The sequence below is a fragment of the Bos javanicus genome, chromosome 6 (genome assembly GCF_032452875.1).
Source record: "Bos javanicus breed banteng chromosome 6, ARS-OSU_banteng_1.0, whole genome shotgun sequence".
NCBI lineage: Eukaryota > Metazoa > Chordata > Mammalia > Artiodactyla > Bovidae > Bos > Bos javanicus.
Window position 1 is genome coordinate 114,641,057 of NC_083873.1, and position 139,043 is coordinate 114,780,099.

Consider the following 139,043-nt stretch of genomic DNA (forward strand, 5'->3'; position numbering starts at 1 on the left):
CATCCAAAGGCCCAGCCTCCTACCCCTCTGAGGCACGGACACCCAAGAGGTGGCACCTGTCACCTGGTGTCCCCACGGCCCCTGGGTCCGGTCAGGAAGCCAGGTTCCTGCTGTTTGCGCCTGCAGGCAGCTCCTCCCCGCCCGGCTGGGGAATGCTAACCTGGGAATTGCTGACTTCCCCCACCACCGATAAGGAGGAGGAAGGTCATGGAGGAGACCCGGCCCCTTCCTGGCGGGGCGGGCCGGCTACGGGCGCAGCCAATGACCCGGGCTGACAGCCCTGGCCACCTGATCGGAGCCTGGAGGGCCAGCTTGCTGCAAATGTGTGCCTTCCTGCCAGGACAGGCATCACGTGGCCGGGACCATCGCGAGGGGCCAGAACAGGAGCAGAGGCAGGTGTGGGGCCCCAGGAGCCTCCCTCCTTCCCTTCCCCAGTGGGGTAAGTTCCAGACCACCTACAAAGCTGTCCTCAGCCCCGTGCGTGAGTGCGGAGGGTCACCTGTCAGGACAGGGGAAGCCAGGGGAGGGTGTGCATTGGCGTGCACCCCAAAACCGTCCTGGCTGGGGAGAGGCGGGGCAGTGTTCAAGCAGCCCCGCATCCGAGGAGGGGGCCACAAGCCGTGAAGCTGGACCGCATCGAGACAGCAGTAGTGAAGCAGCAGCTGCAGACTCTCCCCGGTGGGGGTGGGGTGGGCCTCTTTATGGGCCTGGAGGCTGCAGGCCCAGAGATTCCCATCTTGGCTGAGCCCCTGGCCTGCAAGTAAGGGACCCACCTCTGAGCCTCAGTTTGCCATCTGCGACATGACAGCATGCGTGTTGGGGCCAGCAGAGTGTCCCTAGGCGGTCAGTGGCTGAGTCCAGCAGCAGTGGCCCTGGAGAGGAGTGGAAGCCTGGGGCTGAAGGGCTCGGGTAGGGGCCAGGTCCCTCACCCTTAAGGCTGTCTGCCCTCCTTGGGGATCAGCCCCAGGGGGTCTCTGCTCCCTCTCCATCCCCTAGCCCCCACCCCAGTCCCCCAGGGGCCAACGTCCCTGCAGCCCTGGGGACAGCCCCTCTGTCAAGAGGGGCTTTTGGACAAGGAAGGGTCAGAGGGGGTGAGGGGGGAGCAGCTCTGTCCCCGGGTCCTGGGGTGTACTGCCAACTCTTCATACTGATGGACTGGTGGTGAGGGGGCAGCTTTGTAGCCCAGGCGAGGCCGTGCACCTCCGACCCTTATGCCCTGTCAGCCTGGCGACCCTTCCTCCTTCCCCCAGGGGGCTGTGGGCGCAGCCCCAGGCAGAGTCTCAGGTGACCCGCGGAGGGGCCTGGCCCAGCGCTGGGTGTCCAGGGTGGGGGATGGGAGGTCGGAGGGTGGAATAACTTGCTAGAGACCACCAGCTCATAGTGGCTGGAACTGGGGTCTCCTCCGAAGGCCTACGTTGGTCTTCCTGGTACCCCGGGGATGGCAAGGAGAGCCGGGCTCGGCCACTCTTGCCGTCCTTGTGCAGCTGGGGGAGGCATGGCACAGAGGCGCTCCAAGGCTGGCCCAGGGCCACACAGCAAGTTGGCCTGGGACATGCCCTCCAGGGTCTTTGGCCTTTAATTGTTCTCTCTGTACACTTCCAGGTGGTTCCACCTTACTGGGCCTTTAAAAAAAAATAGATATGATTTTTTTTTAAGAACAGTTTTAGACTTCCAAACCAATTGCAAGTAGAGCACGTGGCGTTCCTGCAGCCCCACGCAGTCTCCGGTGCATTTGTAATGGCTCGTGGACCAGCGTTTGTTCGTTATTACTAAGGAAAGCCCATGCTTCATTCAGCTTCCCTTCGTTTCTACCTAATGTCCCTTTTCTGTTCTAGGACCCCATCCAGGACACCATGGGACAGTCAGTCATCATGTCTCCCAGGGCTCCTGGGCTGGGACGGGTGCCCAGACTTGCCTTGTTTGTTTGTTTAAATTTTATTTTATTGAAGTACAGTTAATGTACAGTGTTGTGTTAATGTCAGCTGTACAGCAAGCAAATCAGTCTTATGCATATGTATATACACACACATTCTTTTTCATGTTCCTTTCCGTATGGTTTGTCATAGAATGCTGAAGAGAGTTCCCTGGGCTACACAGTAGGACCTTTTGTTCGTCCAGTCTATATATAATAGTTCGCATCTGCTAGCCCCCAGACTCCCACTATATCCTTCCCCATCCCCTTCTCCCCCTTGGCAACCTCAAGATTACTCTCTGTGTCTATGAATCTTTTTCCATTTCATGGGTAAGTTTCTGTCGATATTTAGATCTCACATGTAAGCGTCTTTCTGACTTACTTCACTGAGTGTGACACTCTCTAGGGTCATCTGCGTCGCTGCGAATGGCATCATCTCATTCTCTTTTATGGTTGAGTCATACCCCATTGGATATATGTGTCATATCTGTCGATAGGCATTTAGGTTGGTTCCACACCTTGGCTCTTGTGAATAGTTGAACTGCTATGAACATAGGAGCGTATGTATCTTTTCTTAAAAGTTTATTTTTGGCTGAGCTGGGTTTCACTGCCGCGCAGGCTTTCTCTGGTTGCAATAAGTGGGAGCCGCTTTCTAACTGTGCTGCACGAGCTTCTCACTGAGGTGGGTTCTCTTGCTGCGGAGCAGGGGGTCTGAGGTGTTCAGGCTCGGTAGTTGTGGCACATGGGCTCGATGGCTCTGCAACACGTGGAATCTTCCCAGATCAGGGATGCAACCCATGCCCCATGCGTTGGCAGGCAGATTCTTAACCACTGGACCAACAAGGAAGTGCATGTCTCTTTGAATTAGAATTTTTTCTGGATACACGCCCCAGTGTGGGATTGCTGGGTCATTTGGTAGTTCTAGGGCTTCCCAGGTAGCGCTGGTGGTTAAAGAGCCTCCCTGACGTGAGTTTGATCCCTGGGTCAGGAATATCCCCTGCAGTAGGAAATGGCAACCCACTCTAGTATTCTTCCCTAGAGAATCCCAAGGACAGAGGGGCCTGGTGAGTGTGCATCCATACGGTGGCAAAGACTTAAACACAGCTAAAGTGACCTAGCACAGCATACTGCATGGTACTTCTGTTTTCACTTTTTAAAGAAAATTCCATACTGTTTTCCATCATGGCTGTACCAACATACATTCCCGCCAACAGTTTAGGAGGGTTCCCTTTTCTCCACATCCAATCTAACAAGTTTTTAGTAGACTTTTTGATGATGGCCATTCTGACTCCAATACTTTGGCCACCTGATGCAAAGAACTGACTCACTGGAAAAGACCCTGATGCTGGGAAAGATTGAAGGCAGGAGGAGAAGAGGATGACAGAGGATGAGATGGTTGGATGGCATCACCGACTCAATGGACATGAGTTTGAGTAAGCTCCAGGAGTTGGCGATGGACAGGGAGGCCTGGCATATTGCATTCCATGGGGTCACAAAGAGTCAGACACAGCTGAGTGACTGAACTGAACTGATTCTGACTGGTGTGAGGTGATACCTCATTGCAGTTTTGAGGTGCGTTTCTCTAATAATTTATGATGCTGAGCATCTTTTCATGTGCCTGTTGGTCACCTGTATCGGTTCAGGCGCCTGTATAGACTTTCCTTATTTTAATTTTTTGGAGGACTTTTGGTTTGGTGCTTTGTAAAATGCCCCTCAATTAAGATTTGTCTGATTCAGTTCAGTCACTCAGTTGTGTCCAGCTCTTTGCGACCCCATGGACTACAGCATGTTAGGCCTCCATGTCCATTACCAACTCCCAGAGCTTGCTCAAATTCATGACCGCTGAGTTGGTGATGCCATTCAACCCTCTTATCCTCTGTCGTCCCCTTCTCATTCTGCTTTCAGTCTTTCCCAACATTAGGGTCTTTTCCAATGAGTCAGTTCTTTACATCAGGTGACCAAAGTATTGGAGTTTCAGCTTCAACATCAGTCCTTCCAGTGAATATTCAGGACTGATTTCCTTTACGATGGACTGGTTGGATCTCCTTGCAGTCCAAGGGACTCTCAAGAGTCTTCTACAGCACCACAGTTCAAAAGCATCAATTCTTCAGCGTTCAGCTTTCTTTATGGTCCAACTCCCACATCCACATATGACCACTGGAAAACCCATAACTTTGACTAGATGGACCTTTGTTGGCAAAGTAATATCTCTGCTTTTTAATATGCTGTCTAGGTTGGTCATAGCTTTTATTCCAAGGAGCAAGTGTCTTTTAATTTCATGGTGCTTTGTAGAATGCCTCCACTTAAGATTTGTCTGATTGGACAGAAATCATGGCTTGCATAACTCGGTGAGGCTCTGAGCCACACTGTGTAGGGCCTCCCAAGACAGATGAGTCGTGGTGGAGAGTTCTGACAACACGCTGTCCAGTGGAGAAGGGAACGGCAACCCACTCCAGTATTCTTGCCACAAGACCCCCATGGACAGTACGAAAAAGCAGACGGATATGACAGTGGAAGGTCAGCCCCCTAGGTCAGAAGGTGTTCAATATGTTACTGGGGAAGAACGGAGGGCAATTACTCATAGCTCCAGAAAGAATGAAGCTGCTGGGCCAAAGCAGAAACAACACTCAGTTACGATGTGTCTGGTGGTGAAGGTAAAATCTGATGCTGTAAGAACAATATTGCATAGAAACCTGGAATGAATTAGATCCATGAATCAAGGTAAATTGAACGTGGTCAAGTGGAAGATGGCAAGAGTGAATATCAACATTTTAGGAATCAGTGAACTAAAATGGACTGAAATGGGCAAATTTAACTCAGATGACCACTATATCTACTACAGTGGGCAAGAATCCCTTAGAAGAAATGGAGTAGCCCTCATAGTCAACAAAACAGTCCGAAATGCAGAACTTGGATGCAACCTCAAAAACGACAGAGTGATCTCCGTTCGTTTCCAAGGCAACCGTTCAGTATCAAGTCTATGCTCCAACCACTGATGCCTGAGAAGCTGACATGGACTAGTTCTATGAAGACCTACAAGGCGTTCTAGAATGAACACCAAAAAACAACTTCCTTTTCATTATAGAGGACCGGAACGCAAAAGTAGAAAGTCAAGAGATACCTGGAATGACAGGCAAGTTTGGCTTTAGAGTACAAAATGAAGCAGGGCAAAGGCTAAGGAAGAGAACACACTGGTCGTAGCAAACACTCTTTGCCAACAACAGAGACGACCCTGCACGTGGACATCGCCAGACGGCCGAGTCAGGTTGACTATATTCTTTGCAGCCGACCATGGAGAAGCGCTATAAGACCAGGAGCAGCCTGGTCCAGGTCATCAGCTCCTTATTGCAGAACTCAGGCTTAAACTGAAGAAAGTGGGCAAAACCTCTAGGCCATGCAGATATGACCGAAATCAAATCCCTTAGGATTTACAGTGGACAGATTCAAGGGGTTAGATCTGGTAGACAGAGTGCCTGAAGAACTGTGCACAGAGGCTCCTAACATTGTGTAGGAGGCAGCAACCAAGACCATCCCGAAGAAAAGGAATGCAAGGAAGCAAAGTGGCGGTCTGAGGAGGCTTTACAAACAGCTGAGGAAAGAAGGGAAGCAAAAACAAGGGAGAAAGGGAAAGATACACCCAACTTCATGCAGAGAACCAGAGACAGCAAGGAGAGACAAGAAGGCCTTCTGAAACGAACAATGCAAAAACATAGAGGATAGCAGCAGAATGAAAAAGACTAGAGATCTCTTCAAGAAAACTGGAGATATCAGAACATTTCATGCAAAGATGGGCATGATAAAGGACAGAAACGGTAAGGACTTAACAGAGGCAGAAGAGTAAGAAGAGATGGAAAGAATACACTGAAGAACTATACGAGAAAGGCCTTAATGAGCAGGATAATCACAGTGGTGTGGTCACTCACCTAGAGCCAGACATCCTGGAGTCTGAAGTCAAGTGGCCTTAGGAAGCATCACTATGAACAAAGCTAGTGGAGGTGATAGAATTCCAGCTGAGCTATTCCAAATCCTAAAAGATAATGTTGTTAAAGTGCTGTACTCAATATGCCAGCAAATTTGGAGAACCCAGCAGCGGTCACAGGACTGGGAAAGGTCAGTTTTCATTCCAATCCCAAAGAAGGGCAATGCCAAAGAATGTTCCAACTACCAGACAATCATGCCCATTTCAAATGCTAGTAAGGTTATGCTCAAAATCCTTCAAGCTAGGCTTCAGCAGTACATGAATCAAGAAATTCCAGATGTTCAAGCTGGATTTAGAAAAGGCAGAGGAACCAGAGATCAAATTGCCAACATTTGTTGGGTCATGGAGAAAGCAAGAGAATTCCAAAAAAAAAAAAAAAACAACACCATCTACCTATGCTTCATTGACTATGCAAAAGCCTTTGTGTGGATCACAACAAACTGGAAAATTCTTCAACAGATGGAAATACCAGACCACCTTACATATCTCCTGAGAAACCTCTTTGTGGATCAAGAAGCAACAGTTAGAACCTTACATGGAACAACCCACTGGTTCAAAATCAAGAAAGGAGTATGACAAGACTGTATAGTTACCCTATTTATTTAACTTATATCCAGGGTATATCATGTAAAATGCTGGGCTGAATGAATATCAAGCTGAAATCAAGATTGCTGGGAGAAACATCAATGACCTCAGATATGTTTCTGTCACAACGAGCCAGGCTTACCATGCGTCTGTCCTGACCCAGTCCTGGCATCAGCCATTTCTCCAAAGATTCTGTGTGCTGGAGAATGGCTTTAGGAGCCAAGGCCTCTTATCTGCACTCTGAGTGTGCTTGTTGGTACTTGTGTCTTTTCTTTTAGATCCTCTCAGCTGACATATATGTGTATGTAAACCCATGGATAGATACACGAGTGTGTGCACACACATCCATGTAAACACCCACATCTATAGGTTAGCCGTGCGTGTTGCTGTTCGGTCGCTCAGTCGTGTCCGACTCTTTGCGACCCCATGAACTGTCCTTGTCCTTCAGTATCTCCCGGAGTTTGCTCTGTTTCACGTCCATTGAATTGGTGACGCCATCCAACCATCTCGTCCTCTGTCGTCCCCTTCTCCTCCTGCCCTCAATCTTTCCCCGCATCAGGGTCTTTTCCAGTGAGTCAGCTCTTCACATTAAATGACCAAAATATTGGAGTTTCAGCTTCAGCATCAGTCCTTCCAAAGAATATCCAGGACTGGTTTCTTTTAGGATGGACTGGTTTGCTCCCCTTGTAGTCCGAAGGACTCTTAAGAGTCTTCTCCAACACCACAGTTCAAAAGCATCAATTCTTTGGCTCAGCTTCTTTATGGTCCAACCCTCATATCCATACATGACTACTGGAAACACCATAGCTTTGACTAGACGGACCTTGTCAGCAAACTGATGTCTCCACTTTTTAATACGCTGTCTAGGTTTGTCATAGCTTTTCTTCCAAGGAGCAAGTGTTTTTTAATATCATGGCTGCAGTCACCATCTGCAGTGATTTTGAAGCCCAAGAAAATAAAATCTGTCACCATTTCCACTTTTTCTCCTTCTATTTGCCATGAAGTGATGGGACCGGATGCCATGATCTTAGTTTCTTGAATGTTGAGCTTTAAGCCAACTTTTTCACTCTCCTCTTTCACTTTCATCAAGAGGCTCTTTAGTTCCTCTTCATTTTCTGCCATCAGAGTGGTATCACCTGCATATCTGAGGTTATTGATATTTCTACCAGCGATCTTGATTCCAGCTTGTGATTCATCAGCTGCTATAAACTGCTGTGTGAATGTGTATACTAACCTGTCTATGTACATATATCTGTAAGTTTGCCTGTACATACGTGTATTCCAACCTGTGTATACACACACATCTAATGAGTGTTTCTACGTGTAACACATGTATCTCTGTCCAGTGAAATTCAAATTCGCACTGGTGTCTCCATCTCTAAGCCAGCACCCCATGGGTCATTCCAGTTTCCTCTCCTGGGTTTTCTGTAACTCCTGCTCCAACAGTGAGAAACCCGTGTATCACCACCAACCACCATTTACTTAACTGTTGACATTCAGACGGCTGGACACACGTACAGAAGCGTTAAGATTTTGAAACCCAGGCCCCATGCGAAACATGGTGACCAGCTGGAGCCCAGGACACAGAGCTGGGGTCTCTATTTTCAGTCTTCAGCCTGCGCCCATCGCCGGGCTGGTGGGCAGGCACCTCTCCCCTCTGGTCAGTGAGGCTCTTCTTTCATTCACAGTGCAGTTCACAGCTTTGTTGGACTCGGCCTCCATCCTGGGATTCCCGAGTCCCCCTGAATCTGTTTTATTTTCATACATTAAGGTTCACTTTGTGCTATGAAGTTTAAAGTCTTTGAAAAAACGCGCGGCATCAGGTAGCGACCATCACAGGACCACCCTAAAAAGTCCCCAGGGCTTCCCTGCTCAGCCCTCCACGCCGCTGATGTACTGATCCTGCCAGTTTATTCTCACAAAGGCGGGGAATATGAAAATATTCTCACCCCCTTCAGAACACAGAAGGCGGCGCCCGGAGCACTCTGCTTCTCGCATTCCTCACTTACTGTGGCTCAAAGGTCTTCCCTTGCTGACGCCCTGAGACAGGCTTCACACTGCTCGGTGCCAGGCTGGAGCATGAATTTTGTGATACCTGGGTCATTTCCAAGGTGTCACTGTTACAGAGCCCCCACTCCCTTGGAGCCCTGCCCTGTCAGAAGCGGACAGTCGTCTGCAGAGTGTTCCCACAGGTGGGGCTTCTGGGCAAAGGGCACTGTGATTTTATAGGAGCTGGCTGGTTGACTGGTAACCCGCCCTCAGCATGGCAAGGCCCTGCCCTCCCCACAGCCCACCGAGGGTGTGCCAGCAGATTTCAGGGAGGAGCTGGGAGGTGACAGGGCATGTCTTGGGACCCCTTTGTCTTTCTGGTTGGGGGTATTGAGCCTCATTTTGTATATTTTAAGGACACAGACAAATAGGAACTGTCTGCGTCCATCTGCCCTGTTTCCTGTGGAGTCATTGGTCTCTTCCTCCAGCATGTCAGGTGAGAAGGAAAGAAAAGAAAGTGAAGTCGCTCAGTCATGTCCGACTCTGCGACGCTATGGACTATAGCCCGCCAGGCTCCTCCATCCATGGAATTTTCCAGGCAAGAGTACTGGAGTGGGTTGGCATTTCCTTCTCCAGGGGATCTTCCCGACCCAGGGTTTGAACCTGGGTCTCCCGCATTGCATGCAGATGCTTTACCATCTGAGCCATGGGGTCTCAGGTGAGGTTCAGTTAAAACTACCTGCTGGGGGAGGGCAGGGTCCAGCCTGACTCAGAACCAACTCCCACAGCGGATTTTGTTTGTTGAAAATTAAGAGTACAGGGACTGAGATAATCAGCAGACAACCCCAGCTGAAGTTCAGCCTGCAAAAGTACCTGGCCCATCTTCAGAACTATCAAAGTCATGAAAAACATGGGAAATATGACAGCTGGTCCCAGCCCAGAGGAGCCTAAAGAGACGAGATGCTGAAGTGCGAGGTCGTGTCCCCTTTGCCCTCCGGGGATAAAATAGGGCACTAAGGAAAGGCCAAGGGATGCTAATGGAGCCTGGGCCCCCGCCACGTGTCAGGAGCCATGGCTGGCTCTGAGGCAGGGACCAGGTGGAAGGGGAGACTCGCAGCCGACCCTCAGTGAGGGGTGTGCAGGGAGAAGGTCGGTGCCCGCGGGAGGCAGGGGCAGTGGAAGAAGCAGCGTGTTCCGCTCCTCCTTGTTCTCTCCTGGAACCGGCAGCAATCTGGGAGGGCTCCCAGAGGAGGTGATGGTCAAGCAGGGCTTGGTAGAATACGTAGGAGTGCATCAGGCTGCCACAGGGAAAGGCAGGTATTCTGGGCACGGGAGCAGCTCGAGCCAAGCTCTCCCCATGAGAAATGGCCGAGTGCAGTGACGCACGGACTGCTCCCTTCTTCCTGCTCCCTGACCGGGCGTGGGTGCAGTGGGTGATGATGGGAGACCCCAGGCAGAGGGCGCCCGGCCTCTTCTGGGCCTGCTGTGTCCCTGCATCTCCAGCAGGAATGTGTGTTTCATGTGGCGGGAACCCCCTGGCCTCGCCTGCCTGACCCTTGTGTTTGTGATGAGAATCTAAAACCCAGACTCTGGGGTAGGGGGTCTACTTTGGCAGGAGCCCAAAGGCCTCCTGTCGCAGTCCTTGGGTCGTGAAGAGCTGGACATGACCGAGTGCACACACACAATCAGCCTCCCATGAGCCGAACCCACTGTCCCAGTCCCTGAGCTGCACCGGGCCTCCAGCCCTGAGGGCCTTTGGCCTCTTTGCGGGCCCCGCTGCCCAAACGTGGACACTGTGACGAGGTCTGTCACCCCCTCCTGTCATTTGGCCCCGCTTGTGGGCACCTTCCTTCCCCTTCCTGGTAAGGGACGACAAGCCCTGCTCCTTGCGGCCACCACCCGCCCTCCCTCCTCTCGCCCTACCCTGCCCTGCCCTCTGGCCGTGCTGGGACGTCCACCCGAGCCTCCCTTGCCTGCTCTGACCTATCCTCCAAGGCTGTTCAGGCTGTGGCTGCTCAGTGGTGTCCGACCCTGTGTGACCCTATGGACTGGAACCTGCCAGGCTCCTCTGTCCATGAGGATTCTCCAGGCAAGAACACTGGAGTGAGTCACCATTTCCTCCTCCAGGGGATCTTCCCACCCCAGGGATGGGAACTGCGTCTCGTGCGGCTCCTGTTTCGGCAGGTAGGTTTTTTTTTTACCACTGCGCCACCTGGGGAGCCCCGAGTGTTGGTGACTAGCTGTGTCTGACTCTGTGTGACCCATGGACTGGGCCCGGCAGGCTCCTCTGCCCCTTTAATTCTCCAGGCAAGAATACTGGAGTAGGTTGCCATTCTCTTCTCCAGGGGATCTTCCTGACCCAGGGATCGACCCAGGTCTCTTGCATTGCCCATGGATTCTTTATAGTCTGAGCCACTAGGAAAGCCAAGTCAGGTCAGTCGCTCAGTCGTGTCTGACTCTTTGCGACCCCATGGACTGCAGCACACCAGGCTTCCCTGTCCATCAGCAATTTCCAGAGCTTGCTCAAACTCATGTCCATCGAGTCAGTGATGCCATCCAACCATCTCATCCTCTGTCGTCCCCTTCTCCTCCTACCTTCAATCTTTTCAAGCATCAGGGTCTTTTCCAATGAGTCAACTCTTTGCATCAGGAGGCCAAAGTATTGGAGTTTCAGCTTTAGCATCAGTCTTTCCAATGAATATTCAGGGTTAATTTCCTTTAGGATGGACTGGTTGGATCTTCTTGCAGTCCAAGGGGCTCTCAAGAGCCTTCTCCAATGCCACAGTTCAAAAGCATTAATTCTTTGGCACTCAGCCTTCTTTTTGGTCCAACTCTCACATCCATACATGACTAATGGAAAAACCATAGATTTGACTAGACAGACCTTTGTCAGAAAAGTATGGTCTCTGCTTTTTAATATGCTGTCTAGGTTGGTCATAGCTTTGCTTCCAATGAGTGAGCATCTTTTAATTTCATGGCTCCAGTCACCATTTGCAGTGGTTTTGGAGCTCCAAAAAATAAAGTCTGTCACTGTTTCCATTGTTTCCCCATCCGTTTGCCACGAAGTGATGGGATTGGATGCCATGCTCTTCGTTTTTTGAATGTTGAGTTTTAAGCCAGCTTTTTCACTCTCCTCTTTCACCTTCATCAAGAGGCTCTTTAGTTCTTCTTTGCTTTCTGCCATAAGCGTGGTGTCATCTGCGTACCAAGGGAAGCCAAGCCCCTAAGCCAATGTCACCGTCTCCAGGAAACCTTTCCTGACTACCAAGCGGAGTTAATCTCTTCACCTTTGCCACCCTTCCCCACCCATGTACATCCTCAATTTGGGTTTGTCTGAAGTTTTTCTCATGGTAATACTGGGGTCATGGGTTTGTGGGAGGAAGGCCACAGAGGTAGAATGCCCATTTCAGTCCGTCCTGGCAAGGGAGCCTGATGTTGACATGACCTGTCACTGCTGAAGTCGGCCTCGATCCCCCAGCCCAGGTCGTGCTTGTCAGGCTTTGTCCCGTGAAATTACCCTTCTCTTCCATTTCCATGAAGTGCTCCCCAGAAGGAAGTCACCTGCCCAGTCACCCCTGAGGACTGGGAAGGGAGATGCCCCTCCTGGTGGGGTGGAGCAGCCACATAAATCACTTGGAACTCTGCGACGTGGGAGATTCAGCTCTTTCTCCTCCATTTACTTAGGCAATCTTTGATTTATATTGGTATGGACTTAGAGACATTCCTTGTATTGCTGTTGTTGTTCAGTCGTCCAGTCGTGTCCAACTCTTTGCAACCCCATGGACTGAAGCCCACCAGGCTTTTATAACTGGGGTTATCAGCCAACACCAACTTAATTTTGTTCCTTAGATTGTCCCAGCTTTGGCAGTTGTGAGCTCTTGTCCGGACCCTGCCCGCACTGGCCTTGGTGATAACCATCACTCTCTTTTATGGGCCCCTCCGGACCCTGCCCCACTGGCCTTGGTGATAACCATCAGTCTCTTTCATGGGCCCCTTCTGTGCCTCCTTTGTGAGCCCCTCCCTGCGTCTCTTTGACTTGGTCCCGTCATTGTGGGGACCCGTAGATCTAGCAACTATCCACCCATCTGTCGTCTATCTATCTATCTATCTCACTTCCTGCTTTCTGGGCCTATAAGATGTCCCAGGCTTGCTTACATTTCCCGCCAGGGAAGGTGCTTCACATGCTAAGGCCTGGCTTGGAGCCCCTCCTCCAGGCAGCCTCCCTGGCTGTCTCTGGGCAGCTTGAGGGCTGTTTGGTGGCCCTGGCCTCCCTGCTCGTCCTCTGTCACGGTCCCTGTTTCCTTGGCTGTCTTTACCACTAGGCTGAGAGCTCCTGCAGACAGGGCCATCTGATTCATCCATCCACCAGGTCCCCAGTGCCCAGCACTGGGCTGGGCACAGGGTGGGGCCGGGCAGTGCTGCCAGCGGCCAGACCCTGCCCTCACTGGCTCTGATGATGATCATCACTCTCCTTTGTGGGTCCCCCTTCCCCACACCAGGCGGGTGCTGGGCCCCAGGCCAGGGCGGACAACGGAGGCCAGAGAAGTGGACTCACCCAGCTCCTACCTGGATGGGACCTGTGCTGCTCACCACCCTAGCTCGTAGCACGCAGGGTCAGTGCAGCACTAACAGGCTGGTGTGTGAGGGGCTGGGACCACAGAGCTGCCCTCTGTGAAGGCAGAAGAGCTCTGTGTGGGGAGGTAGGTGGAGGCTGTGCCCACCTGCACGGTGAGGGGACACCCTGGGCTCCCACCTGGATTGGCACCAAATCAGTGGGTGCTCCGATCACTCCTCCCCACCATGCGGCCTGTGAAACCTGCAGCTGGGTGGCTCGATGTATGAAGGCTGCAGATGTGGGCATCCACCTGCCACAGGCTGCTGCTCAGAGCCTGCAGTGGCCCCGTGGATAAGACCTGGGTGAGTCCATCCCACCCAGCTGCCCCTGGAGAGCCAGGAAGAAAGTGGGCACCTGGAAACGGGCGGAAGATAGGGGTCAGTGTCCTGCAGGGCTTTGCCTGATCAGAAGTGGTAGCTTGGGGGGCTGCCCCTTCTGTGTGTCTGGGACGGGCGGGCCCTCCGCACACAGCTCCTGTTCAGGCACCAGTTTGTTAGTCATTCAACAAACGGTTGCAGGTTGCCTAGACAGAAACCTTGAGGATCCTGAGTGTTAATCTAGTGGCACCTGGTTTCAGCCCAAAGGTGCTTGGGGCCATCGGGGCTGGGGAAGGGCTGGCTTGTCCATGTCAGGCAATGCAGGAGGGAGACTCGGAGACAGACGGGCGTCAGTGTCAGCACCAGGATGAGCAGGTGCAAACGCAAAGGACATGGGGTCACAGCGGGCTCAGGGAGCCCAAGGACCCCAACTGTTTGGAGAACAGGGCGGCTTGTACGTGACAGGTCCGGGGAAACTGAAGGACCAGATGTCAAGTGGCTGGTTGTTCCGCTACTGAGATATGGGGGGAAGGAGGGGTGGGTGGTGGGCCATGAGGCACTTGTCCAGTCCCACAGAGAGGAAGGCCTGGCTCCGCCCTCAGGGCTGAGTGGCACCTGGACCATCTGAGTTGGGTAGATGGCTCTGAAGTCCTCTATGTTCGTGCTCACACCTAAGGGCCAGTGCAGACAGAGCAGAGTGGAGGGTGAGCGGGAGGAGGGTGTGGTCAGCTGGGCAGAGAGTGGTCGCTGAGGGGCCGGTGAGTTGCAGGTGGGGACAAAGCCGTTGGAACTTAGTATCCTGGAAAGTGCTGGCAGCCTGGATGAGGGCTACTTTGGGGAATGGGGAGTTGGCCAGGCCAGGCTCAGGAGGGAAAGCAGAGCTGGCTGGGGTGGGGGGCTCTGGAGGTTTTGCTGGGAAGGGAGAGGAGATGGGAAGCGGCCAAACAAATGAAATGGGGGCTGAACCCCCGCCCCCCACCGAGGTGGCATCACCCACCTGCATTTCAGGCACAGCTGAGAGTGACTCTCAGGGGAGTCCTGCAAAAATTCCCCCCCGAGCCCTCCTGCCCTGCTCGGCCTGCCGTGAATGATCTGTGCCCCGTTTCCACTAGGGGTCTTGGCTGGGAGGACCCTTGCCCTCCGGGGAGGCCTCTCTAAATTGTGTGCTGCGGCTGGGTTAATGTTTGCTTAGCCAAGTTCAAGATCCATCCCCTGGTGCCTGGGCTGGCAGGAGGTCCAGGTTTCCAGGGGGTTGCTGCACCCTGCTTCAGGAATACCAGTGCTCTGGACCTTGTGAGGGCCTGTGGGATCTGGGTATCCCTGGGGTCTCATTTATCACTGAGCGAGCTCCCCAGGCTCCTGGGGAAATGGCAGCAGAGAAGCCCTCGCCATGCATCCCAGTCTGGGGCCTCTGACTCCTGTCGCCTCCAGGGACCCACCTCCCAACCCCCACCACCACTCAGGGGCCACACGGTCCAGGGGAGTGGGGCGAGCCTGTCCTCCGACGGGAGGGACCTCAGAGACCCGGCCACTGCCAGCCTTGTGGCCTCTCAGAACCTCGTCCCTCATTTTTTTTAAAAGTCATTTTATTTATTTATTTATGGCTGTGCTGGGTCTTCATTGCTATGGGCTTTTCTCTACATTGTGGTGCAAGGGCCCTTATTGTAGTGGTTTCTTCTGCCGTGGAGCATGGGTGCCCAGTCACTGCGTCACGTGGGCTCAGTCGCTGCGTCACGTGGGCTCAGCTGTCTTATGTGAGCTCAGTAGTTGTGTCTCATGGGGTCAGTAGTTTTGTCACATGGGCTCTGTAGTTGCTGCTCTAGCACACAGGCTCAGCACTCGTGGCTCCCGGGCTCTAGAGCACAGGCTCAGCAGTCGTGGTTCCCGGGCTCTGGAGCACAGACTCAATAGTCGTGGCTCCCGGGCTCTAGAGCACAGGCTCAGCAGTCGTGGTTCCTGGGCTCTGGAGCACAGGCTCAGCAGTCATGGCTCCCGGGCTCTGGAGCACAGACTCAATAGTCGTGGCTCCGGGACTCTAGAGCACAGGCTCAGCAGTCGTGGCTCCCGGGCTCTGGAGCACAGACTCAATAGTCGTGGCTCCGGGACTCTAGAGCACAGGCTCAGCAGTCGTGGCTCCCGGGCTCTAGAGCACAGGCTCAGCAGTCGTGGCTCCCGGGCTCTAGAGCACAGGCTCAGCAGTCGTGGTTCCCGGGCTCTAGAGCACAGGCTCAGCAGTCGTGGCTCCCGACTCTGGAGCGCAGGCTCAGCAGTCGTGGCTCCCGACTCTGGAGCGCAGGCTCAGCAGTCGTGGCTCCCGACTCTGGAGCGCAGGCTCAGCAGTCGTGGCGCACGGGCTTAGTTGCTTTGCAGTAAGTGGGATCTTCGCAGACCAGGGATGGAGCCCACATCTCCTGCACTGGCAGGCAGATTCTTTACCACTGAGCCACCAGGAAGGCCCCTTATCCCTCCTTTTTAAAGGAAGGGGCTGCCTTGACCTCTGTGGATGTGACAAGATGGTGTGCCAGTCTGGGTCGTGCTCCCATGTAGGCTGGTCCTTTCTGACCAACTCCCTCTGAATGCCCACGTCAGGTTACTTAGGGCATTGACGAGAGAGCACCCCTCTTCCAAACGCAAAGGAGTCCCAGGCCCTGGCCAGCTCACAGGCTGAGGAGGGGAGATAGGGCAGAAGAATCAGTGATTCCTGAGCATAGGGCGACGCCTGCTCGGACAGAGCCTGAGCCAGGGCCAGCGGGGGTGGCGTCTTCAGTCCAGGGGAACTGCTGACCGCTTCCTGCAGGCGCTTCCCCCCCGGCCTGGGGGGGCCACCAGCCTGTTTGGTCCCGATATCCTTGTTTTGCAAAGAGTGGTTCCTGAAATCACGGGGCCTGGAGGTCTGCTCGGCTTTGATGGGGGCTGGTCTCAGCCGCTCAGGCCAGAAACTACAAACACAGACAAGGCCCGCTGGGCACACACACGGGCCCTTTCAGCCCTTTCGGTGGGCCCAGCGGCAGCCAGGTGCCAGGTTCCAGGACAACTCCAGGCTTCTCGCCCCATCCCGGGCTCTGACCTCAGGCTTGGGCGTGCAGGGGAACCTGCCAGAAAGGGCATCTCAGGAAAACTGCCGGGGGAGACCCGGGTGGGGCTCAGGAATGCGCGGGCCTCAGAAGGCGTGTCACAGGTGCACCTTACCGGTGGGGAAGCAGAGGCTTGGAAAGACGACGGGAATGCTGGGTCCACTCCCTCCCGCGACCCTGGGTGACGGGCTTTCTCTTCCCAAGCCTTAGTTTCCCCATTTGTAAGTTGTAAGCCCAGGGGACTTACTGGACCTGTCTTTATTGGAAGCATTCTTTGCTTTTTTTTTTTCAGCTGCACCATGTGGTGTGTGGGACCCTAGTTCCCTGACCAGGGATCAAACCCAGGCCCCCTGCATTGGGAGCATAGAGTCAACCACTGGACACCCGGGGAAGTCCCAGGAGCTTTCTTAAGGGGTGGTTCTTGGTGATCTTTGATAGTTCAACAGTTCCATCCTAACCAGAGTGGGGAGAGAGGCAGGACGCCGCGCCGGGGACTGTCCTGAGCCAGCGTCCAGCATAGAGGGTCTTCAGCCGTCTGGTCATGGCTTCACTCGCTCCCCAGTGAGGCCCTTGCTCTCCTAACAGTGAACATTGCGCATCCTGGTTCCGGGCAGGCATCCGGGTAGAGGGGGTGGGGGAGGGGGGGTGCCTTTGTGCTGACTCCTTCCTGCATCAGCGGGGTGGTCCTGCGATGCTTTTCCAGGAATCCCCACCCCACCCCTTCTCTAGAGCAGGGCCCACAGCCAGGGCCAAGTCCCGCCCCAGATTTGCAAATAAGGTTTTCTTGGTGCACAGCTAGGCCCTCTCATTTCCTATCACCCAAGTCTGCTCTGGGGCTATAACAGCTTGACGGCCCAAGAAACCAAAACTAGTTACTCTCCGGCTCTTTACAGAAGGCGGCTGCCGCCCCTTGCTCTGGGGTCACTTGTGTGCTTGCTTCTCCTGCCCAGGCTGCTGGAGTGAACCAGCAGGGAGTAGTAATGTCCTCCCACCCCACACCCACCCCCTCCCCTGGGGGCCTCTGCATTCCCGGGATTCTCTGTTTACTTATGGCCTGTTGTAGATTAACCCTCAGCCCCTGCCCCCGACCCGGACATCTGCAGTCCTTGGAAGTGGCCGTGGGAGACTTGACAAGCTGCATACCTGGATCAGGCCAGGCACATGTACTCTTCTGACTGGCCCCATTCCACAGGAGGACCTTTATACCCTCTCTTTGCCTAGTCCCTTTTCCTCCAAATTCAGCCGAGAAGCCTCCGCCTCCAGGAAGCCTTCCTGGATTTCTCCCCCCTCTTCTTCCTCTTCTAGCCTCCTCTCTGTGGCTGCACAGACGGCACGACACCACCCCAGTCTCCTTCCAAGTCTGTAACCCCGACTTGTCTGAGCCCCCTCGTGTGTGGGGACCTGAAGGCGCAACTGGGGTGATGGAGCCAAGATGGCTGGTGGCAGGGGTGGCTCTGAATTCTGAAGAGCAGAGCAGTCAACCAGGGGGAGTGGGGGATCCATGGAGAGGCTGGACCGCATGCTCCCTGGGCTGTCCAGGGGGCCCCAGCTGTGCCTGGGGGGTTGGGCTGGGTCACCCCTCCAGGCTTGAGACTGTGCTGACAGTTCCACACAGTCCCAGGGGACTGAAAATGTTCTAAGATGGCATGACGGAATTAGAAATTGCTTTTTGTCCTTGTAGGACCGCAACTGTTGCTACTTGCCCCACAAGTAAAAAAGATAAGCGGAGGGTAGAGGGTGGCTGGGGCTTCCCAGGTGGCCCAAGTGGTAGAGAACCCATCTGCGAATGCAGGAGACTGTCAGAGACTCTGGTTGGATCCCTGGGTTGGGAAGATCCCCTGGAGAAGGGAATGGCAACCCACTCCAGTATTCTTGCCTGGAGAATCCCATGGATGGAGGAGCCTGGCAGGCTACAGTCCATGGGGTCGCAAGGAGTCGGACACCACTGAGCTACCTGGCACGCAGCACACGCAGAGGGCAGGGCACCCCTCAGCCCCTGGCCCCTGGCTCAGGATTAGAGCCCAGGCCGATGTCTGTGGTCCAGGGGTCAGGAGGGAGCCGTCCTGGGGGCTCGTCAGGAACTTCTGCCCACGATGGCAGAGGAGAGTCCAGGCAGGCTGAAGTGGGCAGGGGTCACTCAGACCCTCAGAGATGGTTAAAGAGATGCTGCAGCTGGGTCACCAGGGAGCAGGTGTAAGCATTCCAACAGGAAGTTCTTGGGAGCTCTTCCTCTGACTGTGTGTGAGTCTCATGCCTTAGGGAGTCGGGGGTCCGCCTCGGCTCCCCTGGAGGCCTTGGCATTGTCCTGGGCCCTGTGTGGTCCAGGGCAGGTCCCGCGTCTCTTAAGTCCATTTGCCGCTCAGTCCAGTGGGATCGTGGCAGTACACTGGGGTGGCCACAATCCATAAAGCTAGTATTTTTTAAGCGAAGGATAACTGCACAGTGATGGTAAATCCCTGCGAGGGTCAGAGTTGCTGACCTCGGAGGGCACTCGGAGATCCCCAAGCCCAACTCGCCCATCAGAAGGGGGGGAGCTGAGGCCCAGGGGGTGACAGGCTCCCTCAGAGGGACCCGAAGGCGGGGCTGGGCTGGGGTTGAGACCAGCCTCTCACATGCAAGGCTGTGTGGGGCTGCCCTATGGGGCCGCCTCCAGGAGGGACCCCTTACTTGAAAGACCCCCACCTGAAAGGCTCACATTCTTCCTCTGGAAGTCTATTCGGGTGCAGTTGCAGAGTTGGGGTGCACTCTGTGAAGTTGGGGTGCCATATGCAGAGTTGGTGTATTCTTGCAGAGTTGAGTTACATTCTGAGAAATTGGAGTACAACATGTAGAATTAGGGTGTGCTGTGCAGGGTTGGGGTGCCCTGTGCGGAGTGGAAGAACGCTGGGCACAGTGGGGGAGGCTCATGGAAAGCCCCCGGCCTTGAGCCAAGAGCACAGCTGCAGAGGCGAACAGGATGCGGGTCTCGGGCCGCCGCGGGGCACAATGGCCAGGAGAGGAAGCCAGTCCAGACCCTTTTATGGATGTGGAGCTGTCGGGGGCCTCTTTCAACACAGTTTCCAGAAAAACAGAGCGGGAAGGAGCAAGCAGCTTGCGTTTCGCATAGCATGGGGTTCTGGAGGGCTGGGTGGGGAACCGGGGAGCCCAGCTTCACAGACAGAGGCTGAGAGGAGCGGGATGGGGGTGCGCCCAGGACACACCGTGGCTTAGAGAACGGAGGGTGCAGGGCCCAAGCCTAGCTCCTCTCCTCAGCCCCTGAGGGCCCACGGAGCCCAGGGCCAGCCCAGGCCAGGGGCCAGTGGAGACGGGGACTTCCTGACACCCTGATCCTTCCCCGCTGCCTGGGGAGCCTGGTCCCCTGCTCTCTGCCTTGCAGCAGCCCCTGGAGAGACTTGGGTACTGGGATTTGTTAGATGCAGAGACACCTGTGTACAGCTGACACCTGTGGAAGGATTCTTGCCTCTAGACTAACCCTCGTGACAGCTCAGAGCTAGACCAGACAGTCAGATCCCACCCGGGCCTCCCTGCCGGCCCGTGAGCACCACAGCCACTCCGGCCTTCCAGGTGGCATCGGTGAACGTGGTGGCCTGCCACGGCGGTGCCTGCAGAGCTCGGACCCTGAGGGGCAGCCTGGCTGGAGACAATGGGCCTGGAGCTCTGCCCTCTGGGGGAGGAGGGGCAGTCAAGGCCAGGGACAGATGATGGGGACAAAGGCGTATCCAGAGGTCCCCGTGCAGGGCAGAGTGGGCATGGATGGAGGAGGCAGGCCCGCCCAGGAGAGCCGTCCCAGCAGAGGCGAGTGCAAGGAAAGCCCAACTTCTCCAGGGCTGAGACCACTGCAGCAGGTACCTTGCAAGGAGGTGGGCTGGGGGGGCATCACCGTGCCAGGCCCATGAATGGGAGGCAGGTGGGCTGGGGAGGTCGACAGGCCGGTGTCATGAGGAAGAGGGCAGGTGAGGAGGGCCTTCAGGGCGTGATGGGGCCCGAGGGGTGGGCAGGAGAGCGGGGTCTTGGAAGACTGCAGGTTGCTGAGGTCAGGCAGCCCGCAGGGAGAGCACTGTGGTCAGGCAGGCGGGTGCCCCAAACACTAACTCATGTCCCCGGCCTGTTCCCCACTCCCGTGCGCGTCTAGCACTCTGGGCAGGAGGGCAGCCTCCATAGGTACATCCATCAGAACCTCTGAACACGCCCTTGTTTGGAAAAAGGGTCTTGATGTGATCGATCCGTGTAAGGATCTCAAAGTGAGATCCACCCGGATGACTTGCAGGGCCCCGGAGACAGTGCGGAGCGTCCTTCCAAGTGGGAGCAAGGGAGACACACAGGGAGAGGCCGCGTGATGGCAGAGGCAGAGGGTGGGGTGACGTGACCACAGGCCCAGGACAGTCTGGAGACACAGGAGCTGGGGGAGGCGGGAAGGAGGCTCCCCGGAGCCAGAGGGAGCCTGGCCCTGCCGGCACCTTGACTGACTGCGGCCCCAGAGCTGCGAGAGAATAAACCTCTGCCGTTTTAAGAAGCCCGGTCTGGGGTACTTTGTCACAGCATTCCCTGGACGCTCACATCGCAACCGTCACGACTAGAAAGATTGCTGTTCCTGCTCCACGGAGAGGGCAGGAGAGGGGAGGAGAGAGGTTGGCAGGGCTCCGACAGGCCATGCTCCCTGGGGGAAGGCGAGCTGCTGGGGGAACAGCTGCCCCCTCTGCTCTGGAGCCTCCTGGTCCCCAGGGCCCACGGTTGATGTGAAACCCTCCCCTGCTATTCCACCTGGCGTCAGGGGGGACCGTGAAAATGGCCCCCTGGAGCCTCTGCCTCCAGGCTTGGGGTCACCGAGCATGTCGGCGGTGTGTGGCCTGGGCCCGGGCTGGGCTGGGGGTGTGAGGGGCCGGAGCACAGGGCCCGGGCCTGCTGGGGTCCCCCCAGTGGCCAGCACTGCCCGTTGAGGGGTGAGGCTTCACAGTGGCCCTCGGCAGGGACCTTTCCAGCGTGAGGCGGCCACACACCCATGGTGTCTCCGGCTGTGCCCCTCACGCTTGAGCTCTGGCCCACTGGGGAGGGGAGGTTGTGACTTTGGGGTGACCATGCATAACGCCAGGAGTTGATTGGATAAAGGTGGACGGCGTGGGAGGGGGGCAACCAGAAACAGCCCGCTTTGGGCTCAGAGCGGATCTCAGCCTGAATGAGACTGCCCCCAAGGAGCAAGTGTCTGGAGACAGGTGTGGTTGTCACCTTGGGGCCACTTCTAGTGACAGAGGCCAGGGATGTTGCCCAGACCCCAGGACAAAGAGCGAGCGCCCCGAACACCAGCAGTGCCGGGGTTAGGCACCGTGCTCAGGGGATCGCAGTGTCCGTCAGGCCTGGTTCCCCACTCAGCCTCTAGTTGTCACCAGCCTTGGACATGGCATCTCCTGAGCCTCAGTTTCCCTGTCTGTGAAATGGGCACATTAGCACTTAACTTAGATATTGTTCCTGGTCAGAAAGCCAAACCATGCCTCTCCCAAGCTTGGGGTGGAGAAGGTGGCCTCCTGGGTTTGAGCTGGGGCCAGCAACTGGAGCCTACCCGCTGTCTCTGTGAGCCCATGGGAGGGTAGGGCCGGGGCTGACCCCAGTTCAGTTCTTGCTGCTTGTCGGACAGCCTGGCAACCCAGCCCTGCCCCCCGAGCTCAAACCCCTGCTCTCAAACCCAGTTGGGCCTGGAGCTGGTGAGAAGACCAGGAAGGAAGGAGAGCTTGTAAGCAGACCCCCAGCCCTCCCCAGGATGTGTTCCTATTGATTGTGTCACCGGGTGGGGCAGCAGTGGGGAGAAACCACGTGTCTGTCTGTGTACACATGTGTGGACACATGGGTGCACGTGTATCTGTGCATGCATGTGCACACATATGTATTGCACACGTGTGCATGTATGTGTGCCCATCTGTTTGTGCGCACACATGTGCACGAATGTCTGTGTGCAAGTGTGTGCACCTGTGTGTGCACATGTGTGTGAACATGTGCATGTACGAGTATGCATTTGTGTGTGCGTGCACGTGTATACCAATGTTTATGTATAAGTGTGTGCACGTGTGTGCATGTAAATGTGTGCATGTAAATGTGTGCACGTGTGTGTGTGCACAGTAAGTGGAAAAGGAAGAGAGAGCAAGGCTGAGGTTGGCAGGGCAGCTGTCTGACTTCCCCAATCCTGCCAGCCGAGGCGGGAGCCTCGGTGGCCCCTGACCTCCACCTCCGAGCCTGGGCACCAGGCAACGGGCAAGCCGGTCAGGGCCTGGAGCTGGCCCAGGCCAGAGCTAATGATCAACCAGCCCTGGGAGGCGGCGCAGCAGCTCAGGCCTGCCTCTCGCCGGGCCCAGACGCAGAGAGGAAGTGGGGCAGGAAGCAGGGGGCGGTGGCGGCCGCTGTGCAGTCCAACGGGCTGTGGGCGGCGGACACGGCCTGCGGGGCCCGCCAGCGAGGAGCCAGGAGCGGCCATCTGGTGCCCGCTGTCCTACAGAGCGGGGCGCAGGTACGGGGCTCTGGATGGGCAGGTGAGGGCAGACGAGCAGGCATTGTCCACAGACCTGGGTCTTGCCACAGGTGGATCTGAGCCACCTCTTGCTTTTCACTTTCTTGGAGAGTTTTCTGAGCTTTCAGGATTGGGAGGGAACAGAACTGGTGTCTGGAGAGCCCAGAAGGCCGTGGGCGCTGGCTGGTGGAGCTCCGGGAGGGCCCCATGCCCGCCGACAGCTATTTTTCCAGTAATGATGTCGGTTTTGCAAAAGCACCGCCGCTCTGAGATCTCACCTGACCCCACCTCCCCTTGGCCACCCAAACACCCATCCCGAGGGTCTGGCCAGGACACAGGAGTTGTGTTGCCAGCAAGCAGGGTTCCAGGCCCAGGGGGCCTCAAGTGGGCCCCCACCCTGGGTTGGCACCACCTCTGGCAGACACCATAAGTACCAGACCAGGGTGGCACTGCAGCTGTGACCTGGCCACTCTGAGGTCACCGCCCTGGGCCTCCTCTCCATCAACCAATGGGATGGGTGACTTAACTGGAAACCCTGGCCGGACAGCTCTAGGTAGACCCTGACCCAGGCCCTTTAGTGCCAGGGGCTTCCCTGGTGGCTCAGACAGTAAAGAATCTGCCTGCAATGCGGGAGACCTGGGTTCGATCCCTGGGTGGGGAAGAGACCCTGGAGCCCAGCATGGCAACCCACTCCAGTATTCTTGCCTGGAGAATCCCTGTGGACAGAGGAGCCTGGTGGGCTACAGTCCATGGGGTCACAAAGAGTCAGACACGACTGAGCGACTAAGCACCTGGCCTGGGCATGTGGTCCTGGCACATCACGGAGACCCTCTCCCCACCTGCAGTGACCCTTCTGGGGGCCCCAAGCCCCGTCTGGTTTCACACAGATGACAGATTGGGGAGTGACACCGGGAGGAGTTAGTGCTGCTGATCACTTGGGTGTGACTCCCCCAGCGGGGGTGGGGGGCTGTGGCTGAACTCATGGGTGGAGGCAGTGTGGGGGCCAGAGGCAGGGTGTGCCCAGGTTCAGGGTGGGTGTGAAGGGCTGGACTTGGACCCACCTGGGTTCAAACCCCACCAGCACCCCCCGCCCCCCATCCCAGGCCGGTCTGAGTCAGCATAGCTGCTCATGGAGCCTCGATGGCCCCTCTGTGAAATGGGCCCATCACGCTCCCCCGGGCGTCACGAGGACAGAGTGAGGATACTCAGTTGTGCAGGGTGGTGGCTCCCGACAGCGACGCCGCTTCCTGTGTCAGGTCCCCAGCCAGTATTTACGCCTGAGGTCACTTACTCCTCCTCCCGAAACGCCCACTTCCCAGCAGAGAAGGGAAGCACAGGGGCCCGGGGCGACGGCTGGCCTGGAGCTGCTGTATGAAGGGCCACAAGCGGGGGCTTCTAACGCTAGGAGTTCATTCTCCCCTGGTTCTGGAGGCCGGAAATCTGAAGCCCCGGGGTGGGCAGAGGGCCCTGGGGGAGGGTCCTTTGGCTCCTGGAGGCTGCAGGCATCTCTGGGCTCGTGGGCACGTCACCCTGCTCTCTGCCACCATCCTCACCCGGGGCCCGCTGTGTCTGTGTTCCTCCTCTTCTTACCAAGACCCTACACGGAGGGCCCTCCAGCCCAGTGTGATCGCATCTTATTATTACTATTATTTTTAGTATTTATTATTTGGCTGCCTCAGGTCCCAGCTGTGGCTCTCTAGCATCTTCAGTTGCGGTCTTCAGACTCAGTTGCGGCATGTGGGATCCGGTCCCTGAGCAGGGAGAGATCCAGCCCGAGCCCCCTGCACTGGGAGTGCGAGGTCTTAGCCACCGGGCCAGCAGGGACATCCCCAGTGACCGCATCTTAACTTCACCCCGTGTCCGAATAAGGCCACCAAATCTGAGGTCACTGGTGGGCGTGAATGTGGGGGGGCGCTGGTCACCTTCTGTACTGAGGTCCCCAGACAACCCTGAACAGATGCTTCCTGGGGAGGTGGCGAGGTCTGCGTGGTCCTCGAGGCTTTTGTTCAGGACGGGTTCAGATGCAGTCGGGAACATGGGCAGCCTTGCCGGCTGAGCAGTGCTATTTTAGGACCCTCCCTGGGGAGACAGAGCACACTTCCTCCTGCGGGCCATGACTAGGAACCCCCGGCTTACAACTGTCAGCGGCAGGCCCCTTGCTGAGCAGGTGGGAAGTCCCCTGAGCCCCAGAGCCTTCCCTGTTCTTGGAAAACTGTCCCTGAGCTGCTGCGGGCAGGCCCGTGCGCCTGGGATGCAAGCGCCGGTGGGCTGCTCCTGACTTCTCGGTGGACAGGAGGGCAGGGGCTGGGGAAGAGAGATGCCCTGGATGTGGGCTGTGTGAGCCAGATGCCTGGCAGCAGAGTGGAGGGCAAGGCCCCCCAGGTGGAGGCTAGACAGACTCCACAAACAGGACCCGAGCAGGACGATGGATCCACATGCCCTCCCGAGATGCTGCAGGACAGCAGAGGAGGGCGGATGGTGGCCTGGTCCCCACCACCCTGTGGCCAGGGGACCTCAAGGAGAGGTGTGGGCTTGCTGTGTGCAGAGTCAGGAGGGGAGGGTGACAGGGGCCGGCTAGGCTAGGGGTAGGGGCGGGCATCAGATGGACGGCACTGCCTCCTGAAAGAGGCTGGAGGTCTTCGTGTGTGACGGGGTGGGGGGGGACGGCCCCCGGGAGCAGGAAATGGGGACACAAGTCAGAGGAGCTTGAAACGACGCTGGTCACTGACCCAAGGTGGCTGGAGAGCTCTGCAACAAGGCTGCGTCCCAGAGCCCGAGAGGCCACGCAGCTGCGCCCGCTGGACAAGGGGCCGCCTCCAGCCTGCCCCCTCCTCCCTGGGGCTGCCTACAAGGGTGCCAGCATCCCCGGGTGCCCCTTGGCCTGGCCCCTGGCCTTTAGAGGTGGTTGGGGGCTGGGGACCAGGTCACAGCCAGACAGCCCCCTACGCCCTGCTTTTCTCTACAGCTCAGAGGCAGACAAAGGGGGACCAGGGTAATGCCTGCCTGAAACATGGCCTTTCCTACTCTTGTGTTAAATCCATGAGAGGAGTGAAGCTGGTTCTGGAGAAAAGGAATCAGAGCAAGCTTGGGATGAGCTGAAGCAGGCCTCCCCAGCCCGGGAGCTCTCTCGTCTTGTGTAGGGGAATAGAGGGTCTAGGGGGCAGCTGGCCTGGCGAAACCCCTGTGGGCCAAGGCACCCCCTTGATGCTCCAAGACCCCCCAGGATGTGAGCCAGGTTCCCTGAGTTGCTGTCAGAAGGGTGCCCACAAGGGTCATACCCAGAGGCTTTGGGGACCACTGGTGAAAGGGTGTTGGGGATGATCTGGGAGCGCTGGGTGTAGGGCAGTGGTCCTGCAGGAGCCCCCTCCTCAGATCCCTGAGGGCCAGCGAGCAGGGTGGTCAGGACAGCTCTGAGCTCATGCCCCCGTGCGTCGGGTCCATGAGGATGGACCGACGTAGGGTCGTCTTCCTCTGGGATCGAGGGTTCAGAGCCCCAGTTGCTGCTCAGCAGCTGCACGGCTGCGTGGCCTTCAAGAGGTGCCCACGACTCCCCTGCTCCACACTGGCCTGTTGGGGTGGCCCGCAGCTCTGCTGGCCTGCCTCCATGGACAGCCGACACTCCATGCCCTCCCATTCTCTGCACGGCTCCCCGTCACTCACGGGTCCTGCTTCCCCCAGGCCTTCTCAATGGTCAGATTCCCTTCCCTCCACTTGTGGGGTCAGCAGACTCTCTCCCCCACTCCCAGAATGTGCCCCATGGAACCAACACTGCCACATTTGTGTCCAGACCCCCCCCATTCGAGCAGGCCTGGGTCACCTTCCTTTGTGCCCCTCGCCCCTGCCTGGCACAGAGCTGGCCACAGGGCAGGGGTCAGCAGGGTCTTTTGAAAAACAACCAAAGGCTTTCAAGTGTGGGGTTCGACCTCCCCCGCCCACCCTGCAGGCGGAGCTGACGCTGAAGACGCCTGGGCCCAGCCTACTGCAGGGGGTGAGTTCAGGGTCAAGGCCGGTTCTTGGGGGACAGCAGCAGTGCCCAGGGAGGAGTGGGCCTGCAGGCACCGCCTGCCCCCTGCCCACTCCCCCAGAAGGGTGGGACGGTCCTCAGCCCACGCCGAATGTCTCCAAGGCTCCGGGGGTAGCATCCCGTGAGAACCCTCACCTGGTGGGGGGAGCTTGTGGGTTTGGTGTGAGCGCCTCTGTTTGCCTTTTAAAGACAAGGATGTGGGCACTGACGGGATACGTGTGGGGGTAAGTGAGAGAGTGTTAATGTGAGAGTGTTTATGTGTATGTGTGTGTGCGCATCTGTGTGCACACGTATGTGCATGTGTGCACACGTGTGTGCATGTGTGCCGGTATGTACGTGTCTCTGTGTACACGTGTGCGCACACGTGTGTGTGCATGCATGTGGGTGTGGGTCCGTGTGCATGTGTGTGCACGCGCATGTGTGTGTAGGGGGTGAGTTGCCCACCCCTCCAAGCCCACCCCAGTCCCCCATCTGTAGAGGAGGGCAATGTACTCTCCCCACTGGGAACCTGGCCAAGAAGCCTGGTGCATACAGGTGGTGACAAATTCTTGCATGCCCTCTTGGAGCCTGCAGACAATCTCCGCTGTCCCGGAACAGTCTGAGGCCCGCAATTCTGAGAATAGTCTGCGCTGGATCTAACGGAGGTCAGCCCCCCGATCTTGTTGACAATCCGAGGCGGTAAATGAACCCAAGGCCCCTCACAGGTCCCACCTCCAGCGTCTCCTCCTCTGTCCTTTCTGCCCAAACTCAGGAATGGACCTTTCAAGGAATGAAACGCAGTCCTCTCGCTTAAAGCGCTCTGCTGGCTCCTCTTTGCATTTATGGAGAGTTCAGTGCCCTGGGCGCCGCCCCCCACCCTGCCCTGGAATCTGGAACAGCCCAGGCCCCATGTCCTGTGCCCCAGGCTCCCCCAGCCGCTGTGGCGACCTGGTAACGCTGCTGTCAGCCTCCTCGTCTCCCTCCCGTCCTCTGCTGCAGGGCCCCAGGTGAAGCTGGGAGGCCGGCCGGGGGCTCCTGGGGCCCCGCCCTGGTGGGCCTGTCTGGGCTCTGAGTCCCACGCTGCTGGCCTGGCGTTCTCTGGGTCTCCAGGGGCGGGGCCCGCCCTAGCACCTACCCCGAGGTGGAGGGTCTGGGGGAGTCCAGGCTGCTCTTCAGTTGGCAGTGTCGCCCCAGGAAGGGTCTCAGAAGTGTGCTCTCCCGTCTCTGCGCGTCCTGCTCTGTGCACAGACTTCCTGCTGCCCTGCTCAGGGTTTGGGATGGAGCTCCCCCCTGCCCGTCGTCAGAGAGCAGCAGACTCCACAAGAAGACGGGCTCCTTGCCTGGGGCTCCTGGCCTTGCTCTCGTCCACCCTGCACAGGGCTGAGCAGGGCCGCTCCTCCTTCCCTCGTTCCCGAGGCAGAAGCTGAGGGGGCGTGGCTGCCCCGCATCCCTGCGGCTGCATCAGGGTGGGGGGCGTCTGCCTCTCCTTCCCAGGCCTGGAAGCGGCTCCGTGTCCTTCTCTGTCCTCAGATTTGTGACAAAAGCCCTGACCTGTGCAGACCCTCACTTATCTTTTTTTCCCCTCAAATTTTATTTTTATGTATGTTTAAATATTTACTTCACTGCTCCGAGTCTTGGCTGCAGCGTATCTTTCAGTTATAGCATGTAAACTCTAAGTTGCGGCCTGCGGCATCTCGTTTCCTGACCAGGGATTGAACCTGAGCCCCCTGCACTGGGAGAGTGGAGTCTTAGCCACGGAACCACTAGGGAAGTCACCCTCTCCCGATGACCCACTGCCTGGGGAAGGCCCCAGGGCGCCCGGCGCGGGAGCAGTCTCTAGTTCCTCCCTGGCCATTTCCTCCTTCCCTGCCTTCTGCTGCCCGCTGCCTCCCATCTTGGGGACAGCCTTGGACCCGGCCCATTTCCTGAGTTCCTTCCGGGGGCTCTGCTGGGTGCAGGCCTCTTTTACTGGTAGACCCCCCAAGCCTTGGGATTAGTGATAAGGAGCAGCAGGAACCCCTGGAAACCAAGGCTGGAGTCACAGCGCCGCTGAGCCCCATGGGAAGCGTGCCATCTCCCGGGGTGGCGGTCTGTCCATCCCAGCCCTCGCCGGGTAGGAGGCATGGTGGGCTTACCCCTACACCCCTGGGTCCTGGAGTGTCCCAAGAGCACAGCTGTTCTGTCCCCTGTTTCCACATGTTCATTGTCATATCCCTGTCCAGGCACTCGTGGGAAGGTTCTAAGCAGCCTCTACCCACCAGGTTCTGAGCTGTTTCCTCGGGTCTGTGATGGGCAAGAACGGGCACCCCACTGCCCACAGGGCCCTCTAGCTGGAAGCAGACGTAGGCTCGCACCCCCGACGGAGTCTGCTCTGGGTGACACTGTGCTGTTCGGGGAGGAGGCCCTGCCCGGGGAGGTGCTTGGGAGCCCGCCAGGCAAGGCAGAGGGCCGCTCGCCTCTTGTGCCCTAACTCGTGGGCAGCATCCACGCTGATCCCGGCCGCCCAGAGAGGCCAGGACTGCTGCTGATCCCTGCCCTCTGCTCTCCCCACAGAGGCCAGCCTGGCATGCTGAGCCCTTGGCAGTGAGGCCGCCACCAGCCATGGAGGGCCCAGAGGAGCCAGCCCCCAGGGGCAACGGGCCCGCGGGGCCCTGGGGGGGCAGTGGCAACCACGGAGTCCAGGAAGTGGCCAAGAGCACGTCCGTCAGCTGGGAGCGACCACGGCCCGAGGAGGCCAAGGCCACCGTCCGAGGGGGTGAGTGCACCGTGCGGGTCCACCCCCCACCCACCCTGGGACGGAGCCGGGCGTCCGCGCCGTCAGCGCCCGCGTTGATGGAGAGTGTCTGTGAGGGATGCGGGCCCACCTCGCGCTTCTCCAGGGTCACGTCAGCGATAAACTGGTGCGACAGGGGGACAGGGGTTGGAGATTCCAGGGACACAGCCCCGCATGAGGTCACAGCTCTCGTACGACTTTGCTTTCCCACCGTTCTGCTCTGTCCTTGGCTGTGAACCCCCGGGGTTACTCAGGGTGGGGTGTCCCTCCTTCCCTCCCAGGGGGCAGACCCAGCCCAGGGTGGGGGCTGGCAAGGAGCAGTGTCTGGGCCAGGCCTTGGGCAGGATTACTTCCTGGAAGGAGAGGAAGCGGGCTGAGACGAGGAGAGAGGCGCCTCTGACTCCCACCCGACCGGCCCAGGTGCGCAAGAGGGGCTTGGACTCAGGCTGGGCTGCCGCTGGGCTGCCCTGGTTCCCGTCCTGATTGCCCCTGGACCGCTGCTGGACGCGGGCCTCAGTGTCCCCACTTGGAAACCTGAGGGGTGGCCTAGGGGGTCTGCAGGGCCCCTGTCTCTAGAACTGGAGGAGGGAAGGGAAGGACAGGGAGGAAGGCCCCGAGCCAGGGGCAGCCTGTCCCCCGTCCTTCCCCCATCTTCCCGTCGTCAGATCCTCACCTCCACCCCGGTCACCTGCTTAAGTCGCCCACAGAGGCTCTACGGCTTGGCACTCAGCAGGTGCCCAGTGAGTATCTGACGAATGATCGATGCTTTGGGAGAATGGCAACAAAACCGCATGCTTGGCAGCAGGCCTAGAGCCTGACGCTGTGTGTGCTTGGTGACTGGAGGTGTTTTCACTCCTGTTCTCTTGGTTCTTCGGGGTGTAAATGGAGATAGCAAGGGGGGTGGCCATCGAGGGTGCTGACTCCTGTGGTCAGACACCTGCCTGGCCCAGAAGAGGGGCTCCAAGAAGTGGTGGGGGCCTGGCCCTGGGATCTCATGGGATCTTGGCCCCGCCCAGAGCTCGATGGCATGAGACAGAGGGGCTGGGTCCTGGCGGAAACACGTGGGCCATTCCAGCCTTCTGCAAGGCAGCCCAGCACCCGAGGGGCTGTGAGTCCTAGAGCACGGAATTTCTGCTGTCCGGCGCTGTGACCGAGCCAGGGGCATTCTGACCACAAGCCCGGTGTTTCCTGCCCCTGCAGCCCCACAGCACAGCTGGCATCCGCCAGCACCAGGATGGTCTAGGAGCCCCCGCAGCAGGACCAGGGAGCCCCCCACAGTCTTCCCAGGCTCCCCAGCCCCAAGCAGCCAAGGGGCCAGTGGGCTCTCACCACGTCTACCCAGACCCCTTACCTTTTTCAGCTTCTTTTGCAAACGGGCAACAAATTTACAAGAAACAATACAAAGAATTCTCACTTAGCCCACCCAGGGGGTTTTCCCTGGTGGCCCGGTGGTTAAGAATCCACCTGCCAATATAGGAGATGCGGGTTCGATGCCTGGGTCTGGAAGATCTTCTAGAGGAGGAATTTACAACTCACTCCGGTATTCTCGCCCGAGAAATCCATGGACAGAGAAGCCCAGGGGGTTACAGGCCGTGGGGTCACAAAGAGTGAGACATGACTGAGTATCTGAGCACGTGCACACACCCCGCCTAGACCCCTCGGATGTTAACACTGCGTTCTCTCTCTCTGCACTCAGGCAGGTGTTATGTTTTTCCAGGACGGTCTTGGGGTCCACTGCAGACATGACTCCCCTCCTCCCCCATTGCTTGGTGTCTTTCCTAAAACCAGCACCTGCTCGTGCAGCCTCACAGTGAGATGATTCCAAACTCACTTTTCTGGCTTAGACAACCTGAAAACAGACCTTGCTGCAATCCAGCCATCTGTCCCGTAACCTCCTTCCCACCATACAAAACCCTGGTCAGGCTTTGCGTTCTGTGGCCGTGTGTGCCTGGAGCTTCTTAACCTGGCGGCTGGTACTTTGAAGATTCCAGGCGGTCCTGTAGAAGCTGCCGCAGTGTGGAGATGGGTGATCCTTCAGGTCGGCAGGCTGGGGCTTCGGGCAGAAATGCCCAGTACCTTCGGTCCGTCTCAATGTCCGTGGGTCTGGGCCCTGGTGATGCTCACATCTCACGTCGCTCACTTGATTAAGGGGATGTTTGACCATGTAAACACCTCTGTCAGAGTCATCCGTCTTCCCTCTTGTCATTAGGAGCCTGTGGGAACTTTGTGACTATTCTGTCCCCCCTCCGAACTCGCCTATGTTAGTCGCTCAGTCGTTTCCGACTCTGTGCGACCCCATGGACTGTAGCCTGCCAGGTCCACGGTCCATGCGATTCTCCAGGCAAGAATCCTGGAGTGGGTTGCCATTCCCTTCTCCAGGGGATCTTCCTGATCCAAAAATCAAATCCAGGTCTCCTGCACTGCAAGCCTTGTCTGAGCCACCAGGGAAGCCATGAAAACGGTTGCTCAATGCTGACTTTCTAATGCTGCATTTTTCTACATTCTTTCTAATTGACCTTCACTGAAGCGAAAAACTGTCCCCTCTCCCCGGTTGCTCAACTTACTTATTTTAGCATGGACAGGCTTTATTTTATTCTCTGGACTCTATCGGTTGCTGTCCTTAGTTATTTTGTTGTTCAAATGGTCCCTGATTTGGTCTTGTGACACGTCTCCAACATCCTGTGGGCACCACCTGCTTTCTGGGGCCCCAGGACGCTCACGTCTCATCTCTGCTCTCCCTGCCCCAGCCCTGGAATCGGCCACGCCTCAGGGAGCCCCGGGCTCAGTGGGAGGATGGAGTCTGAAGCCGAGAACAGACTGCCATGTGCTTATTTGGACTCGACAGGCATTTCTGAGCCCCTGTTCTGGAGACCCAGAGAAAGCAAGGACCGGAAATGGGCTCGCACCACACAGGCCTGGGGCTGGTGGACGCAGGTGGGGAGAGAGCAGGAACGAGCCGGTCATGTTGCCTGGTCCAAGGTCAATGGGCAGCACCCCAGCACGGAGCAGGGACACCCCTGGGGTGATGAGGAGGCCGCACCAAGGTTCCACGACCCCTCTCAGACCCACAGGTGTCTCTGGATCAGATCACCCTCCATCTGAAGGTTCCGGTCGCTCATCCCATTTTACAGATGAGGAATATGTGCAGGGCAGGGATGGGGGCTCTAGCCAAGATGCAAGCTGGGAGCTGGCCTCGAGTCTGGGGGCTGGAGTCCAGGGACCGCCAGCAGAGGACTGACCTCACAAGACCGAGAGGACCCTTGGCCCCCCAGCTAGTGGCTGGTGGAGCTGGATGAGGGTGCAACCCCGTCTGCCCAGACCCTGCGCTCCCCCAGGATGTCACCTCCCCTCTGTGGTCAGGAGGATAGAGGCCCCCAAAGAAGTCTTATTGGAGAAGGAAATGGCAACCCACTCCAGTATTCTTGCTTGGAAAATTCCATGGACAGAGGAGCCTGGCAGGCTACAATCCACTGGGTCGCAAAGAGTCAGACAAGACTGAGCAACTAAACACAGCAAAGAAGACCTACGACCAACCCAGACAGCGTATTAAAAAGCAGAGACGTCGCTTTGCTGACTAAAGTCCACACAGTTGAAGCTGTTTTTCTAGTAGTCATGTATGGATGTGAGAGTTGGACCCTAAAGAAGGCTGAAGTGAAGTGAAAGTTGCTCAGTCATGTCTGACTCTTTGCAACCCTGTGGACTATACAGTCCATGGAATTCTCCAGGCCAGAATTACTAGAGTGGGTAGTCTTTCCTTTCTCCAGGGATCTTCCCAACCCAGGGATCGAACCCAGGTCTCCCACATTGCAGGAGGATTCTTTACCAGCTGAGCCACAAGGGAAAGAAGGCTGAGCACTGAAGAATTAATGCTTTTAAACTGTGGCACTGGAGAAGACTCTTGAGAGTGCCTTGGACTGAAAGGAGATCAAACCAGTCCATCCTAAAGGAAATCAACCCTGAGTATTCATTGGAAGGACTGATGCTGAATCTCTAATACTTTAGCCACCTGATGCAAAGAGCCCACTTATTGGAAAAGACCCTGATGCTGAGAAAGATTGAAGGCAGGAGAAGAGTGCAACAGAGGACGAGAGGGTTGGACGGCGTCATCAACACAATGGGCATGAGTTTGAGCAAGCTCTGGGAGATGGTGATGGACAGGGAGGCCTGGCGTGCTGCCATCCATGGGGCCACAGAGAGTCAGACACGACTGAGCGACTGAGCAACAAACAGCGCTGATGTCCACATCCTCCCCCCACAACCTGCACCCACATGCTGCCTCCTGTGGCAAAGAGGGTTCGCAGAGGGGCTGAGAGCTCCGGAGACGGGAGGTTACCCTGGGGTGGGACTCAAAGAGAGACTGACGGTGCTGGCGCTGCTGGCTCTGGAGGCGGAGGAGGGGCCAAAAGCCAAGGGAAGCGGTGCCTCTAGAGGCGGGAGCAGCAGGGAGACAGACGCTCCACCCGGGGCCTCCGAAAGGAACTGCGGCTGCCCACACCGTGTTTGGCTCCAGGGAGACCCTTCTCAGAGCCCAGATAACACTGTGCAGTTTCCAGATGCCGCTCGGGTGGGGTGCTTTGTTACTGCACAAAAGGAAGCCCACAGCCTCCTCCCGACCCTGCTGGCCTCTGTGACCGTGGGGGAAGGGTGTGAACGCTGCCTTCCGGAAACACCCGGGGCTGGGGCTGTCTGTTCTCACCTCAATCACAGGCCTCTGCTCTGCCACTGACGCTGCTCTAGCCTCTGGTGTCTCTCAGCAGGCTGCTGGGCCCTCCCCTGGCCAGATGGGGTCCTGCCCTACAGGTAGGCATCCCCATGCAGCAGGTTAAGTCCGTGCCAGGTTCACGAATGTGGGATCACTGGGCGTCCCCAGCCTGGACCGTTCTGTGGACTCCTGGCTCAAGAATGTCTAACGGAGGCTTCTCTAATGTGGCTGCCGGACGCCTGCCTTAAGATCACTGTGGGGGTGGGTCAGGGCTGTTGTTCAGTCACTCAGTGGTGTTCCACTCTTTGTGATCCCATGGACTGCAGCACACCAGGCTTCCCTGTCCATCAGTCTCCCGGGTGGGGGCAGGGCATGTTAAAGGCAGACGCTCAGGTCCTGGGACAGTTCTGACGCTGGAAGGTTGGGGTAGGGCCCGGGACTCTGCATTTTCCCTGGGGGACAGAAGGCTGGGGTGCGCCCGCACTTGGAAAGGCCTTCTCTGGACTGTTTGCATCTGCCCGAAGAGGAGGACTCGCCGGTAGCTCAGACAGTAACGAAATCTGCCCGCAATGTGGGAGACCTGGGTTCAATCCTGGGTTGGGAAGATCCCTTGGAGAAGGAAATGGCAACCCACTCCAGTATTCTTGCCTGGAGAATCCCATGGACAGAGGAGCCTTGGTGGGCTACCATCCATGGGGTCTCAAAGAGTCAGACACGACTGAGTGGCTAACACACACACACACACACACACACACATAAAAGAGGAGGCGGGGTCACCCTGGAGGCGGGAAGGGAGTCCCAGGGAGGGGCACCCTGGGGGCATGGTGAAGGGGAGGGCCCCCGGAGAGGCATCCCGGCTTCCAGGACAGAATGGCGGGACTTCCGCAGGAGCTGATGCTGGGAGGTGGTCCTGCCTGGAGGGGGGGCGGTAACGAGTCCTTTATCCTGAGACCCTGCCCCAGAGTGCTAGCTGTGGGGGCAGGGGGCACAGAGACCCCAGGGTAACTGGGGGCTCACCTCTGCCTCGATGGTCACCTGTCATCCAGCCTTTCAGGTGGTCAGTGCTACCTGTGGCCACTCGGGATGACCAGGGCTATTGAGCCACGGGGCAGGCTATCATGGGAAAGTGCAGCCCTACCCTCTTCTGGGAGTAGGTGGGTCACCGCTGAGACTTGGTTGAGAAAAGCTGGCTGGCTTCCTGCTGGGGGAGGGGCCCGATTCCAGATCCCAGAGTCTCCTGCTGGGGGTGTGGGGGGGTCTGGAAATTTCCAAGGCAGGTGCAAGGCTTAGTCCAAGGGCTCTCCCCTCCACCACCTCTCTCCCCTCTCCTCCCTCCCCTTATCTCCCCAGCTTTGGAGCCTTGGGGGGACTGGGTAGGGGTGGGCAGGGGCCATTTGAGCCGAGATGGGGTCCTACAGCAGCCAGCCGGGCGGGCGTTGGTCTGGGAGACTGCCTCAGGGGAAGGTATGGAGAATGCAAAGGCCCTGGGGTGGGGTGGGTGGCGTGGGGTTAGAGGGGATGCCTGGACGTCTCTTGCCTGGAGAATCCCAAGGACGGGGGGGCCTGGTGGGCTGCCGTCTATGGGGTCGCACAGAGTCGGACACGACTGAAGCGACTTAGCAGTAGCAGCTGGATGTCTCACAGCAGCAGAGAGAAGACCCCAGGCTGACAGTGGGTGGGAGAAGGGTGGGTGGCTCCAGGCTGTGCCTGAGAAGATGGAAAGGATTTGCATTTTATTCTTCCTGAAATGGAAAACCTCTACTGCTGTGCTGTCTAATACAGTAGCCGGGTGCGGGCACGCTTAAACTGAACATCAGTTCAGTTCAGTTCAGTCGCTCAGTCGTGTCCGACTCTTTGCGCCATAGCACGCCAGGCCTCCCTGTCCATCACCAACACCTGCAGTTTATTCAGACTCATGTCCATCGAGTCGGTGATGCCATCCAACCATCTCATCCTCTGTCATCCCCTTCTCCTGCCTTCAATCTTTCCCAGCATCAGGGTCTTTTCCAATGAGTCGGTTCTTTACATCAGGTGGCCAAGGTGTTGGAGCTTCAGCTTCAGCATCAGTCCTTCCAATGAATATTCAGGACTGATTTCCTTTAGGATAGACTGGTTGGATCTCCTTGCAGTCCAAGGGACTCTGGAGTCTCCTCCTACACCACAGTTTAAAAGCATCAGTTCTTCGGTGCTCAGCTTCCTTTATAGTCCAACTCTCACATCCATACATGACTACTGGAAAAACCATAGTCTTCACTAGATGGACTTTTGTTGGCAAAGTAATGTCTCTGCTTTTTAATAATAAATAAAAGGAAGACTCCGGTTCCTTGATGACACTGTCCACATTTCAAGAGCTCAGGGGCCCGTGTGGCTGGTGGCCGCTGTGGGACACTATAGAGAGTAGGCATGACCATTGCTGTAGAAATTTCTAGGGGCTGGCACTGCCCAGGGGGCTGACAGCCAGGGTGTGCCATAAGCCAGACGTGGTCATGAGGGGACCCTCTGGCTTCTGCGGACCAGAGGACCGTCTGGAGCAAGGGCCAGGGCCCAGACACTGCCCCGGCAGACCGAAGGGGCAGGGCCATGATGGGTGCATGTGCCCGGTTCAGCCTGGCTTTGCAGGTGGATCCGTGAGGCTGGCTGCTGGGCTGACGTGGGGGGTGATGGAGACAGGTGTTGCTGGTCTGAGCAGGGCTGGGACTACGGCCCTTCTGGAGCTGGTGAAGAAAGGATGAGGTGGGGGCCAGAGGGTGCTGGCGGGGTGTTTCCCAGAGGTCAGGTGCCCCCTTGGAGCTCGGGCTGGGGAGAGATCGGGGCTGGAGGTCACGGTGACTTGGGGGCCATTTGCTGAAGGCCAGACAGATGCTGTCCTGCCCTGGGGCAATGACACAGTCCACTTCCTCCCTTCTGTGTACATTGTGGGCAGCACGTGACTCATTTACAAGGAAAGGAACTGGCCTCAGGGGAAACAGGCCGCCTGCGAAGTTTCCCCAGGCGGTACACGTGGGGTGTGAAGCCGGCTCCCCCGGTTTGCGGCCGGGGGCTGGCGGGGGCAGGGGAGCACCCCACGGCACTCCGCCCACCTTGATCTGCCCCGCGCTTCCAGATCTGACCTTGCAGCTGCTGGCGGTGAGGCGGAAGAGTGGGCTGCCCGACCCCAACCTGCAACAGGCCCTGCGGGGCCGGCTCCGCCTGCTGGAGAACGAGAGCTGCGAGGTGGCCCGCGCCCTCGGGGTGAGTCTGGCTCCTGGGGTCCTGGGTGGGGGAAGGGGCGCGGGATCCACACTTGCGAACGGGGTGGAGGAGGACAGCTTGGAGAAGAAGGCGGTGGGCCTAGGAGGTCCGGAGACTTCGGGCTGAGAGGCCCGTTCCTCACTCTCACGTGGTGGTCGGGACACAGGACGAAGAAAGGCCCTTCAAAGCGGGAGAGGGTGGTCATGCAGGCAGCTGGACACAGGGGCAGCACCTGCTGGGGTCCCCCCAGCCCCAGTTTCTGCACCCACACAGAGACCCGGGCTGGAAGGCTGGACCCGGGCTGGAGTCCTGCATCTGCCTGGACTTGCTCAGAAGGAGCCTGGCTCAGCCTCAGCTTCTCTGGGACTCAGTTTTCCGAGTCTGACCGTGCACTCAGCCCGGCCCGGCCTTGGCTGACGCCCCCTGGCCTCTGTGAATGCAGCCTCCTCAGCCACTTACTAGGATGCTTAGAAGTGTGACCCCACGGAGCTGCCGTGAGGGTCAGCGGACGGCAAGCAGGGTGCCCCCAGCACGGTGCTCGACAGCGGGGGTGGGGGTGATACCCCTGGGATGCCAGGGCTCGGTGGCTGGCTAAGGGTGGGGCCTCATTTCTGAATCCCAGTGGAGACGAGAATAGCGCCGCCTCTCCCCTGGGCAGCGTCAGCGGGTGCTGTTTGCCTTTCTGCGTCTGTTCGGGGTCTTCACTGGGGTCGCAGGCTTCTCTAGCTGTGTTTTGTACCCACGGCTGGCAGGCTTCGTTACCCTGCGGCAGGTGGGATCTTGGTTCCCCAACCAGAAATCGAACCCATGCTCCCTGATTCTCGGCTGGTGCTACTTTGAAGGTCCCGGCACCACCAGGAGGGTTCATGGGACAGTTGTCAGGAGAGGGGACACTGGGTTTAGGATTGGAGTCGGAGTTGCTGCTGTGGGAGGGGACGGGAGGCGAAGCTGGGGCTGTGCAGAGCTGAGCGGAGGAGACCCTGGTGTCATTGGTGTGCAGGGCGTGAGGCAGGCCCTTGAGTCAAGGAGGGGGCATGGAGGCTGCCAGCTCTGGGAAGGCTCGGCATGGCACTGGGGAGCCACAGCTGGTCTGAGAGCAGGAGAGGAGCAGCTTGGCTTTGAAGGAGCCAGCTGTGCTTCCCCGCCCCGCCGCCCCCCACCCCGGTCCCTGCCAAGGTCACTCCCGTGAAACATGTCTGCTGATGGGCAGACCCCCCCATCCCTGCCAAGGTCACTCCCGTGAAACGTTCCTGCTGATGGGCAGACCCCCTAAAGCCTCCGGGACTGGTCTCACGTCTGTGTCTTCCCTGAAAGGAGCTGTCGGCCAGGCTGCTGTCCATCCACAGTGACCAGGATCGGCTGGTGGTGACATTTAAGACGTTTGAAGAAATCTGGAAGTTTTCCACCTACCACGCTCTCGGTAAAGCAGTGACCCTCCCAGAAAGGGTTCTGGGGACGCCGGCACGCAATAAGCCCTTTATGTTCCCAGTTGGGCCTTAAGACTAGGTGCATTCATGACAGCTCTCCACGGTCACCTGTCCTTGGTGAGGATCGACGCGATGGGCAGGGCTGAGCGTGGCTTCCAGGGCAGCCGAGCTCTCCCTAGTTGAGCACAGAGAGGAAAGCCGCGCCAGCCTCAGCCCGTGTGCCTTCTTTCCAAAACTTCTCCTGTTCAAAGCAAGGCTTTGACTGGCTAGGCGCCTCTCCTTGGGAAGCTTGCTGCTCCATCCCCCCTGAGGGCTGAGAAGTGAGACTCAGAGTGATGGTGCCTTGTGCCCCCAGAGCAGGGCTGTGCCCACCCGCCATGTCCTGGTCTCCTTGAACACTCTGTTCCAAGTCACAGAGGAGGAGACTGACGGTCCTAGAGGACATAACAAGTCCAGAGAAGTCCTCCACGGTCACGGCTGGTCCTCTCACAGCCTGGAGGGTCAGCCCCGTGGCCCAACTCGGGTAGTGGGCAGTACCGTGAGTCCCCAAGGGCAGAGTGGGCTGGTCCCCAGGCCCTGGTTGGTGCAGGGCTCGGCCAGCGCTGGACCGTGAGGGCGTCTCTGCATACACCCAGAGCCCGCCGGTGACCAGGGCTGTCTGCTCCCCTAGGCTTCACTCATCACTGCCTGGAGAACCTGCTCATGGACCAGGCCTTCTGGCTGCTCGAGCCCGACGAGGACCAGGAGACAGCCGTCCGGGTCCAGGTGGATGCGGACGCCTTGAGGCTGGCATACGAGAGCCTCCTCGTCCAGGAAGGTGAGCTACGTGACATCGGCGGCTCCCCACTGGTCTGGCAGGGCCCGGGGCCCTGGCAGCAGGAGGGCCCTGGAGGAGTGGACACTGAGGGGACGTTGGGCAGGGAAAGCCCCCAAAGAAATAACAGGAAAGGGGCTTTTGCCAGCGACCCCAAGTTCCTGGGCTGGCTGTTGCTCTGAGTACTCCGGGGGTCTCACAGTCGAGATCCAAGGCTGCCGCGAGCAGGGTGTTAGCAGACAGTGCTTCCCGGCCACAGAGAGGACAGGAGGAGGCCGGCTGCAGCCTGACTTGCTGGGGAGTGATGGGGGGATCCAAGCTGGAGGGGTCCTTGGGATCATGCATCTGGCCCCCTCACAGCCCAGTCAACTCCCAGAGAAGCTGAGGCTGAGCCGGGCTCCTCCTGGCCAAGTCCAGGCAGATGCAGGATGCCAGCCTGGGTCCAGCCTCCCGGCCCTGGTCCTGGGCCTCTAGAGTCATTGTGTGGTGCAGAAACTGGGGCTGGGGGGGGCCCAGCAGGTGCTGCCCCTGGTGTCCAGCTGCCTGCATGACCGCCCTCTGCCGCTTTGAAGGGCCTTTCTTCGTCCTGTGTCCTGACCACCACGTGAGAGTGAGGAACGGCCCCCAGCCCTTCAGGAGGCCTCCGAGGGGTCCTCAGGCAGACGCGGCCACAGCAGTGGACTCTCCAGCCCCGAGTCCCGGCACACCCTCGGAGGCGGAGGGGGCAGCAGCGGCCGCTCCGGAGCCCTTGATTCCGTTCCATCAGTAGGTATCGACCTTTGTTTCTCTGCCTCCTGCGGGTCCCGCTGCCGGCAGGCTTCGTGGAAACTGCCCCAGGCCGGGGCCGATCGTGGGCCAAGGCGGGTGGGTGGGGACCAGTGTGAGCCCCAGGCAGGCACGGCCTCCACGCCTTCCGCTGTTTTCAGCATGTGGCCTCGGGCGGTCACCGGCACAACAGGACAGGGACACCTCCCCAGCAGGACTGCTCTGGAATGAGACGGCCGGGGGTGTGCAGCCTGGGGTTCTGGCTTCATGTTCTGGCTCATTCCAGAAAGCTTTTGAGGGAGCCACACAGCCTGTGCCCATGAGGCGATGGCACCCCACTCCAGTACTCTTCCCTGGAAAATCCCATGGACGGAGGAGCCTAGTAGGCTGCAGTCCATGGGGTCGCTAAGAGTCGGACACAACTGAGCGACTTCACTTTCACTTTCCACTTTCACGCATTGGAGAAGGAAATGGCAACCCACTCCAGTGTTCTTGCCTGGAGAATCCCAGGGACGGGGGAGCCTGGTGGGCTGCCATCTCTGGGGTCGCACAGAGTCGGACACGACTGAAACGACTTAGCAGCAGCATCAGGGATCTATGCAGATAAGAACCAAAGCAGCGAAAGCCTGGGGAAGGCAGGGACAGGTAGTGTGCAGGCTCCTGTTCATGTGCTGAAGTGGGCGTAGACTTGCCTTGAGCTTCCTGGCAGCCAAAGTGAAGAGAGAAACTAGATCTCCTTGTTTTCAGTGAGACAGTCCATAGATGATGGAGGGAGGTCTGTGAGGATGCCAGCCTGTGGGAGGGCAGGAGGCACCTGGGCCTGTAGGCCACACACTGTGTGTGTGTGTGTGTGTGTGTGTGTGTGTGTGTCTGTGTGTGGGTGGGTGCATGTGTGTGTGTGTGTGTGTGTGGTGTCTGTGTATGTGTGTGTGGGTATGAATGTGCGTGTGTGTGTGTTTGGTGAGTGTATGTGTGTGGTGGCTATGTGTGTGTGTATGTGTGTCTGTGTGTGTGTGTCTGTGTGTGGGTGGGTGTATGTGTGTTTGGTGAGTGTGTAAGTGTGTGGTGTGTCAGTGTGCAGGTATGTGTGTGTGTGTGGGTGTGTGAGGTGTTTGTGGGGGGGGTAGGTGTGTGTGTGTGTGGTGTGTGTGTGTGTTTGGTGTGTGTGTATGCGCTTGTGGTGTGTGTGGGTGTGTGTGTGGGTGTGTGTTTGGTGAGTGTGTGCATGTGTGTGTGAGGTGGTGTGTGTGTGTCTGTGTGTGTGTGTGGTGTGTGTGTGGGTGTGTAAGGTGGTGTGTGTGTGTATGGGTGGGTGGTGCGTGTGTGTGTGTGTGAGGTGGTGTGGGTGTGGGTGTGTGTAGGTGTGTGTGTTTGGTGAGTGTGTGTGTGTGGGGGGGTGGTGTGTGTGTGTGTGTGTTGTGAGTGTGTGTGTGTGTGAGGTGGTGTGTGTGTGTGTGTGTGCCGGGGGCGGTGTCCGTGCAGTAGGAGTAAGCGGTGGACTTTTCTCAGGCCCCTGTGGCTGTGACCTGTGCAGTCTGCACACGGTTCTAACCTGCCCCGGATCTGAAACCCCCTCTCATCCCACTCCAGGTGGGCTCTCAGGGTGCCCAAGGACTCTGTCAACGACCCCCTGGGTGGACCCGTGGCGCCAGATGTCCAGCTGATGGGTAAGTGCTTCTGCTGGTCCTCCTCCCCTGGGGAAGAGGGGGCTGAGGCGGGCGGGCGCTTGCATTCCAGAAGCTTCTGGCTCCCCTGAGTCCTCCCCAAGCCAGGAAAGGTAGCTTGGATCCTCTCCAGTTCCTGAGACAATAAGGAGGCTCAGAGAGGTCCACTGGCTGGCCCAGACTCACACAGCGCCCAGGGAGGCCAGGCCAGGGTCCCCGGTTGCTCTGCCTCTACCGAGTAACGCCCCGTTCCACCAGCACCTCCGAGGCCTCTGCTTTCTTGCCAGTGCCGCGTCAGACCCCTCGGAGGACCCTCAGACCATGGGGGTGGGGCGGGCGGGGGTCTTCTTCCGAAAAAACAGCCTGGCCCCTTTGTGTGTTAGTCATTCAATTGTGTCTGACTCTTTGTGATCCCATGAACTGTAGTCCACCAGTCTCCTCTGTCCATGGGATTCTCCAGGCAAGAATACTAGAGTGGGTAGCCGTGCCCACCTCCAGGGGGGTCTTCTCAACACAGGGATCGAACCCGGGTCTCCTGTATTGCAGGCGGATTCTTTACCATCTGAGCCACCATCAGGCCCAGTGCGTTTGATCTGACCCAGACTGACTGGTGTCTGCATGGCCTGTGGGCCTGTTAAGTGAACATTTTCCGCTGGGTTTGCCCCGAGTGGGCCCTGGGCCAAGTTGATCAACGTCTCCAGGCCTGGGTTTCTCATGCTCAGGGTAGGGATAAGGCACCACCTCCCAGGACCGCGTGGACACCCAGCCCTGCAGTCTCACGACCCTGGCCGGGCGCTCGGTCAGTCCTCAGCAGAGCCGCAAGCTCCCTGGCCAGGGACACCAACGGTGTGCTTGAGGGCCACCTGTTGGCCCACCCAGGCCCCTCCTGGTCCTGCCTCCCCGCACTGACCATGTGTGGCCTCCTTCCTGCAGCCATGGGCCCGGCCTTGGCCGTAGCGGACTGCCAGGGCTCAGGGCCCGAAGAGATGACCTTCCGAAGCGGTGACCGCATCGAGATCCTGGGCGCTCAGGTGCCCGGCCTGCCCTGGTGCCTGGGCCGGCACACGGCCTCCGGCCAGGTCGGGTTTGTGCGGACGAGCCTCATCAATGTGCAGGGCCAGGCGTCTGAGTGAGTGGCTGAGGGCCTGCCCCTTCCTCCTCCTCATCACCCTCACCTCTGTCCCCGGGGCTAGGTCCGGCCCGGGGCCACCCCGCTGTCCCCGGGGCCTGACTTCTGCTTCCTGTCTGGACCCTCTCCTGCCCTTCCCCCAAGGGTGGCTGGGCTGCCCCGACACACAGGTGTCCCGGGGCACGGGTGTCCCGGGGCTGCGGGGCCAGTGGCACAAAGTCGAGGGCTTGAAACAAGGACTGGAGGCCAGACGTGAAAATCACGGTGCTGGCAGCATTCCTGCCCCTCGGGGCCCGGGGGGACCCTCCCCACCTCCCCCAGCTCCTGCGGCTCCGGGCGGCCCTGGGCCTGTGGCCGCATCACCCCCCTCACCCCGCCTCTGTCTTTTCATGCTTGAGTCCTGTCTCCTGTTTCTCACAAGGATAACCCAGGATCATCTCTTCACACCAGCATCCTTGACTAAATCCTGTCTAAAAAGGTCTTATTTCCAAATAAGGTTACCTTCTGAGGGTCCAGGTAGACATGGATTTGGGAGTGGGGGGGACACTATTCAACCGAGTACACCCTCCACTCCCCTTCATAAAGCCCTTTGAAGCTCTGGATCTGACCTTCAAGGCCCCCTGAGCCCCAGGCCTTGCTGACCCGCATTTCAGAGGCCACTGCTCTGACTGCCCGCTGGCCCCTAGTCCTGTCTGCCATCCCTGGGGGGTGGGCGGGGGCGGCACCCTTCCTGGCTGTGCTTCCTTCCTCATGCAAGCCTCCCCACCCCATCTGGGGAATTCTGAGCCAGGCCTGTCCAGTCACCTCCAGGTCCCCACCACCTGGCCCTGGGCAGCACAGGGGCGGAGGGAGGCGACCTTTAGAGAGTGGTCAGCGGCATAGGTATGTTCTTGGCCTTTTGTTAAGACGTCAGTACCCAGGAGTCAGTGTGTGGAAAAGACTTGTTATTGGGCCAGCAGCTGCCCTGGGTCCATCATGAGATGTTTGTCCCTAGCGCCCCATCAGCCCTGATATCCTGTTTCATTCTTGTCTGGCACCTCAGACAAACCTGTGCCTCCAAGACCAAGTCTCGGTTGCCACTCTGCCGTCACATATCCTACCAGTTGCTGTGTTCCCTAACTCAAGGGTCTGTCTGCTCCAGAGCCTCTTCCGCCCGCTCATCAGAAGCAGGTTGAAGCTGGGCTGGGCTCCGATGCTGACGGTAGAAACCAGACCTTCGTTCCCCAAAGCGTGCTGCCCCCAAGGCTTCATCTCAAACTTCACCAGCACCGACGGGCTTTCCACACGCCCTGGTTGGTGGAACTCCCAGCACGAGCAAGGCACCCAGAGCGTGAAACTCTTCCTTCTCCTGTTGACGTGTGTTTTTCACACTTCTCTGACCTCCAGACCAACCGCATCAGCCGGTGTTCTGTGAAACACTGCTTGGGTGCCCTCGGTCCAGATGGTTGCCACCGTCTCTGGGGAGACCGCAACGTCTCAACAGACGGCTGGGCCCCGTGTGACTTGAACGTGTCCTGAGCTTCCAAAGGTCTGCGCTGCACCTGCTGTGGGTCTGAGCCGGCCTGTTGCCCTCCCTTAACCCAGAAGGTTGACGGGGCCCCGTGCCAGTGGTCCCATTTACAGCCAGAGAAGCCCTGACAACCTCTCGTTTTCTCAGCGAGTACTTTCTAAACGCCTTTCCTGTGCCAGGTCTGGGCCTTCCACCTTTTGTTTAATGAACATTCTGGTGGCTATTCTTTATTTCTTTTATTTCGTCGTAATTTCAGGCTTAAGGAAAAGTTGCGAAAAGAGTGTAAATTCCTCTGCATCCTTCACCCGGTTTGCCCAAATGATAACATGTTATGGCGCCTACTTTCTCCTGTTTGTTTTTTACTTCATTTTTTTTCTCCTAAATTCTTTGGGAATCAGTTGCAAACACGATGTTCCTTTACCCCTAAATAATGCAGTGTGTTTCCTGAAACCAGGACATCGCTCGCATGACCGCAGCACAATTGTCCACATCAGGACGCTGATAGAACTGTTTCTGCAGATCTTAGAGCCTGCTGATTTTCCGGTGATCCCCTCTTTAGCCAAAGAGAATTCCAGACCCCGTATTATCACTTGTCTGTCTCTCGAGTCTCATCTCCTTGATCTGAGACAGTTCCTCGGTCTCTTTGTCCTTTAGGACACTGACTTTTTTTGAGGAATACAGGCTTATTATGTCCAACGTGTCGTAATCTACCCAAAGGGTTTCTTTAACTTCTCGTAATAGCTCCCTCTTAAGTTTCGAAGTACATGTGGAAGCTTCATATTTTGCTGTTAATTTAGTTCTATAAGCAGAAGTTGCCTCCCCCGCTCCCTCCCTCCCTTGTTCCTTCCTTTTTTCCTCTGCCTGACTTCTCTGAGTACACGTGTGCTTTGTACCGGGCTGTGTAAGGAGTTGTGAGAGATTGCAGAGTGGAGGGGTTGAGTCTGCCCGCAGCTGCCATGGCCTGCCTCACAGGGGAAGGGGCATTTATGGTGAGGTTTTGAAGCCTGCTCAGGAGCACCCCTTCCAGAAACTGTGATCAGCTGCATCTGTCACAGCCCTGCCTGCTCCTGGGTGTCTGCTTCTGGCCCGATGAGGCATCCTCGAGGGCGGGATCTATCTTGTTTGTATCTTCATGTCTTCATCACTGGACAGGGATTGTCTGCCAAGTGAGGGAGGGAAAGGGGTCTCCATGTGAAATGTGTACTTGGAAATGTGCGATCTAACGCGCACTTGATTTTTTCCAGCTTGGAAAACGTGATTTTTCTCAGTGAAGAAGAAAGGTCTTTCTTTAGCCGTGAAGGACGCTTTTCTGAGGAAGAGGCCAGGCAGCTGCTGAGAAGGACGTCCAGCACGAATGTCTGCACCATGTATAGACTGGGTATGTGGGGGGACACGGGGCGCCCCTCCCGCCCTCAGGATGGCCGCGGGGACCTCTCAGGACCTGCAGGGGGCTGCTCCTTGTGTGTTCCGTCACTCAGTCGTGTCTGACTCTGTGACCCCACGGACTGCAGCCCGCCAGCCCCTCTGTCCATGGGATTCTCCAGGCGAGAACACTGGAGTGGGTGGCCATTCCCCCTCCAGGGGATCTTCCTGACCCGGGGATGGAACTTGGGTCTCTCGCACTGCAGGCAGATTCTTTACCGTCTGAGCCACAGGGAAGCGCCCTACAGCCTGTGAGAACAGTTTTCTTAGGTCAGATTCCCCGAAAGGCCATGAAGGGTGCAGAGCTTGCCCCCGGCTGACACCCCTCAGCCCTGTTCCGCCTGCACTGCTCTGTGGCGAGGCTGGACTGTCCACTCTGCAGAGGGCGGCACGACTCCGGCTTCATCCACTGTTTGCGGCGACAACCCCACCCTGCTGCCTTTAAGGAACCTTCCGCCTCCTCCATCATTCACAGTATTGAATGCCAGCCCCTGGACACTTACAGGTGGCCAGACAGATGCTGGCACTGCCTTCAGGGCAGGTGGCGGGGTAACAGGAGAGACAGAGAGAAGGAGCAGGATAAGGGGCTGGGAGATTCAGGAAAGTGGGGCCTGAGCCTCCCAGCTGCCCCGGGGACGGGTCTCAGTTGAGCTGCTTCTCCACTGACTCTAGGCACCAGCCTAAGACCGTCTGCTCCGCTGGGGCTGCGGGAGCAGGAGGGCCTGGGACTGTGGTACGAACAGTAGAGAGAGGGGGTGTGTCGGCAGCCACAGCTGGAGGTCACGGGCAGAGGGGACGGTGCGGGACAGGCCTACCCGCCACTCCCCGGGCCCTGGGGATGCAGCGTTTCAGCTCATCTGTTCCTCCTGCAGGAGGGAAATAAAGGCACACATCCCCACAGATATGCGTACACATACGCATGCATACTCACATAAGTACACACAGACACACCCAAACACACACACACCTACACACAGGTATGTGTCCACGTGAATGTGAATACACGTGCACTCACACATGCACCTACACACCCACACTTGTGCACATATTCACATGTATGTACACACACAAGCATGTGTTCGTGCGTGTCTTTCCTGCTTGCCTGCTGATACATGTTATAAGCATTTTCTCACCAACGTTAGGTTTAAACTAATGGGTTTCTCTTCCTTTGCTGCTGTTGTCCAGTCGCCAAGTCGTGTCTGACTCTGTGACCCCACGGACTGCAGCACACCAGGCTTCCCTGTCCTTCACTATCACCCTGAGTTTGCACAAACCCACGTCCATTGAGTCGGTGATGCCATCCAACCATCTCATCTTCTGTCGTCCCCTTCTCCTCCTGCCCTCAAGCTTTCCAGCATCAGTGTCTTTTCCAATGAGTCGGCTCTTCACATCAAGTGGCCAAAGTATTGGAGTTCCAGCTTCATCATCAGTCCTTCCAATGAATAGTCAGGGTTGATTTCCTTTAGGATTGACTAGTTTGATCTCCTTGCTGTCCAAAGGACTCTCAAGAGTTTTCTCCAGCACCACAATTCAAAAGCATTAATTCTTTGGCGCTCAGCCTTCTTTACGGTCCAGCTCTCACATCCGTACATGACCACTGGGAAAACCATCGCTTTGCCTAGATCGATCTTTGTCGGCAAACTAATGTCTCTGCTTTTTAATATGCTGTCTAGGTTGCCATTGCTTTTCTTTCAAGGAGCGAGCGTCTTTTAATTTCATGGCTGCAGTCACCATCTGCAGTGATTTTGGAGCCCAAGAAAATAAAGTCTGTCACTGTTTCCACTTTTTCCTATTCTATTTGCCACGAAGTATTTGGACTGGAGGCTATGATCTTCGTTTTTTGAATGTTGAGTTCTAAGCCAGTTTTTTCACTCTCCTCTTTCACCCTCATCAAGAGGCTCTTTAGTTCCTCTTCACTTTCTGCCATTAGAGTGGTACTATCTGCATACTGAGGTTGCTGATATTTCCGGCCATCTTGATTCCAGCTTGTGAGTCCCCCAGCCCAGCGTTTCGCGTGACGCACTCCGCATACAAGTCAAATGAGAACTGAGGCCTCGGCGGATCAGCCCTCAGCCAGCCTGGCCCACGGTTTCTTCCCTGCTTAGGGAGCTGCGTGGGGAGCCTCGTTTGCTGCGGTGGGGTCCTCTCCGCCGGACGCTGCACAGTTGGCAGCACTTCACACTCCCCTGTCTTTACGCAGCGCTTTCTCTCACTTGGTCTCCGTGGCAGCCGGGCGGGCAGTCAGACTCAGCCCGTTTCCAGGAGGTGGGAACTGGGGCGCAGGGGAGCACCGGTGGCAGGGTGAGGGGGTGCAAGCCCAGCTCTGCCGCCCAGCCCCGGGGCGAGCCTGCGGCAGCGGGGGGCGCACCCCCTACTCCCAGAGAGTGGGCAGCAGGGGGAGGCCGCCTCTTAGCAGGGGTGGAGCCTGCAGGGGCAGGGGGTGCATCCTGGAAGACATGGCTTCTTGGCTGACACCCCCCGCCCCGGGCCGGACTGTGTCCCCGCTCAGCGCTGGTGTCAGGGGTGTTACCGTCCTACAGCTGCCCCCCGACTTGGCCCCAACCCAGAGGCGCTGGTCCCAGGGTCATGCCGGCCTTCTCTCTGACTTTTCAGACACGTCAGAAGAAGCTGAGACGCAGCAGCAGCAGGAGGAACAAGGTACGTCCTTCCCACATGGCCTGGGAGCCCTTGGGGCGTGGGGCTGGGCCTCCGGGTGGCGCGGGCCACGGACCTCACTCCTCTATGGGGAAGGGCTGGTGACATGCAGTCTGGCCTTGGGGGGAGGTTGGGTGAAGCGGAGGTGAGGCTCCCCCCCGCACTGTGCCCACAGCCCTGCACTGCCCCCAGTGTAGGTGGGGTGACCTCTCCACTGCCCGGCCCATAGCCTGGCCTCCTGCACTGTCCCCAGCAAAGAAGCACATCCCCGCCATTGCCCGAAAGTGAAAAAGTCATTCAGTCACATCCGGCTCTTTGCGATCCCATGGACTATACAGTCCATGGGATTCTCCAGGCCAGATTACTGGAGTGGGGAACCTTTCCCTTCTCCAGGGGATCTTCTGAACCCAGGGATCGAACCCAGGCCTCCCGCACTGCAGGCGGATTCTGAGCCATAAGGGGTGAGCTTAGGCCTGACTCTGGGTTTCTTTCTTTCTCTCTTTTTCTGGCTGCACCAGGTTTTAGGTGCAGCTTGCAAACTCTTAGTTGGGGCTTGTGGGAGCTCGTTCCCTGACCAGGGAGCAAACCCAGGCCCCCTGTGTTTGGAATGCCGAGACTTAGCCACTGGACCACCAGGAAGTCCCTGGGTTTCTTTCATTTAACCCAGAGCAGCTGACTTTCCCCGTGAGCTGCTTGGAGGAGTGCAGGGGGTGGAGAGGGCGCTACCGTGGAGCCTTACGTTGGAAAAGTCCCTGGAGGACGTGCTCTTTCCCACGCCTGCAGCTCCGCCGCAGCAGACGGTCTGCTTCAGGGACAGCCTGGGGACGCACAAGCCGAGGACCCTTTGAGATTTCCTGGGAATGGGATCCATCCACGCACAAACACGGAAGGGGCCCTTGGAGGGGGGCTGGAAGCAGCCCCTGGGTCCCAGGGCTATCCCGGGGCCCTCCCCGCTCCGCAGATTTCTGCAGGCTGCCTTGGGGAGGACCTCAGCTGTCAGGGGCAGGGTAACAGGGATAATGCAGGAAGACCCCCCCGCCCCGGGCAGACCACACCCCTCCAACAGACGCGGGCGTTTCTTAGCCAATCAAGTACATGGTCGAGTTGTACATTTGCTGCTCAACCGTATTTGTTTGTTTTTTTTTTCTAATTCCTAGCCTTTACCAACTAATAGCTTTGAACACATTTTACAACCGAACTTGAAACAGAAGAGTCTTTACCTCCTGCTTCTTTCCTTCTAAATTCCCCTTCAAAGCCCGTGTTTTCCCAACAGGAAACGTAGCTTGTTTGCTCCTCAAGGCTGGACATGCCTCCAGGTGCTGAGTCCATCCAAGGCCAACAGGCCCTCGGCGGGCAGGGCAGGCGTGGGCAGCTCCTGTCCCCAGACTCTTCAGCCCTTGTTTTAACCCTTTAGTAACCTGATTCCCAAACCAGCCCAGATGAGCAGGACCCCGGGGTTCCCATCAGAGGGGCCGCCGTGCTAGGGCCGCGCAGGTGGACGCTGACTCCACTGTCAGTTCTGAGGGCACTTCGGAGCTCACGCTGGTCAGTAGCTCTGGTTGGCTACAGCTTGATGTCTTGGGTTCCGGCACGTGGCCGAGAGGAGAGGACTACAGTGAGGCATGTTAGTTGGTAGAAGCTTGGCTAACCTCCTCCGTGTCCTCCCGGAAAGTCACCCCTAGAGCCCTGCAGTGTGCCCAGCAGCCCACGGCAACCTCAGATGCCCAGGGAAGCCTTATGGGGGAGGCAACAGGGACGCTGCAGCCAGGAGAGAGACGCCCCCGCCTGCCTGGACTCAGATCCCACTCTCACCCATCCGGGCATTTTGGTCATTTGCAGAAATGTCCCCACCTTGCCTGAACCCAGAGCCACAGGAGATCCTGCAGACTGTGAAGAATGTTCTAGAACAATGCAAGTCCTGCCGGGGCTGCCCCGAGGAACCAGGGTCCCCCGGTATCCACAGGGTGTCCAGTGGTGCAAGCCTGCCAGACACCGAGGAGCCCTTCTTCTGCCTGGACACAGGAGATGACGGGGCCGACCCAGAGGCCCTGGGCTCGCAGCTGCTGTTCCTGGACTCACCGGGATTCCAGGCTGGTTTCCAGGGCCTGTACGACCTCTCCCCGCCCACGCTGAGCGGCGTGTTCGGCGGCTTCACCGACGAGGAGGAGCTGGTCAGGCGGCTGGCTGAGGCCCGTGGGGTGGCCAAAAAAGCTGGGCTGCCCATGGCCCTGGCCAGGCTCTGCTTCCTGCTGGGACGGCTGTGCGTGCGGCAGCTGAAGCTGTCCCAGGCCCGCGTGTACTTCGAGGAAGCCCTGGGGGTGCTCGGGGGCCGCTTCGGGGACCTGGTCCTGGTGGCGGCTGTGTACACCAGCCTGGCCTCAGTCCACCTGCGGCAGAAGAACAAGGAGAAGTGCGCCCAGGTGGTGCCCAAGGCCTTGGCCCTGCTCCTGGGGACGCCCGGCCACGTCGGCAGCTCCGAGGCTGATTCCAGCCTCCTGACCCTGGCCCTGCGGAGGGCCATCAGCAGCCGCAGCCCACAGGCCGAGGCCCGGGCCTGCTTCTTGCTGGCCAAGCACCACGCCCGCCTCAAGCAGCCGGAGGAGGCCATGCCCTTCCTGGAGAGGCTGCTGCTGCTGCTCCCCGAGGCAGCGGGGACCCCGGGCACCTCCTGGCCCATGGACTGCTACCTGCTGCTGGCAAGCATCTACAGCCAAAGGTGCCTGCCGCACCTGGCGCTGAGCTGCATCAGGGTGGCCTCGCTGCGGGCACAGGGCTCGCTGGGCAGCGCGCTCCGGAGCGCGGCCCTGGTCCTGCAGAACAGCCCGCGGCTCCCCCTCCTGCCCGCCCAGCTTGCTCACTACCTCCGGCGGGCACTGGCCACCCTGGCCTCTGGGTCTGGGCAGGCCCTACATGGCCCTGTCTACGCCAGCCTGGCCCAGCTGTACAGCCAGCACGGGTGGCAGGGCAGGGCCATCGCCTTCATGGCTCAGGCCGTGGAGACAGACGCCCGGCTGGGCGGCTGCACTGTCGTGGACCGCCTGGTGGCCCTGGCCTGGCTGCATGTCCTTCACAGGCAGAGCCCGGCAGCCCTGGGCATCCTGGAGTCCCTCCTGGAGGCCGCGGTGGCCACCCCAGACCAAGAGGGTCTGATCACCAACATGATGGCCATTGCACTGAAAAGAACTGGCAGGACCCGGCGAGCGGCCGAGAGCTACTACCGTGCCCTGAGGGTGGCCCGGCGCCTGAGCCGCCCGCAGAACGAGGCGGTGGTCCTGGCCAACTTCGGGGCCCTGTGTCTGCAGGCCGGCGCCGGCGGGCTGGCCCAGCACTACCTCCTGGAGGCCGTGAAGCTCTTCTCGCGGCTGCCCAGCAGGGAGGGCAGCCCGGACTTCACCCGGGTGCTGCTGCGGCTGGGGGACCTGTGCACCCACAGGGCGCTCGCCCGGCAGGCCAAGTGCTACTACGAGTGGGCCTTCCTGGTTGCTGTGGAGATGGACCATTGGGAGAGTGAGTGTTGGGCAGGGGGCTGCCTGGGGAGCAAGGGCTCTTTGCACTTCTGTTCAGAGCGTCCTGGGGGGTGCAAATCGGAGGCAAGCGGTCGCTTCTCCACCGAGAATGCCGAGTGTTGGGAACCAGCGGGTGCTTTGAGGTGCCCGGTGCTGGGCCAGATGTCACCATGGCAACCAGCTCATCCCGGGTTGCCTGGGACCATCCTGCTTTCTGCACTGAAAGTCCCGAGGCTGGGAATCCTGGCAGTCTCGGGCAGACAGGCAGTGGGTGACCCCGGACACAGCCCAGGCCAGGCAGGGGGGCAGCCAAGCCAAAGCGGCCACGTGGGCTTCGCATACCGGGTGCTCTGCTGGCGCTGTATCCTTAGCATCTCCCAACAGCCGGGCACACCAGGCACCTCCCCAGGCCCAGAGCGTGCGGGGAAGCTGCTGCGAGTGGCAGGCGGTGGGCGGGGCTCCACCAGCAAACAGGCCCAGGTGGTCCTCACTGGGGGCTGGCGGCCAAGCCACAGGACACAGATGCTCAGGTCACGAGAGCCCCAGAAGCAGGCACTCAGCTTGATGGTGGGGCGGCTCCAGGCCCTAGCTGGTAGGGGGCCGGCTGTTTAGTCTGGGACCCAAGGGAAGAGAAGAATTTAGCCAAGTACGGGAGGGGGCCTGGCAGGAGGCGCAGCAGACTGTGCAAAGGCCCTGGGGTGAGCGACTGGGCCCTGCGGGGTGGTGCCAAGTTCAGAGTGGCTCAGGTGATGAAGGTGAGAGCCTCAGGTGGGAAGCTAGGCAGGGGCCCCAGACCTCAGGCTGTGGTTTGGCATTTTCCTGAGAGCACTGGGGTGCTACTGAGGGATGTAGTTTCTGCTCAGTGAGGCTGGAAGGGGGATCCCCTGGACCTCCAGGAGGGGCCAGGAGCTGGGTCCCCCGACCTGCCCTGCAGCCTTGGGCAGGTGCGGGCCATGGTCACCAAGGGCACTTGGCCCCCCGCTGGCCTCTCAGAAAACTTCTGTGACCCCCACGCCCCCAGCCCAGGCACTAGGGGATTCAGACTTGGGAGTGCAAAGCTGGGGGACCCAGGAGGTCCTCCGGGGGTCAGGGGGTCTGCCCCTCCGCCATATGGAACAGGGAGGGGACTGAGGGCAGTGCTGACCCCGGGTCACCCAGTCCTTGCGCTGGTTCCGTTTTCAGTGCGTTTCACTGGTTTGTGTCTTTCTCGGGTTTGTCCCTTTCATCGAGGTCGGCTCATTTGTTGGTGTACGGTCGCTCACGGCTTCCCCTTTTTTTCCGTGAGATCCGTGGTGATGTCCCATGTATCCCTCCTGATTTTAGTCCTCTCCGGCTACCTCCTTTCTTTGCTTGGTCAGTCTGGCTAAAAGTTTGTCACTTTTGTTAACCTTTTCAAAGAACTGTCACTGGTTTCACTGTCGTCTGTGTTTCCATTCTCTACTTTACTGTTTTATCGTCTCCTCTTGAACTTTGATTTTTCCTTTCGTTTGCTTGCCTTGGATCGAGCTAACTTTTTCTAGTTTCTTAAGGGTGAACTTTAGGTTTTTTATTTGAAATTTTTATTCGTTTTTGGTTGTTTATCTTCTAAAATACTTAGCTATTTGATTGAGCCGGTCTCGGTTGCAGCATACAAAATCTTAGTTGGAGTGTGCAGGCTTTAGATCCCTGACCAAGGATTGAACCCAGGTCCCCTGCATTGGGAGTGCAGAATCCTAACCACTGGATCACCAAGGAGGTCCCCAGTCTCCCTCTTTGACCCACTGGTGATTTGGTGGTGATGCTAAGTCGTGTCTGACTCTTGCGACCAACCCCATGGACTGTAGCCTGCCAGGCTCCTCTGTCCATGGGATTCTCCAGGCAAGAATACTGGAGTGGGTTGCCATTTCCTTCTCCAGGGGATCCTTCCGACCCAGGAATCAAACCCGGGTCTCTGCGTTGCAGGCAGATTCTTTACCGACTGAGCAACAAGGGAAGCCCAGTGATTTAGGAATGTGCTATTCATTTCTACAGATACGTGAATATTCCAAACTCCTTTGTGTTACTGATTTCTTACTTCATTCATTGCTCCTGGAAGATATGCCTCGTATGCTTTTGACCCTTTTATGCTTACTGAAGATGGTTCTGAGAGGCAGCCTCTAGTCTGTCCTGGAGAATGTCCCATGGGCACGTGGAGGATGTTGTGTTCTGCTGTCGTTGGGGGTGTGCTCTGCGCTCTGTTAGGTCTGGTTGGTTTGTGGTGTCATCAGGTCTTCTCTTGGCTTGTTCACCGCCGGGTCATTTTCAGTAGTGTAAGTTCCCAGTTGTTTCCATTCCTCTGGCTTTAGAACAGGCGAGTAAGGCTGTGGGCTTGGAGCCCGGCTTCACGGAGGAGCATCGACTGTGGAATGCAGGAGCCGGATTTGAATCCCATCTCCACTGCATGTCTTTTGCTCCAGCTTTGGACTCAGCTTACCTGTCTGCCTTGTCGGGGCTGCAAAGAGTCGGACACGACTGAGCAGCTGAGCATGCTCGCATGCAGCCCCTGTCTGTCTGGGAGGAGCTTTGTGAAGCAGAAACATGTCCCGGTCCATCAGGGGAGCCCAGTCGGGACCACCCAGCCTGGGAGTTCTCCAGTGACCAGCACTGTCCCTCGAGCACCTGTGACGTGTCCTGCCTGGCCCCGTCACGGCTGCTGGCCGGCTGTGTGACCTCGAGCCGGACACCCAGCCTGTCCCCACATGGAGCGACCCCAGCTCACAGAGGCGGGCACGCCGCAGGGGCCGCAGCCCCTCGAAGGCCGCTGCAGAGCCTGACAGGGCCTGTCCCTCCATCTCCCGCCAGGCCAGCTGCTCGCCGTCCAGCGGCTCTGCCACTTCTACAGCGCGGTCGTGCCCAACGAGGCCCGCTGCGTCGTCTACCACGAGTTCCAGCTCTCGCTGGCCCGCAGAGTGAACGACAAGGTGCTGGAGGGGCAGCTCCTGGAGACCATTAGCCAGCTCTACCTGTCCCTGGGCACCGAGCGGTGAGGGCCGGCCCCGGGCGGGAGGGTGCGGACGCCGTCCCAGGACAGCCTTCTGTCCTTGTGGCGGCGGGCGCCGAGCCAGCAAGCTCTGTCTTGTCCCCAAGGGCGGGGGTGAAGCATGTGTTTCTGAGTCATCCTCCCTGCCATGGAAGCTTCTGGAAGCTGGCCCCAGCCTGCCCTGAGTGTTCTCCCGCTGGCCCAGCGTTAGGCCACGTAGTCTGGTCTCGTTTGTCCCCTCACGTGTGAGGACAGGGACCGTGTGTGCCTGGAGGGTCCTAGTCCACAGGAGACAGTGACTGCCCCGCTTGCTTCCCCGGAGCAGGGTTTTGGGGTCACCTGTGAAGCCCACCCAGAGCGTCCTGACCGGGGGTGGGGAACAGATGGCTGGACCACACAGCTCACAGGCTGGTGGAGTCCCATAACACCCCATCCAGCGTGGGGGCTCCTTGAGAGCAGAGAAGGGGCTGGATTCCCTGGGACTCAGGAGGGACGCCTCTTACCCTGGGGCTTCAGTTTCACAGCAGGACCAGTGGGCCCACAACCTTGACCAAGGCTCCTCCAAGTGGAGTCCCGGGGTCAGCAGGTCCCCCTCACCTGGGTGCTGGTTGGAGATGTGCGTTGCTAGGCTTCCCAGGGGGCTCAGCGGTAAAGAACCCGCTTGCCAATGCAGGAGATGCAAGAGACGCAGGTTCGATCCCTGGGTCAGGAAGATCCCCTGGAGAAGGGGCATGGCAACCCACTCCAATATTCTTGCCTGGAGAATTCCGTGGACAGAGGAGCCTGGCGGGCTACAGTCCGCAGGTTTACAAAAAGCGGGACACGACTGAGCACACACGCGTGGCAGGCCTCAGCCTGGACCTCCTGAGCCAGCAGCTCCGAGAGCTAGGCCCTGCCATCTGTGTCTGACCAGCCCCCTGGGTGGTTCTGATGCTCCATCCGTGTCAGAACCCCTGGCCTGGATGGGCTCTACATTTCTGCCCAGGGGCCATGATCCTTGCTGTGTCTGGAGGTGACGTGGGCCTGTGTGTGTGGAGGTGGGGCAGAGACGAATCGCTCACTCCTTAAGGCCCCACGGCCACCTGCTTCCCTCCCGAAGACCTCCTCACCTTTGCTGGACGAGGGCCGTGTGTTGCCCTGGTCTCCAGTCAGCCTGGACACGCAGGCTCTGGCCCCCTGATGCCCCAGGTCCAGGGTGGCCAGACGGGCCCCCGGGAAGAGCCCAGTCCCCTCCACGCAGGGGGGCGGCCGGCCCGGGAGGCCGGCTCTGAGCACCCACCTCTATCTAACCCCAGAGCCTACAGGTCCGCCCTGGAGTACACCAAGCGCAGCCTGGGGGTTTTCATCGACCTGCTGAAGAAGGACAAGGAGGCGCACGCCTGGCTGCAGGCGGGGAAGATCTACTACGTGCTACGGCAGAGCGAGCTGGTGGACCTGTACATCCAGGCGGCGCAGAACGCCGCCCTGTACACGGGGGACCCCGGCCTGGGGCTGCAGCTCTTCGAGGAGGCCGGAGACATCTTCTTCAATGGGACCTGGGATCGCGAGAAAGCGGTGTCATTCTACCGGGTGAGTGCCGCCGCGCCCCGTGGGTCCAGGCGAGTGGGCTTCAGGGGCGACCCTCCTGGGGGGCAGGACCTCCCCACCTCGTACACAGGCTTAGCTTCCGGGTGGTTTGGTCAGGGACCGTCCCAACCCCCAGCCCCAGCCTGGGCGGGACAGAACCACACAACCCTGTGAGGCAGGGCCTGCCCGCATTCTACAGAGCAGGAAAGCAGCTCAGAGAGGCGCAGGGGCAGGTCCAAGGACACACAGCGCAGCAGATGCAGGGCCGCCGGACCGGGCTCACGTCTGCACGTGCCTCCTGGGGAGGGAGGCGCCTCCGCCTCTGTCTGACCAGCTCGCATGAGGCTGGGCCCCAGGGTACAGATCAAAGCAGCCTCTTTGGTGCCCAGGGCGTGTTGGACCCTCTGGCCAGGCCCCCTGCACCAGGAGGAGCAAGGCTGGTCTAAGGACGTGCAGTGTAGCCTGACGGGCAAGGCTCACACCCCTTGCTCATGCCCCAGGGCCCCGGGTCTGGCACACTGCTGCGGGCTGATGGTGTGGGGGGGAGGGGAGGGTTTCCCGGGTGGCGTTAGTGGTACCGCACCCGCCTCCCAGTGCCAGTGCAGGAGACGTAGGAGACGCGGGTTCACTCCCTGGGCCAGGATGATCCCCTGGAGGAGGGCATGGCAACCCACTCCAGTATTCTCGCCTGGAGAATCCCATGGACAGAGGAGCCTGGAGGGCTACAGTCCGGGGAGTCACAAAAGAGTCAGACATGCCTGAAGCAACCTAGCACGCGAGGCTCCAGGGGGTTCATGGGGGCAGAACTGGGGGCCCTCAGGACGGCACGGGCCTGGCTGCCTGTTGTGGGAGGAGGAGGCCTGACCTGCCTCTGTCCCCTCAGGACCGGGCACTGCCCCTGGCGGTGTCCACGGGGAGCCGGGAGGCCGAGCTGCGGCTGTGCAACAAGCTGTCCGCGCTGCTGGCTGAGACGGAGACGCCCCAGGAGGGCCTGGAGTTCGCCCACACGGCCCTGGCACTCAGCCTCACCCTGGGTGAGCCCCACACCCCACCCCGAGGGCCCCCCACCCCTGAAGTCTGGGCAGGGCCTGAGTTCCCCGGGCCGCAGGCTCCTCTCCCCCGCCCCGGGCCAGGCTGCTGAGAACCTGTCCCGCCCCGCCTGAGCATCGTCAGCTCTGTGCCCCCGCCCTGCCCCTACCTTGCTGGCCAGGGGGCTGGCCGGGGCGCCCTGCACCACGGGCATTCAGGGACCCGCCAGGCAGGGCCGCCCGGTGCCTTTCTGCCCGCTGTGCCCTCCAGGCCTCCCCTCCTCGCTGGCCCCGGGCCCCACTGCTCTCTGCCGGCCAAAACCCGTCCTCCTCTCCGGGGGCCTGTCCCTCCATGCCCGGCTCTTCTAGGCCATCTGTCTTCCCCGAGGCAAGGAGCCCGACAGGGCCGAGCACACAGTAGGTGGGCCCCTGGGGGGCCTTCACCTGCAGAGCTCACCCTGGAAGGGGGAGGATTTTGCAGGCAGCGTCATCTGGTGACTTCCCACCAAGGATGGGGTGGAGGGCGGCTGAGGATACAGCAGGGAGGCCCAAGGTCGTGTCTGCCGGGCACAAACTGCAGGGCTTCTGCGTTCTCCCGGTCAGAACAGTAAGCAAAGCTCCCTGTCCAGGGGACTCTGTGCAGGCCTGGGCTGGGGGGTGTCCTGCTCCACGACTTTGCCACATCCCCGAGGTGCCAGGAGAGCGGGCATCAAGAGGTGCCCCTTAAAGACGGGAAAAGGAGAGCATGGCAGCCCACTCCAGTCTCCTTGCCTGGAGGATCCCGTGGACAGAGGAGCCTGGTGGGCTGCAGTCCCTGGGGCTGCAGAGTCGGACCCAACTGAAGCAACTTAGCACGAATGGGACGTCGGTCTGGGGGTGGGAGGGGACTGGCCGGGGCTGTGAGACGGCATCCGCCCCCTTGGCATCCCCAGGGGACCAGCTGAACCAGCGGGTGGCCTGCCACCGGCTGGCCGCCCTGCACCACCGGCTGGGCCACGGCGAGCTGGCCGAGCACTTCTACCTCAAGGCGCTGTCGCTCTGCACCTCGCCGCTAGAGTTCGACGAGGAGACCCTGTACTACGTGAAGGTGTACCTGACGCTTGGCAACATCATCTTCTACGACCTCAAGGTTGAGAGGGGTGCGGGCTGGGTGCGGGGCGTGGGGGCCGTCGCCCGGCTCTTGGTGCGAGGGAGGCATCGCGGTCCTTTTCCTCGAGTCCTGGGGGTCTCCCCAGAGCTCTGGGCCCCGCTGTGAGCTGCTGGCGAGGCTAGTGGACACCGTCCTTGCTTCCAGGCGGGTCAGGCCTTGCCCTCAAGAGCTCAGGGTCGGTGGGGGAAGCTGCCACTGGGTAAAGGGCAAAATGAGTGTAGTTGGGTGGCAGGGGGCTTCTGGATGGGGTGACTGCAAAGCTGGGTCTTGCCTGTCCACCAGGAGTGAGCCACAAAAAATGTAGGAGGTAGATAAAGACCTTCCTAGGGTGGGAGAAAGTGAAAGTGAGAACGTGAAATAACAGTCCTTTCCAGTTCTTTGGGATCCCCTGAACTACTCCAGGCCAGAATACTGGAGTGGGTGCCTTTCCCTTCACCAGGGGATCTTCCCAATCCAGGGATCAAACCCAGGTCTCCGCGTGGCAGGCGGCTTCTTCACCAGCTGAGCCACGGGGGAAATGGCACCATTATTCCCAGAGACCATGTTGCAAGGTGGGCTTCCCGGGTGGCGCTAGCGGGAAAGAACCGCCTGCCAGTGCAGGAGACAATAGGAGATTCGGGTTCGACCCCTGGGTCGGGAAGATCCCCTGGAGGAGGGCATGGCAACCCACTCCGGTATTCTTGCCTGGAGGATCCTCACGGACAGAGCCGCCTGGCGGGCTCGCAGCCCACGGGGTTGCAACTAACACTTTCATTTTCAGGGTGCAAGGCACAGCCCACACCCTGACGCCTCCTCCAGGAAGGCTGCCAGTCTGTGGAAAGGAAAGGAGGCTCCCTTTCCCCCTTCCTGGAGCCCTCATATCACCTGGATTGGGGGAGAGGGCGTGTCCTCTTTATCATCTCACTGCACAGAGAGGGAAACCGGGGCTGGGGTGGGGCGTGACTTGCCCCTGGATTTACAGCAGGAACACCCAGCACCCTGGCTGAGCCCCTGCCCTGTCGGAGCTGCAGTGGTGGGAGCTGGGGCCACTTTTCCATTCGTCTGTGAATCCTGCGGTGGATGAGACAAGGGCCTGGGGATGTCTCCTTATTGCCCCGTCCCCCCTCCCCATACAGACAGACATCCCCCCTACTCTGGGTCTAGCCCTGCCTCTGCACGGCATCCCTGATCTGTGTGGGTTGAGAAGTGAGGGTGTCCCAGCCCAGGGCTGAGTTCTCCCCGTCCCCCTCCCCAACTAGCGGCAGCTAGGAGCTGGAGCGGCCCTGGAAGACCCCCTACTGCCCACGGGTAACCCCCAGCCCCCTGACTAGGCGGGCCTGACTGTGCACTGGCGCCACCTGCTGGCCATAAGTCATCCCTACAGCCACTGCTGTGTCCAGTGCTGGGGGATTCCGTGGGCAGTGGTGACCCCTGCAGCTGAGCCCTCCCCCCGAGACCCAGGCCCCGAGCTGCTCAGGATTTGTGTGGTTCGCTCTTCAACTGCTTTGCTGCAGCAGGAGCTGGTGCCCCCACAGGGCAGGGAGGGGACTAGGCTAGGCATGGGCAGCTGATTAGGGCAGAATGAGGGGCAGTGGGCTGGGGCTTCAGTGATGGGGACCCTGCGGCCCTGTGCAGAAAGGGGGGCCTGGGGGCTCTGCCCTGGAGGTGGGGGCTGCTGGGGCATCTTCACCAACCGACTCTCTAGCCCGAGCGTGTTGTGTCATAGCAGAAGGAGCAAGACTTGGACGAGGAAAGACGTGGGTGTGAATCCTGGACCTGCCACCCACTAGCTTCTACACACATGTGCACACGTGCACAGGAATACACACGCCGCCCCCTCCGCCACCCACTCTGGCCAGTTCCTTCCATTTAGTTGGGATGCCGCCTCCTCCAGTAAGCCCTCCGCTCCCACCCCAGGCTGAGTGAGGTGCTTCCCAGGCTCCCACAAGCTGCCAAGCTTCCCTGTGCTTCAGGCCAGTCACACCTGGTGGGTGCTGTTGCCCAGAGTCAGCTGTGTTTGGCTCCCTGCCCTCTCCCCCGAGCGTGCGCGCACACACACACACACACACACAGGGTCCCCCTGCCTGGCCAGGGGACAGTGACTGCTCCACATGCCTGCTTCCATTGTCCTCTGGGTCCTTGCTTTGTGTGAGGGTCAGTGACGAACCAAGGCTGGCGACTTTGTCCTCTGTCCTGGGGAGCCCCTGTGAGCAGGAGGGGACGGGCAGGCTTGGGCTTAGGGCCGGCCCTCGGGGGACCTCCAGGGGAGACGTGGAGACTGGGGTGGGAGGCAGAGTTGGCAGGGGTGAGGGGACGTGGGACACCCCAGCCTGGGGACGGTGCATCCAGGGCAAAGATGCGTCTGAACTGGGAGCCCATGTCCTGCGGGGCGGGGGGGGTGGGTCATGCCCCCTCAGGGTGGCGGGATATTCTGAGAGGTGAGGCCTGTGAGCCGCTTTGCACCCGGCCTGGTGCAAAAGGCCGGGCATGTTGGCATTAGCGTGGATCTGGGCTTCAGGGGTCAAGCCAGGCCACCCTGGACCACATGGCCCTGCAGGGACCTCTCAGACCCCAGCCTCCCAGACCTCAGCTCAGCCCAAGGGGAAGCCACGGATTATCTTCCAGAGGCCCCGGGGGTGAGCAGGAAAGAGGCTTCCAGGAGGAGGGGACCAGGTCCTACAAGGTCCGAGGCCCCGGCTCCAGGGTCAAGGCGGGGAGCAGGGACCAGGGGTCCCAGGGCCACCGGGACAGCAGTCCAGGCCCCCGTAGATGGCCAGTTGGTTTCAGGCAGCCCTGGGCGGAACAGGGGGCTCCTCCCTGGGAGAAACATGCAGGGCCCGTCCAGAGGCGCCAAAGCTGGCCCGTCTGGGGCGAGCAAGTGTCCTGCCCGCCTGGAGCGCTGTTGCAGGCCAGCCCTGGAGCTGCCCTGGCCTGGGGGCCTAGCCCAGGGAGAAGCTCCCCCGAGGTCCCCTTCCCTGGTGCGGTGCTGTCCCCTCGGTTGACTCGCCATCTGCCTCCAGGACCCGCTGGACGCGGCCGGGTACTACCAGCTGGCGCTGGCGGCGGCCATGGGCCTGGGCAGCAAGCGGGCCCAGATGAAGCTGTGCGCGCGCCTGGCCTCCATCTACCACCACTCCCTGCTCGACCGCGAGACGTCCCTGTTCTTCTACCAGAAGGCGCGGACCTTCGCCACGGAGCTCAGCGTCCGCCGGGGCCGCCTGGCCCCCGGGCCCCCGTCCTGAGCCCAGTGCTTGCAGGCACGGCCCCCGGCTGGCCCAGGGTCTCAGGGGCTGGCTTCCTGGGAAAGGGACGCATGCAGTCAAGGGGAAAGCAGCAATAAATGTGTTTTTGTAGAGAGCCCTCTGGAGTCCCCAGGCTCCCCCGTCCCGGGACTGCCTCCTGGGGAGTGTGCGGGGATCAGGCCCCGTCCCCGGGGGGCCGTTCCGCTGCTGCACCCCATCCTCGGGTGTGGGCGGGTAGGACTGGGGGTCCAGCCGTCCCAGGCCAGGTCCCCCCAGCCGGTCAGCTGCGGGTCGTGGGGTTCCCTGGGCACCTTCTCCCTCCCCTATACCCTCACCGAGTGTCCAGCGCTGGGGCCTCTCTGCTTGGAATGCTCGAAGCACACTTCGAGGTCAGGACTGTTTGTCTCCTGATGAACGGCTGAAGAAACGGAGGCACAGAGAGGTTAGGTGCGTTGCCCGCAGTCACACAGCAGGTAGGAAGGGGCAGAGAGCCAGAGGCCAGTGCACTCACCCCTGCGCCAGCCTGCCAGCCTGCCTCACATCAGGTGCCCCGTTAGGACCTGAGGGCAGGGACCTACCCCAAACATCTCTGCCCCTCGTCTGTCACGGAGACAGGAGAAGGGATTCCAAATATTCCCCCACCTGGGTGTCCTCCGGCCCAGCCTGGCCAGTCCCACCTGCAGCTTCTGGTCAGCCGTCGGGACACACGGTGGCAGGGCCTCCAGCCCAAGTGACAGCCACTGGGTGCTGAGTGTAGTTGAAGGCTTATCTGGACCACCTACCCCAGCCCTGCCCCCTCTCCCGTCCCTCCCCGTGGCCCGCCGAGGGCTGGGAATTCAGGCAGGGCTGAAACCGGCTCCTGACCCACAGATGGGGTGCTGAGGCTCGGAGGCTGTGGGCAGCCCCACGGCGCCCTTCTGAGATTCTCTTTTGATGACATGAAATGAGCATTGTGTGTGTGCCTGTGTGTGTGCTTAGTCGCTCAGTCATGCGACTTTGCAGTCCCGTGGACCTCTCGTAGCCCTCCAGGCTCTTCTGTCCATGGGATTCTCCAGGCAAAAACACTGGAGTGGGCTCCAGGGATCAAACCCAGGCCTTCTGCACTGAAGGCAGATTCTTCACTATCTGAGCTGCCAGGGAAGCCCACACATCACGTAAAACCTACCATTAAAAGTGAATAATTCAGTGGTATATGGTACACCTGCAATGCTGTGAAACCACCACTCTGGCTAGTTCCAACATCTCTGTGTCCCCAAGGAAGCCTCCCAGACCACCGAGCAGTCATGGCCCCTCCCATCCCTCTCCCCAGGACCCTCATTAACAGAAGGAAACAGGGTCAGGAGACCCCTGGTTTGTTTCTGCACCCAGGAGGCGGAGCCTGGAAGGCCCAGAGTCGGGGGGAGGTGGGCAGGGGCGCTCCACCATTCTCTGGTCCTGGGGTCCAGACCCCTGAGCCCCAAAGTCCTCTCTCTGCTTAGACATGCCTGTATGGCTACCCCCGACCGCCCAGGCCTCTACCGCCAGGGGACAGCAGAGAACTCTCCAGAAGCGGCAGGTCCCAGCAGCAGGGCCAACAGACTTCCCTGTAACCCTGACCCTGGGCTGCCTTCTCTGAGGGCTGGGTGGGTGCGCACAGCGGGCGGAGGCCGCACTGTAATTGAAAACACGAAGACGTGACAGCCCGTGCTGGAGGCGGCGGGAAGCCCATCGCGGTGACCCCAGGGTTACAGCGCTCTGAGGTCACGGGCTCGCTGGGCAGCTGCCCGGCCGGGCCTGCAGCCGTGCGGGGTGGGGCCCAGGTCACGCCTGGTCCACCACCTGCCTCGGAACCTGCGGGTCCCTGGCCGTCCAGGAGCAGTTAGGTTTCCGCCACTCCCATCTGGGGTCCCAGCCCCACGACCCAGGCCCCCGGGGGGCTCGGGCAGCCCAGGACCCCTTGCTCTAGGGCGGCAGACCTGGAGGTCCAGGTGAGGCCCAGTCGTCCAACCTGTGGGTTCAAATCCCAGCTTCTCACGTAGAGGCTGTGGGGCTTCGGGCGAGAAGCTTTACTTCTCAGAGTCCCAGTCTGGTCGCAACTAAGACACAGCTGATGATCGCTGCGTCTAGGGTTGACGTGAGGATTTGAGATGCCGAAGGCTCAGCTCAGAGCCGGGGCTAATAGTGGCCTGTTTCCTATTAATGGTGATGATTGCCAAGGGCCGAGCTCCAGCAACCGCAGGCTACAGAACCCGGATCCAGAACCTGAGTCACTCTGATCAAATCGCCCAGCCTCTCAGACCCTCAGTCTCTTCTTCATCTGTAACCAAAACCAAACTCCACACCAGGGTCCTGAGCGTGACGAGAAGCTGTGTACCAGCATGGAGCAGGCACACACCACAGGGCCGCCAGCCCCCACGCCCAGCCCCCATTGGTGGCCGAGGCATGGAGCAGGCAGGTGGAGGCCAGCGTTTGGCTGCCGTGGGCCCTGGCTGACTGGGCTCCAGTCCTGCTCTGCTGCTGCAGTGGCCAGGGCCCCGGGAAGCAAGGCCCCCACCTCCTCTTTCACCAAGGTGGTGGGCGTGAGACAGGTGTGCATCCAGCACAGGGACATACAGCCCAGGGGCCCTGCCAAGCCAGTGTCTCCACTGGGTGCATCCAGGCACCTTCTCACTTGGGTTCACTGTGCACCTGCTGTGTGGGCATCTCCTGTGCAAACTCAATGACCCCTGCGGGCCAGGCATGGGCTGAGCCACAAGTGGCCCCTCCTGGAGGAGCCCCTGGGGTTGAGGATAAAATCACACTCCCTGCGGGGGGTCCCTGAAGGCTCTCCCACACACTCTCCCAAACAGAGAAGGAGAGCAACCTGCCCAGGGTCGCACAGCACCCTTCCTGACCGCAAGGCCCGGGGGATCCCCGCCAGCGTGCTGTCTCCACACCCAGAGGGAAGGCAGAATTCTAAAACAGCCAATATAACCCCCCCTCCTGAGTTAAACTGAGAATGTGATGGGGTTTCCCTCCCTTAGTTAGGTTGGTGGTAGTGGTGGTGGTTTAGCCGCTAAGTCGTTTCCGACTCGCGACCCCATGGACTGTAGCCTGACAGACTCCTCTGTCCATGGGATTCTCCAGGCAAGAACACTGGGGTATGTTGCCATTTCCTTCTCATTAGTTAGGTTATATATGTGCAAAGGTGAAGGTTTTGCAGATGTAATTAAGGTCTCTAATCGGTTGACTGAGTTTCTCAAACAAGGTGGGTCTGACCTAATCGGGTGAGTCCTTTATAAGTGGGCCCCGCCTTCCCTGCAGAGAGCTGTGTGCTGCAGAAAGGATCTACCAGCTTGAAGAATGCCATGGAGCAAACTTCCTATGGAGGGGGCCACGAGGTGAGGAGCTGACCGACTCCCAGCTGGCAGCCCTCCAGGGTATGGGGACCTCCCTCCTGCTCCATAAAAAGATGCATTTTGCCAACAACCACATGGCCTGGAAGGGGCTCCTGATTCTCAGATGAGATCACAGCCCAGACTGATGACATTCTGCTGAGACCCCGAGCAGAGAACTGACCACAGAAACTGTGAAATAAGAAGCAGGCGTGTTTTGAGCCACTGTGCTTGTGATCACTCGTTACAAAACACAGATAACAAATACCGAGGCTGAGACCCAGGTGTGCCTGCAACCTGGAGCCCCGCCTGAAAGGACCCACATCCAGCAACACGCCAGCTCCCCTCCCCAGAGACCTCCATCCTCACCTGCCCACTGCCCACACTCTCCAGGCTCTACAAGTCCACACATGAGGCCTTGAGGCTCAGCTCCTAACACCAGGAGCTGAGGACAGAGGGAGACAGAGAAGCCTGGGTATCGGGACCCCAGGCTTTCAGCCGCCCTTCTGCAAGGCTGAGGCCCCCGGGCAGCGTAGACTTCAGGGCCTCCCTTGTGGAGCAGAGGGCAGCCTTCCAGGTGGGCCTGGGTCTATGGGGATGCCGCGGGGTACGAATCCCCCCCACCCAGGGCAGTCACTTCTGGCTGAAGCAGGGCCCTTGCTCACCCCGGGGCTGTGCTCAACAATTTCACAATTGTTGGGCTGGGTTAGCCCTGAATCCTGGGAAGGGGGAGTGCAGGGTAAGGGTGTCTCCAGGAGACAGGGGCATCCATGCTGGAACACACAGAAGGGGTGGGCTCCACGTCTCTGACGGCTCCGGGGAGCCCCACGTGCAGGGTGAGGGGACCTCTCCAGGGATCAGTCGATCTGGGGAGGCTGTGAGGCTGGGGGAGGGCAGGGCTGGGATTCCAGAGGAGGGAGAAACAGCCCTTACAACACTGAACGCTGACGTCTGGGGCTCCGGCAGGCCCGCCCCTCAGAGGGGGGCAGCGGGAGTGGCAGGTCCACTCGCCAGGCCTGGGATGGACCCAGGAGCAGGGCCCCCTGCCCTCCACCCCATGGGGCGGCCCCTGCCCGCCTCCTGCGCCCCACATCCTACATCTTGCCTGAGCCAGCTGCTGCCACTCAGACTGGCAGCCTCCTCGAGGCTGGCAGGGAGGGACCCGGTGGAGTGTGGTCACGGTCACACACGGCAGGCTTCACTGTCCAGCAAGAGCTGACACGCCCGTTCCTGACACGGCCTGGATCCCGGAGCCAAAGGGGAAGACGGGCGGGCCTGGAAGTCTGCTCCCCTGGATGCGCCCCGTGGGCCCTGCCTGGAACAGGGCGGCTGATGCGGAAGGGCCCCTCCGTGCCTGGATGGGCCCTGGCTGGAAGGAGGCCGGGGCGCCCTGAGCTCAGCTGCCCCACCGCGACCCTCCACCAGCCTCCACGTCTCGCTGGGTCCCCGGCCAACGCCCCGGGGCAGAGCAGACGAGACCCCAGAACCACCTCAGTGGTGCAGTGGGTGCATTCTGCGTCCTGACACCCGACCCGTGATGAGCCCTCTCACAGATGAGGAGCAGACCCCCAACCTGGCGAGGGTCTCCACCATATCCAGCGGAGCCTGAGATGTGGTCCCCGAAGGTCAAGGGTGAGGCCGGGCGGCCCCCACCGCCCCTTCTCGTCAACATTGCGGTGAAGGTCCCAGAAAATGCAGCAAACAAAGGAAAAAGAAAGAGGTTGTTAAAGAAGGAACAAACGGACATTATTCACCGATGACGATGGTGGTTTACATAGAAGACCCCAAGAGAGGCTCAGACGGCTTTGGAATTAACAAGAAGCCAAGTCTGCAGGGAAAAGCGTGAGCCGAAGTCCACTCTGTTCCCGCAGACCAGCACCCATGAGCTGGGAAACGCTCTGAAAAGCCATGCGATTCGGAGTCCTTGCCCCGCCAGATTCCATGGTTTGTTATGAATACAAAGTCATTTCATGGATGCACGTGTGTGTGTGTGCACACACATGTATGTGTGTGTACATGCGTGCATGTATGCGTGTAGTCGTGTGTGCGTGTGTGTGTGTATTTTCTCAGTCATGTTCAACTCTGCGACCCCATGGACTGTGGCCCACCAGCCGCCTCTGTCCATGGGATTTCCCAGGCAAGAACACTGGAGAGGGTTGCCATTTCCTTCTTCAGGGGATCTTCCTGACCCAAGGATCAAACCTACATCTCCTGCACTGGCAGGCAAATTCTTCACCACTGAGCCACCTGGGAAGACCCATTTCATGGATACAGGACAGGAATAAATAACTATGGAAAAAATCCGAAGCCTAGTGTTGAACTATCCCACGTGTGGACTCGGTAGAAAGCGTGCAGGCCTGCAGGGAGAAGTTGGATGCTGTTGCTGCTACAGAGGGGCACTGAGCTGCCCACCAGTGAAACAGCGTCCTGACCACACAGCCTCCTCATGCCCACTGCTGCCAGATTAAAGACCACAGGACGGAAAGAAGAACTGATGTGCACTTCTAAAGAAGAAAAAAGGGGATTTTCCTGAGCTGGCACGGGGAGAATGTCTCCAGAAAGACACAAACATCACAAGAGGAAAAGACGGACGCTTGTTTACCATTAAAATTGTAAAGCACTGTGCATGAAAGACACTGAGAGCCGCTCAGGCGTGTCTGACTCTTTGCGACCCCATGGTCTATGCAGTCCATGGAATTCTCCAGGCCAGAACACTGGAGTGGGTATCCTTTCCCTTCTCCAGGGGGTCTTCCCAACCCAGGGATCAAACCCAGGTCTCCCATGTTACAGGCGGATTCTTTACCAGCTGAGCCACCAGGGAAGCCCACGAATACTGGAGTGGGTAGCCTATCCCTTCTCCAGCGGATCTTCCCAACCCAGGAATCGAACCTAAGTTATCCTGCATTGCAGGCAGTTTCTTTACCAACTGAGCTATCAGGGAAGCTCAGGGGAAAAAAGCCACAAGCTTGGAGAAGATGTTTGAAATGTGTGTATCCAAAGCAGTGTGTGTGTATTTAGGAGTATAGGAAGGCTCAAGAATTCATCAGACCTGATTAAGAAGCCTAACATGCTTGTGTGCTTGGCCGCTTCAGTCACGGCCAACTCAGCAACGTCATGGACTGTAGCCCACCAGGCTCCTCTGTCTATGGGATTATCCCAACAAGAATACCGAAGTCGGTTGCCATCTCCTCCTCCAGGGAATCTTCCTGGCCCAAGGATCAAACCCGAGTCTCCTGCAGTTGCCTGCACTGGCAGGCAGATTCTTGACCACTCGTGCCACCTGGGGAGCTCAAGAAGCCTCACAGTGATTAGTAAACAATGAAACCAAAAGCTCTGGCTGTGTTTCAGCAGCACTTGACATTGAATGGGCTTTGTTCTTAATCCCAGAAGGGCTTGGCTTGGACAGGTCAGAGTAAAAGCCAAACGGATGAAACGTTTTATGATTCAGTTCAGTCAGTTCAGTCGCTCAGTCGTGTCCAACCTTTGCGACCCCATGAACCGCAGCACGCCAGGCCTCCCTGTCCATCACCAACTCCCGGAGTTCACTCAGACTCATGTCCATCGAGTCAGTGATGCCATCCAGCCATCTCATCCTCTGTCGTCCCCTTCTCCTCCTGCCCTCAGTCCCTCCCAGCATCAGGGTCTTTTCCAATGAGTCAACTCTTCACATGAGGTGGCCAAAGTACTGGAGTTTCAGCTTTAGCATCATTCCTTCCAAAGAAATCCCAGGGCTGATTAACAGATGGGAAGAGGCGCCGTGATACAGACCTATCAGGGTGCTACGATCCTCACCAAACGCTGGTGAGGATGTGGAGGGGGGCTCTGGCTCGCCGCTGGTGGGAATCCAAAATGGTGCAGCCACGGGGAAGGCAGTTTCTTACGAATCTCAACATCCAGCAGTCAGGCTTCCTTGGTATTTACTCAGAGGAATTGAAAACTTAAACCCACACAAAAACCCACAGATGCATGTTAATAGAAGCTTTATTCATAACTGGCAAAACTTGGAAACAACCAAGGTGTCCTTCAGTCAGTGATGATGGATAGAGAAATAGCTAACATTCAGAGCTTGAAAGAGACGAGCGATCAAGCCTCTGAAAAACATGGGGGGTGGGAACTCAATCGCGTAGCTCTAAGTGACAGAAGCCACTCTCAAAGGGCCACAGACTGTATGAGTCCAGCTATCTGACATTCCGGAAAAGGCAACTGGTGTTGGAGGAGACTCTTGAGACTGCAAAGAGATCCAACCCATCAGTCCTAAAGGAAATCAACCCTGAATATTCATTGAAAGGACTGAGGCTGAAGCTGAAGCTCCAGTACTTTAGCCAGCTGATGCGAGGAGTTGACTCATTGAAAAAGACCCTGATGCTGGGAAAGATCGAAGGCGGGAGGAGAAGGGAACGACAGAGGATGAGATGGGCGGATGGCATCACCGACTCAATGGACATGAGTTTGAGGAAACTCCGGGAGATGGTGAGGGGCAGGGAGTCCTGGCGTGCTGGAGTCCATGGGGTCGCAAAGAGTCAGACGCAACTTAGCGACTAAACAACAGCGAAATAGAAACAGTAAAAAGAGCAGTGGTTGCCAAGGGCGGCGGGTGAAGGGATGAAGAGGCGGAACGTGAGTTTTCAGGGCAGCAGACTCCTCGGGATGACTCTAACGACGGGCACGTGTCGTCTCAGATTTGTCCAAGTCTCTGGAACAGGCAAGGAGAGGGCAATGGCAGCCCACTCCAGTCCTCTTGCCTGGAGAATCCCATGGATGGAGGAGCCTGGTGGGCTGCAGTCCATGGGGTCGCTAAGAGTCGGACACGACTGAGCGACTTCACTTTCACTTTTCACTTTTATGCTTTGGAGAAGGACATGGCAACCCACTCCAGTGTTCTTGCCTGGAGAATCCCCGGGACGGGGGAGTCTGGTGAGCTGCCATCTATGGGGTCACACAGAGTCGGACACGACTGAAGCAACTTAGCAGCAGCAGAGGCAGCAGCAGCTGGAACTGGCAAAACCAAGAGTGACCCCCAAAGTAAACCGCGGCCTTTGATGGTGGTGATGTGCCCGTGTGATTCACCGATTGTAACGAAGGTGCCGCTCTGGTGGGGGATGTTGGCGCTGCGGGGGTCTGTGCACCAGCGGGGGTGTGGAGAGGCACATGGGGACTCTCAGTATCTTCCCCTCAACTCTTCCATGAATGTAAAACTGCTCTTTAAAAATGGACTAAGGGTCCCCTGAAGGCCGGCTGTGTGTGGGGGGCAGTGAATCAAACAGGGTGACTGAATGCCGGGAGGGCCCAGGGCCTGCCCTGTTTTGCTTTGTTTTGCCTGGCTTCGTGGCGTTGGGCATCTTAGTTCCCTGACCAGAGACTGAAGCTGGGTCATGACTGTGAAAGCTCCCTGTCCTAACCACGGGACCACTAGGTACCCCCCTGGTCCTTTGGTAATTAAAACCTCCCAAACTCCCTTTGGGAAACTGGAAGGGGCGGAGAGAGGAAGGAGGCTCAGCGTGGGTCTCCGGGTGCGGAGGCTGGGGCTGCAGTGGCGGCTGGCCAGGGCGTCCCCGACCCCAGTCTGGGGACAAGGAAGTGTCGAGAGGGCTCTGGGAGGCCCGAGGCTTGCAGGACCCCTGGGGGACGTGAGTGGGGGCCTCCATGTAGGGAGACCCGGGCCAGACCATGGCCACCAGCAGAGTGGCACCCAGGACTGGAGGGTGGGGGGTGAGGTCTTCCCTGACAGCAGAGCTGTCTGAGAGCCCCTGAGAACTGAGGGGCCGGGCAGGTGCCGCTCAGGGTGGCTGAGTTCAGATCATAAGGCTGCCACGTCTAAAGCCAAGAGTAATAACATGGTCATGGTCCATGGGGTCGCAGAGTCAGACACGACTGAGCGACTGAACTGAACTGAACTGAACACGGTCATGGGAATCGCGCGAGCACGGTCCCTGCCCCAACTTTCTCATAAAGCAGTTGGAGGTGGGGACCTGGCATCAGAACCAGGTAGAGCTGGGACCTCCCCAGAGGCGCAGTGGTTAGAACTCCCCACCTTCACGGCAGGGGCCCCAGGTTCGATCCCTGGTCAGGGAACTAAGACCCAGCATGCCTCGCAGCACAGTCCAAAAAAAAAAAGCTCCCCAGATGACTCTGAGAGTAGCCAGAGTGAGAGCCCCAATCTTTCCGGCCATCTGGGGCCACGCCCCCCCACTTAGGGGCTCAGAAGTGTGAGGCCTGCCCTCCCCTCCTCACCCCCACCCCAGGACAGCTTTTCCAGGGCTCCTAGGTACCTGGGGAGGGCTGTAAGCATTGGTCCGAAGTAAGTCCTCCTCTGCAGGCTTCCCGCGCTGGTGGGGGCCCTTTTGGGAACACAGGGGACAAGTTAGGTACACACAGGGGTCTGGAGGGCAGTCAGTCCTTTTTTAAAACTTTTCACTCGTATTTAAGAACCTCATAGTTCCCTATGGAAGCTGTAACAGATGCCCACAGATGGGGTGGCTTTAGGACTACAGAACACTACCCTCTGGGTTCTGGAGGCCGGAAGTCTGGCCTGGCCCCCGGAGGCCCTCGGGCAGGACGGCTCCTTGCCTGCTCCAGCAGCGGGGGCTGCCAGCATGCTTGGCTTGTGGCCGCGTCAGGCCAGCCTTCAAGGGCAGCATCGCATCCTCAGACGTCCCTGCTCCATCTCCACATCCCCTCCTCTGTGCCTCCCCGACACAAGGACACTTGTGAACACACACAGGGTCACCCAGATAAGCAGGAGGCTCACCCATCTCAGGACCCTTGATTTAAACACATTTACCATAAAAGGTCACAGGATCCAACGTTTGGGAGTGGATGTTTTGGAGGCTACCATCCTGCCTCTCCCTGGAGAAGGCAATGGCCACCCTCTCCAGTATTCCTGCCTAGAGAATCCCACAGACAGAGGAGCCCGGCTGGGGTCGCAAAGAGTCGGACGCAACTGAGCGAGTAACCCACACATCCTGCCTCTTACATCCGTCAAGGGCAACTCAAACGCCACGGCTACCGGTGGATTCATAGAGCCGGTGGAGGAGTGGATCCCACCAAGAGCCACAGGGAGGCGGGCGGGGAGGGGGCAGTCCATCCACACCAGCAGCCTGGGATAGGCAGGCAGTCTGAGTCCCCACCCGCCCCCCGCCGCCCCCCGCCACCCCCCCACCACCCCCCACACCCAGCAGGAAGGAAAGGGTGTGGCCTAGAGCCTGGGAACTTGGGTCCTGGGTTGGGGCCACTGGCCCGGCAGGAGGCAGGAGGCAGGAGGGCAGGCGGGTTTCCTCTGAGAAACCTCAGGCCCTCCAGCTGCTGTGAGCATCCCTGAAGGCTGCTGTCCTCTGGGTCTGGGGCCTGGACTCTGAGACCTGGTTTCTTTCCCTTTGGGAGCTCTGTGTGTGTGTGTGTGTGTGTGTGTGTGTGTGTGTGTGAGAGAGAGAGCGAGGTGGGGGAATGAAGACGGACAGGAATTGGTGGGGGGAGAGATTGCAGGGGAGAGGTATTCCCACCCACGTCTGCCTGGCCCCATTGCCTTCCTGGAGGACACCGACCTTGCCTCTGACCCAGGAAGTAGCATCTCCAAGAAACGCGTGCCCGAGGGGCCAGACAGACCCCAGAAGGGAGCTGTTCAGGGGTGTCAGGCACTTTTGACATCCCCACCAGGCACATGAGGGGCTGAGGACCGTGATGGGGCGTGCCCAAGGTTGGAGGGGCATGCCCAAGGTCAGAAGGGTGTGTCCAAGGTCGGAGGGGCGTGTCCAAGGTCGGAGGGGTCCCCACTCTGATGCTCAGAGCTACACATCTGTGAGCATCACCCCCCTGGGGACCCTTGTTTTTCTCCTCTGTACCACGGGGATAGCGATGCTGATTTCAGGGATTACTGCAAGGATCATGTGAGGGTGTGTTTGTTAAGCACGAGCCCTCAGTAAATGGCACGGTTCTTATCTTTTTCTGGGAAAAGGCTTGAGAAAAGAACAGAGGGATTACTTATGTGCACTGGGCCATAATCCGCCCGTCACATCCCCTTTGCACATGTGTGCTGCCTCCTCACCCAGGGGCTCCTAGTCACCCTCCAGGACCCACTGTGAATGCCCCCTTCTGTAAAGCCTTTTCCGGATGCAAGGCCTCCCCACTGGTCTCCACCTTGCTGTCTACACCTCACCGTGCAGCACTTTTCACGGTAGATGGTCGCCACCTGTTTGCCCGCCGGCGTCCTGCTGGCTGTGAGGTCCAGGGTGGGTCCATCCACCGTCTATGCCAGCCCAGCTCTGGGCCAGCTCCCAGGAAGCTCAGGCAGAAGGCCCAGGGGCCGGGGCCTCCTGACGGAAGGTGGGTCCGCGAGGAGTCGGCCTCCTTCCGTGAGGCTGGTTGGGAAGCCGGCGGGAGTCATCCCAGGGGCTGGGGAGCCCTGCCAGCCTCCCTGGGCCCCAGCGGCAGGTGTGTCTTGCACAGCTAAGAACAGGCCTTGAACCCACACGGGGGGAGACTTGGCGGATTCCTGCACAAAACAGAAAGTTCTTTTCTCAGAAATCCCTGAGCCGCCTCTTTCCCGGGCCGTATTTTTCATCGTGAGTTATTGTCATGTATTTTTTCCCCTGAAGGGCGGGCCAGGCAAGCCGACGTTGGGCTTCCTGCTGCAGCGCCCTTGCCAGGCTGCTTTGGTGAAGTACATGTTTGACAAACACCCGTGTGGAAATTCCTGCCCTGAACCACCACACGCACACTGGGTGGACGGTGGGAGCCGAGGCTCCTTCAGGATGAAGCACCTGCAGAGACCACGTGGCCGCAGCCCCTCCGGGAAGCTGAAGCCCAGGGTTGAGAAAGACGGAACCCAGACGCCCAGGTGGCGACCATCTCCCGTGGAGAGCGCTGCACAGTGAGGTGACGAGGGCAAGGTGGAGTCCCAGCAGGGAGGCCTTGCATCCAGAAAGGGCTTTACAGAAGGGCCATTCACGGTGGGTCCTGAAGGGTGAATAGGAGCCCCTGGGCGAGGAGGCAGCACGCACGAGCAAAGCCACCTGCAGCTCCTGGGTACCCAGCCCGCACCTGGCGTGGTTTGTCCCGGTAACCCTGGGCTGGTCAGGGCATGGAGTGGACTCACCCTTACGGGAGGTGGGCTGGAGCCTGGTCCGTGTCCAGCAGGGGCTGGGATGTGACTCACGTCTCCCCCTTACCTGGATCACCCTCAATGCTTTCCTTGTCTCATTACCGGTGTATTCATTTAACTGTTGCCTGAGGACCCTGGGCCCACAGCTAGGGGAAGAAAATGTCACTGCAATATGGGGTGAAAAATTAATGGCAGTGATATCTGCCTACTGAGCAGGCTGAGCATCTAACTCTGATCTCCAGGAGGCCGGGAGCCCTGAGGACAGTAGTGGGGTGTTGAGCGGTGCCCCCAAACTCAGGTCCGCCCTCAGGTTGTGACCTCACTCAGATCTAGGGTTTTGTTGATCACCTGTCGTGGGTGCCCCCAAGTTCCGACACCCACTGGCTCAAAGCCTGGCCTCCCCCACTCGCATGGGGGCTCCTGCGGTCCAGGGACACCCAGCCCAGTGTCCCCTGCACAGAGTCACGCCCTGCTCCAGCCGGCGGGGCCCGGGGTGGGTGCACTGGGGTAGCCCGGAAGAACGGCGTGACCTTCTGAAGGGGCCAGGGGTGGACGGCCCCATCTCTGTCCTCAGGTGAGGAGACAAAGCAGGGAGGGGACACAGAGAAGGGGCTGGAGATCCCACCGGGGGCTGGGCAGGCTTCCGCTGAGGGGGGCCGTAGGGTGCCCGGCTCCGCGTGACAGCAACGTCTCCAGCTCCTGACGGCGCTCAGCGCTGTCCACGTCTCCCCGAGGCTCACGGGCGCCGTGTGTGGATGGACGCCGGGCCGGCAGGTGGAGTGGTGTCTGGGGCAATTCCAGGCAGAGCCAGCCCAGGGAGAGGCCCCGGACCAGGCCCAGGAGTTGGAGGGTGTGGCCGAGGGTGAGGCCAGCCCCTCCAGCAGCCGCCAGGGGAGGGTTTGGGGGAGAGCAGCTGCGGACCAGACCCCAGGCGTCCCCTAGAGCACAGACGACCCGCTGGCCTTCCATCCTGGCACCCCTCCTAGCGATGGCATCCAAGGATGCTCACCCAGCAGCAGGAGCTGGGCTGAGGTGGCAGCGCGAGGCAAGTAACTCAGGACGAGACTCCACGATGCCAAAGGTGCGACCAGCCCAGTGCTCCGGCTGGAGGAAAGCGCCACCGGCAGAACCTTTCTGCAAAGCGAGGTGGTCCCAGTGCCAAGTCTTCAAGCATTTCCACCAGTGACCCTGCAGCTACTCGGGTGCGACTCCTTCCCGAAGAAGCCAGTGCGATGCCCGCCAACGTTCACACCCAGGAGCTTTCATCCGGCCTTATCAGGGGCAGCGCCCTGCGCGAGGAGGTGGGATTGACTGACAGATGACAGCACCCATGCAGGCCAGGCGACACGTGGCCTCCAGCGGCAGGCTTTTGGGAAAGGGGTCGCTCCGGGACGCGACTCAGTAAACACGACGCACGTCACGACAGGAGCCCCCGAGGTACACAGCCTGCTGGTCAGTGGCCCCCGCTCCCCCAGCCCCAGCTTGGCCTTCCCCGCTCTGCCCTGCATCTGCGGGGAGAGGACCCCTTCCAGGCCGCCAGCCAGCTTCCAGCTGAGCTCAGGAGAGCAGAGGGGTTAGGGACGGGTGATGGGTACGGGCGGGCACACCTGGCCAGGCAGTCCCAGACCTCAGGAACCGCCCCCACCCCCAGCCCCCGGGGCGGTGGCAGCTCCGTGCCCTGCTTCCGCTCTTCTGCAGCTCCATCACCACCCTGGTGCCCGTCACAACTCTGAAGTGCCGGGAGTGCTTTCTGTCTTCCCAGCAGGACGTTGTTTAACTTTCTATTTTGAAATGATTATTGATTTGCAGAAAGTTGCAAACACGCAGAGACCTCCCGTGTACCCTCCACCCGGCTGCACCTTAGGTAACCGCTCTGCAGAGGGAACACGTGTGTGCGTGCGCGTGTGAGTGCGTGTCCCTTCAGCACAGGTGTAGATTCCGACGAGCGTCCCGCAGTGAGGACACAAAGCTGGTCCCACCCCCCACGACCACTTCCCTACGGCTCACGCACCTCCCACCTCTAACCCCCGGCACACATGCCCCTGTTCTCCATCCCTGTGATTCTGTCCTTCCAGGAAGGTGACGTCAAGGAATCACATGGCGTGTGAAGCTGTGACAGAGACCTTGTCCCCTCCACGTGATGCCCTGGGGGCCGCCCAGGTTGCTGTGTACCAGTAGCTTTTTCCCTGGCGTTGGGAGAGGCGTCCACAGTGCGGATGAGAGGGACAGACGTGCATGGTTGGCTTCACCACCCACGCAGGACACTGGGCTGTCCCCACTCTGGGCCACTACCCGGAAAACCTCTCTGAAGGATGGCTTGCAGGTCTCACGTGACCGTGAGTCTTCCTGTCTCTGGAATGAACGCCCAGGAATGTGAAAGCTCGGTCACACATAGATGTTTACTTTAGTGGATTTTTTTCATTTTTAAGAAGCTACCAGATAATTTTCCAGAGTGGCCACACCATTTTACACATCCCGGCAAGACTGTGACCAAGGTGCACGCCTCGGAGAAAAGCAATGAGACGGTTGTCTGTGGTCACCATAGTCCAGCCTAACGTTTATCCCTTCTGTGTATATTCCCGTATGCTCTAAGTTTCATGAGATACAGGTGTAACTTCTAATGTACATTTTTGTCGTCAAAAGATGCATTCATGAAAATACTTTATAAAATGAGAAAATGTTCATGAAATCGTGTTTTTTTTAAAAAAAAAATGAAGACACCACAAGGTCTCTCAGTAAAATCTAAACTGTGTAACGAACACATACACAGGCCCCAAGGCTCACGACCGGAGGATGGCACCCCACCTGTCGACAAGACCCACCCTGACGGCTGGGGTTGGGCTCACTGTTTGTCTCCTGGACCTGCCTTGACAAAGCACCACAGATGGAGTGACTGCAAACGATGGAAGGGCTTCCTGGTAAAGAGGCCCCCGGCCGATGCAAGAGACACAGCTTCCAGCCCTGGGTCAGGAAGGTGCTCTGGAGGCGGGCATGGCACCCCACTCCAGTATCCATGGACAGAGGAGCCTGGGCGCTACAGTCCACGGGGTCGCAAAGAGTTAGACACGACTAAGAAGTACACGACTGAGCGACTGCACTGAAACTGAAAGCAGTGAGCACAAAACGATAGAAATTGATTTTCTTACCGTCTCAGAGGCCAAAACTCCAAATAAACGGTTCTGCGGGGCCGGGTCCCTCCCAAAGCTCCTGGGGAGGAGACCTCCTGCCTCCTCCGCCTCCTGGGGGCTCCAGGTGTTCCTGGGCTTTTGGCCCATCATGCACTCCAGTCTCCGTCTCCATCGTCACATGGACATTGTCTCCTCCTCTGTGTGTGTGTCTTACAAGGACTCCCATCCCTGGGTTTAGGACCCTCCCAGGTAACGGAGAAGGCAGTAGCACCCCACTCCAGTACTCTTGCCTAGCAAACCCCACGGACAGAGGAGCCTTGTAGGCTGCAGTCCATGGGGTCACTAGAGTCGGACACAACTGAGCAACGTCACTTTCACTTTTCACTCTCATGCATTGGAGAAGGAAATGGCAACCCACTCCAGTGTTCTTGCCTGGAGAATCCCAGGGATGGGGGAGCCTGGCGGGCTGCCGTTTATGGGGTCGCACAGAGTCAGACACGACAAGCGACTTAGCAGCAGCAGCAGGTAACCCAGGGGGATCTCATCCCAAGACCTTTAACTTAATTACATTTATAAGGACCCTATTTCCAAATAAGGAAGTTTACATTCACAGGGTCTGGTTTGCCTTTTTTTTTTTTTTTAAGTTTTATTTTATATTGGAGTGTAATTGAATATTCATTTGAAGGACTGATGCTAAAGCTGAAACTCCAGTACTTTGGCCACCTCATGCGAAGAGTTGACTCATTGGAAAAGACTCTGATGCTGGGAGGGATTGGGGGCAGGAGGAGAAGGGGACGACAGAGGATGAGATGGCTGGATGGCATCAGTGACTTGATGGATGTGAGTCTGAGTGAACTCCGGGAGTTGGTGATGGACAGGGAGGCCTGGCGTGCTGCGGTTCATGGGGTCGCAGAGTCGGACACGACTGAGCGACGAGAGTTGAATAACCATGTTGTGTTGGTTTTAGGGGTACAGCAGAGGGATTCCATTGTACATACACATGTATCTGTTCTCTTTCAAGATCTTTTCCTGTTTAGGTCATTACAGACCGGAGCAGCATTCCCTGTGCTGTACAGTAGGCCCTTGTTGGTTGTCTGTTTTAAATATAGCAGTGTGCACATGTCCATCTCAAACTTATAATGTATCCCTCCCAGTCTGGGGCTTAAGAACTTGGATCCATCGTTTGCAGGGCCCCACCATCCAACTTACTGTGAGGGAGTGACTCTAAAAACTGTGTGTCTATTCTTTGCTACTTTCTAGATGAGCCACAATAATATTTTATTATTGGAAGCAGCCAGTAGGATTAATAATACTACGGAAAACGAGTTGCATACTAATAGCTTGAGAGAGAGAGCCAGCAACAGGGAGATAGCTGAGGCAGGCGAGTGGCAGGGCCGGACTCCCGGGGCACAGACGTGCCTGTTTGCCGGCGGCGTCATCACACAGGCATTTCCGGGGTGTGCAGAGACAGGGCAGGGGTCCCATGGCCCGAGAGGACGGGGCCATGGTGGAGGTGAGGCGGGATGTCGGGGGGGAGCGGACGGGAGGCCCTGATGTGTTTACCGAGCGCGATGTGGGTGGCACCCGGGGTCGGCCTCGGCGGTCATCTGTGACCACCGGGTGAGGTCAGCGCGGCGGCCCATGTTGCAGGAGAGGAAACGGCGTTTTGGTGGGTGGGTGGCTGCTTGGGGCCAAGGGCCGGTGAGTGGCAGGGCTGTGACAGGGACGGGGCCCCGGGCTCGAGGACGCTTTCCAACACGGACTCTGGCCAAGTGTGGACGGGACCCTTGTCCCCTGGCCTTGCCTGGTGTGTGCAGTGGTGCTAGACAGATGCTCCTGGACCCACCTGCCCGGGCGCAGCGCTCGTGTCTACGCTGTCCCCGTGTGCCTGGTGGCCAGCTGGAGAGGCGAAGCCCTGGGGTGGGGCCGCAGAGCTCCAAGCCCCCCGACTCCGCGCTCCCTCGCTCAACGATGCCTCCCCGGGCCTCGGTGTCCTCACCTGAGACCCGGACCAGCTCTGCTCCTCCTGTCTGTGATGACAAAGGGCAGAGCAAGGTTTTGTCCCCAGGAGTCTGGCCTTCCCAGAACCATGGTCAGCACTGCGCTCTCAGCATCCTGGCCCCTGCCTGGACCCAGCTGGAGGCGCGGGCCTCCCCCGTCCACCTCCCCCTCTACTCCCTCTCCTCCACCCCCTCCCTTCTCCCCTTTCACTTCCTAACCCCTCCTCCTCCCCCTCCTTCCCCCCCTCCTCCTCCCCCTCCTTCCCCCCCTCCTCCTCCCCCTCCTCCCTCTTACCCCTTCACTTCCTAACCCCTCCTCCCCACTCCAGTTCCTCCCCCTCCCCCTCCTCCACCCTCCCCCTCCCCTTCCCCCTCCTCCCCTCCAGAAGGATCCCAGAACAGGAAGTCAGGGGAGAACTCTCTTGACCAGGCCCTGGGAACAGGCTGCCTCAGGGACCAGGACTGTCTGCTGGGCAGGACAGTGGCTGGAGTGTGGATGCCGACACACGGCCAGGGAGAGCGTGCACACACACTGCACATGAACGCACACATACACACACGCACCCCTGAGCACACGTGGACACGCACCGCACATCCAAAGCCATACACTCACATCAGCACACACACACTGCACACACATGTACACGTGGGCACATGCGCATGTGCACACACGCGTGCACACACATCTCTTAAAAACCACTATTCAAAGTGTTACCTCCATACGTGTCCATGGAGAGAGAGGCAATCAGCAAGGGAAAAACTCACCCAGGGCCCCTCCCCCAGGGTTCACATGGAGAGCTTCCTTCCGTATTTTGATAGAAATGTACAAGACATAGGCCCAGGCTGATTTTTCCCAACATGGCCTCCTAGGAGGCCACCAAATGTCACACCAGTCTTCAGGGTCATAAATAGCCCGTGGGAGACACCACAGCCAAGCCTCGATTGTTTATTGATAAATTCCCAGGAGCCCCTCGTGAGCAGCATTTTACCTACGCAAGAATCGGTCCCCGTCTGCCCGTCTGTCCAGAGGTCCCCATTCGCCCACAGGCGCCCGGCACAGGGGGGAACACCGAGGGTGCCCCTGGATGAAGTGGGTGTTCCACTTGGTTGGAAAGCGGTGTGGGCAGAGGCCTGGAGGTTTGCACTGCGGCCGAAATCTCCCCAGGTGCTGCGGAGGGGATGGAAGTGGGCGGGCGGGCTGACTTCCGCCACAGCACGAGGCCCCTCGTTGCCAGTAAAGGAGGTGTGGACTTTCTTTTTTTAACTGTAGTAAAATAGATACAGCATAAAGCCTACCTTTTAGATCATTTTTAGGTGTGCAGCTCAGGGGCATTAAATCCATTCACAACGCTCAACCATCAGCAGCATCCACCTCCAGACAGAAGCGTCGCTGCTGGAGCCTGGCCAGGCTGGGAGGTGGGAAAGGGGCTGGAGCGGCCCAGGAAGTGGAGAGGAGGGCCCTGAGCTGCACCCTGGGCGGCCCAGAGCCCCGCCCGCGCTCCAGGGCGCCAGGCCCGGGGCAGGGAGGGGTGGGGGGGAGAAGGGGCGTGGGCAGGGGGCATGCCTCGGGGCTGAGGTCACTCGGGCGGCTGGCCGCGGAGCAGGAGCCCACGTGCTGCGTCTGCACAAACTCAGGGCGGGCTGGGGTGGCCAGAGCCGGCCGAGGGCGGGGTGGGCACCGAGGCCTCCTGGGGGCAGGGAACCACGGGCCTCGGGGCTGAAGCTCCCGACCTATCCGCAAGGAAATTATAGGGAACAGCCTGGCGGGGTTTGCGAGGAACGCATCCACTCTGGGGCTTGGGTTAAAGAGGCATCGTACTGGCAGCTCAAAGCGCCACAGAAGTGCCGAGCCCAGTGCTGGACACCCTGGGCCATCCCAGGCAGGCACCATGCTCTCTCAGCTGCTTCGCCCCTCCCCTCCACAAAGCAGCCCTTGCCACCCTCAAGGACACACCAGCCCACCCTCCGGCCCCCTAGCATCCCAGCTTGGAACCCTTCACCCGAGCCCTGCTCTCCATCTCCGCCTTTCCCTGCACGTCCCCTGCCCACACTGGCCACAGAGAGACAACTTCAGGCTCCCCGGGAGACCGACTTCAGAGAGGGGTCAGGGCCTGGTGGCCTCCAGGGGGTCAGGCACTCAGAACTGTCGCAGAGGACATGTGAGCAGGCCAGAGGGGTGGGCAAAGGGCACTGAGACCCCGGCCTCCCAGAGCAGATGAGCGAGGCTGGGTCCCTGCTGCTCGCCAAACACAGAAATTAACTCAGAATGGATCGCAGACCCAAACAGAAGAGCTAAATCTACAGAACTCCCAGGAGAAAATACAGGAATAAACGTTCATGACCTTAGGTTAGACAAAGGCACCTTGGACAGGTCACCAAAAACACAAGAAACCAAAGAAAAAGTAGACAAACTGGACCCCGTCAAAGCCGAACCTCTGGGGTTCCCTGGCGATCTGGTGGTTAGGATTCTGTGCTCTTACTGACAAGGGCCTGGATTAGACCCTCACTGGGGAACTAAGATGCCCAAGCTGTACAGCTTAAAAAACAAATTTGAAACTTTCATGCTTCAATTCAAGTGTTAGGCACCCAGTCATGTCCAGCCCTTTGCAATTCCCATGGACTGTAGCCAGGCTCCTCTGTCCATGGAGTTCTCCCTGCAAGAATACTGGAGTGGGTAGCCGTGCCCTTCTCCAGGGAAGATCTTCCCAACCCAGGGATCGAACCCAGGTCTCCCACGTTGCAGGCAGATTCTTTACCACCTGAGCCACGAGGGGAGCCTGCAAAAGATGCCAGTAAAAATACAGCCTATGGAATGGGAAAATATTTACAAATCATATATTTGATAAAGGGATTTTATCCAGAATGTATAAAGAACTCTTACAACTCAGCAAAAAAAAAAAAAAAATGTAACCCAGTTTAAAGATGGACAAAGGATCTGAATAGACATTTCTCCAAGGGAAATATTCAAAAGGCCAATAAACACATGAAAAGATGCTCAACACCAGGGGAATGCAAATCCAAACCACAGTGGAATACCACCTCATATAGAGCAGGATAACTATACGAATTTTTTAAAAGACAGAAAATAACAAGGATGGGCAAGGATGTGGAGACGTCAGAGCCTCACCGCGGGTGGGAACGTAAAATGGTGCAGTCTCTTGGGAAAGCAGGCTGGCGGTTCCTCAAATGGTTAAGCATAGAGTTAGTATCCTTCCCTGGTGGCTCAGCTGGTAAAGAATCTGCCTGCAATGTGGGAGACCTGTGTTCAATGCCCGGGTCAGGAAGATCCCCTGGAGAAGGAAATGGCAGCCCACTCCAGTATCCTTGCCTGGAGGATTCCATGGACAGAGGAGCCTGGCGGGCTGCAGTCCACGGGGTCGCAAAGAGTCGGACACGACCTGAGCAACTAACACTTTCTTTACCGTATGACCCAGCAAGTCCACCCCCAGGTACGTATCCAAGAGAACTGTGAAGTTATCTCTACATAAACATATATGAATGTTCATAGTATTTTTCCATGAGAACCAAAAATCTGAGCACAACCCAAACAGACACTAGTGGATAACAATGGATCATAAATGGACACACGACAGGCGGCATATCCATGGGATGGAACAGAACTTAGCCATGGGAAGAAATGAAGTACTGTTACATAATGACAACAGGATGACCCTTGAAAGCCTTATGATAAGTGAAAGAAGCCGGTCACAACAGGACCACGTGTTGCGTGATTCCATTTGTGAAATGTCCAGACCAGGCAAATCCACAGAGATGGAAACTAGATCCGCCATCGTCAGGGGCCTTGGTGAAGGGAAAATGGGGAGTGACAGGCAACAGGTACAGGGTTTCTTTTTAGGGGAATGTTCTAAAATTAATTGTAGTGACAGTTGTTTTGTTGGTCAGTCGCTCAGTCGTGTCTGACTCTTTTTTGCGACCCCATGGACTACAGTACACTTCCCTGTCCTTCACCATCTCCTGGACTTGGCTCAAACTCATGTCCATCGAGTTGGTGATGCCATCCAACCATCTCATCCTCTGTCATCCCCTTCTCCTCCCACCTTCAATCTTTCCCACCATCAGGGTCTTTTCAAATGAGTCGGTTCTTTGCATCAGGTGGCCAAAGTATTGGAGTTTCAGCTTCAGCATCAGTCCTTCTAATGACTATTCAGGACTGATCTCCTTTAGGATAGACTGGTTGGATCTCCTTGCTCTCCAAGGGACTCTCAAGAGTCTTCTCCAACACCACAGTTCGAAAGCATAAGTTCTTCAGCACTCAGCTTTCTTTATGATGAGAGCTCAGCTCTCACATATATATACGACTACTGGAAAAACCACAGCTTTGACTAGACGGACCTTTGTTGGCAAAGTGATGTCTCTGCTTTTTAATAAGCTGTCTAGTGATGGCTGTACATAGTGAAAATGCTAAAAAACCACTGAACTTCACTCCACAAAAGGGTGAACTGTATGGCATATGAATCACATCCCAACAAAGTTGTTATATATTTTTTCAAACCAAGGTTAGGGGAAATTCCCTGTCAGTCCAGTGGTTAAGTCTCTAAGCTTCCCCTGCAGGGGGGCATGGATTCAACCTCTGATCAGGGAACTAAGATCCCACAGCTAAAAAAAAATAAATAAAAGCAAGGGGGATGGTTAGAAACTGAGATTTCAGAGGTGAGCAGTTTCTGGTGATATGAGATCCAGGATGTGGCGTGGGGGCCCCAAGGAAGGGTGGAAGAGGAAGTCCCTGCGGTGAGGGGTCCTGGGAAGGGGCCGCAGGATACGCGTCCACTCAGTCACTGGGTGGGATGGGGACTGACATTCGGGTTTGGGGAGGGAGGGGTGAGCTAAGGATGCGGCAGAACCTACAACTTGAGCTAGGAGCCGCCTGCACCCTGGAGCCGGCTCAGGCCAACACTATGCTCCCTCCCACCCCCGTGCAGGGATGCCCCCAGCCAGCCAACACTCCCTGACATGCGCGGCCCAAGGAGTGCCCGTGGACTTGCCAGGCTGGCTGGCAGGATGCGGGTCCACACGGGAGAGCCTCCCCAGATGTCCTGTGGCCAGGCTCTGGGCTCCAGCTCACAGGCGGTGCCCCGGGAGGGACTGCCCAGGGGCAGAGAACCCACACGGGCTGTGGAGTCAGACAGACCCAAGTTCAAATCCTAGCCTTGGGTAAGGCTCGGTGATCTATCGGTCTCAGATCCTCGCCCACGCAAAGGGAACCTCATCGTGGGGATGTAAAATAGACAGCTTCCAGCACATGGCAGGCAGTCCGTTCCGTGGCGTAACCCCACCAAGTAGCTGAGTTCTTGTTTATTGTCAGGTTTGGCTGGGCAGAGCCCCTGAACAGCAATCTGAGCTGCAGGTAACACAGGAAACTCAATCAAGCTGACTTCAGCATTACAGAGGATCTACTGGCTCAATCATCTGACAGCTGAGAAACAACAGCTTCAGGCATGGCACAATCCAGGCTCAAGACCAGCTTGCTTTCTCTCCTCTGCTCACTTCCTCCCCTCGAGCGGCTCCATTCCAAGGCAGGCTCTTCCCTCAAGACCATCAGATGGCGACTGGTCACTCTTTTCATGGCTCCCACATGGAGGAAATGAGTCTGTGTAGAAAGAAATGTTCCTTCCTGACAGTGCTAGTGAATGATTGATCCATCATGCAGATTGGCTCTCATTGGCTAAAGGACTCTCCCCTGAACCAATCACCATGGAAGGAGGGCAGGGTATGCCGATGAGCTCAGCCAATCAGGGCTCACCCCTGAAGGCACTGGGTTCAGACCCACGTGAGTTTCACGATGGTCAGGAAACCAGGCTCCACGTGATGGATAAATGATAAGCAGTTCCAGAAAGGCACCAGGGTCTGCCTCCAGAGCTTGTACTGTCACAAGGTGGGCTGAGAGGCAGAGGGGAGCCCAGCCTGGCTGAAGAGACGTGGGTGTGAGGGTCTCCCAGGCCCAGGAACAAAGCAGGGCGGGCTGCCCTGGCAGGTGTGCAGGAGGGGTTCCCATTCCTGCCCGGGGTGCAGGTAATCAGGAAGTTGCCCGGAGGCCCTCTAGCCTCTCAAGGGGCTCCCGCAGGCTCAGACCACCTCACCTTGGCCACTGTGTGACCTCAGTCTCCAACTGGCCACCCCACAAACCAGGGCCCAGCCATGAAACCCGTCGGCCAGCACCCTGGTCTTCCACGCCCTGGCCGTGTGACCCTAGAGGAGTCACTTCCCCTTCTCTGAGCCTGTAACACGGGGATGGTAGGAGTTTCTCTGCAGGGACCCTGTGAGGGGTAAACCTGGGTGCCGAGCACGGTGGGGAAGGGCCTGAATGAGGGCCGTTGAGGGGGCGGGGGCTTGGGCAGCACCTGGACCCCATTTAGCAGCTTGAAAGCTTGGAGGGGAGCCCCCGGAAGGCCAGAGGCAGCCTCCTCGCCCTCAGCTCTGCAGCCCTTCCTCTCTGGCTCGTCTTCAGTGCAGCAGGCCGCCAGGAATGTGTGGACACAGCTCAGGGGCCCCGAAGGGCAGCGTGGCCCAGGGGCCAGGGGAAAGTGGCTTGAGATCCCTGCCCAGCACTCCCACCCAGCCGGCCGGCCTGACACCCTGGGGGGCCAGAGAGAGTCTCTGGGCATCTGCTTGGCCCCAGCTCTGGAGAGGATGGAGGAGGGTTTCAGGCTCCTCAGAGAGTGGCCAGGGGCCGAGCAACCTCCAGGACAGCTGCACCATCAGCTGGCCTGGGAGTGGGGTGAGCCAGAAGTCCAGGGAGGACTGCCTTGCTGGACAGGATGGACAGCATGTACCTTCCCAGGCGTGGGGAGGCAGTCTGGTTCAGGGGAAGCTTCACGTCCAACTCCTATCAGCTTTGGGGTGGGGCAGGCAGGGTGATTTCCAAGAAAGTCTTGGGCTGCAGACAGTCAAAGCTGAAAGCTGTTGTCTTAAAAGAAGGGAAAAGGACCAAGCCCTGCTGGCCGGGTGGCCCTGATTTCGTCATTTCACTCAGCTGGGGCCGCTTTCTGACGTCTGTCCGCTCCTTCCCACCAGCTCTCCTTACCCAGTCCTCAGTGTCTGCGGGTTCTGAACCAGCTTTTGTAGAAGAGGCACGTTGCCTGGGTTCCCATTGCGACTTTATAGCTCCCTCGCTTGCGCTGTGGCCTTGGACAGTTCCTGACCCTCTCGGTTCCCTCTTCGTCTGTGAAACGGGCATGTTAGCAGGAGCACGTGATCAGAGTCCGATACAGGTTTGGGCTCGTGCGTGGTACAGGCTCAGTCCCTGTGACCTTCTGTTATCAATTAGCCTGGTGTCTCTGCAACCCGCCTCCCCTTCCTGGGCCTCACTTTTCCCTTCTGTAAAATGGACGTGGAACAGAAATGTGGGGCTGAGGTAAGAAAATGAGCTTTGAGGTGAGACCCACCCGTGTTCTAACCCTAGGTCCATCACCTAATGCCTCTGGGGCCTTGGAAAATCACAGCCTCTCCCGGCTTGGTTTTCTGCTCCAATCTGGTGGGTACAGTAGTGCCGACCTTGTTGTATCCTCCCTGGAACTTAAAAAAAAGCTCGCAAGAAAGGGCAGACCTGGCCCAGCAGGCAGGGCTCCGGAGGGGCTGTCTCCCGGGGCTGGGGCCCGGCCCCGGGGTGCGAGGGGTGCCTCCCCTCCTCCAGGCCATTGTCCCCCCAGCCCCCCAGCCGCTCCCCTGACTTGCTCCCTCTGCCCCTCTGAGTCAACCACCCACTTAGTCCTCACCGCCTATATTTGTTTTCTGTGCTCACTACAAACCCAGTGACTGGAGCCCATGCACATTTATTACCTCCTGGTCTCTGTGGGTCAAGACCCCAGCACGCTTCAGCTGGTCCTCACTCAGAGGCCCACCCCCCCGGCTGCAGGCTCAGCAGGGGGAACATCTTCAGACCCTTCGGTTGCTGGTAGAATTCCTCTCCTTGTGGGTAGGTATGAGATCCTCACTATCTTGCAGGCTGTTGGCCGGGGACCACTTGGCTCCTAGAGGTCACCCCAGACCCTTGCCTTGCGACCCCCTCCATGGGTCCCGCACACTTCCAGTCTCTCTACACTTGTGTGTCTGACTTCAGGAAGGGCCCAGGGCCTTTAAGAGCTCACCTGATTAGGCCAGGCCCACCCATATTAAAGGAGCGTGTGAAGGATGTGTGCGCCGGGGGCAGGAATGTTGGGGACCATCTTACAGCTCTGCCTTCTGCCTCCTGCCTCTGCTGGTCCTTAGGAACCCCAGGAGGGTTTCCTTCTCATTCTCCAGAAAGAGAGAAAACTCAGGCCCAGGGTCACACAGGAACTAAGAAGAGAAGAAAGAACGTGAGGTCCAGCCTCTGGTGTTTGCATTCTTCTGGAGGTGAGGAACCAGCATTTTCTCCCCAGCCTCCTGGGGTCCAGCAGAGCCCACCGGTGGGAGTTGCAGGAGCAGCACTTAGCTCAATCAGAGAAAGAACATTCTAACAACAGAAAAGAGTGCCATGATGGGTAGTGAGCTCCCCATCACCAGGGGTGTGCAAGTGGAGTGTGCAAGCCTGTGAAGGGTCAGTCACTGGGCAGCTTCTTTCAGCTCAGTCTCTGAGGCGTACCTTCCTGCCATCTGGGACAGTCATCTGGCTGGGAAATGCTGAGCCCAACAGGAGGTGATCAGAGCTGGACTGCCGGTAGCCCCCACCTCTGCTGCCTTCGTGACTGAGTCAGGGATGGACGTGAGAACCACTGTAAGACACAGAGATTTTTGCTGGGACTGCGAGGGGAAAGGACCCTCAGAGTATGTGGGTCTGGCTCTGCTGATAGCTGTCCTGCAACCCCCAGGGCCTGAGAATGAAACCAGGGCTGCAGGGAGCACAGCCTAGATGGGCCACAGGACACTGGGAGCTCCTGGGTCAAGCCACATCTGACGCTGGCCCGCCGGGACCTATGGGGAAGGTGCATACATACGCCCTCGTCAGCTGAAGCCAGTTGGAGTCAGGCTTTCTTCCAGTTTTTTGCATACAACTTGGGGCCAAAGCATCAGCTTGCCCCCGGGCCCCTGACACACCCCGCTCTGGCCCACCCGGGCCCTCAGGTAACCCCGCGTCATGCTGCTGCTGCCCCTCCTCCAGGCGTCCTTGCTGCCCCAGAGAGAAGGCCTGTGGTCCTGAGCCCCGCTGCCCCCCTTTGCAGCCCTGAACCCTCTCCTGGGGCCCCCAGTCTTCTTGCTCTGCCTGGCAAGCCCCTCATGTCTTGGAGCCCGCTCAGGGAAGGCCCTCTTTCTCCAGGGTCCCCAGAGTGGCCCCTGCCCAGTCCCTGGGCTTCCCTCTGCCCCAGCATCTCCTGGGTGTGCAGTCACGGTGTGGTCGCCCCGAGACAGCGCAGTGGACTGACCGTGGGCATGTGCTCTGGAGCCAGAGAGCCTGCGTCTACAGCTGGCTTTGTCTCAGGCAGGCTGTGTGCCTTCGGGCACGTTACTCCACTTCTCTGGGCCTTAGCTGCCTCACTGGCAGGGATCTTTTTTTTATTTCAGAGTCGCTCAGTCCTGTCCGACTCTTTGCAACCCCATGGACTATACAGTCCATGGAATTCCCCAGATCAGAATACTGGAGTGGGTAGACTTTCCCTTCTCCAGCGGATCTTCCCGACCAAGGAATTGAACCGGGGTCTCCTGCATTGCAGGCGGATTCTTTACCAACTGAGCTATCAGGGATCCCAGGAAGCAGGGATCATAATATCCCCTATTTCCCCGAGCAGTCCTGAGTGCTGGGTGGTGCCTGTCCGTGTCCCTCCCCTTGAGGCCAGGGGCCAGGGTGGGCACAAGGCTGGGGAGGGAAGTCTCCCTCTCTGAGGGACTCACTTCCTCTAAGTGTGGGGAGGGCCCGGGGTGGGGGCTGAAGACAGAGAGGGTCCCACCCACCCTGACGCCCCTCCCCACCCCAACCCTGTGCAGGGGCCCACCCTCTGAGTCACCGCTGATGAGTCTTACTGCAGGCCGAGGTGTGGCTGGGATGGCCTTCAGGTCCCCAAAGTGACATGAGTCATGACCTCATCCAGAGCCGTAGACAAAGCTGAGGTCAAAGGGCAGAGGCTGCCCAGAGCCTGGGGACTCAGGCCCGTCCGGCTGTCCAGCTCTATGTAGAGATGGAGGCATGGGATAGGGGTGTCCCAGGGAGCCTGCACACCCTGGCCCAGCTCAGGTTCCCCCCTGGAGGGAGCCGACTCCGTTCCCATCAGTGGAAGTAACGTTGGCCAACACCCATCCTGGCCAGCGCCAGGGAGGTAAGACACTGTCCCCATCGTCCGCGAGAGGCTGACGTCTAGATGGGAGCCAGACCCAGAGGGTGGCCGTATTGTGATGGAGAGCGGGAGCAAGATCACTTTCTGTAGCAGGAAGTCCTCCCGGCAGGTGCAAGACCTTGAGCCCCACGGAAAGCATCCCCTTGGCCCAAGAATTTGGGGGCGTTTCCTGGGAGGGCGCTTCTCCCCCAGCTCACAGAGAAGGCGGAGTCTGCAGGGAGTAGGACTGTCCTCCGCCTGCCGCTGCTCTGCTGGTGGTCAGGAACCTGCTGGGTAACCCTTGGGGCCCTTGGGTGCCAGGCTATAGGGAGATTACCTTGGTCCCCTGGGCTATGTTTTGTTAGAGGGCCCCAAAGCAGAGTGTTGGGGCCCTCGCTGACATGGTTCTGATGGCCTTCAGTTCTCGCGGGCCTCCCACCTCTTCTGAAACCTTCTCGCCCTGCTGGGTTGTGGGCCACTAGTTAGATAGGCCGACCCAGCCCGTGCACTGAACAAAGGTTCCTGGACCTCTTTCCCTGCGGTTTAATGTGTCATGGAGGCAAGGACGTGCGCAGGGAAGACATGCTCATGAATCCGTGAGGCTGGTTCTCATCAATTTCAGTATCACACGCTCTCGCTCCTGAATGAGCTTCCAGGATGTTCTGCCAGGCCTGGGCACCACTGCAGAGCTCCCCTGCCCTCCCGGGCCAGTCCGAATCCCACCTGCTAACAAATAGCGTTTCTTGAAGCATGCCTAGGCTGCTTGCCCCTCGTTTCCACTGAGAGCTGTTTTCTGGGGAGCCACGTGGGACACGCTATGGGGGTGCCAGGACATCCGCAGCATCCTTTCTGAGGCTCCCCTGGGGATGCTCTCTCCTCTCTGTAGTGAGAAGTCAGGCTGCTCTGGAGTGACGGTTTGTTTCTGCAACACGGGCATCTCATCTCCATCCTTGCCTCGACTGCCAGGAAGCTGGGAGCCAAACTTACAGCCATGCACTAAAACAGGGGTCCTCAGCCCCCAGGATCTGATGCCTCATGTTCTGAGGTGGAGCTAATGTGATAGAAATAAAGTGCACAAAAAATGTAACGCACTTGACTCATCCCGAAACCATCCCCTCCATCCCAGGTCGGTGGAAAAGTTGTCTTCAAGGAAACTGGTCCCTGGTCCCAAGTAGACTGGGGATCACCACACCAAAAAAGGGCATCTCAGGGCAATAATTTGTGCACCAGCCCTACCTATGGCTTCCTGTTTTGTTTTTTTTTTTCCCTATCACTCTTTTTGGCTTTACTTGGTTTCTCTTCTTTCCTTTTTATCTTGATCTTGTTTATAAAGGGGCTTAAGTACTGAGAGCAGCAGTGGGGGGTGGGGGATTAAATGTAAATGAATAATAAACAGGAGGAACTTCCAACTTCCTTGAAGCTCCACCCAGGAGCATCCTGGAGCTTTGAGGATGCCCACCCTCAGCAGCCATGAAATTAAAAGACGCTTGCTCCTTGGAAGAAAAGCTATGACCAACCTAGACAGCATATTAAAAAGCGGAGACATTACTTTGCCAACAAAGATTTGTCTAGTCAAAGCTATGGTTTTTCCAGTGGTCACGTATGGATGTGAGAGTTGGACCATAAAGAAAGCTGAGCACCAAAGAATTAATGCTTTTGAACTGAGGTGCTGGAGAAGACTCTTGAGAGTCCCTTGGACTGCAAGGACAACCAGTCCATCCTAAAGGAGATCAGTCCTGAGTGTTCATTGGAAGGACTGATGTTGAAGGTGAAGTTTGAATACTGTGGCCTTTAAGAGCTGACTCATTAGAAAAGATCCTGATGCTGGAAAAGATTAAAGGCGGGAGGAAAAGGGGACGACAGAAGATGAGAAGGTTGGATGGCATCACCAACTCGATGGACATGAGTTTGATTAAATGCCGGGAGTTGGTGATGGACAGAGGAGCCTGGCGTGCTGCAGTCTGTGGGGTCACAAAGAGTCGGACATGACTGAGCGACTGCTGAACGGAACTGACCCACAGGAGGGGCGGGGCTCTGGGGGAGACTGAGATGCGGGGAGGGTGGGTGGTGGTGAAGCATTCCTGCCACCTAAAGGGAAGCCCTGAAGGTGTCCTGCTTTGCACCCGGAGGCAGGACAGAGTCTGACCAGCAGGGGGCACTGCTCCCTCCGTCTCCTGGGCACTGCCAGGACATCTGGAACCCGATTCCCTTTACCAACAGAGCACTCGGCATCCAGCCATGCTCACGGCAGCTTCTGCAACCCAGGGGCCTGCCCTTTCCAGGCAAAAACTAAGGCGACCCCGGGGCCTGCACCCCAGTTTCAGATGGGAGAAGGAAAGCGAGGGATGGGTCCTTTCACTTCAGGCTTCAGTTTCCCCATCTGTTGTTCAGTCGCTCAGTCGTGTCCGACTCTTGGTGACCTCATGGCCTGTAGCCCACCAGGCTCCTCTGCCCATGGGATTTTCCGGGCAAGAATGCTGGAGTGAGTTGCCATCTCCTTCTCCAGGGGGTCTCCCCGATGCAGGGATCAAATCCGCATCTCTTGAGTCTGCTGCATTGGCAGGTGGGTTCTTTACCACATACTTTAACAAGCGTGTTCATAACAGCATGACTTCCCCCCAGTAACGCTGTGCAGCTTGCTTTATGCATGTAAAGCCATCATTCTGAGCAGGGCTCTCCAGACCTCAGCAGGCGGCCGCAGGGCCTTGCAGAGAAGGTGCGGACCCCCAGCTCCAGGGTCTGCACCCGAAGGCTTTCTCTGCCTGACAGGTCGCCCCTCTGACCTGGCTTTGCTTCCGAGCCTTCACCCAGGTGAGAACTAGCTCCCCACTTGACACCAGCAGGCCCCAGGCCCACTACAGCATCCAGACCCTACACCCTCTTGAAACTCACCTCCAAAGAGGGTTCTGTCCTCTGTCTCTTTGGACCACACCCAGCCCACAGCCCTCGTCACACAGCAGGCAGCCCGGTCACCAGGCTCTGGGCCCTCAGCGCAGGGCCCTGGGCCTGGAGTGTCTTTTCCAAGAATGTGTGTGGAAAAATCAGGGGGATGCCCCCTGTGGGCTGACTGCGTGCCACCCCCAACACGGGGGACGCCCCCTATACCCTATACGGCACAGCCCCACGCCTTCCCCTTTCCCAGGGAGGAAACTGAGGCACAGGGCTGTCAGGTGACCCCGCCAGGGTCCCAGGGCACCGAGAGCTGGGCAGAACCAGACAGACCTCGTGCGGAGCCCGGGGCAGCAACTCCTCTGAGCGCTAAGGGCCGGGGACTGTGGGGCGGAGGCGCTTCCTGGAGGTCTGTCCCCAGCGTCTCCCCAGAAGGGGCAATGTCCACCTCGACCACCCATGGGTCGGGGGCCAGGCCTGTATGTCCTGAGGGCACCCAGGCCCAGGAGGCCCGGGGTGGGGGTGGGGGCGCAGGGCCGCAGGGCAGGGAGAGGAGACGGGCTGGGGAGGAGGGGCCGGGACTAACGGTCTGGTCTTGCCCATTCTATGAAGGGGGGAACCGGGGGAGTAGCTGAGGTCACTGGAACTGGGACACGAACCGGGCCGGGTCAGAGATTCCCCGGGGTGGTGCCCGCGGCCTGCACGCGGGGTGGCTCCTCCCCTGCAAGGCCCCTGCCGCCCCGGGGTGGGGGCCCGCTGCATAACCATCACCCGGTTTCCCAGACCAGGCAGGCCCAGCTTTTGGCCGCCGGTGGGTCCAGGCCCCGGAAGGCCGGGCTCGGGGGTGGAGGGGGGCGGCGGTTGGGCCGGGGCGGGGCTGGCGGAGGGGCCGGGCCGCCCCCTTTCTGCGAGGGCGGGCGGCCGGCGCCTTAAAACGCGGCGGGGCCGGCCGCCCAGCAGACCGTCGGCCCGGCCGGCACGGGGCGCCTCTCCAGTCCCCCGCCGCCGCGTTCCCCGCGCCCCGGGCATGTCCCTGCGGTCCCGGCGCCCGCCTGCCTGAGCCCGAGCCGCCGGCGCAGGTGGCCGCGTTCCCTCCGTCGGCGCCCGGAGCCGCGGCCTCGGTGCGCGCCCCTCCCCGGGCTGGTCTCCCGCGCTGCCGCCCGCCGCCGGCCGGTCCGCCATGCAGGCGCGGGCGCTGCTCCTGGCCGCGCTGGCCGCCCTGGCGCTGGCCCGGGAGCCCCCGGCCGCGTCGTGCCCCGTGCGCTGCGACGTGTCGCGGTGCCCGAGCCCCCGCTGCCCCGGCGGCTACGTGCCGGATCTCTGCAACTGCTGCCTGGTGTGCGCCGCCACCGAGGGCGAGCCGTGCGGCCGCCCCGTCGACTCGCCGTGCGGGGAGAGCTTGGAGTGTGTGCGCGGGCTGTGTCGCTGCCGCTGGGCGAACGCTGTGTGTGGCACCGACGGGCACACCTACGCCAACGTGTGCGCGCTGCAGGCGGCCAGCCGCCGCGCGCTGCAGCTCTCCGGGACGCCCGTGCGCCAGCTGCAGAAGGGCGCCTGCCCATCGGGTAAGCGCTCGGCCGGGGAGGGAGCGCCAGCATTGCTGGCGGGGGTGGGAGGGATGAAGAAGCGTCTCCTCGGAAACGGGGCTCAGAGCCAGGGCGGAGTGCTCCCCAGGGAACAAGTGGCGATTTCTTTTAGAGATCTCTAACCAGGCTTCTGGTCTTCAAGTAAAGTGCTGCCCCCAAGGTCGCAGAAGTAGCCCACCGGTGGTGAGACCAGGGGCTTTCTGACCACCCCAAGGGGCCTGGTCCGCCCAGCATTTCTCCAGCCTCATTAAAATGTACCCACCTTGTGTCTCGTTTCCCCTGGTGCCCATATCCCTGCCCTGCCTGGGTGTTGGATGCAAAGCACTTTCCTGGCCTTCAATGCCTGGATATTCAAACGACAGCAGTTGAGCCACATGTAGTGGGTTTTTGTTTTTGTTTTTTGTACCGCATTTAAAATGCCTCTCTGGAAGGTCGTTTAGGAATGGTGAGCCAGCGTGTGGGGTCTCTGGACTGTGTGTGGGGGCTCCGTGTGGACAGGCCGTGGGGTAAGAAATCTCTCAGTCCCATCAAAGCTTAGAGCATGTGTGCGTGCGTGTGTAAGTCATTCAGTTGTGTCTTTGTGACCCCATGGACTGTAGCCCGCCAGGCTCCTCTGTCCATGGGATTCTCCAGGCAAGAATTCTGGAGTGGGTTGCCATGCCCTTCTCCAGGGGGTCTTCCCCACCCTGGGATGGAAGCCACATCTCTCATCTCTTGCCTTGGCAGACCAGCTCTTTACCGTTGAGCCACTGGAGAAGCCTAACCTTAGAGTAGCCCCCCTAACCTGGGGTTGGCTCCAGGTGGCTTCTTGCCACACAGGCTGAGCCTGTGAATGAAAATGCTGGAAAACCCTGCTGTGCCTGTGTTCGTCTGGGGCATCTCTTGGGAAGGCAGGCTCCCACGTTGGTTCCCAGGCGCTCTGAGCACAGCACCCTGCGCTGAGTTCACAGCAACCGAAAGGAATCAGGCTCCGTGGTTGTCTTCAGCCCGCAGCTGGGGAGATGCTGACGCCCAGGACGGGCTCCTCCGTGGGGCACAGGGCCACCTGGGGGCCAGGGAGCCTGGGATGGCTGAAGGGCTAGCTCTCCTGGGAGGAGAAGGCAGTGTGAACCGCTGCATGGAGACCTCACCATGTGTGGTGAGTCAGGTCGGGGAGAACACACAGCCTGGAGCAGCTGGTGTGCAGGGGGATGTGTGTGTGCACGTGTGTGCGTGTGTGTGCATGCACATGCGTGTGTGCGTGCACTTGTGTGTGTGCACGCGTGTGCGTGTGGGTGTGCGTGTGTGTGTGTGTGTGTGTGTGTGTGCACATATGCGTGTGTGCATGTGTGTGACACCCAAGGCTGGACAGCTTGGCAGGGACAGGACCATGCATGTCCCATAAACGTTGTACCTTAGATTTCACCCTGTAGGCCGGGCTTCCCAAATCGGGTTTGGGATTCTGAAAACAAGTGTCCTGGGGCCCAAACATTCTAGAAAGTAAACTCCAGCCCTGCAGTGGGGAGTCACACTCAGCTTGAGTCTATCAGAGCTCCTGAGAAAGCCTGCAACAAGGTAAAAAAAAAAAATCAAAATGATAAAAACCCAGGGTTTCCCAAACAAAGAGCTCCTTCCTGGGAGAATGCACGGGACCTCCCCCTGGCACGCTGGGGTTCCAGGGAGCCTGGTTTGGGAAGCATTATGTGGGATTAGCCATGATTATATGGGACAGCCTTCGAAGGGTTTTAAGAGAAGTGAGGGTGATGTGGTCAGGCTTGTGCTTGGATTGTGCCTGGGAGACTGGGGACGTGGGGCCACTCAGTGTCACGGGGGTGAACGTTATCATTTACTGCGTACCCACTGCACCCTCTGCCTTGGGGCTCAGAGCCAGCGGGCCCATCTCAGGCCATGCTGGCGGGTCAGACAGGCAGAGGGCTCAGGGTGGGCTCCCCAGAGCCAACTCTCCCAAGTAGTGGACGCTCTTAGAGTCAGGCTCCAGGGCGCCAGGGGCTGGAGTGGGTTGGAGGTGGTCTAGGCATTTTGAAGCCTTTATTTTCTCTAGTAACTATTGAACGTTGTTTTCTTTTTTAATGTTCATTTACTTGGCTGCGCCGTGTCCTAGTTGAGGCCCAGGGGATCTTTAGTTGTGGTTGATGAACTCTTAGTTGTAGCAAATGGGACCTAGCTCCCCGACCAGGGGTTGAACCCCGGCCCCCCGCATTGGGAGCACAGAGTCTTAGCCCTGGACCACCAGGGGCGTCATGAAACCTTTCTTCTTGGCTGATGGAGGCCCGGCTTGCGAAGCCCCTGCTCTGTGTGTCCTGCTGGCCGTGGGCTGGTAACAAGGCCCCTGCGATGAGGCAGAGCCCGGCTGGGCCTGGAGAAACAGATGGTGGTGGAGACACGGGAGGCTGAGCAGAGAACGGTAGCGTGGTGGCCACAGGCAGATGCAGAGGGCTCGGGCTGAGTGGGAGGCCTGCAGCTGGGGCTGGCCCTGTCCTTCCTACGAACGCGGTGCTGCCCGCGAGGCCCCGGTCCTCAGTTTCTTCATCTGTCAAGTGGGGCGATTGCTCAGTTTCGGTGAATTGGTGCAGAGAGTAATGAGCTACAGCTCGCACACACGTGCCTCTAACGAGCGGTGCCCAGACGGTCGGTTACTTTGTGTGTTATGATAACACTTCTGACGCCTCCCACACCCTTTCCATCACCTGGCGAGGCCTGGGAGGCTCCCCACAGGCAGAGCTCCAGTGCTGAGCGGCGAGAGGTGACCCGGGCTCTCTGGACAGATGGATAGGGAGGACGCAGGGAGCTGGGAGTCGGGCAGAGGCAGAGGGACCGGCCGCACCGGGCAGGTGCGCAGACCGCAAGCCCTGTCAGAGCCCCCAGGGCCAGGGGGCACCCAGAGGGGCTGAGGCCATTGGAGGGTGGGGAGGGGCGGCCTCGGTGGGCGGGTGGCCTCGGTGGGCGGGGCCACATGGGCCCAGCCTCTGATGGGCACCTTGCACAGCATGGTCCGTGCGCGGCCCGCCCTTGCTCCCGGCGCCCAGGTGCAGGGACCTCAGACATCCTGCTTCCCGTGAGGCGGCACGGGCAGAGTCCAGCCCCTGTGGGACTGGAGCCGGTCCCGGGCTCCGACCGGCGATGTCTCACTTGGCGAATCTGTTCCTTACTCATGCACCCGAGATGTGCTCATGGAGTCAGGGAAGGGCCAAGTGATGGGGCTGAGGTCACTCGGCTGGGAAATGACAGAAGCAGGCCTGGCCCGGCTCCGGCTGGTGCTCTTCTTCAGGCAGGGCGGTGGACCTCCGAGGTCTGGGGTCAGGATCAGGCCTGGGTCTCCAGCGCCAATAGGCTCAACCTCTATAGAGCATCCCTGGCGGCGTTACCCGCTCCCCAACCCCGGGCCTTCCCAGAGCCTGGTCAGAAATCACCGGGTGATGTCCACATGTAGAGGCAGGTAAGGGGCTACTGTCTCCAGCATATTCCCCCTGGACGTGAGTCCTGCTGGCTCCACCGTCACTTGCCTTCGGATGCACCCAGGGTCCTGTCTCCAGCCCCCCTCCTTCCCTGAGCCGGAATCCTGTGTCTCAGCTGGCCCTTACCCTCAACCGACAGGACCACCCCAGGGGACTTTAGGTCAGAAGGCTGCGTCACGCTTTGACCCCATACTTCCCCGCATTCCTCACTCCCTGTCTGCAGGAGGGTCCTCAGCTTGACCTTGAGATGTTACCCCCAGGGTCCCTCCAGTCACGCTGGCCTCCGTGGACCTTCTCCACCTCCCTCATCCTCCCTTCGGTCACTTCTTCACACGGTGGCCAGGGTGACCGTGATAAGTCCGTGCTGCCCATCACGGGTGTTCCCCAACACCGACCCTGAGCCCCAGGCCCCTGTGCCGCCTGGCCCTGCCCACCCCTCCAGCACCGGCTCCTCCCCTGCTCCAGCCACACCGGTCTCCTTTCCACCTCAGGGTCTTTGCATGTGTGGTCTCCATCGCACCAAATTGTTCCCTCACCTTCGTGGGACCGAGTCCTCAACTTGCCTTGGCCTAGACGAGCTGCCCTCCCTGACTGCCTGGGTAGTCTTGCCTCAGCCTCATGGGCGCACCGTGGGGACTCCTCTGAACCACCTCTCATTTCTTCTCTGACTCAATGACTTATTTTCAACTTCACCAGGCTCTGAGCCTCACAGGACGGACGTCTGATCTGTTTGTTCTCTGCAGGCCTGGTCCAGCAGCTGAGCTCAGTTGGTGCCATTGGAATGAAAGGCCGGCCCACGTGGTGGGTGTCCCTCCTCGCATACCCCCTCGCATACCAGTGATGGTGGGCTCACTACCTACCCAGGGAGCTTTTCCCATGTCTGTGCGAGGTAGATGCTACGTGTTGGGGATGAGTATCCATCAAGGGGAGAGTAAAGGCCAGAGAGCTGCGTCTGCGTGAAGCAGAGGGGTCCCTTTTCGCAGCCTTTGCCCACAGCTGCAGACCAGGAGGCCTGCAAGTATTCAGTTAAGTCAGAATTTCAAGCCCCAGGGCAGTTCATTCATTTTCAGTCGCTTCGGCCGTCTTCGGACTCTGTCCCTGGGATTTTCCCAGCAAGAATCCTGGAGGGCAATTCACAACGTGGCATTTAATCATCGGCTTTTATTGTTCAGCCCCAGAGCAGGTGCCCGTGGAGACTCTGGGCTCTGTTTATTTAAGAGCTTTGTTGACTTTCAGGGTTTAATCCCCTTAGCAGCTTCCCGGGCCCCGCACTCAGGACTCACCCAGGCCCCCACCTCTCCCCTTAGCGGCTTCCCGGGCCCTGCACTCAGGATTCACCAGGGCCCCCACCTCTCCCCTCCCGCCGCCCGCACCAGGGGCTGAGTTGCAGCCTCTGGCAGCTCCTGAGGACCTGTGAGGAGCCAGGGGTCCGGCCAAGAGGAGCTTAGGGCCTGGACTGCTGTGCCACCGTCCTTTCCTGGCCAGGGCTTGGCCTGGATGGCACTCTCACCTCGCCGCCTCGCGCTCCCTACAGCTGGTCTGGAGGTGCGCTGGGATCCCACAGAACCCGGTCTGGTCCTGCCTTCCCCGGGCCTGTCCCCTTCCCATGCACCTCCACACGGGACCCCCACTTGCCTTTGGGGACCAAGCAGGACTCCCCATGCAGCCCACCGGCTCAGTACATCCTGGGCTCTGCTTCATGTCCCCCTCCACCTCCACCACCAGCCGAGTCCCTGTGAAATCCCTGATCATCTGTGCCATGAGGGACAGAGGACAAATGGGTGGGACTCGGGGGAGGGAGAACACATCTCTGGGTTGGGGAGAGGGAGCAGTCAGGGAGAGCTTCCTGGAGGAGGTGGCATCTAAACAGCCGTGGAGATGCCCGATGCAAACAGAGCCTGTGCAGGAGGATAGCAGGAAATGCTAAGCATAGGCGGGAGGAGCTGTGAGGGTGACCCATCTTCAGGAAATGAGAGACCCCTGAAGCTTATGGGTAACAGGTGTGCAGAGCGGGCTGCCAGGGCACAGCTCGTGGGAGTCTGGTGCCTGAGTGGGTCTTTGCTCGGCTGGCAGCCGAGGGGGACAGGCCCCAGAGGCTCTGGAACCTCATGACAAGGGGCAGGGGCAGGGCGGGCAGGCAGCCGGGCCTGTCCTGAAAGAGCAGGTTTGGAGAGCTCTGCTTAGGTTCTGGCGTGGGTTCTGGCGTGGAGGGTGTCCAGCGCGGGACGGGCTTCCGCGGCAGGAGCCTGGCTGGCGAGCGGCCCTGGCCCTGGGTTGGTGCTGTGTTGCTGTGTTTGCGTCACTGAGAGGGGGCGGCCGAGGTTTGGGGCAGGGCCGCAGGCTCATCGCCCCTCCAGGCTGTGGGGGCCCCCTCCATGACCTGCGGGGCCCGTGGAGCCCCACCCCCACCCCGTCCAAATCCAGGTCTGAGCTTGTCTTCAAGTCCACATCCCAAGGGGACCCGATGGAGACCACCCAGCCACTTGGGGGGTGAACTGCCCCGAGTCCGTCACGCCGCGAGCGTTGTACCAGGGGAGCCGGAACCCAGGTGTGCCGGGCTCAAACCACTGACGGCGTCCACCTGGCCCGACATGTGCCCCTCGGCTGCCAAAAGCCTGGGAGAAATGAGGCCAAGCACAGAGTCACATGGCCTCCTTGTAGGCCTGGGGTTCATACAAACCAGGTGTGGAGCGGTGGGCCACTGGCTGAGTCCCGCCGGAGGCACTGAAAGCCACCTCCTCCTGGGCTGCTCTGATGGAGAGAAGCCAGCAGGCTTTACCAGGGTCAAGGGTGAGACCTTGTGCTGCAGGCTGAACGCCCGTATGTCTGGGTTTGTCATGGCCTTTCTAAGAAAAGACCCCAGCAAGGTACAGTGTCCTGCCCGAGGTCAGCAGGTGGGAAGAGACAGCTCTGCCCTGAGACTGGTCCTTCTGACCGTCCCTGGACACCAGGCAGGCCTCCAGCACCTTGAGGAAGTGGCCTCCCAGCTTTGATAAAGGTGTTGAATAGTTGGAGAAAGAATGAAAGCACAGACTCCTTGCCCTAGAGTAGCACAGACATGGCCAGGACATGTGGGTGTGTGCCTCCCAAACAGAAGGCCAGGTCTGCTGCAGAGGGGAGCAGGGGGCCCCTGCGGTCGTGCCACGCACAACCTGCCCGACTATGCTTCAGCCCTCTAGCAAAGCCAGAACTGAGACCCAGTTCTGTTCGAGTTCCACCACTTCCCGAGGTGAGGCTCTGCAAGTCTAGGCTCTCCACACCTCAGCTTCCCCATCTGTGAAGGGGGGACAACAGACCCTCCTCCCTGGATCACTGACAGTCGATGAGATAATTTACCCCCATGGAAGGGTTAACAGGCGTTAGTGGGAACAAACCTAAGCGTTGTCAAGTGGACGCTTCTGACGTGAATGGAGTTTATGAGGGAGGCAGGGCCACTGAGGATGGGAAGGAGCCAGAAGGCAGCATTGGCAGAAAGGCTGCCATGTGCCAGGCCTTGCCCACGGGGGTTCCACTGGCCTCATTTAGCCCCCATGTCACAGCTGAGGACCCTGAGCCCAGAGCAGTCAACTGATGGGCCAGTAGGCAGGGAGGGCTTCCTGTAAGAGGAAGACCAGGGGGTTGACCCCACCTTAGCTTGCGGGCGGCCTGGAGTCCTGCCTGGCCTGTGGGGCCCCTTCATAAAGTACAGACAGGCTGGTGGCAGAGCCCTCTGCTCCGTGGCGTTGGCTGCAGCTGCGTGGGATTCACAGCTGGAGGAGCTGGGCTGGCCCCAAGCTGAAGACTGGCCATGCCGGGCTCTCCTGGGAGCAGGACAGCCCGTCACCCTGGACAGGGACGACCAACGAGGAGAAAGAGACATGTCAGGGGTCGGGGGACCCGGCTGCCAGCCTTGCTGGGTGCCCTGACCTCTCTGAGCCTTTTTCCTCGCCTGTACAATCATGACGATCCCTGCCCTGCAGAATGGCTGTGAAAATTCCCTGAAGCCTAAGTGCCCGAAGCCTGGGCTGGCGTGGCCCGTGGAGCGGAGGTCTGGCTGCAGCCCTCAGCCCTGTGTTCCAGGGATGGGAGCCTGGGGGTCGCAGACAGCAGGGGTCCCCCCTCCCCACCACCCCACCCCGGGAGCTGCAGCAGGATCTGAAGTCACCGTCTTTGGCTGCGGGGAGACAGTTCACTCCAGGACAGGCATGTTTTCAAGAAAAAGAAAAACACAGGCAGGGAGCCATCCTGGGAACTAATTAGATCCGGAAGGCGGCCCCTGGGGCTGCAAAGCGGCCCCTTGTGGGTGGTGGGTGGGGCTTGGGGGTGTGGGCGAGAGGCCGCAGAGGGGCCCCTGGGACCGTGCACCCACTCTCAGGGCCCCCGTTCCCCATGGCTCTCTGCTCACTGCCGTGGGTCAGGGGTGCCCAGGCCACGGGGACATTCTTGGAGGACAGGTCTGGGAGGGAGTCACATAGGGCCTTGGGCCCCAGATGAGAGAGAGCGCTTGGTCCCTGAGCCCACTAAGTCAGGCAGGGCGGGCTCCCCAGGGGCAGTGTGTTGGCCTGGGCCTAGGGGTCTGCAGGAGAAGGACTGACTACAAAGGTTGGGGGGGGCACTTCAGAGCGTGCGTGCTTGGGGAACCACAGCTGAGGCCACCGGGAGGCGGGCAGGGCACTAGCGAGGCTGAGGACTAAATGGGACACCTCGGTCCCCGAGCCCTGGGGAGAGGTTGCCATCTGGCCGCATTGTGGATGGATGGGCCCAGCCTGGGACCTTGTGGGCACCTGCTGATGATCCCTCCATCCTCAGTTCCTAGCTGACTGCTGGGTGATGACGGGGGTAGCAGGGGAGTCTTCTGATTGCAGGAGGCAATAGAAGAATGGGCAGTGACCTCCGAGTTAGAGGGAAAAAAACAGAGTCTCAGTCCTGGCTCTGCCCGCTGTGTGCTGGGCAGGTAAGGTGTACAGTTGGGCAGGTTGCGCACTGCACAGTTCCAAGGGCAGCCGCCACACAGTGATCTCTGTTAACAATGGTCCGAGGGTTGTGCAGTACCCAACCTGTGTGACGAGTGGCCCTGGGAGGGGTGTCTGGGCCAGTCTGTCTGCCTTCCTGGGCCGGGACTTCCCCACCCATTCCCCTGGCCATCGTGAGCATCCAGAGTCAGCACACACAGTAGATCCTCTTCCAGGGCCCGCCACTGTCAGCCCTCCCGGAAGCCCTGCCACACAGAGACGCAGGAGGTGGGCCCCGGGCACACTTGGCTCTTTTCCATCCCCGGGAGGTGCCACTGGACACCTGGCCTTGACTGCTTTGCTCTGTTGTCGAGTTCTTCCTGACCAGGACTTCCAAGGCCTGCGGACTCCAGCTCATTTTTGAAAACACACACACAATGCTAACAGCTGAATCTGGTCAAGACTGACTGTTGACTTCAGAACTTTGGCTCCAGGACAGGGTGAGGCCGGGGTGGGGGTTGTCAAAAACCCCCCAAATAAACAGAGTCCGCCTCCCAGCCGTGGGGCCCGAGGTTTTCATGTGGAACGCGGCGGTGGGAACCGCGTCTCTCGTTTCCCACTGATTCATGGGATGATTCATCCGTGTGTGGGGAGGCGGCCCAGGAAGCCCGCCCCGCCCCACCTCCCACCCCATCCCCACCACCCACCTCGCCCGCTTAAAGGGACAGAACCTGGTTGGGGGCGGTGCTGTGAACCAGCCGGCTGACTCAGGAGCTCTGCAGGGGGCCCAGGGTCAGGGAGGGCAGAGGTTCTGGGGGCACCAGGCCTATGTCCACCCTCAACAGTCTTTACCTCCAGCCTGTTCCTGGCACACGGCTCCCACGGCGAGACCTGCTTAGGAGGCTGAACAACCTTTGTGGTGGTATTTGCAAACCTGCTGTGTGCTGCTGGGTCAGTTGGGGTCTGGCAGAGCATCCCTGCCCTCCATCCTTCCCACCCTCCCCCTCTCAAGGGCCACCTCTGCTGGTGACAGCTGGGTGGTGGGGCATCCCAACAGGGCTGCTGTGTCCCAAAGGAGCTGGTGCACGGGTGGGAGGTGAGCCCTGCCACCTTCTCCCTGGGGTTCCTGCAGCCTCCAGGGCCCTGCTGCCTGCCCACGGGGGCGCTGGGAACAGTGCAGTCTCTCGCTCTCACACCCTCCAGCCCAGCTCACACGCACACACACTCGCACACGCGCACACACGCACACATACACGTGCGTGCAAACTCACATGTATGCACACACGTGAACACATGCATGCACACACACACGCGCATGCACACACAAACGCGCACACGCACACATGCGTGCGCGCGCACACACACACACACACACACACACACACCCCGCCCCGACCAGGCCTCCCTCCCTCCTGTCTCTGTTTTATCTGTGTCTAACTTGCCTGGGGGAGAACCTTCAGAAAATCCGCAAACCAAAACAAAGTCCCCATCGCTCTGCCTCTGCCCTGGATGCCACCATGAGATCTTGTGATGTGTTTTCCTGCCAGCCTGTAACCTGTGAGTGTTTTACAGGGGGTTTTGTTTTCAAATCGTTACATGAAATTGAGTGTGGCCGATTTTAACTCATCTCTAGAAAGGCTGCATTGGAAAGAAGAGCATCTGGGGGGACAGTCCACATGCCGTCCGGATCTGTGGGCGGCCGGGTCAGTGCCTCAGCGGCTTGGGCAGCTCGGGGCTTTCTCTGCCAGCCAGCTGGACCTGGGCAGGGTCAGCCGGTGGGGAGCAGACGTGCCTAAAGCTCTGGAGTTCCTGAGATGGGGGATGGAGTCAGAGTCCCAGAGGTCGGGGATGAAGTCTCTGAGGTCAGGGATGGAGTCCCTGAGGTCGGGGATGGAGTCAGAGTCCCTGAGGTCGGGGACAGGATCCCTGAGGTGAGAGACAGGGTCCCTGAGGCCGGGGACGGGGTCGCATGGTGGCACAGCCTCTTCTGCCCGATGCTTTCACCCCTTACCTGCCTTGTTCACACTGGGCCAAGTTTGCAGTCGGCCAGACCCACCGGTAGCTGCCCTCATGCTTTGTCTTTGCATCTCTGCTCCCCGCCACCGAGTGCGCCCTTCCAGGCACTGGACTCCGCAGCGCGCCCTGGGCCTGCCTCGGTCCCATTGCTGGTCGCACGGTGCTGGACTGGCCGGTCACTGGCCTGTTCCCTGCATGGGCCGTGCGCCCAGAAGATGCTCGGCACCCCTGTGAGAGCGAGCGTGGTGGACTGGGCCTTATGCCGGGAGCCCCAAGGAGGATCTGGGAGAAAGCTGCCAGGGGGCTGCCTGGAGGAGGCAGGGCTTGAGCTGTGCCTGGGACAGGCCGGAGCATCGAGGTGGGGAGGGCTCAGGAGAGGTGCGGGTGGAAGGAGGCACAGACAGTGGGTGATGGAGCAGGGGGCAGGCGGCCCCACCGGGGGGGCGATACCTGGCATTGCCCGCTCCAGTGCAGAGCAGAGGTGGGCATGAGCCTAGGCTAAAGAATATCCATGCCTAGTGCCAAGCCCTCCCCTGCCTGGGTCGTCCGGGAACCTTGGGGACATGGGGATTGCCTGGTAGGGGAGAACCTTGTGAGACCACAGAACCTGAAGTGGCCCCTCTGCCTTGAAGGCAGACATGAATGCAGGTTCCCAGCGCCCTTGGACGGGGCCACAGAGCTAGGCTCAGCCCCCACGGGCCAGCTGGCCAGTAGCTTCTCCTCCAGAATTTTGGGGACCATTAGCAATCCACACGGAAATAAGTGTGCTGGGCACCTGCGTGTGCTGGGGGCTGCAGAGCCCTGGCCTGGGTGGGCCCCAGGTCCGTGACCACGACCTCTGAACCTGAGACACCACCCCTCCACCGGGCTTTGCCTCTGCAGGGGGCAGGCCCCTGGCGCCCGCAGTTTGATCATCAAGGAGCCGAGAGTGGGGCACATTCCTAGCTAGGCTCCGGCCACCCTGGACAGGCAGCCTTTGATTCAGGCTGACCGTGGGAGGCTGGGCCCTGAATGGTCAGTGACCACGGGCTGATTGAGAGGCAGACATCACAGGATCAGTGGGGTGGGCCCTCCTCGCCTCCCCTGACCACAGAGCCCAAGACAAGCTCTCTTCTGGGCCCCGAGTTCCAGTCAGGCTTTAAACACAGTCAGGGCCTTGAGTTGGGGGTCTGGCGGGGACGGGGTCCCTAAGGACAGGGAGACCTGTGGCCCCATCCAGAGCCTGGATCTCCTCCAACGGAGTTTCCATTTTTCCACCTTTGGGACGGAACCAATGACCGCTGCCCTGGCCGCCCCCTGGACAGCAGGGGAGATGAGTCCGGCTGTGGGTGGGGACCTCACTTGTCCACAGAGGCTTCCGAGGCCCCAGCCGTGGGCCTGCACTCCTTCCCGTCCCTTTGGACAGTCAGGAAAAACCAGATTTTCTCTAGATCCTGGTGCCGGTCACTTCCCAGAGACCCTCAGCTGCGGAGCTGGGCTTTATGGGCTGAGCCCTCTTTGCTCAGCACCTTCAGGGAGCCTTAAGGTTTGCAAGTCACGGCCTGTTCCACAGGTCTCTGGGGCGGGCAGGGGTGGAGAGGCCCAGAGACTAAGCGATTTACCTAAAGCCACACAGCTGGAGCCCAGCCCGGTGCTCCTTTCGGGCCCTGGGAGCCTCTTACAAGCAGTGCTGAGCAGCACGGGCTCCAGATAACCCTGCAGTCTAGTGGGGGACCCGGGAGACCCCAGCACATACGCCCACAGGGCGACCAAAGGGGGAGTGGGTCTTGTGCCATCCCCACGCCTCAGGCCCGTGGTCCCAGCAGGCGGCTGCTGATGGCAGCAGAAATCTGAGCCGGTGAAGGCTCCGGGGAAGATCGCGAGCTGCCTGGCAAGCCGTCCTGGGGCGGGGCCAAGCTCGACACACACAGAGGGGCCCTGGCAACTCAGACGGCAGCAGCCCGACGTGGCCCAGGAGGGGGCCGCCCCACGGCCGGGGGTTCAGCCGTGACCTTGTCCAGCCACTGCATGGGCCCAGGGCCTGCAGGGACAGGCCAGAGCTTCAAGCTGGGGTGGGGGACGGTCTCCTTACGCCAGCACACTGCTGTCTAGGAGAGAAAGGGCAAGGGCTCTTGGCAGCTGGCCCAGATAGATCCAGCCTGAACTTTGTATGAGTGCTGTGTGGCCCAGGGTAAGTGTCCTGGCCTCTCTGAGCCTCCCGGCCGCCCTGGCGATACAAGGTGGGGAAGCCCGGCGTCCGCCAGCCTTGGGACAAGCGAGCCCTGTGCCTGGAGGTCTGGGCCTCACTAACGCACGTGGTTCTTCCTGCCAGCGCAGGTCTCCACCAGCTGACCAGCCCGCGGTACAAGTTCAACTTCATCGCCGACGTGGTGGAGAAGATCGCGCCGGCTGTGGTCCACATAGAGCTCTTCCTGAGGTGTGTGGAGCCCCTCCTGGCCCCTACCCCACCATCTGCTGGGCCCAGACCAGACTCGATCCTAGCACTCGGGGGAGGGGGGCAGTAGAGACCAGGTGGCTGTGGAGTCCAGCGGACCCTGCTCAGACCGCCTGGCCGCTGTTGCCCTGGGGAGGGCGCCCGTCCCTGACCCTGACCTCGTGGCCTAAGGAGACAGAAAGCAGCTCACACGTGACCCAGCTGTAGGGGCTGCTGCAGGGTCACAGGGGCTGTCTGAGCTGATACCACCCTGCAAACTCCTGGCTCCCATGGAATCCTGGGAGTCTCTTCCCAAATTGACTTCGACACTGCAGCTCTGTCTTAACCTCACGGCCACTGTGTGTGGAAGGGGCCGGCAGGGGCCCAGATGGGACACACAGGGTCAGACCCCCCCACTTCCATCCTGTTGGAGTCGGAGGGAGCCAGCTCCTTGCATGCCACGCTGCCCGAGGGGACCATCACCAAGACCTCGGCCACAACCCCAGGGCCTCACTTGACTTCACAAAGCTTTCCTCGAGTGGTGGGGGCTGCCAGCATCAAGCCCCACCAAGGCATAGGGACGAGGCAGCCCGCCCCCCACCACATCCTGGGAAAGGGGCCGGGAGTGGGCAGAATCGCTCCCACGCTGACTCCTAGCCCCAGCATGGGACTTGGCCCCTGCCCACTGGCTGTGGGGCTTGACCAGTGGGAGCCCCTGTCTCCCGGCATCCCGCTCCCGACCTCTGGAGGCCTGGGGTGGTGCTCAGCACCAGCGGTGCTCCAGAGGACAAGCGGACGCCTGGAGTGAGCTCAGCATGGTCCTCGGAACCCGCTCTGTGCTTGTCGCCGCACAGGCTGCCCTTTCTGCCCTTCTGAGCTTCTCCCATCGCCCCGGCCTGGTGCCGCCTCCCGGAGGAGACAGCCAGGCCCAGCCGCCCGCCCCTCAGCGCTGACCGACAGGGCATGCACCGCACTCTGAGGCCCTCCCACAGGTTGGGAAGGCAGGCTCCCATGTCCCCATTTTCTGGATGTGGAAACAGAGGCCTGGGCCGCTGCCGCAGGCTCAGGGATGCCCCCCGGGGCTCTGGCGTCTTAGAGCCAAGCCCATCCCCCTGCAACACGCTGACCCCCTCACTGCCTTTGCCACGGGCCCCAGACCCTGAAATGTGTCTTTAAGGAAACGGCAGCCCAACGTGTGAATTGCCCGTCCTTGGCCTTGCAGGTGGCTTGTTGGGGGGGCAGCGTCCTTCCAGACACCAGCCCCTGAACCAGCTAGTTGCTGACCACAGCGGGAGGCAGCAACGCTGGGTCCAGCCTTCCCTGGAAGCTGACATCCCGGGGTGGGGGTGGGGTGAGGCTGAGGTGGGCGCCATCCCAGACACAGGCAGCGTGGTCCTCCAGCACAGTCACCTCCGGCTGTGACCCCGGAGTGCGCGGGGGAGGCCCTGGACTGCCTGGGGCTCTTCCTCAGACCTGAGGCGAGTCCTGCACCCAGCAGGCCCCGCAGGGCTCGGGTCTGCTCAGGGAACCGCACGGAACCGGGTGGAGGCAGGAGCTGGTCTCAGGCCTGAGCGGACAGATGCTCTGGTCATCGCGTGGAGGGGCTGAGTGACCAGGCTGCCCAGGTCAAAACCTGGCTCTGCCCTTCCCCTGCCTGACCCGGGCGGCTGGTTCATGTCCCCGGGCTTGGGTCCCCACCTATGAACTGACTGCGGACAGGAGGCTGACCCCTCTGAGCCTCAGTCTCCTCATCCAGGAAATGGGCTGACGCCACCTCCACTGACCCGGGCGGCTTCAGGCCTTGTCTGCCCACCTGTGAACTGGGGGGCCTCTGTCTCCTGTAGGGCGGCCGTGAGCACGGTGGGATGCGGTCCCTGGCTCCGTGGGCGCTCTCGGTGACCTTGGTTGTTCCTGACCTGCTGGGGAGGTGGCGTTTCTGTGCTTCCCAGAGATCTGCTCCGCTCTTCCTCCCCGCCCTTCCCCATCCCCGCCCCCTCACACACACACACACACACACACACACACAGAGTTAGACCCTTTATGGCTGGTGTCTCTCCAGCAGCCTCGGGCATGCTTGACCTGCCCCGTCCAGGCCCTGCACTGTGGCCCCAGAGACAGAGGCGACCCTCCCCGGGGAAGGCCCTGAGCCTTCCCAGGACTTCGGGGCAGGCAGCCAAGGCACGGGAGGGAGGTGGGAGCATGGGCCCCTCAGTGTTTACGACCCTGTCTCTGTGCAGCTGGAGATCTGGGACGCTGACGTTCCCCGGGGACCTGCTGAGTCCCGTGGAGCTGTGTGCACATCCTCCTGTCTTCCCTATGGCTTGTTGACCGACTGCCTGCAGACGGGCACCCTGCTTGCTGGAGCAGGTGGTATCGGCCCATTTCCCAAAGTGGGAGACTGAGGCCCAGAGGGGTCGCCCTCCTGGGTGTCCACAGTCAGGCAGGTGTAAGTGGGGACCGGACTCAAGGTTACAATCCTGGTCTGTCTGGCTCCAGGGCAGGAAGTGCCTGCTGCGTCGTCACGGTGCTGACATTCACAGGCCTTGCGTCTCGTCCTCGCAAATGGCAAGTCACAGGCCATTGTCCCCCTCTGTGGCTGTGAAATGGGTCCAGACTTAACGACTGGCCAAGGCCACAGCCAGGAGGTGGCAGAGCCAGGATTCAATCCTAAGGCCTGGTGGATGCTCGTCTTCCCCAGACCCTGGCTGTGGCCGCCCCTACCCGCAGTCCTGACCCAGCGCACCCACCTGCCTCCCCCACAGACACCCTCTGTTTGGCCGCAACGTGCCCCTGTCCAGCGGCTCAGGCTTCATCATGTCGGAGGCAGGCCTGATTGTAACCAACGCACACGTGGTGTCCAGCACCAACACCGTCTCGGGCCGGCAGCAGCTCAAAGTGCAGCTGCAGAATGGTGACACCTACGAGGCCACCATCAAGGACATCGACAAGAAGTCGGACATCGCCACCATCAAGATCCACCCCAAGGTGAGTGGGTGGGGTGTGGGGAGCCTTTCCTGGACCCTGGGGCTCAGAGACCTTCAGCGCCACTTTCCCGTCAGACAGTCAGAGGAACCCAGGCCCCTGGGGACTGGCAACGTGTCCTAGTCTTGGGTCTAGTGAGACTAGAACCCCAATGTCTGGACACCGCCCTGCAGGGCCCTGAGTGGCCCGGCTGCTGTCCAGGAAATGTGCGGCTCCCACACGGAGGGTGGCGAGTCTCCAGGGCCGGGGACCCTTCCATTGTCCCTCCTGGGTCTATTCCTGGAGATGCCACTGTCCCCCTGGGGGTCACAGAAGGGATGACTCCCTCCTGCATGTTTCTTGCTGTTCAGCTTCGTGGTCCCGGCTCCGTGGGGCGCTGTGGGCTCACCTGGGGTGACCTGTGCCCTGCCCACGCCATGCAGTCCATGCGGATGGGCGGGGGTTGGGGGCGGGCCCATGTGGGCTGATGAGTCCAGCTTGGTTGAGCTTGCACCCAGCTTCTGCTCTTTCTGAATAAAAGTTGCCAGGACTTGAGATGATCGATGTCTTGCAAGGAGGCCTCCTCTCACCTGGTCACGTGAGAGGGAATTCAGTGACTCCATGAAATTATCCTAAGGGAGACAGACCCTTGCCCACTTTCGGAGCCCTGTCACAGTCGTCCCTGAGCCCGGGGCACCACCTCTATGTTGGAGACGGGGAACCTGGGGGTGACGGGAGGGCCGTACTCAAGGTCAGAGGTTGGCAGACGTTTTCCGTGAAGTGTGGACAGTGAACGATATAGGCTTCACGGGCCCTGTGGTCTCTGTCGCAACCTCTCCACTCTGAACCGTCCTGGGAAGGCAGCCACAGGCCAGACAGATGGCTGGGCTGCGGTCCAGGGAAAGATGTGTTTACAGAAGAGGCTGCTGGATTTGGCCAAGGGCCATAGTATGCGCCCCCTGCTCGAGGACCCCCGTGGGGAGAGGCAGAGCCGTTCGGAGCCCTGGGTGGGTGGCCGCTTGGTCTCTCCCCTTCCAGGCACTGGAATCTCCCCCTGGGGAGTGGAGGGGTGCATTCTAGCAGCCACCAAAGATGCTGGCAGGGTCAGTAAGACCAGATGTCCTGGTGCTCAGATGCTCCCAGTGCCTGCAGGGGTTCTCCTGACCGCAGGTCTGACTTCCAGCCCCCAGCCCTGCGTTAAACTGGGCTTTGGGGAAAGCTGCTGACCTGCGTTGTCCCCTCTGGGTCCTCGTCCCAGATGCCGCTCCCTGGGTCCTCACCTGGGACCCCGTGTGCCTCTTGCTGAGGCTTCACTGCCCAGCAGCACAGAACGTGGCACGTTGAGGCTCCATGCCTCCCACCTGGGCACAGCTGCTCAACGCCTCCTTAACCCTCACTTCTGTGTACAGCATTTTTCCTGCTTTATCAAGAGCTGCTGTGAAAAACAGAAAACTTCTTACTTGACTTAGAGGCAGACAGTACATAGGGGACGCTCCTGACACGGGAGGAGAGGCTGGACGGATGGAGCCCACAGTCCTGAGGGTCTGTGGCTCAGAGTCCTGGCCTCTGACCTCCAGAGTCAGCAGAGGCCCCTGGGATCTGGGCGCGGCTGTGCCTCCAGGCTGTGCCCAGCCAGACCTCTCTGTGTCCTCCCTGATGTGGACCCTGTGGCTTGCCTTGGGGAGACCTGTGGTTGCTGGTGGGCTGAGCCCCTGCTCTGCAAATGCCAGCCCTGGGTCTGGTGGCCCCCAAGGGTCAGCCAGCCTTGCTTTGGCCTGCACCCTGATGGCTCTGTCCAACTGCTCCGGGGACCACCCTGCCGGGGCCCTGGCCATAATTTGGCTCTGGTCCCACCAAAGGCCCCCCACTGAGCTTCCCTTCCCGTGTCCTCCCCACCTCCCCCCACCCCCAGAAAAAGCTCCCTGCGCTGCTGCTGGGCCACTCGGCAGACCTGCGGCCCGGCGAGTTTGTGGTGGCCATCGGCAGCCCCTTCGCCCTGCAGAACACGGTGACCACCGGCATCGTCAGCACAGCCCAACGGGATGGCCGGGAGCTGGGCCTCCGGGACTCTGACATGGACTATATTCAGACAGACGCCATCATCAATGTGAGTCTGCACAGCGGCCTCAAGGCCGGTCCTCGGAGCGCCGCCCCGGAGCCCCGCCCCGGAGCCCCGCCCCCCATAGCCCCGCCCTCCAGAGCCCTTCTATCTCTCCAATATGTCCACTGGTGGAAAGTTCTTTCTTTACATTAAGTGCAGCTCTGACTCCCGGGACTTCTGCCCGTGGGCACCAGGCTGGCCCTCTAAGTCTCAGAGGCCGCAGCCCTGATCCGGGACAGTCCTTCAGAGTCGTAGAGATGCAGCCAAGACCTCAGAAATATTTTTGCCTAAATCACACACCCCGACAACATCATTACCATTATTATTGCTGCTACTATTATTATCCTATTGGATGCCACGTCTTACATTCACAAAGCCGTTTGTCCAGACACCCAGCGCCTGCCACCTCTCTGCTGTACCATGGTTCGGAGAAGGCAATGGCACCCCACTCCAGTACTCTTGCCTGGAAAATCCCATGGACAGGGAGCCTGGTAGGCTGCAGTCCATGGGGTCTCTAAGAGTTGGACACGACTGAGCGACTTCACTTTCATTTTTCAGTTTTCATGCATTGGGGAAGGAAATGGCGACCCACTCCAGTGTTCTTGCCTGGAGAATCCCAGGGATAGGGGAGCCTGGTGGGCTGCTGTCTATGGGGTCACACAGAGTCAGACACAACTGAAGCAACTTAGCAGCAGCAAACCCTCTTCTGGGAAGTGTTGGTCTTTGAAAGACTTCTCGATGCCAGTGGGATGAGAAACGGTGCCCTGTCCTGCATCCACCGGGGAGGGTGGAGACATGGATGAGAGGCTGGAGGGAGCCCATGAGGTCTGGGCGGACAGTGCCGGCCAGCTCAGACCCCGATGATCAGAGACGACCGTGCACTTGGCCACTGCGGGCCTCAGCCTTCTTGTCTGTGGAATGGGCGCTGAGGCCTATTAAGCCTGTTGTGCTCAGTTGCTTCAGTCGTGTCTGACTCTTTGCGACCCCATGGACTGTAGCCTGCCAGGCTCCTCTATCCATGGCATTTTCCAGGCAAGAATAATGGAGTGGGTTGCCATTTCCTTCTCCATTCAACCCTGTTGGGGGAGGAAATTCAATTACATGTTTCTGGGCCTGTTGGATGGTAGTTTCTAAAGAAAAAGCTTCAGAAGCCCTCCAGGAGGGGAGGTGCGGGGCCTGGCTGACGTGCATTTCCTCCCTGCAGTACGGGAACTCCGGGGGACCGCTGGTGAACCTGGTGAGTGTCCCCTGGGGCAGGAGCCTCGGGTTTTCTGGGGCCCTGTTCACACTGGGATGGGCGGCACAGCCTCGAGGGGGACTTGGGGCCCAGAACACGGCCCTCGTGCCTTCACACCCAATGGTCTGGGGGCTCCAGAGGAGGATGCAACCCCAAGCATGTGCTGCCCCCAGGGGAGCTGATGCTGTCGGAGGAGCGAGGGAGGTCTCAGAGCAGCAGGACCCGGTGCCTGTGGTGGGCCTGGGGCAGGGGACATGGGTCAGGGGCCGGTCCCCACATCATGTTGACGGGAGAGGAGCTGGGCTTGCCACGCACCTCTGGGGCTGGTGTCTGGGCCGTGTAAGGATAGACGCAGGCAGGGTCTCGCAGGAGCGCTGGGGCAGGGGTGTCTGCCGGGCACCCCTGGGAGGAGCTGCATCCAGGAGTGGGGTCTCAGGTGGCAGATCAGGCCAAGCAGCACCCGCCTCCTGGCGGGGGAGGGCAGGACAGGGAGGGAGCCCAGCTGGAAAGGGACAGATAGTGGAGGATGCTGGGGGCTGCCCTGACCCCATGTTCCCCCACCCTGCTTCTCGAAAGAGGGGATAGAGGGTCCCCCAGTCCTCACCACGTCCCTCTTGGCTCCAGCCCCTCAGAAGGCTGGCTGGGGGCGTCCTCAGGCAGTAGACACAGCTTCTCGGGGGCAGACTGTAGCTTCCCAGGTCAACACTCTGCAGTGATGCAGCTAGGGGTCAGCTGTGGAGGCAAACGGCGGGAGAGGTGGGGGTCCCTGACTCAGACCTGGACCCTGGAGCACCTTTAGGGAGCTTCTCAGGGAGGGCGCTGACGGCCAGGGCCCCTGGTCTGGGAGCCGAGTCGCACGGACACGCTGCTCTGCCACTGAGGGCAGTGGCCACTTGGGCTCTCGGAGTGACTGCCCGCTCTGATCTCCCGCCCAGGACGGTGAGGTCATTGGCATCAACACCCTCAAGGTCGCGGCCGGCATCTCCTTTGCCATCCCCTCAGACCGCATCACGCGCTTCCTCTCAGAGTTCCAGGACAAGACTGGCAAAGGTACGGAGCCCCCACGCGGGGTCAGGGACACTGCCCCAGGGCTGAGCTCAAAGCCTCCAGCAGGGCCAGGCGCTCCCGCCACGCTCTGTGATGGCACCCACTGCCCAGCCCACCCTGATGCCTCAAGACCCCCAACCGGGGATACCTCAGCCTCTCTCCCATCCTCTCCTCACCTCATGACGATGACCACCCGCACCCCTCTAGACGGTCCCCTCTGGCTGGGGATCGTCCACCTCACCTCCCGCCTCCTAAGGTGGTGGCCCCTAGGTTTCAGTCGTCTGAGCCACTCCATAGTTGCCAGACCCAGATAGAACTTCCTTCTATCCCATTAACCCATCTGCCCTCCCGCCCACCAGCCCATCCACCTACTCACCAACCCACCCATCCATCCTCCCACCCACCGTCCCACCCACGCACCAACTCATCCATCCATCCACTCATCGCTTCATCCACCTATCCTTCCTTTCTACCTTCTTTTTCTTGCTTTCCTTCCTCCCATCCCTCCCTCTGTTCATTCATGCATCCACCCCCCTGCATCTTTTTATCTATCTAGTTTTTGAGATGGTGGTTTTCCTTCTTCATCTTTTGATATGGTAAATTTCTTTGGTTGGTTTTATAATATTAAACTACCCTTGCATTCCTGGAATAAAGCTCACTTAGTCGTGATGTATTATCCTGCTTTATATATTGCTACGCTTGATTTGCTGAAAGCATTTCAAGACTTTCCACGTCTGTCTTCATCAGGAATGTGGGTCTAGTTCTCTTTCTGGTTTGGTGTTGGGATAATGAGTTGAGAAGTGGCTTAGGAAAAACATTCCCCCGTCTGTCTCTTCTACTCTCCGTTTTCTACTGCAGTGCTATTTTACTTCTGACACATCTGGTCAGCAGTAAGTGGGGTTTCTCCCTGCCAAGCTGAGTGTCTTACAATTTAACTCAATTCTGACACTGTCTACCTGGAGATAGCATCAGACCCCACAAGTTAAGGGCTCAGTCCTATGACTGCCCCAGCCCTGCCTTCAGATGCCAATTGCACACTGACTATAAATCAGAATTGCCCATGACCCCTTTCTTGGGTTGGATCGTTTGCTAGAGCAGGAAGACTGTTTTCTCAACAGATAACCAGTTTATTGTAAAGCATATGTCTCAGGAACAGCCTGATGAAGAGATTTGTAAGGCAAGGTGTGGGGGAAGGATGCGGAGCCCATGGTCTCTGGGTGCACCTCCACACAATCGCCAACCCAGAAGCTCTTCAAACGCATCTTTCTGGGATTTTGTGGCGGCTGCACGACATAGGCATGGTTGACTAGGCTGCTGTGTGTGTGTTAGTCACTCAGTCGTGTTCGACTCTGTGCGACCCCATGGACTGGAGCCCATCTACTGTCGACCGTAGCTTCTCTGTCCATGAGGTTCTCCAGGCAAGAATACCAGAGTGGATTGCCATGCCCTCCTCCAGGGGATCTCCCCTACCCAGGGATTGAAGCTGGGTCTCCTGCATTGCAGACGGACTGTACCTCCTGAGAACAGGAGGAGAAGGGGACGACAGAGGATGAGATGGTTGGATGGCATCATTGACTCAATGAACAGGAGATGGTGAAGGACAGGGAAGCCTGGCGTGCTGCAGTCCATGGGATTGCAAAGAGTCGGACACAACTGAGTGACTGAACAACAATAACAATTTCACCTTTAGAGGTCTGGAACTATTTCAGGAGCTGTGAGAAAAAAATGTCCCTTAGAAATCTGATCACTTTAGGGAAGTACAAAAGTTTCAGGAGCTATGTGTTAGGAACCCTGGATGAAGACCAAAATATGTATACATTTCTTATTATTGGTCACAGTATCACAGAAATAGCCACTCATTTTCAGTTTCTAGACCCGTTTGTGTAGAACTGATATGGTATCTTCCTTAGGCATCCGTTAGACTTCTCCTATAAGACCGTCTGGGCTTGAAGTTACTTTGTGGCAAGATTTTTAACTATTTCAATTTCTGTAATAGATGTGGGGCTATAAAAAGTGTTAGTCCCTCAGTCTTATCTGACTCTTTGCAATCCCGTGGCCTGTAGCCCACCAGGCTCCCCTGTCCATGGCATTCTCCAGGCAAGAATACTGCAGTGGGTTGCTGTTCCCTTCTCCAGGGGATCTTCCTGACCCAGGGATGGAATCCAGGTCTCCTGCATCACAGACAGATTCTTTACTGTCTGAGTGACTAGGGAAGCCCATATAGGGCTGTGGAGGTTATCGTTGCTTCCTGAGTGAACTTTCGTAGTCTGAAATTTTCAAGAAATTGGTTCCGTTTACCTCTGTGGTCAAGTTTATTGAGCCCTAGTTGTTCATATTAGTCTCTTATCTTCTTAATACCTATCGAATCTGTAGTGATGTCACCTCTCCCATTCTTGATACTGATCATTGTGTCTTTTTTCCCCCTAATTAGTCTGGCTAAAAACGTATCAATTTTGATTGATTGTAATCAATTGTAATCAATTGTAATCAATTTGTAATCAATTTGATTTGTAATCAATTGATTTGTAATCAATTGTAATCAATTTGATTACAAAAAATCAACTTTTGGTTTTCATTTATTTTCTCCATGTTTTCCACTTTCTATTTCTTTGATTTCTATTTTTTATTATTTCTTTTCTTCTGCCTACATTAGATTTCATTTGATCTTCTTTTTCTAGTTTTAAGGAGAAGGCTGAAGTCACTGATTGGATATCTCTCTTTTTTTCTGATATTGGTACTTGTAGTGCTATTAATTTCCCTCTAGGTACAGCTTTGCCTCCACCCCACGAAGTTTGGCATGTTGTATCTGGTTTTGTTTTTTCAATTTAAAATGCCTTCTAATTTCTCTTTTGATCTATTCCTTAAAGTTGGGTTATTTAGCAGTATGTATATTTACTTTCTAAGTTATTGTGAATTGTGTAGAGACCTTGTGGTTTAATTCCACTGTGGCCAGGGAGCACAGTTTTGTGATACAAAATTTAAAAATGTGCTGAGACTGCTTTAGTGTTTGTTGCTGTTGTTCAGTTGCTCAGTCGTGCCCAGCTCTTTGTGACCCCACGGAATGCAGCACACCAGGCTTCCCTGTCCTTCACCATGTTTAGGGTTAGACTATGTGAAGGTTGTTGTGGAGTCTAAGACACCTGCTAAGTCACAGGCTAGAGAAGCTGGGGGCACAGAGCTACCACCTTAGCCGTCTATGTTTGTATTGCTCCAGCCAGGGGCCTGCCACGTCGTTAGAGCTCACTGGGTGTTATCAATTAATATCTGGTTTTTGGAGAAGGCAGGAGAAGGTGACCAGTTCAGATCATGGCAAGGCGACTTGGGGAGCCTGTGGGATGGAGGCTGGGGCAGGTGGGTCCACTGTCCACTGGGGTCGGGTAGGGGGCCCAGCAAGAGAGCAGATGTCAGAGCTGATGTGGGTGAATGGTGGCCAACGATGAGGGAGGGCCCGAAGCCCCCAGATCAGAACCACGGCCTCTCCCAGGCCCTCAGGAGTAGCCACGTGGGGAGCGGTGCCTCTGGGCTTCTGAGGACACAGGGGCTGGGCTGGCCCCAGGGGCGCAGCTCCTGCTGCCTCTGCTCCCTGCCCAGGCCCCTCGGGGAGTACTGAGGCCTCCATGGCAGCTGTAACCAAGTCCCGACATGCTCTGTTTCTAGACTGGAAGAAGCGCTTCATCGGCATCCGGATGAGGACCATCACGCCAAGGTGAGTGTCCGAAGGATGCTGGCGCCCGCCACCCCTCACCCCCACACTCCTCCCGGGCCCTGGCCCCAGTGGGCCTGGCCACCGGCAGGTGCTCCCATGGACCAGACGCATCAGGCTTCTGAGCCTTTGCTCAGGTCAGTCCCGCGGCCTGGAACACCTTTCCCCCTCAGCCTGATCCAAAGGACTCCGTTCAGGTGCTCCTCCTCCAGGAAGCCTCCCAGATTAGTTTTCCTGGGGCTACCATAACAAATCACCCCAAGTTAGTGGCTTAAAACAACAGAAATCCTTTCTGTCAATAGTTCTGGAAGCCCTCAGTCCAAACTCAAGGGATCAACAGGGCTGAACTCCATGGATGCTTCAGGGAAGGGTCCTTCCTTGTATCTCCCAGCTTCTAGTGGTTCTGGGTGTTTTTTGGGTTGTATTTGCATCACTACAAGCTCTGCCTTTCTCATTGCATGGTGGGCACGTAGCCCCCAGATTAGAGCCAGGATATCTCCCAGACTCTCAAGAGCAGCCACGTGGGGAGAGGTGACTCTGAGCGCCTGATCACACAGGAGCTGGGCTGGTCCAAGGAGGGTGGCCCCTGCTGCCTTCTCCCTCTTCTTTCTCTGATAAAAACACCAGCCATTGGATTTCGGGACCACCCTAAGTCAGGCTGCTCTCATCTCAAGATTCTTAACCAGGCGAATCAGCCAAGTCGCTATGTCTAAACAAGGTCATGTTCTGAGGCCTGAGCAGACTTGAATTCTGGGAAGGGGACACCATTCTCCCTGCCCGGAGGCCACTTCAAGAGGAGGAGATGTCTCCTCTTCAATTGCATAGCTGCACTTCCCTCCCCAGCTTGCACTGGGTCCCCCGATGTGAGAGCTGCCCACTCCCAACCTTGGCCACGAGCTCTCTGTGAGCAAGGGCTGTGTCCTGCTCACCCCCAGGGCCGGGACTATAACAGAGCAGGTGTCTGCAAATTCTGAGTGCATGAAATAGGGGAGGGGCTGGGGAAGAGGAGGGACAGGGAAGAAGGAAGGGAGGCCGAAGGGAAGAAAATGCAAAGTCCAGGGATTTGGAGAAGGAAGAGGTCACTGCGCTGGGGAGCTCTGGGGCTAACTCAGCTCATCTGAGGGACCCTCCCACCCACACAGTCCCTAAGATGACATTCCTTCCTGTGTCGGCAGCGGTTCCTCTGGGGAGTAAACCTGAAAGCAATTTGGAATCAAGACCAGTGTGTCAATTTACCATCTAAAGGTGTCATTTTTCTCTTCCGTCCAGCCATCCATCCACCCGGCCTTCCGTCCAGCCATCCGTTACACCATCCTTCCAGCCTTCTGTCTCTCCACGTTCACCTGTTGTCTGTTCATCCTCCTTCTGTCTGCCCGTCTATCCGTCACTCTTTCCTTCCCTCCGTCCCGCCATCTGATCTCCCATCCCTCTTCTTTCTTTCCCTCCTTACCCCTCCTCCCGCTCATCCTCCCGTCTGTCCGTCACTCTCCCCTCTCCACACTTCGAATCATCCACCCTCACTGAGATTTCTTTCGAGGAGCCCGAGCTGAGTGGGGGTCACAGACAAGAACCAGTGACAACCCAGAGTGGTCAGTGGCAGGCCCCTGCAGCGTGGGGGCACAGAGGAGACTCCTCGTCCTGGGTGGAGGAGGGGACGAGGGGGCAGCTTTGTACTGAGTGAGCTTAGAGGCCCAGAAGAAGTGCCTTAACGGTGGAACTGTCTTTTCAGTTTGGTAGAGGAGCTAAAGGCCAGTAACCCAGACTTCCCAGCAGTCAGCAGTGGGATTTATGTGCAAGAAGTTGTTCCGAATTCACCTTCTCAGAGGTAGGCTCCACCGGAGGAAGCAAGGAGGTTGGGCGGGCGGGCTCGGGGCCTGGGCCGGACTTCACTGACCTTGCATGACTTTTAGCTTCCTGGCAACGTGGTGTAACGTGAAAATGGCAGGCGGGATCCTGGCCAGTCCTCTAAGCTGGGCTCAGGCTGGAGGCCGAAGGCCGTCCCCTCCTTGGCCCAGAATGTCCTTCCCTTTGGGTTTGGAGAGACAGTGCAGTGGAGGTCCTCACCCCCCAAGCTGAGAACTGCATGCCAGCCTGACTCTCACCAGCCTTGCGGGTCAGCCTGGGTCTTTCCTGGCCAGTTTCCTCATCAGCAATGGGTATGATTCTGCCTACTCTTCCTCCCCCACGGGACACTGTCAAGATCAATTAGGGAACAAAGCCTTGCCTTCTCGGAACCTGAGGATGAGGGAAAGGTCGAGTGTTGCAGCGTGGTAGGCTGAAGCAGGCCGTGCGGTGGGCGATGGCACGCGTGATCCTGTGCCCTGGATCGGCGCTGAACAAGCGCCCACCCTGCTTCCTCCCTGGCGTCCCTCTGTGCAGTGGGTGGGCTCCTTTGGATCCTGCTTCTAAAGTGTAGCTTCAGGAGCAAGAAGTGGCCCATGTAGGGTCTGGGGCCCCTTTGGGGGTGGTGAGTGGAGCCAGGCAGGAGGGTATCCCAGCCTCTTCAACCCAACAGGACCTGTTTTCTCTGTTTTGTGTGCTGGGCTGGAAGATGCAGATCCCTGGAGTCTTCCTGCCCTGAACACAGCACGCGTGCTCAGCCCACAGCCGCCGTGCAGTAAAAATTGTCGAGATACAGATCTGTGATGCCAAAGAGTAATCACCCCCAACTCGGGCTCTCTATTTGGGGGTGCTGGGGCAGCAGGCAGGTGTCAGGGAGAGTGGCCACACGCAGGGTGCCCTGGACAGGGGAGCTTGGTGGCGACGGTGGCTGCGGCTGACCCAGGCTGGGTCGTGAGCTGGGCGTTCCAGCTGCGTCCCCTCAGGGGCTCCTCACTGCAGCCTGCGAGGTATGGGCTCTCATCCCATTGCTCAGATGGGAAGACTGAGCCTTGACGCAGTCAGTCCTCTGAGGTCATGCAGCTAGCCCGTGTGGATCTGGGTCCTGTCACCTGTGAACCTGACCTCGGTGCCACTCTGCCTGCCCTCTGGATGGAGGGGAAGGTCACGGCAAGTCAGGTGCAGAAGGGGGCTGGCCTCGCTCGTTCCAGCCCTGACTGGAAGTCTTAGTAACTGCCGCAGTGGTGGAATCAATACCCTGGACCTCGCTGTGATTTGCCGAGAGCGTCCCCACCCAGGGCTGCAGTGGCGGGAACCGAGGCTCACGGAGCCGCATCCTTGGCCAGGTGGGGAGGCCGCAGCCAGAACACGACTCCATTCCCCCTGCTGTACAGAAAAGTCAACCGACAAAGCGTTAGCCGGTGGTTGGACAGTGGCCTCTGCCCGGGGTGAGAGCCTGGCGGTCAGGACCCTGTTCTCACCTGTTGAAATGACTTTCCTTAAACCTGCGGCTGTTAGAGGCACCCAGGCCCCGGCCTCTCGGAGAGGAGCTGTGACCGCCTCTCTCTCCCGTTGGCAGGGGGGGCATCCAGGATGGAGACATCATCGTCAAGGTCAACGGGCGGCCCCTGGCCGACTCGAGCGAGCTGCAGGAGGCCGTGCTGACCGAGTCCCCCCTGCTGCTGGAGGTGCGGCGTGGCAATGACGACCTGCTCTTCAGCATCGCGCCCGAGGTGGTCCTGTGAAGGTGGGGCCGTCTCCCCCAACCCCGCCCGTCGCCAAGGACCGGGGCCCGCGGGCTGGCTCCCTCCAGAGCCTCTGCCCCCGCGGGATCAGGACGAAGGACCCGGGTCGGTCCTCAGCACAGCCAGCGGACTCTTCCCGGCATCCAGGACCGGAGCCACAGGCTGGCTGGGCTTCGCCGGGGGCCCGCATCTCAGCCGCATCACAGTGCCCCCCACGCCACCCCCAAATGCTCCGGGGGGCCCCCCACATTCCCAGATCTAGAAGACTCTCGTATTCCCCCCAAAGCCCCTCCTCTCTCCCACCTTCCTGCCTTTGCACCCGTCCGTAGGGTACTTCTCTGTAAACGCCTGCCGTTCCTTCCCCACCCGCACCTCCCCAGCTCTCACTGATTAGGTCTCAGGCCCCCAGCCTCCTCCTCTCCCTGGGGTGTCCCTCTGCCCCCCACAGCACAGTGCCCATCACCTTAAATGACCAGGGCTGTCTGCCTGGCTCACCTGCCCCCACTGAGGAGTCCGGTGTGGCGGGTCTGGCCGGAAGCTGGCACTGTGAAGCATCCCCTGATGACCTAGCCGAGCCCTAGGGCTTGGCGACCAGCCCCGGCCTCCCAGGTAGGGGAGAAGCAAGCAGAGAGAGAGCAGAGGGTGTCTCCCACCCCTGCCTCCCGGGAGGCTGGCCTGTCCTCCCGGAGAAGACCCTGGGGTGGGGTGGGGACTGCGGAGGAAGCTGGGACCTGCGGGCAAGGGGAGGCGAGGACTGAGCCGCTGGCCTCCCCAGCTGTTTCGCGGGTAGCGGGGACTCATGGCATCCCCAGGAGCTCAGGTGGTCCCCTCTCGGCGGGGAGCTTGTTTCCGGGTGACCCCGTGAGCTCCCCAGCGCAGTCCGGCCCCCGAGTTGCTTGTACTGTATGTTTCTCTACTGTATGGAAATTAAAGTTTACAAGCACGTGGTTCTGGGCCAGCCAGGGCACATCTGGGGTCCCCTGCCTGCTGCTGCACAACTCCTCCTGACCCAGAGCCGACCCGTCCGTCAGCAGGCACAGAGACAGCGGCGGGGTCCGCCGCCCAGAGCAGCGCCTGAGCATCGCCATGCCCCAGCCGCCCCACCCTCAGCCCCGGGCTCCCCACTTTGACTCCTGGCCCCTGGTCCCCAGTAAGATGCCTCCCCTCCCCATTGCAGGAGCCTCTCCCCCGACACAGGAGGGTCCTGAGACCACCCACCTCCTGGCAGTGGCCTCCTGGCCACTTGGAGAGGTGTCTGGCTGGCAACGGCGAGCCACCGCGTGTGCAGTGCATGCCCGGTCAGGCCGTGGGGTGAAGTCTCCCTGTGTCATCTTCACTCCAGACCACCCAGCAAGGGCGCTCGTGGCAGAACCGGGGAGGCCGGGGCAAAGCCAGCTGCCCAGGACCCCAGCGGGGGCTGCCGGCAGGGACCGAGAGCTGTGAAGTCGCCCAGAGCCCGCCCCCAGGGTCGCGTGAGCGGGAGGTTGAGGGGCGCTGATCTGGGCTGGGAAGGAGAGCCCAGCCCGAGTTCTGGACCACCGTCCTGGAAAGATGCAGCCCCCTTTGGTCCAAACCTCTCAGAGCAGCAGGGCCTGCCCCCAGCCGGCCTCTGTGTGACCACAGCCAGCTTGTCACTCAGGGCTGTGGGGAACTACAGACTTCATGCTTTCCCAACTCCGAAAGCCTGAGATTCGACAGGTCCAAACTTAAATGACCTGCCAAGGGGGCTAATTCTAGGAGCTAGCCTCGGATGGCCACGGTGGTGGCTGGAATCCCGCTCAGTACCTGGAGGGACTCATGGGAGATGGGCCCGGAGGGTGGGGGGCTGGAAGGGCCGAGTGGGGCTGACTGTGGCCACAGGCCGGCTGGACAAATGGGGTGGGAGGTGGATAGGGAATCAGACTGAAGAGCTCTCAGCACCCACAGCCATGAAAGAACCCGAGACCGTCTGGTGACGCCGTGACCCCATTTGCCATCCTAGTTTTGCGGTCCCGGGGTCAGACGATCACAGAACTGAGCACACTCCCCACCCCCAGGCCACGTCCAGGGCCTGCTGGGGAAGGAGGGGGCCGGCACAGAGGCCACCCTGCAAGGAGCCTCCCAGCCCCACCACGCAGTGGTCCCTGCCACCCACCGGCCAGCCCACCCCCTTGCCCTGTCCACCCTGAGCCGACTCCTATCACGGCCCGCCCTGCGGCCAGCATTCTCCAAAACTGTCCGGGCACCGCCCCGGAGCCTGGCCCAGCCCCCACTGTGGGACCACCCACCTCGCAGCCAGCCCCCATGCCCCTCGCCCACCCAGGGTGGACCAGACCATCCTCACAGAGCAGGCCTGTGCCATCTCACCCCCCCTGCCCCTACCCCGCCCACTGCCCAATCTGGAGCAGTCGTGATGCCCAGGGTCGGTCCACTTGCTGAGGTCTCTGCTCTCACCGGCCCCAGGCGGGCCCCTGATTTGCGCGTCCACAACGGTGCACAGAGCTTGGTCCTTGTTCTCCATCTCTGGCTCCCTGTCGGTGTGCCCAGCGGCCACGTGATCCTCCCTGGGGGTAGGGAGCCCAGGGAGCTGGGGCAGCTGTCCAGGTCAAGGCCGCTGGTCTGGGGGCCTGGGCTTGGGTGGACGATGAGCTGGAAGTAGGGCACTAAGAGCGGAGCCTTGGACTTGAGCGGGGCCAGGCGTCTGAGAGGGCTCTGGGGCCCGCGATCAAGGGGGTCAGGTCAGTTCAGTTCCTGGTGAGAGCTGCTTCCTGGCCTGGCAGAGGCTGCTGATGGCTCTATGCCCAGGAGGCAGGGGTAGGGGTGGGGAGCTGGCAGGAGAGGACTGGAGTCCTTCCTACATGGGCGGCAAGCCCACCATGAAGCTACCCACCTTGTCTAACCCTGCTCGCTCCCCCAAGGCCTCGCCTCCACTTCCCGTGACGCTGAGGGTAGGGAGGGCTTCCGCTTGTGAAACTGGGGTACACGATCCAGTCCTTAGCGCAGCAGCGCAGGTGTGGGGAGGAATGGAGCGGGGAAGGAGAGAAGCAGACCGGCCTGCGGGTGTTGTGCTGGAGGGATCAGGGGGTGACGACGCCGGCTGAGCCCCTCTGAAGAGCTGTGCAGGTGGAGAGCTGGTGGCAGAGGTGGTCCCACCTGCCCCCCTTCCAGGGGTGGAGTTAGTGTCTCCTGGGCCCAGAGGGGACCCCTAGGCTCCCGAGGGAGCCCTGAGCCCAGAGCTGTCCCCTGCAGCTGCAGGTGTCCTCAGAGGTGAGGGTGTAGGGGGGACCTGGCCAGCCGCTCCCGCCTGAGACTTGGAGAGACAGACAGCGGGGTGCCCAGCACCTGCCCAGAGGTCCAGCGGCGTCAAGTACTTGCAAGTGCCCAGGATGGGTCACCGGCGCCCTCCGGGCATTTTCCAGAACCATCTTCCCCTGAGGTGTGGCGCTGGGGTGCACCAGGCTCCCTGACATGGCCTCTGCGGGTGTCGATGATGACCAGCCCATCAGCATCGCCTCTCCCTTCCACCACCACCTGGAAACCCTCATGTTTGGAGGAGAGTCATGACTGTGGCCCCAAAGGGGCGGTGCTGAGGCCCATCTGACCCCAAAGCCGCTTTGCTGCAGCAAGTGTCAAATTAAATGTCGCACAGGGGGGCTTCCCTGGCGGTCCAGTGGTTAGGAATTGGCACTTTCACTTAGGGGGCAAGAGGCCAGTCCCTGGTCAGGAAACTAAGGTCTGCAAGCCCTGTGTGTAGTCAAAAAAAAAAAAAAAGAAAAAAAAAATCACAAAGGAGGTTCGTTACTCACACTCTGGCCCCAGAGTGCTCAAAATATCACTTCATATCCGGTCACTTCCTGCACCAGGCCCTGGGGGACAGGGCTACCCGGCCTCCGCGACCTCAGGCCATCTGTGTGTGAAATGGGAGGTGGGATGCGAGGGTCTCAGCTCAGGCCCAGGCTGGGGTCTCAGCTCAGCCCTTTGCTGCCTGTCTGCGGGCGCCCTTGACTTTGTGCTTCAGCCTTCAGGGAGGCCCATGGATACCACCTCTGGGGCGGAGGGACCCCTTGCCTGAGGCTGGGGGCGGCCCGCTCACCTGCCCCTGGGCTGGCTCTGCAGCAGCGGGCTCTGTGGGGTCAAGGCCTCCGATCCCCGCTTGCCACTCAGCTCCGACCACCCCCAGCCAGGCAGATCTGGCCTCTCCACAGCTGTTTCAGCGGCTCCTGGTGAAAAACAACTTTGTCAGAGCCCGCCAGCTGCCGCCTGAGCCATTGTGCAACCCTCAGGCTCCTGACGCAAGCCCTCCACCCCCCTGCTCTGTGTCCTGGGAGCTACAAACAGGGTTCTGAGACGGTCAAAAACACCCGCCCCCACTTCTGGCTTTGGGATTTCCACCCCCTCCAAAACACCTGGATCTCTAGATGGACTGGAGTGGAAGGGGCATCACAGCTTCCCCGGCTCGAACAACCCATTGCACAGAGACCAAAACCGAGGCCCGGAGGGGAGAAGGACGTGGGGTCACGCGCGAGCCAGGGACCGGCTCGTGCAGGGCCCAGGGCTGAGCCGGGGCAGACAGCTGTGGCCGCAGCTGCAGCCGGACAAGCATCCATCTGTCCGAGTGTGTGGGGCCCGGGCCGAGAGCTCCAGGAGCCGGCGTTCCGGGGGTGGATGGCTGCTGTTCCTGTGAGCTATGGACCTGCAGGGCATCCTCCTCCCCTCCCGTCCGGGATTAGTGAATCCAGGGCACAGTGACCAAAGATGGACGTTCTGGAATGGGTCAGATGCAAGGGAAACAGCAGGGGGCCTGGCACAGCTGCCCCAGCCCGGAGCAGCGGCGCCTGGGGGGATGGCTGGGGCCCGCCTGCCACACTGCCCAGCTCCGGGTCCCGCCTCCTGTCCACACCGCCCCTCCCCCAGCAGGCTTGGATACTCGTCTCCTTTCTTGCTGCCCCCGTGGCTGCCCTGACATCGGTCCACCATTCTCAAGTCTTTCGGGGTCTGGCTCTGCTCTCATCTGTGCTTTCCCCGCCTCTGTGGAAGCTGCCCTTCTCCCGCGACGTTCTCCAGGCTGCTCTGTGTCTGCTTCTTTCTACTGACCATCTTCTCCGTGATGGGCTGAGAAGTGGTCTCCAAAGTGTCCACATCATAGCCCCAGGGAACCTGTCATGTCAGCTCCCCTGGCCCAAAGGAGCTTGCAGGTGTGATCCGATGTAAGATCCTGCATTCTCTGGGGCTGGGGCACGTGACCACAGAGTCCTTAGAGAAAGAGGCAGGAGGGTCAGACAATGGACACGAGGTCGGGGTGACTTGGGGAAGGGGCTGAAGACTGTGGGTGCCTCTGGAAGCTGAAAATGAGGTATCCCCTGGAGACCCCCAGCGGAACTCGCCCCACCCACACCTGGACTTCAGCGGTGACCCTGACCCTGAGCACCGTGATACTCAGTGGCCTTGTTCAGTCAGCGTGCTTGTGATCCCTGAGGGCAGGAACCCCAAACCATCCTGGAAGCCCATCCACCTCTCCCGCATCCTGCCTGTCCATTGATCAGCTCCACGCCTACCGCTTCCTACCCCGGAAGGCCGGCTCCAGGATCCGGAACGTCTCTGAAGTCCCAGCCGTGTCCCCAGAGCCAGTTCAGTGCCCACAGCAGAGCAGGTGCTTGGGGAGAACCCTCCTGGGCCCACACTTGCCGCATCACTGCAGACCAGACCCCCAGTTCCACACCAAGGAAGACCAGGTGCCAGGGGCGGCACCTGGGGAGGGGAGGGCACCACCTTCCTCTTTGCCACACGTTTCTCTGAACCCCAGGAGCAAGCACCGCACCCCCCCCACCACAGGCATCATTGCAGATGGAGCAGGCCACGTGCTGCCCTTTATCACCAGGCCCTGCCCGATACCCGCTGCAGCCTCCAGGGACACCCCTGGCCAGGCGAGCCTCCAGGGGGAACGGACCCTCCTCCTCACACCCGCCAGCCCCAGCCTCTGCCCCGTTCCCTCCCCCCACTTCAAAGGAGACCCCCACTCTGGGCCCTCACCCACTGATTGCCCAAGTCCTCTCTGACGTCCTGACCCCCTGTACCCCTGGGCTCTCCAAGCCCAGGCAAACACAGCCAGGAGGTACAGAACATGCCCACTGCACACGTGACTATGCACACAGCACACAGGTGAATACACACACGTGTGTGTGCACACACAGCACACATGAATGTGCACACACACGACTGTGCACACACACATGAATATACACACAACCACATATATGTGCACACGCAGCACACACTCACTGCACATGTGACTATGCACATGGCACACGTGAATACACACATGGGCATACATGACTGCACACAGCACACAAGTGAATACACACACGTGTGTGTGCGCACACAGCACACATGTCTATGCGCACAGCACACGTGAACACACACAGGCACGTGTGCATGCACACACAGCATACTCACTGCACACGTGACTATGCACATGGCACATAGGTGAATACACACATAGGCACATGTGTGCACACACAGCACACACAGCCCACATGTGACTGTGCACACGGCACACGTGAATACACACACGTGAGTGCGCACGCACAGCCCACATGACTGTGCACGTGTGCACACACGCAGCGCACACCCGTGTGCCCGCCCTTCTCCCCGCTGCCCCGCCCACCGGCGTGCCGTGTTGCTGTGCACAGCTCCTTTCATACCACACACCATCTTACGCCCACCTTTCTTGGATTCAATGTCGTCTTCCTTTATCATTTCTTTTTCATTTTCTTTGAAATGTTTCCTCAAGTGAATGTTTTCTGAAAGAAGCACAAGGTGTGAAAGGAGAGCTGACATGCTTGAAATGTTTTAATTTTTTCCCTGTGAAGTGTGACACAGACAGGAAAGGACCCACGCCCACGGTGGAGTGTACCATCCGAAGACAAAGCCACACCACCCTCCCACAGCCGAGTCAAGAGCAGAACCCCGCCGGCCCCAGACCGCCTGCAGCCCCTCGCTTGACGCCCCTCCTCCCCTCACGTTGTGGCCACTGCTTCCCCCCCTTGCTTTGAAGTCTTACCTCCTCCGTCTGCGTCACTCAGCGCGAGGTGAGTTTCGCCTGCACCTTTCACTATTCAAATGGGATCCCACCACGTGTCCCCATGGGTGTCTTCAGCGGAATATTGTGTTGTGAGTTTCCTCCACAGTAGCTACCGATGCTCATCGTTGTAGAGTGTCTGGTCCATGAGTTCCGGCCTCTTGGTGATGGACACCCAGGCTGCTCGCAGCTCAGGACCATGCCCACCCCCTGGCCCCAGGCCACGCAGCCCTGAGCATCTGTGTGAGTGTGTGTTTCTGATGACTGGGCATTTGTTTCTGTTGGGTGCATTTCTAGGAGTAAAAACTTCAAGGCCGTCGGGTGCATGATATCCCCTCTGGGTAGAAACACAAGCTTTTCAAAGTGGTTTTACTAACTTGCACTCCCCCACCATGTGTACGAGGGTTCCTGCTGCTTCACACCCTCAGCAGCGCTTGATGTGGTCAGCTTTGAATGGGAGATATTCTGTGGCCACGGAGCCGTAGCTGTGGGTTTCGGCTTGTGAATCCGAGACTCCTGGGAGGCAGGGCAGCTCTGCCAACATCGTTGGTCGATTAGATTTCTCTCTGGTGCAGGGCCTGTCACTTCCTGCCTGTTAGTCTCTAGAATGGCCTTTTCCTCATCGCTTGGTGGTTCCTTTACACCCTGTACAAATGAGCTCGTTTGTCTTTTTTGTGCTGAAAATACCTTCCCTGTCTCTGTAGTTTGCGTTTCCACTCTTGAAATGGTGTGCTTTGATGAAGAGAAGGGTTTGTTTTAATAGCCCAATTGACCCATCTTTTCCTTCCTAGCTACTGGTACTTATTGTCTCTGTGCTTATTTATTTATTGGCTTCACTAGGTCTTTGGAAGAAAAGTTATGACCAACCTAGACAGTATAATAAAAAGCAGAGACATTATTTTGCCAACAAAGGTCTGTCTAGTCGAGGCTATGGTTTTTCCAGTAGTCATGTATGGATGTGAGAGTTGGACAATAAAGAAAGCTGAGCACAGAAGAATCGATGCTTTTGAACTGTAGTGTTGGAGAAGACACTGGAGAGTCCCTTGGACTGCAAGGAGATCCAACCAGTCCATCGTAAAGGAAGTCAGTCCTGGGTGTTCATTGGAAGGACTGATGTTGAAGCTGAAACTCCAATACTTTGGCCACCTGATGCGAAGAGCTGACTCATTTGAAATAGATCCTGATGCTGGGAAAGATTGAAGGCGGGAGAAGGGGACGACAGAGGATGAGAAGGTTGGATGGCATCACCGACTCAGTGGACATGAGTTTGAGTAAACTCCGGGAGTTGGTGATGGACTGGGGGGCCTGGCGTGCTGCAGTCCACGGGGTTGCGGAGTCGAACACGACTGAGCGACTGAACTGAACGGACGTCTGCTTGGCTACATGCAGGTTTTTCCCGGTTGCAGCGAGCGGGGGCTGCCCTTGGTTGTGGCCCACGACTTCTCACGGCGTTGACGTCTCCCGTTGCAGGGCACAGGCTCCAGGCACACGGGCTCAGCAGTCGTGGCCCTCGGGCTTAGTTGATCCGCCGCATGTGGGATCTTCCCCTAGCTAGTACTTTTTAATGCCTGATTTAGAAAGGATCTTCCCACCTTGGGATCGCTACCTTCCTGAAGTTTATTATCTTACATTTAGAAGCATAATCCAGCTGGAACTGCCTTTCATGTGTGATGCAAAGGAGGGGTCAAGTCAAGTTGACTTTTTCCATCTGGACATCTGGAGATATCGCCATCCCATAAAAGGCAATTCTTTCCCCATTGTCAGAACGTAGGCTCCCATATGTGCACTCTATAGGGTCAAGCACACCCAGGCGGAAGCATTTACACACATGGGGTCTGAGGCTGGGTCCCCCAGGGGCTGAGCCTGACCCCCAGGAGCACTGCAGGGAGCGCGGAGTTGAGACAGGTCGGGACGGGAAAAAGCCGTGATTTCGGGGGCACCTGGGGCGCGATCCTACTGGGGGAGGAGGGCGAAGGGGAAGGAGGAGGGGGAGGCTCCTGTCTGAGCCTCCGTTTTCTTGTCTGTGAAATGGGACAATTATGTCCATCTCATGGGGTGGTTACGTGGCTTGAGAGAGGCTGCAGGTGGAGTATCAGCCGGCCCATAGTGGGATGCAGTGAGTACGTAGGGGCCATCATGAGTGTGTGTTCCTGAGATGGTCCAAACTCCCTGTTTCCACCTCCAACGGCTTTCTAACTCTGGGAAGCCGTGATAATGGTAAACGACCCTGAGCACACTGCCTTTAGCGAGGAGGACCCGCTCTCTCACCGAGGTCTGCCTGTTCCCACACGCCTGGCCCCAAGATCGGCCTCAGGAAGACGTCGCCTCTCTGTGAGGCTAACCGTACACGTTTCTTCGAGCATTTTTATACTGTATTTGGGTAGGAAGCATCGATGCGTCCGGGTCATCCAAGGGCTGGGCCACGGTCTGGCTGCGTTGCTCCAGGAGAAGCCTCCGCCAACAGCTCAGCTTATCCGCAGATAGAGCCATTTTCTATTTTGGTGTCACAGAGAAGGCTCTGTGGACAGGGTCCAAGTTGGCCACTGTCTTGACAATGTGTTTGCATTTAGAGCTGGGTTGGGTCTAAAAATAGGTCTGGGAGAGATGGCTGCTGAGGCCGGGGTTCTGCACGGCCCGAGGCAGGCCTGGGGGCTCGGGAGGGAGAATGTGAGGGGAGCACTTACAAGACCCTGCCTGCTGGTCTCCCCTGGCACCATCTGAGCACGCCTCTCCATCTTCCCAGGGCTGAGAGCCACCTCCTCCAGGAGGCTTTCCTGGCCCGTCGACTGGGATGGCCTCCTTTTTTCATCCTCTGTGATCGGCTTACTGTCTTCCCCATGAGAATGTGGGCTCCACAGAGGCAGGGCCGAGTCTGTCTGCTGCTTCTTTCCCTTCCTAGCACTTGGTCTAGGTGTTCAGTGAAAGCTTCGGGCCGAGCCCACGTGAGTGTTCGTCTTGTTTCTGCGTCTCCAGCTCTGTGAGCTCAGGCCCAGGCTCTCCCGTTCTGGGTCTCACTGTCTGCACCTGGGCGGCAGAGAGCATTTCCTCCTCGAAGGGCTCGTTGTGAGGTTCAGACTCTCCAGGCGCCGCCTTCCACGCTGCCCTCGGACTTTTTCAGGCCTACGTGAGCCGCTCTTTCATTTGGAGCAAGGAGGACAGAGGACCCATGATGGGAATATGATCATGTACATTTAGGGAGGGTTCCTGAGATAAATGAGATAAATCAAGTAAAATTAAAACCCTGCCTAAGACCGAGTAGGTGTCCCCCAGATGTTAGGGGCCATCATCACCATACCCAGCACCGTCACCATGGCCTGGTGGGGGTGTGCTCCACAGGCTCCCAGGGACCCCACTGGGACGGAGCCCCGAGCCCGCAGCCATGATGCTTGATGTACCCTCCTTCTCCCACTCCATGCCAAGGCTTGATCCCTCTCACCAGGCTCCTCCACAAGGAGAAAGACTTCAGTGACCCAAGACACGCTGGTCACATGCATTAGGACTCCAGGCAAAGGAGCAAGCTCTGTGGACCCGGGAAACCAGGGAGGGCTTCCTGGAGGAGGTGGCACTGGAGAAAGGCCTTACAGGCTGAACAGAGTCAGAGAAGCCAGCCCCTAACAGACCTTGGGCCTCCTTGGGGCCTCTCCACTGCGGGCTCTGGGATGGGGGATTTAATCGTGAGGAGCTGCAGTTGGCCTTTTCGACAGGATCTGCTCCATCATCTATTTTAAAAGAAAGGACCCCAGCTGGAGAAGTAATCCCCTCTTGGCCCATCCAGACCATCGAAAATGGATGCCTCCCAGGTGTTCCATCTCCGCAGATGTAAAATGCAGGGAGGCCCAGACCCCAGGCCGGCCTGTGGGAGTCTCCCCAGCAAAGCCCTCAGACGGGGCGGGATGGGGCGGGGCCCCAGGCACTGGGAAGGAGATGTATGACAGCCGCCCCGTGACGCTCCTGGGTGCTGTCCAGCCCACTCCAAAAGGCTCTGCTGCTTAACTCATCTGCCTGGCCCCTCTCTGCCTACCCTTCTTTCTGCGTTTATTTCTTTGAAATATTTCTTCAGTAAGTCAGAAGGGGAAAAACAAATATCTCATATTAACTCATAGACACGAAATCCGGAAAACTGGTCCTGATGAAGCTGTTTGCAGGGCAGGGAGACAGAGGCGGAGGAGACCAGACCTGTGGCACAGAGGAGGAAGGAGAGGGTGGGACAGACTGAGAGCGAAGCACCGAAGTGCGAACACTGCCGTGTGTAAAGCAGGGCGCCAGCGGGGAGCTGCTGCGTGACACGGGGAGCCCAGCCCGCTGCTCCGCAACAACCCAGAGCGCTGGCAGCGGGTGGCAGGTGGGAAGGCTGCCGCACGCTGCTGCACAGCAGAAGTCAGCACAATTTAAAGCAATTATCCTCCAATTAAATACGTATATATACATATATATAAAACTTCAATGCTCTTTTCTCATGTTAAGAGTAGTACACGCTCACTGTAGAAAACCCAGAAAAACACAAGAAAAAGAAACTAAAATCACTCATACAATTATGACTGCTTTGCATTGTTCTACGGCAGAAGCCAACACAACACTGTAAAAATTAAAACAAAAAACCTTTTTTAAAACCACTTTTAATGTCAGGATGCAGGGGCAATACCAGCTGGCGTTTGCGTGTCTTTCCAAGTCTGATTAACGTCCACACACACACGAGAAAACAGGTTGAGATTTTGATTAGGCTGCCTTGAATCTATAGATCAAGTTGGGGAACTGACATCTGGGCATTATTGAGGCTTCTCTTCCATGAACATGGAATAGCTCTCTTTCTTCTGTGATGTTCAACTTTTTTCTAAACCTTGTTGCGCTGAGATCACACTGCAGGTAAAGGTCAGCCCTGCTCTCCCACTTCACGTCGTTTAGTGTTGAGCCTTCTCCAAGCACAGATGCTAATTCTCGCCCTATTTTCTGACACGAGGAGACACAGTAGTGCCCCGTCATCCCCTATGGTCGCGCCTCTTAGGTTAAAAATGGCAGCTCTAGCTTGTTTCCAGGCTTGTTTTGAGCTAAAAAACAGTGATGAAGCTGGAATCAAGATCACCGGGAGAAATAACAACCTCAGACATGCAGACGATACCACTCTAACAGCTGAAGTGAAGAGGGGTAAAAAGCCTCTTGATGAAGGCGAAAGAGGAGGGTGAAAAAGCTGGCTTAAAACTCAACATCCAGAAAAATGAAGATCATGGCATCCGGTCCCATCACTTCATGGCAAAGAGTCGGGGAAACAATGGAAACAGCGACAGACTTTATTTTCTTGGGCTCTAAAATCACTGGGATAGTGACCGCAGCCGTGAAATTAAAAGACGCTTGCTCCTTGGAAGAAAAGCTATGACAAACCTAGACAGCATATTACAAGGCACAGATATCACTTTGTCGACAAAGGTCTGTCTAGTCAAAGCTATGGTTTTCCAGTGGTCATGCACGGATGTGAGAGCTGGTCCATAAAGAAGACTAAGCACCAAGGAACTGATGCTTTCAAGCTGTGGTCCTAGAGAAGACTCTGGAGAGTCCCTTGGAGAGCCGGGAGATCCAACCAGTCCATCCTGAAGGAAATCAGTCCTGAATATTTGTTGGAACGACTGATGCTGAAGCTCCAATACTTTGGCCACCTGATGGGAAGAGCCGACTCAACGGAAAAGACCCTGATGCTGGGAAAGATTGAAGGCACGAGCAGAAGGGGACGACAGAGGATGAGATGGTTGGATGGCATCACCGACGCAATGGACATGAATTTGAGCAAACTGTGGGAGATGGTGAAGGACAGGGAAGCCTGGTGTGCGGCAGTCCATGGGGTCGCAAGAGTCGGACGCGACTGAGCGACTGAACAACGGCAGCCGTGAAGAAATGCCTCTGTTCACTAACACTTGGAAGCAGTTCAGTAAAAAGCTCAGGAAACAGCTCACGCGTGCTCAGTCAGCTGCCCTCTCACTCTGCAAGCAGCACCCCCCACCCCCACGTCCATGCTGAGACCTGGTGTGCGCAGGCCCAGGGCCCTCAGAGAGCAGGAATGTCCTAAGAGTGCGCAGTCAGGACTGGAGCCCCATCTGCCAGCCTGCGGCCAGGACTCGCCTCCTCCTGGGCCTAGACCCTTCTGCTTCCTAAGTGCCCCAGACTGAGTCCCTGGGGGCTCCTGGAGACTCTACACACCGTGGACACCCTCAGAGCTCGCTGTCAATGAAGTAATGAAGACCCAGGACCCTTACCCCACGCCCCTCATCTTAGTTCTCTGTGCTCGCTTTGTTCGGGAACCTTTTCCTGGCTGTCGTGTATGTGCATAACAGCGCTCATCCCCAGGGCACAGCTGGTGGCTTTTCACAGGCTGACCATGCCGTGCACTCAGACCAGCTCAGAGAGAAAGGGGACAGTGCCAGGAATGCCCGTGTGCACCTCTGGTCCAGAGGCTCGTGCCTGGGACAGGGCTGCCCCCAGAGCACGTCCTGGCGGTGAGTGCAGACACTTGACTGTCACCGCTGAGAGGGTGCTGTTGGCATCGAGTGGGCAGGGATGCAGTTCAACACCCCTCTCTGCACAGGTTGGCCCCTAAATGGAGGGCTACCCAGCCCCCAGTGACCGCAGTGCTGGGGCTGGGAAACCCCGCTCCGGTCTATCCTAATTTCTAACTGCATAGACTGGTTCTGATTGGTGTTAGTGGCTAAGTCGTGTCTGACTCTTGCAACCCCATGGGCTGTCGCCTGCCAGGCTCCTCCCGTCCGTGGGATTCTCCAGGCAAGAATACTGGAGCAGGTTGCCGTTCCCTTCTTCAGGGGATCTTCCCGACCCAGGGATCGAACCCGGGTCTCCGGCATTGCAGGAGGATGATTTACTGATCCAACAACCAACCCTGGCTCAATTGGGTCTTCCTGGAGTCAGGTCACCATTTCCCTCTGTCCCTTCTGTCCTCCCCAGTCACTGAGCCCAGACTCTGATCACACCCTGCCTGAGTGGGGGTCCCGCCTCCCCAGCCCAGACTCGGAGTGGTGCCTAACTCAGAGGTCAGGGACAGGTGACTGAAGGCATGGCGGCTGTCGAGAGAACACTCACCAGGGTCCCACCTTTGACAGGGCCCTGGCACCAGGCAGGCCCCCAAGTCAGGTTCTAGAGGAGAAGAGAGACACCCTGCCCCAGGCCTCTGCGAGGAACAGGACACCCCAGCGGAGGAGAGGTGGTGGAGAGTCCCCAGCAGGGACTCTCCCTTGCTGGACACCCCAGACACGGACCCAGGAGGCCTGCGCCCCCAAGACCCCCCGCACTGAGCCCAACCAGGAAACGGGACGGCAAGACACTAGCTCTGCCGGTGGCTGGGGAGCAAGCAGCTGGAGGGAGGGAGGGGTGGGAGGAGGGCCAGTCTGGGAGGAGGCCAGAACTGGGCACACTGGGAGAAAGTGGAAGGCAGTGACCCCTCAGGGAAGCTGGAGGCCAAGCAACGGCCCTGGGGGAAGGTGCTGTGAACAGGGGCCAGGCAGGCACCTGGGGTCTGGGGGAGGGAAGGGAACCTGGAGCCTCTCTGAGCCCAGGTGCAGCTGGCTGATCAGCAGGACCCCTGGCTGCGTCCCTGGCATCAGGTAACCCCGCCCACCGCCATCCACACTGCTGGTAGGTTGGAGGCTGCCTGGCAGCCCAGGCCAGGTGGCTCTGTCCTCTCCAAGCCCCATGGCCCCTGGGGTACCCAGTGGTTGAACTGGCATCAGGCTGCACCTATGATGCCCAAATCGGATCCCTGGGCTTGCACGCCCCACCCTCCCGGAGCAGGCACCTGGGTAACTTGTGCTCTGGGCACCCTCCCTAGACCAGCCCCACGTGAGCCTCTGGGCACAGGGACCCATAGGTAGGCATGTGGGGCGCCCTGGGCAGGGCCTCACCCATCGCCCACCTCCCGAGCACCAGACCCAGCAGGACGGGGCCCTGACAGAGCTGGCATGTGAGGGAGTCAGGTGGTAGGGACACCCGGGAGCCTCCAGGGCGTCGGTGTCTCCCCCGACGCCAGAGGGAGCGGACGGGCTGCGACTGAGGGTGGGGGTGGGGGGAGGGGGTGGTCCCAGACCCCGTCCCCATCAGCCAGGGAGGCCGAACGGAATGGCAGCTATTTCTCAAGGCCTGAAGGCGGCACGTTTGAAGAGACCACATTCGTCTCCAAACCAGGAAGAAATAAATTGCATTCAACCAAAAACTAAAATATGAGAATGTTTTTAGCAGCGCAGCCCTCCAGGGAGAATCGCCCCAAGAACCAGAGATCAGACTCTCCAGAGTGAGACTGGACCATCTCTGCGGCATCGACTCCAGGAGTCGGACGCCTCGTCCTGCCCACGAACTCTGTTCATTATTATTATTATTTTGGCCGTGCCATGCAGCATGTGGGATCGACGCTGAGCCCCCGCAGTGGACGCGTGGAGCCCTGCCCACCGGGCCTCCAGGGAAGCCCCCCGTCCTCACGTTCCAGGCAGGTCCTTATTGCCCAAACCATGCCTCCAGCCCCACCCCCACCCCCTGCCTGGCAGTGTCCAGACAAGGAAATCGAGGTGCCCGGGCAGCGCTGGAGGAGGTGTCGCTCTCAGGCTGACACCCGAGAGAGAGCGGGGCTCCCTCAGATGTCGCCCTGGTCCCTGTCCCTCCTCGCCCCAGCCCCATCCTGGCGCAGGCCTCGACCTTGGACTTCTAGACCGCAGAAGACAGCGACCTGTCCCCTCCTGATGGCGGAAAAGGCTCTGGCAGGCTCCACACTCAGCCTGAGGCTCGCGGGTGGTGTTTCAGGAGGTGGTTGGGCCTCCCGTCATCGCCAGGCAGAGAGAGGTGCAGCCTGACGCCTCCACCCACAGCCTGAGACCCTGAATAAGTCAGTTTACTTCTCTGACCTCCGTTTTCTCGGGTGGTACAGGCTCCACCCCACAGGGTCACTGTGGAGAGTGTCTGAGAGCACCCCTGGGCAAGCGGTCCAGGGCTGCACACACCTCCTGCCCCTCTGTCCTCGGGCTGTGAGCAGCAGGATGAGTCAGACGTGAAGGGAGCACCCCCGGATCCCACAGCCAGCTCCAAGCAGACTCAGGATCTTCTGTCCCCTCTCAGCGGCTGGCCGTGGCCGCGGTCCTGCAGCTGGCAGCTCCGGGGGCTGAGATAGTGTCTGCGTCGGCCTGGCCCCTGTGGGCATGGTGTGGGCACAGGAGGGGGCTGGGCGATGCAGAGAGCAGGCCTTTGGGGGAAACGAAGGTGCAGTGAGCCCCCAGCCCCTTTCCCACTTGGACCCCAGCCTCCACCTGGGCAGCAGGAGAGAGAACGGAACGGGCCTCCTGCCCAGGGGACGGGGGGACGAGGGCAGGAAGATGAGGTCATGGGGAAAGAGAACGTCACTTGTTTATAGTCGGACACCCACAGCCAGAGACACTGGGGAGCCGCACGCACAGGCCTGCGGACGGGCAGCCCTGGGCAGAGAGGACCGGGCAGGCGGGGCCTCAGTGGTCAGCCCTCGGCTTCTCTGGACAGCAAGGAGGCGACATGCGCCACCTGTGAGCAGTGGGCTGTCAGGGCGTCAGCCGCTCGGCCCAGTGGACCCTGAAGTTTTCAGAGGGACCATAGGCCTCAGTCTACCCGGGCGACCAGGACACCAGACCACAGAGGCGCCAACCCCTCCGGGCTTGTTTTGTTTTCATTTCTTTGGCTATGCCACGTGGCTTGCAGGCTCT

General features: G+C 58.9%; 2 protein-coding genes and 1 non-coding gene across 8 annotated transcripts; 2 read left to right on the forward strand and 1 right to left on the reverse strand.

The window, feature by feature from the left end:
• Positions 1-284: 284 nt before the first annotated feature.
• Positions 285-62,644, forward strand: SH3TC1 (SH3 domain and tetratricopeptide repeats 1). 6 transcript variants are annotated; one of them, XM_061420941.1, is made up of 17 exons: positions 22,481-22,986; positions 29,521-29,722; positions 37,546-37,673; positions 38,988-39,093; positions 39,771-39,917; positions 40,487-40,679; positions 42,270-42,346; positions 43,277-43,472; positions 46,227-46,360; positions 49,018-49,062; positions 50,899-52,566; positions 55,386-55,566; positions 56,859-57,132; positions 58,013-58,163; positions 59,090-59,286; positions 59,747-59,858; positions 62,307-62,395. In XM_061420941.1, the coding sequence occupies exons 1-16, from the start codon at positions 22,753-22,755 to the stop codon at positions 59,810-59,812; spliced, it is 3,999 nt and encodes a 1,332-aa protein (XP_061276925.1). In that variant the 5' UTR covers positions 22,481-22,752; the 3' UTR covers positions 59,813-59,858; positions 62,307-62,395. The 6 variants fall into 6 exon arrangements, 5 of the variants coding, with proteins under 5 accessions (XP_061276926.1, XP_061276925.1, XP_061276924.1 ...); XM_061420942.1 differs by lacking the exons at positions 22,481-22,986; positions 59,747-59,858 and adding an exon at positions 285-439 and having other exon boundaries at positions 62,307-62,644; XM_061420940.1 differs by having other exon boundaries at positions 59,747-62,400.
• Positions 54,227-54,299, reverse strand: TRNAG-CCC (transfer RNA glycine (anticodon CCC)). Its single transcript has one exon. It is a non-coding gene; the product is annotated as a tRNA-Gly (tRNA).
• A 31,550-nt stretch (positions 62,645-94,194) lies between the features above and the next one.
• On the forward strand, positions 94,195-123,220 carry HTRA3 (HtrA serine peptidase 3). Its single transcript, XM_061420944.1, has 9 exons — positions 94,195-94,804; positions 107,544-107,643; positions 110,403-110,625; positions 112,514-112,708; positions 113,907-113,939; positions 114,875-114,989; positions 118,644-118,692; positions 120,419-120,514; positions 122,108-123,220. Exons 1-9 carry the CDS (start codon positions 94,420-94,422, stop codon positions 122,271-122,273), a joined length of 1,362 nt encoding a protein of 453 aa, XP_061276928.1. The 5' UTR covers positions 94,195-94,419; the 3' UTR covers positions 122,274-123,220.
• Positions 123,221-139,043: the final 15,823 nt, after the last annotated feature.

Coding starts and splice junctions, on each gene's coding strand:
- HTRA3 (XM_061420944.1), top strand. CDS start 94,420: ATGCAGGCGCGGGCGCTGCTCCTGGCCGCGCTGGCCGCCCTGGCGCTG. Junction 114,990..118,643: donor CCAGGACAAGACTGGCAAAG/GTACGGAGCCCC, acceptor CTCTGTTTCTAG/ACTGGAAGAAGCGCTTCATC. Junction 120,515..122,107: donor CCGAATTCACCTTCTCAGAG/GTAGGCTCCACC, acceptor TCCCGTTGGCAG/GGGGGGCATCCAGGATGGAG.
- SH3TC1 (XM_061420939.1), top strand. CDS start 22,753: ATGATCAACCAGCCCTGGGAGGCGGCGCAGCAGCTCAGGCCTGCCTCT. Junction 37,674..38,987: donor AGGTGGCCCGCGCCCTCGGG/GTGAGTCTGGCT, acceptor CTTCCCTGAAAG/GAGCTGTCGGCCAGGCTGCT. Junction 49,063..50,898: donor GCAGCAGCAGGAGGAACAAG/GTACGTCCTTCC, acceptor GGTCATTTGCAG/AAATGTCCCCACCTTGCCTG.